Source organism: Gopherus flavomarginatus, chromosome 17 (assembly GCF_025201925.1).
Source record: "Gopherus flavomarginatus isolate rGopFla2 chromosome 17, rGopFla2.mat.asm, whole genome shotgun sequence".
NCBI lineage: Eukaryota > Metazoa > Chordata > Testudines > Testudinidae > Gopherus > Gopherus flavomarginatus.
This window is the reverse complement of record NC_066633.1, coordinates 19,626,649-19,761,912: the sequence shown is the minus strand read 5'-3', so window position 1 is coordinate 19,761,912 and position 135,264 is coordinate 19,626,649. Positions and strand designations below refer to the sequence as shown.

The following is a 135,264-nucleotide window of genomic DNA, read 5'->3' as shown; positions in this document are numbered from 1 at the left end:
GCATGAGGGACACTTTCATGTGTTATCACTATTACTAAACGTTGTAGTGTAATAAATGTACACAGTACTCTGCAAACCACAGAGTAAGATAAGCTCTCCACCCCAATACACTTACACTGTGAAACTGATAAGGAAAAGGTGACAGTGGGAACTAGCTCATTTAAACAAGAGTGCTGGTCTAGGAAGAGGTCTAAGAAGACTTCTGAGAACAGAGGGCTGTGACAAAGTGGGAATTTTCTGCAACATACATATGAATGATATGCATGACAATGACTCCCTTGACTAGGGATTGCTATCCAGTGGGTGCAGAAAGGGTTAAAATGCTCCCAAGGCGGAACAGGACACATGAGGTGCTGAAGTCATGAATGGGACCTTAAGGACTGGCGGAAACTCACCCAGATCCTTCATTGCTATGGAAAGACAATGGGAACCCCCATCCCCACCCCCAGGACTGAACAAACGACCTCTAACAACAGGGAACATGTAAACTCAGCACAGGTTCTGCCGGAGAAGGACAATGGATCAAAAGGGATCAAGGAGCCGTTTGAAGAGTTTGCCTTTGGAGAGACACAGGGACTCTCTCCTGGCACTGAGACACCGACTCAGAGGGAGATGGAGCTTGGCTGGAGAGAGCCCTGGTGCTGGCCAGTCTGAACTCTGTCTTCACCTTTGTTTCTCTGTGGACTTCCCTAAGGACTTCCCAGGGCTGGAGTTCAGTAACTAATAAACCCTGCTCCGTTTTGAAAGGCTGCCTGGTGTCACTGCAAATATTGCTGAAGTGCATTGATCCTGAGACAGGGCAAAAAGTGTCTGAACCAGGAGTTTAACTCAGTTGGACTCTTTGGGCTGTGCTCATGGTGTGAAACAGGGGGTCTGGAGGCCAGAGGCTCAGCCTCAGAAGAATTGAGGCTGCACAGTCCTTGCAGAAGAGTGGGACTCCTTGTCGCTCTGGCACGCTGAAGGGGCTCCTCCAAGGGACTGTTCAAAAGCTGGGGTGTAGCACAGATCCTGTGGATCTGTGACACAGGCATTTGGTGGACAAGCAGTGGGAGAAATCAACAAAGCAGAAGGTTAATTTCTGCCACGACCCCCACACTGAAGTCAGTGGGATTGCACTGGGTGTAAAGGTGATAAATTTGCCTCGTTGTCAAAAATTCCTGATGTTTGCCCAGTTCACTGGCTGGGACAATGTTTCCAGATATTGGAAAGAAACTTAATCCAGTTGCTTAATTGCTCATTTTTGTTCTCAGATATTCACAGTTCTGGCAAACAGGGAGGACTCTCCCCTGCCTCCCGTAATGGGATGTCTTGCATCATTGTTGGCTTTCCCCTCCCTTATGAAAGGATTAGAAAGTGCCTAGAACATACCCGACTCACCCTTAGCAGAGGTTTCAACTTGTATTTCTCACTCTCCTGAAGTTCTGAATTATCTGTACTTGGCAAACTATTTGCTGTCAGAACTCAAAGATCGATGTGTAGCTCACGATTTCCTGTTAACCGAAAGGGAGCCCAAATTGTTTAACATAGGTTGATAGCACAGGCCGATCATTGTCTTTGCTTTTACTGGCCCAACTGTCATTGTCTGTGCCAGCAGCAAATTACAACTTCCTTTGCATCAGATCAGCTGTGCTGCTCCCTATGAGGCCTCTGTTCTACCCACTCTTTCCACCTGCTCTGGTAGGACTGTGGAAGTAGCAGGAGCAGTGTCCAGATCCAGGTCGCCCATACAGAGATGCAAGTGGTGGTGACGGTGGTAGCTCGTACTCCTTCCTTGTATATCTCATGTGGTTCAAGATGCAAACTACCTCTACCTCTGAGGTTCTGGTTTGATCATATTTAGAATACATGTGCTGAAAGGTATTAATGGCTGCCATCAAGCATGACTGCTCTGTAGCTCAAAGACACAGTTCTGATTAGAGCTCTTTCATTCGGATGGATGGAACAATTCAATTTACCTTTCTGTTGTGATAGCTGACAGCATAAACCAGGCCTGTACCATGCTGCTGGTTTTCTGCCTCCTTTTCCTTGGCTCTCAGGACCAGTTCTCTGGCTTGCTGGTTTCCTTCTTACATCTAGGGGGGTCACAGTCCTTTTCTCTATTAGTCATTTCCATCCTTTTGTCCCACTCTCCCAGATTCCCACCTCTGACGCCTGTAACTCTATCTTGGCTAGTTTTGAGTTGTGTGCTCACTGAGGGCTCTGTCTTTGCCCTCACTGCCTTCAGCATGTCCACTCACTTTTACACTTCCTTGGTTCTGTTTCCTCACCTGAAATAAACAGAAAATAACTGTAACCTTTCTGGAACTTTTCCCAGCCTCTGTCCTTGAGGGTCACGCAAGGCTGTCTTAGCAGTGCTGGAAGCGTAAATCTCTGTTACAATACCAAAGTAGCATTGCTGCCCCTCTGCCTCAGCAAGAGTGAGATTTGCTGGAGATGAGGCTTGTCAGCTCCCTGCCGCTCCAGTTTGTCTTCCTCACCAGCAACACTCCTCAAGTTTTCTCCTGGCCCAGACGTTGTCTAGCAGGTAACAACCAGTGAACTCCAGCCCCTGGGTGCCTCAGATGTTTCTTTGCAATGCACGGCCCATATCACTGTTCATTCACAGATGATATTACGTTTGCTATTCCCTTAAAGGGTCAGTACATTACAGCTTCTTAACTTAACTGGGGTAAGTGCACCCTTCCCTTCAAGCACAGAAATGAGTTGGTTTATACTAGAAATAAAACAAATCTAGTCACAAAAGAACATAGGTTAAGTGATGCCAAGCAGCAGGGATAAAGGTAGAAATGGTTATGAACATCTAAAAATGAGACCATGCTTCTAAAAGCCAAACATATTCTAGCAAGATAGTCTTTTCAAAATGGTTTCTCACCTGATCTCCTTTTCCAGCTTTTACTGGCCACCCTGGCTAAGATCCATCAGAGATCCAATCCCTTGATTCCGTTGTCTCCTAAGGTGAAGGATAAGGATGAAATTTGTTCCTTAACCCCAAAGGAACTGTCTTTGTCTTACAAGCCAGGAAAGCCTCCTGGGGATTTCTGGGGTGCAGGAGCCATATTAATTCTCTGCCTCAAGTTTGGGAGCAAGATTACCCCTACTAGTTCAGCTTGCTGTAACTGAGGTAAACCCACCTTCCTTTGTCTAGGACAGACCCGTGTATCACCTTTATCTAGGGCCTGGTCCACACTACAGCGTTAAATCGATTTAAACAGCGTTAAATCGATTTAACGCTGTACCCGTCCACACTACAAGGCACTTAAAATCGATTTTAAGGGGTCTTAAAATCGATTTCTGTACTCCTGCTCAACGAGAGGAGTAACCCTAAAATCGATATTACTATATCGATTTAGGGTTAGTGTGGACGGAAATCGAAGTTATTGGTCCCATTCTTTTACTGAGCTACCCAGAGTGCACCACTCCAGAAATCGATGGTAGCCTGGGACCATGGACGCACACTACCGAAGTAATGTGCCCTAGTGTGGACGCATAAAATCGATTTTATAAAACCTATTTTAGAAAATTGATTTTATTAATTTCGATTTTACTCTGTAGTGTGGACGTGACCTATGTTAGTCTGTCTGGTCTTAAACATGTTCTGGTAACATCATACAGAGGAAATCTGTAACTTCACATATAACGCTAACACATGCATTTCACAATGGCATCAACCTGTGAGTTATGAGTTTTAAAATGACACCTCACAAGGCAGTGGTGTGTAAGGTATGAATACAGGAGAGGGGGGACCTAGGGTCACAGGTACCCAAGGCAAGGAGCTGCATGGCAGATGAGTAGCTAAGAGTTTTCCTGGGGACTGACTACAAATGCAGGTCCTGGGTGACTCTCTGGTTACAGCTGTGTCGGTGTGTGCAAAAGCCAGAGAATCGATGGTGAGTGGCGCTAGAGGAAGCCAAGAGAACTACTTTTGGGCGCAGGACATGTTGGAAAACAGACCCGGATTTCTGAACAAGAAAACTGCCGGCAGTTTGATTCTGCTGTGTTCCAGGAAACGGGGCTTTGTGTACATGCTTTGTAGGCAACCAGAACTGCACCAAAGAAATACCTGATTTGCATAAATCGTTTCTCCTCCTAACAAAGACACCCCAGCAAAGCCCTGAGTATTGGCAAACCGCTCAGGACAAAAAGGGGCAACAATATTTACATCTCCTGTGATGTGAGGCTCTGTGCCTGGAGCAGTATTTCACCTGTGGTGGCGTGTCCCGTGCCCTTTATCCCACTGTGGAGTGGAACCTTAAGTTGTCAGCTTCTTGGGGAAGGGATGTCTTTGTTTTGTGTCTGTGCAGCACCTAGCACACTGGCTTCCAGGTCCGTGACTGGGCCACTGATGTGCACGGCAGGACAAATAACAATTGAGTGCAAAGTCACTGAACATTTTTAGCCTGCGTGGAGCCCCCCGAGATTTTCCATAGTGGTCTTTTTATTTAAATGGAAAGAACTGAAAGATTTACACAGTCCTGGTTTAAATCTGAATGATGGGTTGTAAATTAGTGATATTTGTGAGTTCTAATCCTGGACAAGAAGTTCTAAACCTGCTGTTGTAACACTTGGCTGGCTGCACGTTGGCGCGGTGATGACATTAAGCGTTGCACTCGTCAGGTCCCACATCGGTTATGAAGTTTAGAGACAAGTTGGGAAAGCACATTGCAGTCAGAAGGGATTTTTTTCTGGTACACTCACATCAGTGCTTTAAAACGTGGTCCTGTACTGAACATGGACTATGCAGTGTCCCTTCTTACTCAGCAGCAGCTGTGCTCCGTGTGTGTATATCTGACTCTCATCTGCTGGGTTGGGTGACAAGTTTGTACTAGTGTTATAAATAGGATGTTTAATCCATACACTCAGGGCTAGTCTACACGGCAAGGCTACATTGGCGCAGCTGCGTCGCTGTAGCACATCTGGCGAAGACACTGCTTAAGTTGATGTAACTTACATCGCTCGTCTGTGTCTGTGTGTGGCTTTTTCAAATCCCTGAGCAATGTAATAACACAAATCAAATAACATTTCCCCCCGTGAGTTCTGTGCCTAATTCAGCTCACAAATTGGACTCAAAAGAGACCTGAATTAAGGTTGCATCTTAAATCTTGATGGTTACTGTTCTGTTCATTCCCTCTGGGGCACCTGACATTGGCCACTGTCGGAAGACAGGGCACTGAGCTATATGGACCTTTGGTCTGACCCAGCATGGCCGTTCTTACATGTCCTAACTTTTAAGTGCTTGACTTTGCAACCTTCCAACAAATCTATTCCTCTTCCGTACCACTGCCCTCCCTTAATTTGGAACAATAAAATCTTGTTTGTATAAGAGCATGGGAGTTACATGAGCAACTCATATTGAATAGAATTGAATTTTTGTAATTGTGGGTAGATTTGGCTTTTCTCAACTTTAGTTTATACTGGCCCAAATCTTGAGATCCTCATTCAGTATTAACTCAACCAAATAACAGGTCTGTACAGTGGAAGTTTGCCTGATATATTTTTTAACTTGGAAACTCCTGAAGCAAGTTCTCACAGAATAGAACTAGAATATGCCCAAAGAAGGAAATTGAATAAGGATCTCAAGATGTGGCCCATTGAAAATTTTCTCCTCTCTAGAAGAGCTCATGACAAGAAAGTTAAAATGATGGGCTGGGTAATTCTGATTGATCGTAATATACATGATATGAGCAACTTGCCCTGGAGGGACCTGAGCTGCTAGTCACAGAAAACAAAAATGAATGTGACCAACCTCCCATCTTTTTCCCTGCAGGTTTTCTAGAAATGGATGGATGGGTCATTGTAACTGGGATTCATACAAGAGAGGTTATGGGAGACAGCTGCCAGAATTTTGGTTGGGAAATGGTACTAGTCACATGCTGACATCACTTGGTAAAGAAATTTACTGGCTCACTTTTTCTTAAGAGCTCCTTCCTGCCAACCCCTTTGTAACATGGCTTAGAGTGATCATAACAATTCCTGTAGCTCTTAGATCGGGGTCGGCAACCTTTCAAAAGTGCTGTGCCGAGTCTTCATTTATTCACTCTAATTTAAGGTTTTGTGTGCCAGTAATACATTTTAACGTTTTTAGAAGGTCTCTTTCTATAAGTGTGTAATATATTAACTAAACTATTGTTGTATGTAAAGTAAATAAGGTTTTTAAAATGTTTAAGAAGCTTCATTTAAAATGAAGTTTAAAATGCAGAGCCCCCCGGACCAGTGGCCAGGAACTGGGCAGTGTGCTGCTTTCGGCATGCTTGCCATAGGTTGCCTACCCCTGTCTTAAGATAGTAATGTTCATTGGTAGATCTCAAAGTGCTTTACCAAGTATCACTACAGATAAACCAAGGCACAGAGACATGAAGTAACTTGCCCAAGATCATACAAACAAGCCTTGCTGGCCAGAAGAGTCAGCACAGAGCTGAATACCCAGCTCCATTGTAGGATTCCACAAGGCACCCAGCCTTTGCAGGTCTGCTCAGCAATGTCTTGTCACATTCCCTCTCCCTGCCCTTCACCTTGTTCCTGATGGTTCCCTCCAGCTCCCATTTGACCCTGACATCCAGAATTCTGTCCTAAGCACAGGTCAGGGAGTCTCATATGAACCAATGGAACCAGGACAGAAACTGCATTTGTGTCTTGCTGGCTTGCCACTGGATCGGTGCTGGTGGAGGCCATAGAGGGATGGATGCTATAGATTCTGATCTGCCTGGGAGAAGGGTGTTAGATGTGGGTTCTGTTTGCTATTGGAAAGATGAGAGTGGGAGATGGAAACTAGGTTAGCTAAGGCAGTCCCAGAGTCAGCACAGGGGTGACAGGCTGGTGAGTCAAGCCCAGGTGGGTGAGGGTCACCACAAAGAAACCCAGCATTGTGCAAAATGTTCATGGCATGTAGTGAATATTTCACATTACTCCTATGCTCACCAGGAAATAACAAGCTGCGTCTTGACCCCAGGGATGTCGAAAACAGGACCTACTTTGCCAAGTATGAGTCATTCAACATTTTGGGAGAATCAGAACAATACAAACCCATTTGAAGGGACATGGAGGCAGGCAATGCAGGTAGGTGCTGGATGTGCTCACATGCCCATCCAACAGACGTAGGACATCCTGCAGCAGAAACAAACCCAATCCCACCCTGGTCCAAGGCTGTAGCGTTGAGCTTATAAAACAAAGCAAAAAATGATCCTAAGTTAAATGAAAACATTGTCTCTCTCTAAAGGGACAAACTTCTATGTTGAAGTTAGAGCCTTAAAGCTTCAGCTTCTCATCAAGGAACTGGGAGGAAGAGGAAGAAAAGTGCCTCCACCTGTCATCTGAGACCCTCCAGACCTCTTCCTGTTCCTGTTTAAATACTCGCCCAGTGTTTTATATCAAGTGAAAACCTCCTCATTCCAATCAACAGGCCGCACAATCCTGAGGGGTGGGACAGGCCCTTGGCCTGATCCAAAACAAGTGCATGAGGGTCCTCAACCCAGTCTCCTCCCGCCCTTCGTCCTCTGCAAAGGATCTAGTGCAGGGATGGCCAACCTGTGGCTCTTCAGAAGTTTAATATGCAGCTCCTTGTATAGGTGCTAACTCCAGGGCTGGAGCTACAGGTGCCAACTTTCCACTGCTCAATCCCAGGCCCTGCCCCCTTCCGCCCCCTCCCCTGAGCCTGCTGCACCCTTGCTCCTCCCGCCTCCATCCCAGAGGCTCCTGTACACTGTGAAATAGCTGATTGCGGCAGGCAGGAGGCAAGAGGAGGGACGGGGAGGTGCTGACTGGTTGCCAGTGGGCAGGAGGTGGTGGGCGGGGGAGGGGGGCTGCTGATGTATTACTGTGGCTCTTTGGCAATGTACACTGGTAAATTCTGGCTCCTTTTCAGGCTGGCCACCCCTGCTCTAGCATAAGCCAATAGGTACTCGTGCTAATAAGGCCAGGGAACCTGTCTGTCTGCCCCACTCCTCAGCTAGTCTCCATGGTTCTCCTCCCTGTAATACCCAGACTTGGAGCCTGGCAGATACAGCAGACAAGCATTTGTGGATACTCAGTGTGTGGGAGCGATAGGATGTCAAGCAGTATGCATGGGGTTAGGGGAGGAGATGGCAGCACTGGCCTGCATCCTCTTGCATTTGTCTCTGTGGTGAAGCAATGCCGTTGCTTCGCTGTCGGAAGCATGTGTTAATAGGTGTTGGCTGATCACCCTCTTGCTGAGCTGGGGAGCTGGCTTATATTACATTTCCAGATCTCTCTGACATCCATTTGATAAAGGAAAAGCAGGTGCAGTTTAAAGAGCTGCTGCTTTAGCTGAATGTTTGCTTGTAGCTTGACAGTTGCTAGCGTTGTTCTAAATCAATTGGAAATGAATGTTCAGAGGGCAAAGGAAACCTGTTCTGATGAGATAGCAGATCCAGGGCTTGATTCGTCAGTCAGCTGCAGCCCCTCTCAGTTAGGCTGGGCTGAAGGAGACAAAAGGCATCCCCGGTGGACTATCCCCAGTGCAGGGGTGCCCTAGGCACACAACTGACGTTGCCACTCTCACATGCTGCTCCGGTAGCCCTGGGTCAGGCAGGCCATGAGCAGAGCAGAGGTGGAGCATGGCTGGGCCAAATGCAGGAGGGGTGTATTGAGTGCAGGAGGGAGTGGGTCAGGTGTGACCTAGTCTCACTCTGGTGTTCTGAGGTGGGACAAACTTAGCACAGAGTTCCGTAAAGGCCCTTTTGAAGTCCAGGTCTCCAAAACTATCCTGTTCCAGTCCCAGCAATCTGCCTCTATGGCCTCTGTTACTGTAGTATCTGAGCACCTCATAATCTTTAACTAACAGTGCACATGGGAAAACAAAATAACTGTACTCAGAGTGCTGTCAAATGCACAGAGTAAATGTGGACAGAAACTTTTCTTTTAATGCCTTGCAGCAAGAGTGGAGGATAAATATGTTAATCAGTTTCCTTGTTGTCTGTGAGTCTTTCATGCTGAAACTGGGACAGAGCAACTGTAAAATTACAACAATTTCCAGAGGAGATTCATGGGTGGTTATATGGGCTGATACTACCTACTTCTGGTTCATTTTTATTTAACTGACAGTGTTGTCAGTTCTCTCAATTTTATCTTGAGTCATGTGATACCTGTTGTTTCTCTTACAGCCTCAGCTTCTGGAGTCCTACCATCACATGAGACGTCAGCGTTCATTTTTATAAAAGAATACGTTTCTGGCCCTCACGTTTGCAGAGAAAAGCTAAAAAAATGTGAACCCTAAAGTCTCAAAATGCAAAAGGCAAATAAAAAGACCCCCAAATGTATTATTTTTGTAAAGAAGTTGCATGATTGGCTTAAAGTCTCATGGGTTTTGGGGTCTAGACTCATATTTTTTTTTCCACACATGAGGTTGGCAGTACAGAACTGAGCACGTTTCAAATGATCAGTGTCCTTTTAATATATTGTGACACTCAGACAACAAAAATATCCCCAGCAAAAAATATGAAATGACTTCACTTTTATGAAGCAATATAATGGTGGGCCAGCAAGTGCTACTGTACTTTGTGAAAAAGTATGGGTCAGCTTGGCCTTTCCTTGCAGCAGTTAATATGCTGGGTGCTCCTAAGATCTGGTTAGCACTGGGCTACGTACTGTAGTTTATATTTTTGCAAGGCCCCCAAACCCCTGGGGCTCAACTCTTGATGCCACAAGTCAAGTATTCCCATGATGATGAAACAACAAGTAACAAAAGGGTTCCTGTCTAGTAATTTAATACGGCGACTTTTGTCCCACTGAAGCCAATGTAGCTGGCGAGGAGGCAGAGGGAGGGTCCCATGCTCAAAAGTGACTTCTGCGAAATGTGGACAAAATTCTTTCATTTTTCTAAAGAATGTCACAGTGAAAATTTAAAATCTTCCGTGTGTGGGTCAGTTATATGCTTGGCTGTTTTTCAGTGGGGGTATTTGCTTTTCAGTTATCGATATTAGGTCACCCTAGTATTGGAGCATCTCACAATCTTTACTTTGCTTGTCTTCACACCCTTCTGTGAGGTAGGGAAGGAGGGATAGTTCAGTGGTTTGAGCATTGGCCTACTAAACCCAGAGGTGTGAGTTCAATCCTTGAGGGGGCCACTTAGGGATCTGGGGCAAAAATCAGTACTTTGGTTCTGCTAGTGAAGGCAGGGGCTGGACTCAATGACCCTTCAGGGTTCCTTCCAGTTCTAGGCAATAAGTTAAAATAAATTAATGGAGATATATCTATCTCTATTTCACAGGCAGGGAAGTGAGGCTCTGAGTGAGTGACTTGCTCAAGGTCACACAGGAAGTCTGTGGTGAAGCAGGCAATTTAACAGAGATTTCCTGAGTCTCAGGCTAGTGCCCTAACCACAGGACCATCCCTCCTTTCCATGGAGAGCATATGGAGAATGCTGGAGTTTGCCAACAGCATAGAAAATGTTACTCCTGGGGGAATTCTGTGCACAATATTTTTAAGTTTCCGCATGATTTATTTGTCAAAGTAACACTATAATCATATCAGTTACAATTATTTTGGTAATTTATTTCAAAATACCTAGCAACAAGTATGTCTATAACAATACAGACAACAAAAAAGATTCAGGAAGTGTTTTTTGACAAATAGATTCTTTACTAGGCATATTAATATTTCCCATGCCCCTCTGAAGCCGTGCAAAGACTTCGGGGAGTCAGGGGTAATGAAGGAGCTGAGGGAGAGGGAAGGAGCCTGGGAGTGAACCTGGAGGGTTGTTATGTGTGGCTGGGAGAAGTACGGAACAGTGGGGGTTTTTTAGGGTTAGGATTGTTAGGGAGTGGGGGAGCCTCCCCCATGCAGACCCAGGCTAACCCCTATCCTTTCTCATTCAGTCAGGCACATCTGCCCCATCTCCATGTGTCCTTGCACCTGTACTCAGCCACCCTCCTCTCCCCTGTCCCCATGTGTCCTTGCACCCTTCTCCCATTCAGCCCTCACCCCAGCCTATGAGCCCCACACTGTCTGTCATCCCCCTCCCCCCTATATCCCATGCCTCCTGACCTAGCCCCTGGGCAGGGCACTCTGAGGAACACAGCCTCTTCTCTTCCCTATCTCTAGCTGAGGTTGCTCCCGCCAGGGAGTGGCTGCTCTGTCATCGTACCACAGCAGCCTCTGGCGGGAGAAAGGAATATCCTCAACACTTCTCTGGCAGAATTTATTTTTGTAGAGAAAAAAAATCTGAATCGCACATGAATTCTGCACGTGCGCAGTGGTACAGAATTCCCCCAGGAGTAAAAAGGTGATTTGTGTCTCACTTCAAAAGGGAGATGATCTTTTTCCCCCTATGGCTTCACTTCTACGCAGAATGGGCAGAGGTCACATTGGGAGGAGTGCACTCATCACATTGATCTACTCCAACCATAGAGTTTAAGGCCAGAAGGGACCACCAGATCGAGTCTGCCCTCCTGTATATCACAGCCACTAAATGCTACCCAGCTGCCCCCACACCAAGCCCAACTACCAGAATTAGACCAAAGTATTACAGCCCTCAGGGTACTGTTGTGTACAACAGGGCAGAGAACAGGAGAGTCCAGGGTGCACCAGTAGCTGAGATCCCGGCAATGGTAGGGATCGATTTAAATGAGATATGCCCAGGTGAGCCTACCAAGTGACCTGTGGCTGCAGAGGAAGATAGAATAATCCCAAATTCTGTTAATCTGGGGGAAAAATATGTAACGGTATTCAGTTAATAAATACTGAGAGAGGGGTTCAGGCTCAAAATTCTGGTCTGGATCCAGATTAAAAATACCTGAAGAGTTTGTGGGGTTGGATCTGCAAATCTAGGTTATGTGAGTATATCAGAATCAAACTTTATATTCTGATTTGTTTCTAAAGTTGGGGGTCTCTTGAGCAACAGTATCTTGGACCTCAAATGTTGAGAACCGCTTAGTCAGACTAGAGTAAATCTACAACTGCTTCTTCCTGAGCTCTGGTGCAACTGATGAAAGATAGTGACGTGATACCATGAAGTTCCTTGAGTTAAAGCCAGTTTGATTCTTTGGCCTCAGAATATGAAAGGTGGATTTGTAACTTTGCGGGTTTAACATTCAGTCCATCAGGTTTAGGTGTTTTACATCATGCTTCGTAAAAATGGGTCACCACCTGGAGAAACTTTGCTCTGCAAGAGCAATCTATGACACTCTCTCCTGAAGGAAATCCAGGCATATTAAACAGAGGAGTTACCATGGGTTTGATACTGTGAATCTCACCTCAGAACTTGTGAAGAGCCACAGTGGAGAAACTAGCCCCACAATTGGGAGTGATGAGGTGGAGATTGTATCTGTACTTTATTGCTTCTTCACAGCTGCAAGTGATGAAACTCAAAAGAAGAGAAGGGGGAAGAGAAGACAAGGTGGAGCTGCCATTGCAGAGACCAGCACCAACTATGAGAAGAGCTGCCCAGAAAACCCTCCTCTCTTTACTCTGCATAACCGCAGTGGTTTGTGCAGACAGACACCTGTCCAGGTGAGTGAGATACAAACCTTGTCAGCATTTCTTAATATGGTTATAATGCTCCCTTTCTCCCGCTCTGTGTGTCTCTTGCCTCGACAGACTAAGCTTTTTAGGGCAGGAACTGATTCTTACTGTGTGTCTGTACAGCACAGTAGGGTCTTGACCTTGATTGAGGCCTCTAGGCATCAGTGTATTAGCAATGAACAATAATAACTAACAATGGTTCTAACCAAGTGGTACCATGTAAATGTAGCAACTGTTGGATTCACCCGCAGTAAACAGGTCTGTCGTTTCCTTCTCCAGGCTTATTTTAAAGCTTTCTACGTCCTTCTGTTGCTGTTGGTCTCTTGTATGATAAGTAATAGACCTGGGAGGGTGCGGGAGAGAAAGCGGAGCTGTGGAACTGTCACATGACAGGAGACCTGTAGAAAAACTGATGATCTCGTCTGAGGTTATTTTCAGTGTCTGCCCAGAGCTATTTCATCAACAGTTTTTTCTCTCTGGATGAGCCATATAAAAGCATATTGATGCCATGCATCAGTCCCTGTCAAGCCAGTCCGTGTGCTGTCCCAGACAGCAACGCTTTATATTAGTAGCCAGTTTCTCAAAGACTGCTGGGCACACTGGGATAAATATGGAGTTTTGAGTGCTGATCAGGCTACAAAGGACTCTTGTCCATGTGAAGATTTAGTTTACGGCAAGCTGGGGTGTGAATCTACCCCTTGCTCACCTGACACGCACTAACCGTGGACTCTGACACCCACTAACAGTTCGTTAGTGCACATAGAAAGGGGAGTAGGTTGAAGCACACTAATGAATCGTTAATGTCCATCAGCAGGGGCCACATGATAGTTAATGAGTGGCAGGCTATTGTGAGGTAGATTTGCTGCAAACTAAGTGTTCATGTAGGCAAGCCCTTAGATGGTTTTTCTCCATATATATATTTTAATGCACATTCTATGTTTTTGTGGACAGAGTCTTCCCTGCCTGAGGGTGGAAGATACCCACCTTTTTGTAGCCACTATTTTTCACTTGATCGTTTCTCATCCATTTCCACCTGTGACCACCACTGATAGCACAGTGCCTCTCCAGCTAACTGAGCTGCCCCAGGCACCCACTGGTACACAGGTGAAGGAGAGAGATCAGAGTTGTGGAGAGAGCACTGGGTGACTCCCTCCTCTTCCTGAGACACCAAGCTTGTTACTTCTGCCATCAAATCCATCTCCAGACACTCAGGGAATGGAAATTCTAAAATGCTCTAAAAGCCAGGCATAGCCAGGCATAGCCCTGCATAGCTGTGTCCTCCCTTGCCACTGCAGATTCTACCACCCCTTCATCAAGGGAACATGTGCTGTAAAGACTTCAGCTCTCCTGGCTGGATCTGTTTTTTAAAAGATGACTGTGTTTTTCTCTCAAGTGCTTTTTTTTGGGAACAATTAATATTAATGTGGTTAAGATGAGAGATGGGCCCACACTTGCAAATTCAGATTTGGCTCTGAACTTCCCCACATTTCAGAACTGTTCAGTGCTGTGATCCTGGTTTTAGTCCATCTCTTGCTGTGATTTCCCAACTGTGAGAAAGAAAACAAATGTTGTTCCACTTGGAGAGCAGCTTCCTTTTAATGCAATTAACGTTTATGCAACAGGGTAACAATTAGGAGTTTTTCTTGTAATGCACCTTATCTAGGTGTCTGCAGTCGATGGAAAACTACCTTTGTGTTTGATTCCGCTGCAGACTTTAAGGAACAGAAGCAAACACTGTGCTCTGTCTCCTGGAGACTTTGCCTTTGTTTCTTCTCTTATTATTTTCCCTTCTAAAATAAAAGCCATTTAGACTGAAAATGCATGGCTGGGCTTTTTCTGGATAACTTACCAATTAACATTTCAGCTGTTCGGTATGATGCCTTTGGTTCCGTCTAAGCATTTGGGGAGTGTTGTGTGGATAGTGTAGCCTTGCTGGTCTGTACATCACTGCCCACTGAATGTTCACTAGGGATTTCCCCTTATGAAACAAATTTCCTTATGTTGATAAGATAAGAGCTGTCACCACGTTTCACAATACTGGAAAATCCTGAAACGTATATTTACAAAAAGCCAAACAGTCAGGATGGCAGTAGAGTAAAACATTGGCTGCATAAAAAGGAGGTTGCACTTTGTCTTGAGTGGGGAAGCTATGAAAACAGCCTTATAAACACACTCTGCTCTCCCAGAAATAGATAAGATCCAAGCAACCAGTTGTTACTGTGATGCGTTGTCAGCCCCTGCGTGCAGTCTGGGAACCGTGGGAACGGCTTTGCCCCCTAACCATTCAGCTGGTCTGGTCTAACTCACGCTGCTCTGTTGGTGACACAGCCAGCCTCTTCAGGCCCTGTTGCCACTCAACATGATGACAGGTGGCACCACACACCCAAATGAGCTGCCCGAGTGCTTTACCTAAGCCACTCGAAGACAAGCAGGAGACATCAGCCAATTTCCCAGCTACCTGGCCATGCGGCCCTCCTGGAGTGTAACCCCAGAATTATACCATCTTACACTGCACAGGGATTTGTACAATGTAAGCTCATTAATATAGCTTGTTTTCCCCTCCATGTGGGAAAGATATGCACAATAAGCTTGTGTTAACCAAGCTGAAATTATCCCCAGACACTTTACTTAAAGGCACAGTAGTTTAGATTAAAACATTAAACAAGCTTATTGAACTACAAAGAGATCAAAGCAGGTTACCTTGGCAAATAAACAAAACCACAAACTAAGACTAACATACTAGATGGATAGGATCTGAATTAGCAACACCTCACCCTGACTGATGACACAAGCAGTCCACCAAGTTTCCATACACAGGCGAGAACTCCCTGGCCTGGGACCAGCACTACCCCCAGTTCAGTCTTTGTTCCTCAGGTGTTTCCAGGAGTTCTCTTGTGTGGGGTGAGGCCAAGAGATGATGTCACACCCTACCTTATATAGCTTTTCCATATAGTGCGAATCCTTTGTTCCAAGTCCAGTTCCCAGTCCAGTTTGAGACACTACAGGCACCAAAATGGAGTTCAGTGTCATGTGGTCTGGTCACATGTCCTAGGACGCCCTGCTGAGTCATGGAGGCCATTACTCACAGGCTGTCTGGAGCATTCACAGGAAGACTAAACTCTTCCATGGTTCATTGTCCTTGCTGATGGATCATCAGCACTGTCTAGCTTCTTCATGGTTGTACCTGAAAGGGTAGTTATGGGTCTTACCTAGAGTAAGCACATTTGAAATACAGATAGTCAATATTCATAACTCCAGATACAAAAATGATATATGCCTGTGAATAGAATCATCATATTCAGCAAATCCTACCTTTTCCATAGACACCTCAAGACACATTTTGTACAAGATGCATTAAAGCTATGTCATCATGATACCACTATGATGAATATGGGGTGTAGTGTCACAGGCACTACTTACCTTTGCATGTAATTGCGACACTTAATGTACAAGGCTTTGTTCTTTCCAGGCTTACCAGGGGCTGTAAATGGTATCCATTTGCATGTGGCAGGCAGCTTGTCTAACTAAAGAGGAAAAGACATGCAGGAAAGATTTCATTGTGACATGTTGGTATGACAGGAGCACTAAGACTAGCCACGATCAGGGCTCTATTGTACTGCAACAATGGAGCTAATATTTCCTTTCTCCCACCCTTCACTTGACTTGTCTATTTATGTTGTAATATCTTTGGGGTAGAGACTGTCTCCTAGTAGAGGTATGCACAACATCTAACATAATAGGGTTCCAATCTTAGATGAGACCCCAAGGGCTACTGCCATGGCTGTTCTGTTCTCCCTCTTCACCCAAAGGTTCCCACTGAAGCCAACAGGGGACTTGAAGTGATGAAGAAGGTCAGATTGGGCTCATTATTTGGGACCCTATTGTAATGTCCCAGCAGAGTCATTTACACAAATTAACTTGGGGTGGAAGGGTTAAGACTGGCTCTGTTCAATAATCATCATTGAGAGAGTGTATTTGCCATGTGGATGAGGCAATGGCTGCTATGCTAATAATTGAATGTCTCCTATCAGACCATTTAATTAGCTACAGTTGTGAAGCCTGCAACATAAAATTCAGTGGACAAGGCTGGAATGTGGAGAGTGGGAAGGAGGCACTGAGACACCAGAGGCAGAGATTAGTGCTCCATGGCTAGTGCATATGAAAACCTTGCAGAGATTGAACTGCTAAGCAGAGGAAAAGGTGGTGAGAAGACAGGCGGAGCTGCCATTGCAGAGACCAGCACCAGCCATGTGGAGAGCTGCCCTGAAAACACTCATTGCTTTACTCAGCATAACTACTGTGGTTTGTGCTGCTAAAGTCACCTGCCTAGGTGAGTGAGAGACAAAACATGTTGTTAACAGCATGGTATATTATGGTTCTTGCTAACCTGGAGCCTGCAGAACTGGGATCTCCTTGCATTCAGCTGCCTTCAACATGCCTTCACTACCAAAGGGCAAGTGATCATAGAATCTCAGAAACATGGGGCTGGAAGGGACCCTAAGAAGTTATCTAGACTACCTTCCCGTACTGAGGCAGCACTAAATATACCAAGACCATCCCTGACAGGTATTTGTCTAACCTGTTCTTAGAAACCTCCACCACATCCCTTGGAAGCTGTGGCAAGTCTGGCACCACAGCACCCCTTTGTGGCAGGGGTGGCATGTGGTGTTGGCACCTTGCCACTCAAGTTCCCATGCCTGTCTCTCTAGGGGCAGCCAATTGCAGCCTAATGACCTCCTTCCACACAATCACCCCCGGCCAGCGAGGTAGTGCAGCCTATCGGCCAGAGTCCATGTACCTTGCCCCAAGTACCCAGGTGGTGCTCCACATCAATCGCTACTTGCACAGGACCAGTTGGGCCTAATGGCCAGAGTCTATAAAATCCCCCTTGCCAGCAGGATAGTGTGGCCTACCAGCCAGAGTCCATACCACTTGCTCCTCTATGTGGGAGCAGTGCAGCTTAATGGCCAGAGTCCATGCAAACCCCCTCACAAGCAGGGTAGTGCAGCCTAGCAGCTGGAGTCCACACAATCCCTTCATGGTTCAGGGGTGAAGTGGTAGGGGGACTCAGGCCTGCCCTCTCCACCAGGTACCAACCCAGGGCCCTGGTTGTGGTAAACTCCTCTTGCCACCTGCTCGGCAGGGATCCATCCACAACACACCAAGCACCTATGTGGCTCTAATGCCATTTGCCTCTAAAGTTCCCCTGGGTCACTTCCTACCATAAATGCCAGGTTCTTTGCTGCAGGGGGTCCTCCATCAGAGTATCAGGGAGTGTCCCAGCTTGGCTGGCTTCTGGATCCTGGCACACAAGCACTCCCTCCTCAGGAGCTAGCAGCATGCCTCCTTCTCCTCCAGCAGTCAGCCCAAACTGAGCTACTCCGCAGGCTTTTATACCTGTTCTCCAGTTGGAGCATGCCCAGCAGAGCTTCCAGGGCGTGGCTTCCTCTGCTAGGAAAGAAGGGTTAACCCCTGCGGTACCAGTGCGGGGCCACTCTGCCCTGTCACAGAAGCCTATTCCAGTGCTGAACTATTCTTCTAGGTAGAAAGCTTTTCCTAATAGCGAACCTCAATCTTCCTTGCTGCAGATTAACCTGATTTCCTCCTATCCTGCTTTCAGTGGACATGGAGAACTATTGATCACTGTCCTCTTCATAATGTCCCTTAGCATATTTGAAGACTGTAGTTAGGTTCTCCCTCGGTCTTGTTTTCTGCACAATAAACATGCCCAGTTTTTTAACCTTTCCTTGTAGGGCAGGTTTTTTAAACTGTTGATCATTTATGTTGGTCTCTTCTGGACTTTTTCCAGTTTGTCCACATCTTTCTTAAAGTGCGGTGCCCCAAACTGGACACAACACTTTGGCCGTGGCCTTCCCAGTGCCAAGCAGAGTGGGGGCAGCTACCTCTAGTGTCTTACATATGACCCTCCTGTTAATAAATCCCAGAATGATATTAACCTTTTTCGCAGCTGCATTACATTGTTGGCTGTTATTCTATTGGTGATGCACTCTACCCCCCAGATCATAGAATCACAGAATCTTAGGGTTGGAAGGGACCTCAGGAGGTATCTGGTCCAACCCCTGCTCATAGCAGGACCAACCTCAACTAAATCATCCCAGCCAGGGCTTTGTCAAGCCTGACCTTAAAAACCTCTAAGGAAGAAGATTCCACCACCTCCCTAGGTAACCCATTCCAGTGCTTTACCACCCTCCTAGTGAAAAAGTTTTTCCTAATATCAAACCTAAACCTCCCCCACTGCAACTTGAGACCATTGCTCCTTGTTCTGACATCAGGTACCACTGAGAACAGTCTAGATCCATCCTCTTTGGAACCCCCTTTCAGGTAGTTGAAAGTAGCTATCAAATTCCCCCTCATTCTTCTCTTCTGCAGACTAAACAATCCCATTTCCCTCAGCCTCTCCTCATAAGATCCTTTTCAGTAACACTATCAACTAGCCAGCTAGCCCCCATTTTTTAGTTGTGCATTTGATTTTTCATTCCAAAGTGTAGTACTGTGCACTTGACTTTAGTGAATTCCTTTTTGTTGATTTCAGATCAATTCTCTCATATTTGTTCTCTCGTAAATAGCAGGAATTTCATTTTAAAACAAATATTAATTAGAGCTATTTGTAAAGCACCCATCCCTATAATATCTATGCATCCAAACCCATCATAGCTTCCAAGCTTTCCTTCACTATATATTTGAAAACAGAGGGGCCAAATTCTGCTCAGTTTCACCAGTGCAACCCTGTTGTTTGTTATCACAACAGAACTTCCGTTCTGATCCACTGTCGAGACCTGATCAGGTCATAATTTTTATTCAAAAAGAAAGTGGTACCGCTGGTCCCCCTGGTCTGAAAGGTGAGAAAACTCTGATGTTTCTTCTCACTGCAGAGCAGGGCACTTTATGGCACTGATCACGGTGAAAGAGGGAGTGGGAGCCACATTGTCCTCTGTGTCCCATTGCACAATCCTACTGAAGTATAGGAGGGCCTGGGTACTACTGGCAAGGCCAGGCCAGGCCATGTTATAATGTCTCTTTCACAAGCTCCCAGTTAGTCAAAGGACATAACTGCAGGGATCAAATCACATGTGGCTAATACAGCTTCACTCATTACGTACATTTCATTTTTTATTATTATTAGATAAATGAATAAATCTTTTATTTATTTTAATTATGAATTTGAATCACTGTAGTGCCTACAGTCCCCTTGTGCTAGGCATAGTACAAACAAACACAGATTTAACCATTTCGCTTAGGAACACTGGCTCCATACTGCATAATGTGTTTTCTTTGCCATATGCATGAATCTATGGAATTGTTGTTAGTACTTAATCAGTGGAGGAATGGGGCAATTTGAGTGAGTGTTTTTCTTGCAGCACTCCAGGATTAGCACGAAGGGGGAAATTCAGCCAGTGCAGAAGGCAAGACAAGGTAAATGCATTCCTTCAGCTCCCCTTTGGTGCGTTGAGTGAAAAGTAATTGGTGCATAGGTCGTGCTCTAGCTCCCTGCCCAGCTAAAGCCCAAGTGGGTGCTGAAGTGAGAACTTGGATCAGGGACATGATCTCTAAGCAAAACGAGGATTTTATTGTGTATTCTAGGAGAGAAAGGAACCCCTAAAACAATAGGCGAGACCCTCTCCTTTATCCTGGGAGGATCATTCCAGTTTCATTTCTGAAAAGCTAAAACTCAAGGGGCTCAGAAAATGTCCTTTTTGACTCATTTCCACACCAGACCGAGCTCACCCAAGTTCCCATAAGCAGGCTGTCTGAAGAGTGAAATAGCCCCGCTTGCCAAAACAGGCGGCCATCCAAATGTTGCAGCATCTGCAGTAACTCCAGGCCCATGGCCTTGGGTGTTAGAGAATATCTATAATGTAAGTGAAATCTATTGATCTGATGGATACCCCAGAGAATGTGACATTCTCGTACCCCTCCTTATACTTCCCAAATGCAGGAAGGGGGGTGTTTAAATCCCAGGAAGTAGGATTAGCATTATTAGTACCTTTTTACAGATATATTCCCCTTCATTTGACCAATATTCTCCCCTTTTCACTTTGAAGCATCCTGCTACTTCGGACTGGATGGCTCAGGCAACAGATGTTTGTGCTGCTGTCTGAACGTCGTTTGCACAGCTGCAAACCTTTTATGGCTAATACTTTGCTATCCCAGCTGTCATTGCTGGGATGGTTATGCAGTTTAAAAGGAAACACATTTTTTCTGGTTTAATTTCACTTCCATGATGTTTCTCTTCATATCCAGGGGCGGAGGAGAAGGATGATATACAGTGCAAGAAAGGTGAGCATTTCTTAGTACCACTAAATGTCATCTCATTCCGTCCAGGGAACCCAGACCCGAAAGCATAATAGAGGCGAACAAACAAGTTGCAAAGAATAAATCTGTGATTTACCCTTTTCCTGGTCTCAGACCATTGCCAAAGAGACTTTGTTTTTAAAATGAACGTGTTTGCTGTTTAGCAGTTGGTCAGTGAATCATTTGTGGATTACAGTTCTGCCAATGGGTTTGCTCAGTGTTTAATTTATAATGAAAGAGGTGTCAGGCCTCAAGCAATTTTTCTACTTTCATATCTGAGGTGACAAGCCCGGCGGTGCCAGGGCTATGAATGGCCAAGCCCAGAGGTGCTGGGGCTATGAATGGCCAGCCGCTGGCACAAATTAAACACTAGGCTTGCTTGCAAACTGCTTGCTGTAAGTATAGGTGCAATCATTTGATATTCTCTCAGTGTAATTGCTCACCCACATCATGTGATGATATTTCTCATCCCTAACTGGAATATCTGTCTCGGAGAGAGATTTCAAGGCTGCATAGGTTTAAGAAAATTTTCCGAACCATGAGTACTCAGGTCACTTTGAGCCAGACCCTCGGCTCTGGCTGAAATGTTCTTGCACAGAACACACGGGGCTGGACGGAGTATAGTGTCTTTTATTCTTTATACCTCAAATTTAATATGAAGGAGCTGCATGTGCACAATGGAGTCGAAATGGCTGTGTTTGCTAACTGTTCACAACATGTGAGGCCTAGCTAGAGCCACATGCTCTTGTAGGTTTTTAAACACAGAACCACCAGAGGGCTCTCACACACTGTGTCAAGTTGAGGGGAGGAGTGGGTAGCTCAAAGACATCTTTCCAGTTACCTGAACTTGCGACTGATTCCTCCCTCAGTGTAATGTACAGTAGCCAATAAGTGCCTGCTCTCAGGACAGTTATAGAACTAATTTCCCTGTTTTGATTCTTCATTCATCCAGGAACAAAGAACTGCAAGGCGCTATTAGCCAGAGGGCACCTCCTCTACCCCCATGACTGTAACACTGACCGTGCTGTGTGACATGGACACAGATGGTGGAGGCTGGATTGTTAGAGCATAATGAAGCTCTTCAGACACTTTTCTTCTTGCACAGTAAGTTTCTGTCCCAACAAAGAGAGATGCCCCTTAATCAATGGGTTGCAGTTTGGAAATAAATATGAAAACAGAAACTCAAACAAGGAGCTGTTTGCTCAGCCTGATTAGCTGAAAAAAATATAGGAACTTCCTGATCCTAGTATCACTATGTATCCATATTTCCTCATACAGTGTTAATACAGACATTTCACAACAATATTAACCACCAGAGTGCCATTAGCTCTCAGAGAAGACTATACACTTTCATAATACAGTGATATTGTGTACAAGCAATCAGTTGGTTCAATTGCTTATCACTTGAGGTTCAGGGCTCCTGTCTTGATAGATCAGTGAATCTTTTAAATGGATTCAGTTGAAGGTTACTCTTCAAAGTAAAGTTTATTCAAGCTGTGAGGAAGGCATCTGGTAGTGAAGGAAGCTCCATGTTTGTTCCCCTGAGCCCCCAGTAGGTGGCAGGAGCACATACATGGTGCACAGTGAAACCAGAATAACAATGGGACATAGGTTAAGACAGAGAAGGCGGAAAGCACCCACCAGCAAAAACAAAAGTCAGTGCCTGTGTTATTGCTTACATGTAAATTGAGGGATACCCCCAGTCCTTTGTTTAGGACAAACCTATTTAACATCTTTACCTAGGGAAGGCCACGTGGTCTTGAATATGTCCGAGTTACATCACATGGGCTAATTAATAACTTTCCATATAATGTTGCTGCCTAAATTTTACCATGTTATTGTTGATTAGGAAGTTATTAGTTTGTAAATGACACCTCACAAGGCACACTTTGTACAATGATTATCACTGTAGTGAGTAAGGGGTGAAAACAGGGGTGCTTAGGGTCACAGGTGTGGACAGTGTCTAGCATAATGGGGGCCTCCAAGGGCTTCTGTAATATAAACAATCAATACGAGTAATAAACGCTAAATGGGAGACGCTGCATATTTTGCTTTCAGATTATTTTCAAAAGAAACCAACAAACTTTGGGTCTAATGCTTAGATTTTTGACAACAACTCTTAATTTGCCAAGTGCACCTCATTCAAAATTGCAGGGTACAGTGAGAAATACAAGGTGATCCATGAAGCCTTTGTTGCTGGCAGCGTGGGTGGGTTCTGGGAAGCTCCTGTTGTACCCATTCTGGCAGAGGAAAACCATGGCAAGGCAAAGAGATGTAATTGGAGTGGGATGTATTTGGCTTCTGAAATAGAATATTCCACAACATGAAATGTCTATTAAATACTGTCCCTTTCATACACCAAGAGTCTCACGATGGGCTAGTGTAGTAATCACCCTTTGCCACTGCATCTATATGCAGAGACTGATTGAATAAGCAAAAGGTGATCTAATCCATGGAAGTGAGCTCACTCTTTCAAGAAATACTATTTATTCTGCTCCTGTGGTGGCATTGCAGGAGCACAGAGTCAGCTGTGCTGTAGTTTGAATATCCTGCCAAGTGAAGCAACTGAAAGCAGAGATAGGGACAGCTACTGCTGATTACTTGTGGCACCTTAGAGACTAACACATTTATTTGATCATAAGCTTTCATGGGCTAAAACCCACTTCATCAGATGCATGGAGTGGGAAAATACAGTAGGAAGATATATACAGAGAACATGAAAAGATGGGGGTTGCCACACCAACTCTAACAAGACCAATCAATTAAAGTGGGCTATTATTAGCAAGAGAAAAAAAAACTTTTGTAGTGATAATCAGGATGACCCATTTCAAACAGTTAACAAGAAGGTCTGAGTAACAGTAGGGGGAAAATGAGCATGGGGAAATAGCCCCTCTGCCATGTACACTGGCCAAACAGGACAGTCTCTATGCAAAAGAATAAATGGACACAAATCAGACATCAAGAATTATAACATTCAAAAACCAGTCGGAGAACACTTCACTCTCCCTGGTCACTCAATTACAGACCTAAAAGTGGCAATTTTTCAACACAAAAACTTCAGAAACAGACTCCAATGAGAAACTGCAGAACTGGAATTAATTTGCAAACTGGATACCATTAAATTAGGCCTGAATAAAGACTGGGAGTGGTTAGGTCATCACACAAACTAAAAACTATTTCCCCATCCTAATTTCCCCGCCCCCCACACTATTACTCACACCTTCTTGTCAACTGGCTGAAATGGGCCATCCTGATTACCAGTACAAACTTTTTTTCTCCTGCTGCTAATAGCCCACCTTAATGAATTTGTCTTGTTAGAGTTGGTATGGCAACCCCCATCTTTTCATGTTCTTTCTTTCTTTCTATCTATCTATCTATCTATCTATCTATCTATCTATCTATCTATCTATCTATCTATCTCTTCCTACTGTATTTTCCATTCCATGCATCTGATGAAGTGGGTTTTAGCCCACGAAAGCTTATGCCAAAATACATTTGTTAGGCTCTAAGGTGCCACACGTACTTCTCGTTCTTTTTGCTGATACAGACTAACACGGCTACCACTCTGAAACCTACTGCTGATTGTTTTCCTAAATTAGATCTTAATGCCCTTGAGAAACATCTGAATTGTTTGAAGCAGGAACATCAGGATTGGTACACATCACTGAGTGGGTGGACATGCCCACTTTTATGCAAACTGCACATTCTAACTCCCACACACGAGAGGCAGAAATATGCTCTGGACTGCAGAGTCTGCACTGGAGGAGTACTTAGGAACAGCATGATGCCTCAGTAGGCTCAGTGATAAGCTAATGGGATTCCATTGTGCTCCCATAACACCATCACAATGGTGCAAACTGGTGCACCCAAGGATTGACCCCCTGACTGCAGCGAGTTACTCAGGATTTATTTTGCTGTAGCCCCCTTCTGGTGCACCCCTGATTACTAAAGTTGGTGGAGGCTACCTCCTTGAGTAATCGATGATCCCCCTTTGGGACCAGTAAGCCCTGGGTCCCTGATGATTGGTGACTCACCTAGTGGCCAGATGTGCAGATGGCTAACACCACCAGGATTCTTGGATAAATAACTAATCAGACCCTCCTAAGGATGTCATTTGTTTGTTTCCTGGAACAGGAAAAGGGGCAGCTAAGAGAGGGAAGGGGAGGGGAGCAGGAGAAAGACTTAGGGATGGTGACTAAATGACTTCCCAACCTGTGTTACAACAGTACATTAAAACCTACAACTACAATGCCTTCAGGGGCAGTGAAACTGGAGCTCGAGAGCAGGTTAGCATCACTATCTGTGCTGTGGGCAGCTTCCCAACTGGAGGGCAGGTGTCCCAGGTGAATTGTTGAGCCCTGGTCTTCCTCAATAAGGAAGATGCAGCTGCAGATGACTCCTGTTCCTCCAAATCGTATGTCCTTCAGGAGTCAGTACATCATAAGATTGTGGGGTGACCTCATGAGTTTCTACTGCCCTCGGAGCCCAGCAAGTACCATCGTGAATCCCCACAGCATCTCTAGGTTTCAAAAGCACCAACACACTGGACCCTCTGTCATAAGATATCTTTTGTTTACACTTACATTGGTTATACACATAGAATCATAGCACTGTAGGACTGGAAGGGACCTTGAGAGGTCATTTAGTCCAGTCCCGTGCACTCAAGGCAAGGCTAAGCATTATCTAGACCATACCTTACAGGTGTTTGTCCAACCTGCTCTTTAAAATCTCCAATGATGGAGATTCTACAACTCCTGGGCAATTTATTCCAGTGCTTAACCACTCTGACAGTTAGGAAGTTTTTCCTAATGTCCAACCTAAACTGCCCATGCTGCAATTTAAGCCCATTGCTTCTTGTCCGAGCCTCAGAGGTTAAGGAACAAAAAATGTCTCCCTCCTCAACCTTATGTGTACTTGAAAACTGTTATGTCCCTGCTCAATCTTCTCTTCTCCAGACTAAACAAGCCCAATTCTTTCATTCTTCCCTCATAGGTCATGTTTTCTAGACCTTTAATAATTTTTGTTGCTCTTCCCTGGACTTTCTCCAATTTGGCCACATCTTTCCTGAAAAGTGTCTTCCAGAAGCGGACACAATACTCCAGCTGAGGCCTAATCAGCGTGGAGTAGAGCGGAAGAATTACTTCTTGTGTCTTGCTTACAACACTCCTGCTAATACAGCCCAGAATGATGTTCACTTTTTTTGCAACAGTTACACCGTTGACTCATATTTTGCTTGTGATCCACTATGATCCCAGATCCCTTTCTGCAGTACTCCTTCCTAGGCAGTCATTTCCCATTTTGTATGCGTGCAACTGATTGTTCCTTCCTAAGTGGAGTGCTTTGCATTTGTCATTATGGAATTTCATCCAATTGACATCAGATCATTTCTCCAGTTTGTCCAGATCATTTTGAATTTTAATCCTATCCTCCAAAGCACTGGCAACCCATCCCATCTTGGTATCATCCGCAAATTTTAAAAGTGTACTCTCTATGCCATTATCTAAATCATTGATGAAGATACTGAAAAGAACTAGACCCAGAACTGATTCCTGTGGGACCCCACTTGATATGTCATTCCAGCATGACTGTGAACCACTGATAACTACTCTCTGGGAATGGTTTTCCAACCAGTTATGCACCCACCTTCTAGTAGCTCCATCTAGACAGTATTTCCCCTGTTTGTTTATAAGAAAGTCATGCAAGACAGTATCAAAAGCCTTATTAAAGTCAAGATGTACCACACCTACAGCTTCCCCTCACTCAAGTCTTGTTACCCTGTCAAAGAAAGCTATTAGGTAGATTTGACACAATTTGTTCTTGACAAATCCTTGCTGACTGTTACATATCATCTTATTAGTGTCTAAGTATTTGCAAATTGATTGCTTAATTATTTGCTCCAGGTTATTATCTTTTTGGGTACTGAAGTTAAGCTGGCTGGTCTGTAATTCCCTGGTGGTGTCCTTATTTCCCTTTTTATAGATGGGCATCTAAGTCAGTATTGCCAGTAGGGATCCCTGCCGAGTTAGAGCATCTTGTTCTCAGCTTCCTGCCAAACAGTCTCTCTGCAGGTGACAGTCCATGATTAATTCGTGCTGCTCTATAGTTCAGAATAGCCAAATATGGATCTATACCCATGGCAGTGGCCTTTCTCAAAAGCTGTTTTAACAATTTTCACACCACTCTCTACAAGACCATTGAACTGAGGATACCTGGGACTCAAAGTTATGTGCTTAAACCCATACTCTCTACCCAATTATTTAAATTAATGTCCATCAAACTGTGGACAATTACCAGACATGAGATCTTCAGGCAGTCCGTGCCTGGAAAATATGGTTTTCATGCACATTACATGTTTTGATGTGGTATTTTTTCATCAAAGAACCTCTGGATAATGAATAACAATCTACCATCAAAACATTGTTTTTACCAGCATAGGTAAATAAATCCACACCAACTTCAGACCATGCTCTTAACTGTTCATTGTTTATCAACGTAGGCTCTTTTTTCTGTTTTGTTGGTATTTTTGACACGTTTAACACATTTTAACAATTTTGTCTCTCATTGTTCATTTGTGGCCAATACAGTCTCTCTCTAGCTCTGCATTTACATTTTGCCATACCCAAGTACCCTTCCTGTATACTAGTGAGCATGTCAGCTTGTAACATCTTAGGTACTGCTCTCCGATTTCCTCCAAACAACATGCCATCAATAACAGATCGTTCTGCTTTAAACTGTAAATAGGGACATGGTATGTAATGTCCTGGCCACCCTGCAGTAATAGCCTTAATACTCTATGTAAAGTCTCACCATTAGCTGTAGCCCGAGAAAATTCTTTCCACTTCCTGTCTGAGGCTGGACAATTTGTTTGTATTAGTCTCACATGTCTGACTTCACTGCTGTTTCTACTACAGTTTTATCAAATGTTCTGGATAATGTGTCCCGTCCTTCCTCTCTCACGTGCACTCTTTGCATCAGCCCAAGGGCTGGGCATGTTTTTAAATCCAATGTACTTGCTTTATTCCCTTGCACTATCTCAAAGTTTATCAGCTCTGTTTGATCTTTTATTGTCACTGCTAGTACACATTTAGGAATGAATTTTCCCCCATTATAAGCTTTCAGTTTAACCTGTTTGCTAACCGTATTGCCTATTTTTTTTCAAACTTTTAACACTAATATCTGAAAGAACATTTACCTGAGCATCAGTGCACAATTTGTAGGTTATAAGAGTCTCATTAGTATCTAAAGAACTTGCCCATTCATCTCTTCCTTCCTCTTCAGATACAGCTCCTAGACAGAACTCCTGAGATGTTGTCTGTGCTCTCTTCCTGGATTACTGCATAAGCATGCAGGCTTCGCTTCCTCTTCCGCAGTTGCTGAGCCTGGTTGCAGACTTTGGTACAATTATTGTATTTCTTACAAATATTGCAGTGCTTACCAAAAACCGGGCAATGTTGAGGTCATTTTTTGTCCACCTCTTGAGCAATCCTTGAAGCTTTCTCTTGCAAACCCTTGTGCTTTGCCTTTTTCATACTTCTCTATGTTTTTTGCTTTGTACTGACTGACTGCTTGCCATTTTTTTGTCTTTCTTGTCACTCTATCTAGAATGGCAGGGTCCTCTTTCCCTTCCATTATTTTTATGCTATTGAAGGATTTCTGTTGCCTAACACAGTCTTACTGCTTTATCCAAAGTGAGATAAAACGGTTACTCACCTTCTCGTAACTGTTGTTCCACGAGATGTGTTGCTCGTGTCCATTCCAGGTAGGTGTGTGCATGCCACATGCACAGTTGTCAGCAGGTCTTTCCCCTAGCAGCCTCCGTCGGGTCGGCAGTGGAGCCCCCTGGAGTCGCGCCTTCATGGCGGTGAATATAGGTCCCTGCTGACCCACCGCCTCTTCAGTTCCTCCTTGCTGGATACTCCAACAGAGGGGAAGGCGGGTGGGTTTGGAATGGATATGAGCAACACATCTTGAAGAACAAGAGTTACGAGAAGGTGAATTACCGTTTTTTCTTCCTCAAATGCTTGCTCATGTCAATTCCAATTAGGTGACTCCCAAGTCCTAACTAGGAGGTGGGGTCGGAGCTTGTGGTGTCACCGATTGAGTTACCGCTCTGCCAAACGCTGCATCGTCCCTGGCATGTTGAGTAATAGAATAATGAGAGGTGAAAGCATGAACGGAGGACCATGTCGCCCCCCTGCAGATTTCCTGGATCGGAACCTGGGCCTGGAATGCTGGTGAGGAGGCCTGTGCTCTTGTAGAATGTGTCATTAGAGCAGAGGCAGGAACTTTTGCCAGGTCATAGTATGCCCAGATACAGGACATGATCCACCATGAAATTGTCTATGATGACACCAGAAGGCCTTTCATTCTATCCACAACTGCCACAAACAACTGATTCGACTTACAGAATGGCTTTGTGCATTCAATGTAAAAAGCCAGAGCTCGCTGAATGTCCAATGAGTGAAGCCTTTGCTCATGAGCATCCATATGAGGCTTAGGGTAAAAGACTGGCAGAAAAATGTCCTGATTGGCACGGAATTGGGAGACAACCTTTGGAAGAAAGGCTGGATGAGGCCTAAGTCCCACCTTGTCCTTATAAAAAATGGTATAAGGAGATCAGAGGTTAAGGCTCAGACACTCTCCTTCCTGATGTTATGGCAACTAGGAAAGCCACCTTCCATGATAGGTAGAGCAATGAACAAGTTGCTAGGGGTTCTAAGGGTGGGGGGCATTAGCCTGGAAAGGACCAGTTTAAGGTCCCATGCTGGGATTGGTTGCTTAACCTGTGGGTATAGCATGTTCAGACCTTTCAGGAAGTGACTGACCATCGGGTTGGCAAAGACTGAACAGCTGGCTGCTCCGGGGTGGAAGGCCAAAATGGCAGTCAGATGGACCCGGAGAGATGATACTGAGAGGCCCTAATGTTTTAAGTGTAGTAGGTAGTCTAAGATGAGCGGTATAGTCACTTGCATTGGGGGAGCATGACCTTGAAAACACCACATTGCAAACCTTTCCCACTTGGCCAGGTAGGTCGCCCTGGTGGAGGATTTCCTGCTGCCCAACAGGACCTCCTTAACGAGCTCTGAGCACATCAGCTCTATCGGGTTTAGCCATGAAGCTTCCAAGCAGTATGGTGAAGAGACTCGAGGTTGTGGTGATGAAGATGGTGTGGTCTTGGGTGATCAGGTCCAGATGGTGTGGTCTTGGGTGCTCAGGGGCAATGAGATTGGAGCATCCACCACCAGCTCCAGGAGTGTGGTATACCAGTGCTGGTGAGGCCATGCCGGTGCTATCAGGATGGCTGTAGCCTTGTCCCTGTGGATCTTAAGCAGAATCTTGTGGATGTGTGGAAATGGCGGGAACGCATACAACTGATGGTGCATCCAGGGGAGGAGGAACATGTCTGCAAGGGAGTCTGGACTATGCTTCTGGAAGGAACAGAACTAGGGGCATTTTCTATTGCTCTTTATGGTGAACAGGTCAATTTGGGGAACTCCCCACCTTTGGAAAAAGCTGTGCTCCACGTCTGGGTGGATAGACCGCTAGTGATTGTGGAAGGATCTGCTGAGATAGTCCGCCAACTTGTTCTGGGGACCTGGGAGGTAGGATGCTTCCAGGTGAGTACAGTGGGCTATGCAGAAGTTCCTTAGTTTGAGGATCAGAGGGGTAGCCGTGTTAGTCTGGATCTGTAAAAAGTGACAGAGTCCTGTGGCAACTTATAGACTAATAGACATATTGGAGCATAAGCTTTTGTGGGTCAATACCCACTTCGTCAGATGCAAGTGGGTAAGACGCAGTTTGAGGGTTTCCCAACATAGGGGAGAGGAACAAGCTCAACCCTGCTTGTTTATAAAAAACATTGCAGTTGTGTTGTCCATCATCCCCTCTGCGCATTTCCCTTGCAAGTGGGCCTGGAAGGTTTGGCATGCCAGGCGGGCCATTCTCTGCTCCTTGATGTTGATGTGGAGTGAGAGCTCGTCTTGTGACCAGAGACCTTGGGTATGAAGGTCTCCCAGGAGAACACTCCATCCCAATGCTGATGCATCTGTCACCAGGGAGAGGGAGGTCTGGGACTTTGCGAAGGGGACTCCTGCATGTACTGTCTGTGGGATGAGCCATCAGACAAACAACTCGAGAACTGGCACCAGGAAAGTGACCACCTTGTCCAGATTGTTATGACCTGGCCGGTAGGCTGACGCCAGCCAGGCCTAGGGAAGCCTGAGCCTCTGCCTCGCATGCTGTACCACATTTGTACATGCTACCATGTGGCTGAGGAGCTTCAAGCAGTTCCCTGCTGTGGTGATGGAGTACTGCTTGAAGCTTTGTATGTCTGTCTGTCATTGTCCGAAACCAAGACTCCGGCAGGGATGTCCTGGCCTGACCTGAGTCCAATACTGCTTTGATAAACTCTATTCTCTGTGCAGGGGATAGAGTTGATTTGTGCTTGTTGAGAAGGATACTGAGATGTCGAAGGTGGATATTATGAAGCTGACCTGGGGCTCCACTTGCTCCCCGGATCATCCCCTGAGTAGCCAGTCATCAAGGTATGGGAATACTTGCACCTGTCTCCATTGTAGGAAGGTGGCTACGACTGCCAGGCATTTGGTAAAGATTTGAGGGGTCGCTGACAGACCAAAGGGGAGAAGAGTAAATTGGAAATGGTTGCGGTTGACCACAAACCTGAGAAAATGCCTGTGAGCTGGAATTATAGCTATGTGGAAGTACATGTCCTTGAGGTTGAGGGTGGAGTACCAGTCTCCCAGATCCAGAGATGGAATGATTGTGTTTAGAGACACCATGTGGAACCTCAACTTTTTTATGAGTCTGTTGAGGCCTTGCAGATTGAGGATGGGTCTGAGACCCCCTTTGGCTTTGGGGATTAGGAAGTAACGGGAATAGAACCCTTTGCTCCATAGCTCCTGAGGAACCTCCTCCACTGCTCCCACTGCGAGAAGCGTTTGGACCTCCTGCATGAGGAGATACTCATGAGAAGGATCCCCAAAGAGGCATGGGGAAGGGGGGTGGGAGGGAGGGGAGGAGCTGAATTGGAGAGAATATCCCACTTCTACTGTGCAAAGGACTTAGCGGTCCGAAGTTATCTGGGATCAAGCATGGTAAAAGTGGGACAGATGATTCAGAAAACAGGGAGAAGGATCTGGTAACGAAACCAGTGCATTGTCCCCAGGCGCACCTTCAAAAGGTCTGCTTAGATCCTGACTGCCTCGCCAAGTGCTGGCCTTGGCTGGTTGGAGGATGGAGAGGCTTGCGCCTACCATTCCTGCCCCGCTTCCTTGAGAAGTCCTGCCTGGGATGGGGAGGGTAGAAGCTCTGTGGAGGCTGAGGTTTAAATGTTTTCGCTGGGTTGCAGGGGTATGTAGATCCAGTGACTTTAATACAGCCTGCAAATCTTTTAGGGCGTGAAGCCTGGAGTCTGTTTGCTCTGCAAAAAGGCCCGTGCCTTCAAAAGGCAGGTCCTGAATTGTTTGTTGTACTTCAGGAGGAAGGCCGGATGCTTGGAGCCATGAACTCCTCCTTGTGGCTATTCCTGAGGGCAAGGTTCGCGCAACTGAGTCTGCAGCATCCAGTGAGGCCTGTAAAGAGGTCCGTTCCACAGCCTTTCCCTTGTCCACTCTGGCCCCAAATTCTGTTTTGGATTCAGATGGAACCAACTCCTTGAATTTCAACATGGAGGTTCATGAGTTGAAATGTATCTGCTCAGGATTGCCTGTTGGTTGGCAATCCTGAGCTGGAGCCCTCAGGTCGAGTAAACCTTCCAGACATCAGAGTCGGCCCTTGCTGCCCCTGCCTCTCTTTCATTCACTGTGACCTCAACAAGCGAACAGGACTGAGAGTGAATAGCTAAGTACTCGCACCCCTTAGAGGAGATGAAATACTTCCTCTCCAACCTCTTCTGTGTAGGGAGAATGGAGGGAGGGATTTGCTACAGGGTTTTTGTAGTGTACTGAATAGTCTTGTTGATGGGCAAAGCCACCCAAGACAGCCCCTCTGGGGTCTTATAACTCAACTACCTCTTCAGTGTGATGCCCCATGCTGTGAGCTACCCTATGCAGAAGGCCCTGGTGTGCTCTACTGTCAATAGTGGGTGGCCCAGAGGAGGAAGACACCACCACCGATTCATCTGGAGAGGATGGCAATGAGGTCAGAGGTGGCACCGGGCTCTCCTGGCCCCCTGGACTCATCCTGCTTGGTGCCATGCTCCTTGGTTCTGGTGGTAGGCCCAGGATCTGGACATGGCTCACACTGATGCTCTTTCGGAACCCTGAGGGGTGGGACGGTCCATGGCTGGTGGAGGCATCTGTGCTTCCGACACCACCAAGTGGGAACCCCTGGAGTGCATGCCCTAGGCTTGGTGGTAGGCCCATGGAGTCCAGAATGGCCATTGCTTGGGCCCTTGCCTCTGCGCTTGCCATGGCACAATCCTTACGTCCTGTCTATATCTGCAGCGGTCTGATCGGTGCTGGCTGCACCTTGAGTAATAGGACTCCGCCTTGGAGTCCGATGATCAGGCTCTTGAGTGCGAAGACCATGGTGGAGCTGCGGGGAAGATGCCGTAGAGCGGTGCTGCAGCGGGACCGGTGCTGGGCAGACGGTGCTGGAGACCGGTGCCGTGGAGATGGTACTTGTGCCTCATCATTGCAGGCTTGCCTCTGGACGGTGCCAGGTGTTGTGGCCCCCGAGGTCTATCCCGGCTGATGGGGAACTATGAAGCTGTCATGGGAATCAAGTCCCTTGCCGCCTCAAAAGTGTCTGGGATGGAAGAGAGCTCTAGTTAACTCCATCTGGCATGCTCAGTGAGAACAATCCAACAGCACCGGACTTGATGGTCCACTTGCAGGACCGAAGTCGACAGCGCTGGCTCCTGTGAAATTGGCACCAGGTGCTCGTGCGCAGGACACACCCCAGTGGCACTATCTAACCCTGCCACTCTTGGTGCAGGCGAGCACCTTCTGTCCACATTCTTGTACCGCTCATGCGGCACTGGGGAGCCCGAGCAGCGCTGGGCTGCCTCCAGGAGCTTCGGTGCCGGGAAGTGTCGGTGCTGAGGGTCTCTATGACCAGAGTCCTTCCTTGGCACCGTTTCTTGCACAGAGGCTGGAGTGCTCCGCACAGAGGTGCTCGGTGCTGGATCCAGTTGGACCGGAGCCAGCTGGGGATGGAGGGCTGCTTCCATCAGGATCTTCAGCCTGAGGTCCCTTCTTTCTTAGTCCTAAGGTGGAACTCTTTACAAATCTCGTATCAATCTGTTTGGTAAGTCCTCCCTCCCCCCCAGACACTTGAGACAAGAGTCATGGGGATCGCTCATAGGCATGGGCTTGTGGCAGGTTCTGCAGAGTTTGAACCCTTGGGATCGAGGCATGCCCCAGACCTCAGAGGAGACAAATTAGAAAGGGGAACCCTCTCCCCCACTCCTAGCTAACAAACTAACTAAACTAACTTATTAACTAAATAACTATTTACAGAGGACTAAGTACAAATACTAGGGGAAGCACTTGCTGAGCTAAGTGACCATAGCTCCAACGACCGTCACTGGTGGTAAGAAGGAATGAAGAGGTGGTAGGTTGGCAGGGGCATATATTCACCACCATGAAAACGCCACTCCAGGGGGCTCCATGGCTGATGTGACAAGGGCAGCTAGGGGGAAAACCTTCTGAAGACTGTGCACACGGCATGCACACACCTAATTGGAATCAAAATGAGCAGTCATTCAAAGAAGAACCATATCTTCCAATAGTCTATTTTGCAGCTTTGGGTCTCTGATTCCAATTACAAACCGCAATACCACATTGGGAAGAGAGGAAATGTCCTTTGCACAGAGGCAGAACAGCATCTGCCTTCTTGCTGTACGGACTGGAATCATGCAAACACACATGCACATAAAGAAATGAACCTCAGCAGTGATCTGCCATCATGAGCATACGCTGTGCAGCAATCACTGAAAAATCACATGTACATATAGAAAAATGCAGCAGTGGTATATGAGCAGATATGGCCTGGGCATGCATCATTATTATTTATCATTTCTATGACACAGGTACACAGAGCACTGCAAAAATCGGAATAATAATTCTTTTCTCCCACTCTTCACTTGTCTTTGGGAAGTGCTGTGGCCTATGCTATACAGGAGGTCAGATTAGATGATCACAATGGTCACTTCTGGTCTTGGAACCTATTCCTCTATTTGTGTCTCCTACTATGGGGTTGCACAGCATTCAGCACAGTGGGGTCCAATCTGATGCGAGGTCTCCAATGGCTACTGTCATACAAATAATAGAGCAGTTGGCTTGTAAATTCACCCAATCCTGCTCTCCGTGTTCACCCAAAGGTTCCCACTGAAGCCAACAGGAGGCTTTGAAGGGATGGAGAAAGTCAGCTTGGCTTCATTATTTGGCACAGTATTTTAATATTTCAGAAGACACATTCACATGACTCAACTTTGTGAGCAAAGGTTCGGACTGGCTCCATTCAATAATCATCATTGCACGATATCGTGTTTGCTCTGCGGGGGAAGCAACGACTGCTAGTCCAGTACTGACCATGTCCTATCAGACCATTTTATCAGCTATGACTGTGACCACTGCAGCATAAATATCTCAGTGGAAACTGCTGGAAAGTGGAGAGTGGGAAGGAGGCGCTGAGATGCCGGAGGCAGAGAGCTTTATTTGCTCTAGGCTCTTCGTTATTGCATATAAAAGGCTTACAGGGACTGAAATACTAAAGTAGAGGAGGAGGTGGGGAGAAGACAAGTGGAGCTGCCATTGCAGAGACCAGCACTAGCCATGGGGAGAGCTGCCCAGCAAACCCTCCTCTCTTTACTTTGTCTAGCAGCAGCGGTTTGTCAGGCTCAGGACACCTGCCCAGGTGAGTGAAAAACAAACCTGTTCCCAACTGCGTTTCATAGTGTGGTTCTTGCCAACCTGGATCCTGGGGAACTGGGAACTGTTCAGGAATGTTTCTTGTCCTACATGTCTATAAAGTGCTTTGCCTGCTTATGGTGCTTTTTAAATAATAAGAAGAACAGCTTCTTTGTACAAAATTCCTTTGTAGAAATTACTCTCTATTGCAGAAGTGCCTGTCACAGACTAGAGGTGTTCAAAAGATAAGACACAGTTTTTTTGCCAATAATGTAGTGAAATTGTTGTCTCTTCTCTTCACTGAGAATCTTCAAAAATTGACTTGACCTCCTCTCCCTCATGTTCATTTACTGTCTTCCAACCTCTCAACGCTGCTGCTGGAATCTCTCTGTCTAAAGCTCCCATTTCCTCTGCATATTGGGGCCAAAGCATTTCCAATCTGGCAACTGACCGACCCACACAGGCAGAAGACCGAAATTCTGGAAATTAAAATCTCAATCTTCAAAGCTCAGAGTGAGCCTATGATTTCAGATCCCTCTCCTTTTTAAAATTCATGTTGACCAAATTAAGATTATTTGTAAAATTGCAACTGTTGTGTATCTATCACCACACATCCACTACACAACTCTTTCCATGTCAACACATTCACATTGAGAATCCAGCAGCATTTGAAGGTTTATTTTACTTCATCATGAAATCCTGGAAATCCTTATGCAAGATTTAGTCACATTTGTGCAGATATCATTCAGGCAAAGGGTCTCTTGGAAGGAAATGTGTCGTTTGCTAAATAAGGATTGAATACAGGCTTTGCCATCTTATGCATAAATTTTTATACTATTTCAGAGCAATATTGCTTTCTCATTTCATCTCCTTACATTCGTGATCATTTTGAAAATCATTTGCTATGTACAGTTTATGCCCAAATGTTCCATATTTGGAGGAAGAGTTCCTGTGTCACCGGGAATATTAACCAGGTCCACCCACATTTTGTTTACCTCAAAAATTCCCACATCAATAGAGCTCAATGGAGTTGACAGGCGTGTCCCTATTTTTCTCCAGTGATGTCCCTATAAATAATTTTAAATCTCACAATGTGTATAATATAGAGAGGGAACTGTTAGGTTAAAAAACATATTTAAATTCTTTAAAATGTATTTCCTGAGCTTCTAAGAGCAATTGTTTTTAAAATTATTTTATTTTTGCACAATTTCTTCACTGAATGGCAGCTATTTGTTCTTCCTCTGCATTTCATTCCGCTTTTGTTTCTCTGTAGTTAATTTCATTAAAAGATTCTCATGAACTGGCACAATGCTGCAATGGTCGGGTTGCAAACACTGCAGCAGAAGGTGTACATAAAAATTAAATTTGAAGTGATTTTTTTAAAAATACAAATATTTAATAATTTCTTTTTAACTTTTGTTTTCACAATAACTTAAAGACTAATAGTAATAACCCCCAATTTTTAATATTAGGGCATTATCTCTGAAATGCTTAAAACTGAAGAAAATGTTGGATTTGTCACTAATAGAGAAAAGAAAACCAAGGAACTATATAGGCTTTCATTTGCTGGGTTTATCCCTCCGGATTTCTGCAGAATGTTTCAGATCCTTAGAACCTAACAATCATTGATTATGGGTTCATTTCTTTCCCCAGAAGTGAGCTTAGTGGGTTTCAACAGTAAACTGTCCATTCTCCAAGGCTGCCCTGGAATTCCAGGTGCCACAGGACCCAGAGGAGACCCAGGAAATCCAGGAACACAAGGTACGTTCTCAGGCACTGAATGGGAACCAGGGATGGCTGGGTGCTGAGGTAAATGGGAATTACTTTTGTAATATACTCAGACTTTGGAGATTCTCCTCAACCCTGATATGAGGAAACTCACATGGCATCTCCCATATCCCGTGGCAAGGGATTGGAGATTCAGAATAAGTAAACTCTGAAATATTGTCCATTCCGTTTGGGTTGTCAGATTGGCAACCAAGTCCTCTGGTTCTTTTCCTATCTCTGTCACTGGCTCGCTGTGTGACCTTAGTCAAATCACTTTCTTAGAGCCTCAGTTTTCTCCTCTGTATAATGGCTATAATGGTCCTTTACCTCCCAGAGGTTATCTGAGGCACATTTCATTGATCTGTGTAAATGCTTTGAGACGTTTGGATGAGAGGGGCTAGAGAGGAGGAAATCATAATTATTATCATGAGCCATGACATTTTTAATGGCAGCATGTATAAAATGGTTGTTTACCAGCTTTGGTTCTCACCTGGCAGCAAGATGTGCTTGTACCTTTGACTTCAATTGGCCTCTATGCAAGAGTCCATACTAGGGGATCCTGATGTCAGATCAGGGACTCAGCGAGCCAGATGCAGATACATTATGTGAATTTTGACACAGATGGCTTATTGTAATTCCAGGTTGGGATGGTAGGTGGGGATTACGTACTCAGTATTTACGCTACCTTGGAAACTATTCAGTCAGTTTTCTGTGTTTGCAGGACAACAGGGACCTCAGGGGATCCCTGGAAAGGTGGGACTAACTGGCCCAAAAGGTAAAGTAACAAACGGCAGAGAAAGGTGTTTTCCTACAGGTGACCTAAGAACAGGAAATAAGTTTTTAATCAAATATCTCTTAGAGCTAGTTATACATCACCAATTCCTCTCACATCGGTGTTCGAAAAACCACCATAGCTTGCCTTCACTCTCTATTTGACAATAAAGGGTTTATTATTGCAACAGAACTTCAGTTCTGATCCACTGTCAGGATCTTGGTATCTCTGATCAGTCTTTACTATCTTATTATTTGTTCAATCAGGAGAAAGAGGTCCTGCTGGCGCCCCTGGAGTGAAAGGTGAGAGACCTCAGATGATTCTTTTCACTGCAGAGCCCAGGGCCGGTGCAAGGATGTTTCACACCATAGGCGAAACTTCCACCTTGCAGACCACCCCCACACCCGTGCCCTGAGGTGCCCCCCACGGTGGCAGCTCCCTCCCTCCACCCTGGGGCGCTTCCCTCCTCTGCCCTGAGGCACCCCCACCGCCGCAGCTCACCCCTGCTCTGTGCATGAGCACGAACACCCTGAGCACACCATGGCTGCTTCACTTCTCCCGCCTTCCAGGCTTGCTGGGCCAATCAGCTTAGGCGGGAGAAGTGAAGCAGCCACGGCGTGCTCGGGGAGGAGGCGGGACAGGGGTGAGCTGGGGCGGGGAGTTTCCCTGTGTGTCATCCCCTCTCCCACTTACTTGCTGTGCTCCCCTGCCCAGCTCCCTCCGCCTAAATGCCGACGGCGACCGGGGCGGCGAAGATCCAGCTGTCGCAGTCACTGCCAAAGAAAATGGCGTCCCCCAAATCCCATTGCCCTAGGCAACTGCCTAGGTCACCTAAATGGTTGCACCGGCCCTGGCAGAGCCCTTTTTGCTGTTCATGATGATAGAGAAATTGGGAGCAATTATCTCTCCTCCTGCCCTGTTTCATTGTACAATTTTTCCTTCCAGCTTCTTGCCAAACAAAAAAGCTGAAATGAGATTGGGTCCAGTTAAACAAGAAATGTCCCCTTTTTGTTTTTGTTTAATAGACAAATGACAAAACAAAACCTTGTTCTGAAATGAGGAGTTGGAACATTTCAAAATTGTGAATAAAATATTAGCCTGAAAAATTTCACCCAGCTCTAATTATAATGTCTGATATGCCATGAGTCCTATTCAGGCACAGGAAATAGATCTCAACTGCAGTGGAGATGTAGCCAAAGCCTATTTCATGTCAGCCAATGCAAAATACAAGATAAGATAAATGCAGTACTACCAGCCCCAAATCTCTGAAAAATTTAAGTCAGGTTCATCAAAAATCAGGAGACTGGTTCTAGAATCATGAGATTATGTAAAAATAATAGATGTGGTGTTCTTTTTATTTGCCTTTTTGAGTATTTAGGGTGCACTTGGGTCACATTTTGAGGCTTTCACCATAGCTTTGAGGGTTAGAAACTTACCTTTTTATTGAGGCTGATGGCTGCAATTATGTCATATCCATTTGATCCCAGGAGCTTGGGCTTTGAGGAAAATAATAATTATCACGAGAGTCATGACAAAATCATGAGTGTTGGCAACATACATCACTTAAGTCCCACAAAACGCCAACTTTAACAGATTGTGCAACATGTAGGTTGTACATCGACTTTGAACTAGCCCCTCAACACAATTAAACACAAGCGATTGTTGTAGTGAGATGTTGAATTATGTAGCTGACCTACAGGCAAAACAAAGATTTTATTCTGAGTTCTTTTTTTAGGAGAAAAAGGACCCCGGGGAGCTATGGGAGCCCCTGGAACAGCTGGTGAGACCCTCTGCATTCTCCTTTATACTCTGCACATCATTTCAGTTTTATTTTTGCAGCACAAACAATTAAGTGGCTCAGAAAGCTTGAACAGTTATCACGTCCACCCCATGTCCACAATATCTATATTAATCCTCCAGTAAAATTTGTGCTCTACAAAGAGAGAAATAGCCCCATTTACAAAAACAGGTGGCCATCCATGTGTGGTAATGTTTGGAACAACGCTGGCCAGATGACCTTTGGCATGAGAGAGAATAGTAGAAATGTAAGTGAAATCTGTAGAGCTGGATGTGTATCCTAGAGAAGGCTTCTTTCTCCTATCCTTCCTTATATTTCATACATACTGGGAGTGGGGAGTATGAACCGCAAGAAATGGATCCCTTAGAGGAATGATCCTTTTTCTACCAGTACTTTATTTAACTGATATTCTCCCTTTGTCACTTGGAATTTAAAAAAAAAAAAATTGAGTCATATTCACAGGCAGTGTAAGCATATGGGGAGGGATAGCTCAGTGTTTTGAGCTTTGGCCTGCTAAAGTCAGGGTTGTGAGTTCAATCCTTGAGGGGGCCATTTAGGGACCTAGGGCAAAAATCTGTCTGGGGATTAGTCCTGCTTTGAGCAGGGGGTTGGACTAGATGACCTCCTGAGGTGCTTTCCAACCCTGATATTCTATGATTTTAAGTTAAAGGTGTCTACCCTGAAGAGCTCAGTCTAAAAACACTATAGGGTAGCTCTTGGAAAATGCACAGCCCAATGTTCTTGGGGGGAGGGATAGCTCAGTGGTTTGAGCATTAGCCTACTAAACCCAGCATTGCGAGTTCAATCCTTGAAAGGGCCACTTAGGAACCTGGGGTAAAAATCAGTGCTTGGTCCTGCTAGTGAAGGCATGGACTTGGACTCAATGACCTTTGAAGGTCCCTTCCAGCTCTAGAAGATAGGTATATCTCCTATTATTATTATTAACTCCCCTGACTTGGTGGGCATTTCTTCTAGTTATTGACCAGCAAATAATTTAGTCCATTAAGGACCAATTCTTAGCCCTGCAAGTAGGTGCCTCATGAGAGAGTTACAAAATAGTGTTGGCTACATAATGAGAGCCGTCTCGCTGGTTCAGGCTGGAAGGCTCAGATCAGATATGTGTGTGAATCCATTAGCATTTGGTTTTCTCAATTAAAAGCTTGTCTAGAGCATTTTTAATATAACTAGTACTTTGTTATCCCAGCTGCCGCAGTTGGCCAATTATATAGTTTAAAAGACAGTAAAACATTTTCTGGTTCCACTTCACTTTCTCTTGTGTTTCTTTTCATGACCAGTGGAGAAAGACCTGGAAGACAAACAGTGTAAGAAAGGTGAGTGTTTCTAATGACCACTAAATGCCACCTCATTCCATCCAGAGACCCAAACATGAAAACTCATTAGAGATAGACAAATTGCAAAAAAATACATCTGTGATTTACCACATTTGCTGTTCTCAAAGTATCCGCAAAGAGACTTGGATCTTTTAAAATGAAGGTGTTTGCTGTTAGCATTTGGCCAGCGAATCTTTCTCCTTCAGCTGATGGGTTCTCTTGCAAACTGTTTGGTGTGAGTATTCCTGTGAGTATCTAATATTCTTTCAGGGTGAGTGCTCACCCAATCACATAATGACTGGAAGCCCCTCTGACTCACAGAGAGATTTCAAAATGCTGCATAGGTACTTGCAGTACAAATCTTTGTGCACATTTCAGTTTCCATGAGTTTTCAAGATGCTTTGAGCCAATCCTCTGTTCAGGATGAGCTGGTCTCACACAGAACACGGGGGGTTGGGCAGGTGGTTGTGTCTTTTCCTCTTGCAAACAAACTTCATACAACCACACTGGCACATTGGAGTCTAAATAATTTGGTTTGCTAACTACAGAGAGCATGAAAAGCCTAGATGGGTACCAAAGCTGCTGCTGTGGTAAGTTTCCAAAGATAGAACACAGAGGGACCACAAACTATTGAAAGGGATACTACCCATTTCCCAAACACTACAGTGGGGAGGAGAGGAGATGGTGGCTCAAACATTGTTTTCCGGTTACCTAATTCTGCAGTTGATCTGGCCCTCAGTGCAACATAAAGCAGCCTATGAGTCCCTGCACAAGGACAGTTATACAACCAATTTACATATTTCAATTCCTCTTTCAACCAGGAGCAAAGAACTGCAAGGAGCTGTTAACTAGAGGGAAAGTTATGAGCGGCTGGTACACCATCTACTCCCGTGACTGTAACGCCATAACCGTGCTGTGTGACATGGACACAGATGGTGGAGGATGGATTGTAAGAACCGAGCATAATGAAGCCTATTGGACATTGTTTATTGAACAAACAGTTTTCTGTCCCAAAAATGGGAGGTGGCCCTTACCCAGTGGGTTGTAGCTAGTAGAAAAGCATGAGGATGGAAACTCAGAAGCGGTTAGATCACCATGGTTAGCCGAAATAAAGAACACAGACACTTCCTGAGCCCTTCTAATCTTCACGAATCCTTGAGTTGTGGGGATAACTTGGTTGTGAACACATTGGGTTTCATGGAGGGAACCCAGAGCTTTAGACTCTAAAAGGCCTGGTCTGAGGGGACATTTGTCACTAGTCCACACAGTTAACCAGGTTTCCCCTCTCCTGGCTCTTCGAGCCTCCTCAATAGCTGCCCAGACTCTGGAACCAGAATTCCTTCTGTCACAGGCCCATTGACTCAGCTGCTCTGTCCCTCAGGCAGCCCCTGAGTTTGAGAGGAGAGAGAGTTCTAGGGAGCTGAGGGGTTTGAACCCTGTGTGTACCTCACATTTAAACCTTCCAATTTATTATTCTGCTTATTTATATCCCAGTAGTGCCTAGAGAATGTGATGAAGATCAGGGTCCCATTGTGCTGGGTGCTGAACACACACCCTGAGAGACAGCCCCTGTCCCTTACAGCTCACAATCTCCATAGACAAGGCGAAGAAAGGGCTGCTCAGAAAGCAGAGATGATGTGACTTGCCCAAGTGGCAGAAGTGGGTATAGAACCCAGGTCTCCTGATTGCCAGACCAGTGCTGTAGTTTTCAGACCATGTGATCCTTTAATCTAGTGGTGTTGCTGCCAAGATTCAATATGATCCTGTGGGACAAGCCTCCATCTGCAATAGTCATCTGAGGCTGAAAGAGATCTGACCCTGTTAAATCTCATCCAGTGATTTACAGTCTCAGGGTTTCTGGTCTCCTGCTCTAGTAGGATGGAAATCAATGTGGGATTTCCCAGCTAAGAACCTCCTGTTTCCCTGCAGGTGTTCCAGAGACGGATGGATGGTTCTGTGGATTTTTACCATGACTGGAATTCATACAAAAGAGGTTTTGGCAGCCGGCTGTCAGAATTCTGGCTGGGGAACGACAATATCCATCTGTTATCATCCCTTGGTAAAGACATCACTGATGCATTCTTTTCCTTACAGCAACTTTCTCCACCAAGATTTGTTCCCACATTTTAACCATGGATACAGAGTATAAATTTGTACTATCGGTAGAGGTAACCCGTCTGCTCCAGACACCCCTTCCTGTTCCTTACATCCCAGTCCTGCCACACAAAACTATTGAAACCAATAATGCTGTGGTAGCTGGGCTGGCTCCAGTCGTGATTAATGGAGCAGCATTTGGTCCTTTGGTGGTTCACCCACAGTACAGCAATAAGGGATGTTACAGCGTGGATGAGGTCATAGATTATGAACTACCTTAGCAAAGCATAACACGGAGCAGATTTTTAATAGGGAGGTTAGGTTGGTGGGCAGAAATTGAATTGATAAAGGTTGATATGAAGATATTGGCTTGATGCAAGAATCAGTGGGTGAGATTCTATGATGTGTGTAATGCAGGCAATTTAAACTAGATGATCATAATGGTCCCAACATAATGAAGCCTGATTCGTGTTTAGAGTCTTCAGGGGCTTCTGCAATAAAAACAATCAATAATTGTAATAAAAACAAATGGAAGGTGCTGAACATTTTGCTTTCAAATTCTTTTCTAAAGGTCCCCAGGAGCTTCGCGTCGATCTCAGAGATTTTGACAACAACTATGAATTTGCTCTCTTCTCGTCATTCAGAGTTGCAGGAGAGACTTCGAAATACATGCTGTTCATTGGGCCCTTTGTTAATGGCACTGCAGGTAGATTCTCAGCTCATACTTTACCCTTTGTGGCAGATGGAAAAATGGAAACCAAAAGTGATGCAGAGTATTCTATGGCAGAAGCAAAAGGCAATGTAATCTGTGGAAATGATGTGTCAGGAAACATCAGTTATTCTCCTGCTGAACTATTAAAGGAAAAACACAAGGTTTAGTGACAACAAAACATATAGTATAATATGGATATCCTGCATAGTGCAAGTCTGAAAGCAAAATAATGAGCAGATGTAGGCACAGCTACTCCTGGTTGCTTTCCTAAATTAAATCTTAATGCCCCATAGAAATATCTGAATTAAAATACGTAGGCACATCAGGATTGGTACAAGTCATTGAATGGCTACATATGCCCCATGCCATGCAAACTATGCATCCAAACCCCTGTATACCAGAGACAGAAATAGTTTATGCCATGCAGAGTCTTCTACACATCACTGCAGGATTGCTTAGGCAGACCCACAAGGCAACTAGAGAGAAGGGCTTTTAACTAGGTTTAAAAGGGGCAGGGGACAAAAGCCAATAGCTAGAGATAAAAAAGGGCCACCTTAACAGAGGACCAGATTTTTGGGGGGGCGGGGACATGTAGAGTCAGAGGAGGAAGAAGAGAGTAACCAGTAGAGGCATATACGCAAAATCTCAGATACCAATACATAAATGCAAGGCGGATGGGGAATAACAGGAAGAGCTGGAAGGATTAGTACAATAGTAAATTTACTACCTAAGTGGCATCACTGAAACTTGGTGGGATGAGTTTCATTACTGGACTATTGGTATAGTGGGGTAAAGCTTGTTTAGGAGGGACAGGCAAGGTAAAATGGGAGGAGGTGTTGAATTATACAGCCAGAGTAAATACACTTGTTCTCTGCTCCAGGAGGAGGCGAGAGGCAGACCAACTGACAGTCTCTGGGAAAAGAAAAAAAGCATAATAAATAGACATGATCTCTTGATACAGGTGTACTATAGTAATGAGGGACTTTAACTACCCAGATGTTTGTTGGAAAAACAAAATTTGTGATAAGCCCTTGGAATGTAATGGGGACACCATTTTGCGGAGGAAGTAACCAGGGGGACCAGCCATTTTAGACTTAATTCTGACCAACAAGAAGGAATTGGGAGCGAATCTGAAGGCAGAAGACAATTTGGGTAAAAGTGATCATGAAATCACAGATTTCTTTATTCTAAGGAAAGGAAGGAGTGGAAACATGGACAAACTGTTGAAGAGAAGTACAAAAGAATAGCATACCCATGTAAGGACAAAATCAAAAGGCACAAAATAAGTTACACCTAAGAAGGAACAGAAAAATCCATAAGAAGGGATTCTTTACACATATTAACAGCAGTAAGAGAAAGATGAAAGCAAGTGTAGTTCCTTACTTAACAGGAATGGAGAGCTAATAACTGATGACATCAAGAAGACTTGGGTGTTTCATGACTAGTGTGTTTCAATCTTCACTCAAAAGGTTACTGGTGATGACATATTCACACTATTAACAACAAGCCCAAATAGTGGGGGAAAAGTTAAACAATATTTAGATAAGTTAGATATATTCAAGTCGGGAGGGCCTGGCAAAACTCATCCTAAGGGAATAAAATAGCTAGCTGAAACAATCTCAGAACCATTAAAAATTATCTGGAGAACTCCTGGAGGATGAGTGAGGTCTGAGAGCACCGGAGAAGGGCAAACAAGTACCTATCTTTAAAAAGGGGAACAAACGGGACCTGGGGAACTTTAGGCCAGTCAGCCTGACTTTGATACCTGGAAAAATACTCACTCAAATTATTAAACAATCAAGTTGTAAACACCTAGAGGACAGTAGGATTAATTAGCAATATCCACCATGGAGTTCTCATAAACAAATTATGTCAAACCAGCCTAATTTCCTTCTTTGACAGGGTTATTGGCTTAGTGGATAAAGGGAAAGCAGTAGACATGATATTTTTTGATTTTAGTAAGACTTTTGACCAAATCCCACATGGCATTGTAAATAAGCAAACTAGGGAAATGCAGTTTGGGCACAATTACTGTAAGGTGGGTACACAACTGGTTGAAAGAGTAGTTATCAATGGTAAGCTTGGAGCGTGTATCTAATGGGGTTCTGCAGGGGCCCGTCCTGAGTCTGGTAGTAGTCAATATTTTCGTTAATGAGTTGGATAACTGAGTGGAGCATATGCTTATAAATCTCCAGATGGTACCAAGCTGGGAGGGTTTGTAAGCACTTTGGAGGACAGGATTAAAATGCAAAATGACCTTGGCAAATTGGAGAACTGATCTGAATTCAGCAAGATGAAATCCAGCAAAGACAAATGCAAAGTGATTCACGTAAGAAAGACTAATCAAATGCACATCTCCAGAATGGGGAATAACTGGTTTGGTGGTAGTACTCCTGAAAAAGAATTGGGATTTAGAGTGGATCACAAATTGAATATGAGTCAACAATGTGATGTAGTTTCACAAAAAGCTAATATCATTCTGGGTGTGTTTTCAAGACTGTGGCATGTAAGAAACAGTAGATACTTGTCCTGGTCTACTCAGCTCCGGTGAGGCCTCACAGAGAGAACAGTGTCCAATTCCGGGCACCACACTTTAGGAATGATGTGGACAAACTGAAGACAGTTCAGAAGAGAGCAAGAAGAATGATAAAAGGTTTAGAAAACCTGACCTATGAGGAAAAGTTAAAAAAACTGGTGGGTGGGGGTAGGAGGAATCTGGTAACAATCTTCAAATATGTTAAGGGCTGTTATAAAGAGATATACCTATCTCATAGAACTGGAAGGGACCTTGAAAGGTCATTGAGTCCAGTCCGCTGTCTTCACTAGCAGGACCCAAGACAATTCTGATCAATGTTCACTGAAGGTAGGACAAGGTGTGACCAGCTTAATCTGTGATAAGGAGATCTAGGTTAGATATTAGAATTACATTTCTAAGTATAAGAGTTGTTAAGCTCTGGAATAGGCTTCTAACAGAGGTGGTGAAATCTGCATCACTGGAAGTTTTAAAGAACAGGTTGGGCAAACACCTGGCAGGGACGCTCTAGATTTACTTGGTGCTGCCTCAGCCTAGAGGGTTGCACTTGATGACTGCTCAAGATCCCTTCCAGATGGACATTTCTATGATTCTGTGATTCTATGATCCTGAATCCACAGCAGGCTCCGAGCTAAGCTATTAAGTTAGGAGCACATTGGGCTCATGTTACACCATCACAATGGTGGAAACTGATTTCAGGATGCCCAAGGACTGAGCACATTGTCGGCAATGAGTTACTCTGGATTTATAGTGGTGTAACTGAGATCAGACTATAATTTTTTGGCATCTTTTCATCTACAAGAGATGGTGGGAATTGCAGCCTATGATATAGATGGTTTGCAATGTCTCATGTGACTGAATAGTCCAATCGAAGATTTGCATGATCTTTGGTAGTTTTTGCAAATGTATCTATCTTGGTTGGAAGCTGCTTGCTTCCTACGGGCTCTTTTCTCTTCAAGCTGTAGGAACCAGCTTCTGTCATGGACTTTGAAACCCTGATGGAAACGGTGGTGCCACTTGTTATGATCACTTGCCAAGATTCGTCATAGGTCAGGATTAACTCCAATTCCTTCATATCTCATTTGCTTGTGTTTTTATAGCGAAGCTTGAGACTTCCCATTGTTCTTGTTCCCTTTGATAGCTCCCCTTATAGCATGTCCTTGGGTATGTGTCCATCTTCCAACCTACTCAGATGGCCCAGCCAGTGCAGTCCTCTTTGCTTGTCATACTTGGTAAATTTGCCCTTCGAAGAACCTCTGCATTGGTAACTTTATCTTCCCATTTGGCGTTGAGTATGCAGCATAAACAGCATAAGTGGAAACTCTTTAATCTTTTCTTCTATTGAGCATAAGTTGCCCATGTTTCCCCACCATACATGAGAGTGCTGATGAAGCAGGTTTGGTACATTAGCATTTTGGTCTTGATGATCAGCTGTGAGTTGTTCCATGCTCTTTTAGTTAGTCTGCTGAAGGTGGTGGCAGTCTTTGCAATGGAAACATTTTGTTCTTCATCCAGTGAGAGGTTTGTGGTCACTGTAGAACCCAAATAGCTGAACTTTTTGGATGACTTCTATCTGGTTGACATTTAAGGTGATTGAAAGATCTTGTGGATCTCCCATCCTTATACAACCATTTTTTTGATGCTGATGGTGAGAGCAAAAGACTGACAGGTACTTTAAAGGCTATCCATGAGTTCTTAATGGATCTTCATCGTGGGCTTTGAGGGAAGCAACATCAGTGAATAGAAGTTCCCTGATTAGCACCTTTTTGACTTTGGTCTTTGTCTTAAGTCATGACAGGCAGAAGAGTTTCCTATCCTATCTTGTGTGGAGATACAGTCAGAATATGGGCTGGTGAAAAATGTTCCTCTCTGGAAATAGAACTGGAATGTCTCTCCTGACCCCAGGGAGGTTTCTGCTGCTTGGTGAAGGGAGAAATTTAGTAATCCCACTCCAGAACCACCAGGTTGGGCTGTGGGAACTGAACTGTAAAAATGTAAAAAATAAACAGTAAGAGATTATCTCACCCACCTTGTGTCTGTAAAAACACGTAATAAATAAACCCAATTGTTTCTACAGGGGATTCCTTAACTAACCACAACCACATGATGTTTACAACCTACGACCAGGACAATGACGTGTCTGGGATTAACTGCGCTGTAGCCTATAAAGGGGCCTGGTGGTACCGGGAATGTCATATGTCCAACCTGAACGGATTATACCTGAAAGGAGCCCATGAAAGCTATGCTGATGGGGTGAACTGGGCTTCACACAAAGGGCACCAGTATTCCTACAAGATGACAGAGATGAAAATGAGGCCCGTGTAGCTAATCAAGGACGCAATTGTAACAATTATACTTAGCTCTGATATAGCAATTATAGGCCTGTCATAATGAACATTAATCTGCAGATGACAATAAAGATCTTTTCTTTATCCACCAGCCATGAGGGGGCAGACATCATCGTATACACTTACCCAGCGCAGTGCACAAGGACTAGAGCTGGTTAAAAAAACATAAGAAGAGTTTTGTGGGGAAAAGATTGAATTTTAAAGTGGTTTGCATTTCAAAGGATTCTAAATTAACCCAGTTTTGATTTTGTGTGTTTAATTTTTTAAATTCCTCTCCCTGATATATAGTATCTGAAAATGTTAGTTTATTTTCTCGTTTACCAAAATCCTGGTTTTCTATAAAGGAAAAAAAAGGTCACTGACATGAGAATATTTTCTAAAAGAATTGCTGAAAACATTTCTAAAGCTGTTTTTTTTTCCTGCCAAACATAACATTACAACCACATCAATGTTATTTTCATATTTTTTTTCAAAAGCTGTTTGTCCACAGAAAAACTCGTAGTTTGAAAAATGTCAGCCAGCTCTGTCTAGGTTACGTCTCCTCTCCTACATGGCTCTGTTGTCGCTTGATTCCATTCCCAGAAGCACCACAGACAGCTCCTACTGCTGCCATGCAATTCTTCCTGTGGTGTAGTGACTCATTACCCTCAGATGCTGCCTCTGCCTCTGGAGAACCTTCCCCTCTGTCAATAAAGTAAAGGCTGCTCAATGATTTCCCCGTCTGAGATTTGTTTGTACACACAAGCCAGTGAAATAGCATTAAAGCCCAAATGTGCCTGGCCTTGCGCTGTGAACACTGTGGGCAGAGTGCACCTTGGGCAGCCAGGGACATTATTGGCCTTGCTCCCCTGGGGAATACAAGAGAGAGGCGCTCCCTCTGCCAGCAGCACTGTGGCTGCAGAAGGGGCATGTCTAAATAGGGTGATGGTGCAAACAGAAGAGCACTGAGACGATCTCAGGCTAAACCTGCACTAGAAAGTCCCATCACTCAGCCCATGCCTGCTCGTGCCTTGTGAGGCAGAACAGGCCACAATCTCCCCTCTTTGTGCTGGTATGATTCCCAGTGGAAGATTTAACATCCAGCAAGTTCCACCCCTTCCTCCTTCTCCCTCTCCCTGTGCCTGGCTAGAGGAACAAAAAGATGGGCCTCGATGCACTCTGCCCATCAATTCTGAAGCCCTTAGAGGAGAGGAAAGTGATCAGGAACAGTTAACATGGATTCACCAAGGGCAAGTCATGCCTGACTAACCTAATTCCCTTCTATGAGGAGATATCTGGCTCCGCGGATGAGGGGAAAGCAGTAGATGTGTTATTCCTTGACTTTAGCAAAGCTTCTGATATGGTCTCCCACAGTATTCTTGCCAGCAAGTTAAAGTAGTATGGGCTGGATGCATGGACTATAAGGTAGATAGAAAGCTGGCTAGATTGTTGGACTCAACGGGTAGTGATCGATGCCTCCATGTTTAGTTGGTAGCCAGTTTCAGGTGGAGTGCCCCAAGGGTTGGTCCTGGGGCCGGTTTTGTTCAATATTTTCATTAATGATCTGGAGGACGGCGTGGACTGCACCCTCAGCAAGTTTGCAGATGACACTAAACTGAGAGGAGTGGTAGACACACTGGAGGGTAGGGATAGGACACAGAGGGACCTAGAGAAATTAGAGGACTGGGCTAAAAGAAACCTGATGAGGTTCAACATGGACAAGTGCAGAGTCCTGCACTTAGGACGGAAGAATCCCATGCTCTGCTACATACTAGGGATTGAGTGGCTAGGCAGCAGTTCTGCAGAGAAGGACCTAGGGGTTACAGTGGATGAGAAGATGGATATGAGTCAACAGCGTGCCCTTGTTGCCAAAAAGGCTAACAGCATTTTGGGCTGTATAAGTAGGGACACTGCCAGCAGATCAAGGGACATGATCATTCCCTTCTATTTGACATTGATGAGGCCTCATCTGGAGTACTGTGTCCAGTTTTGGGCCCCACACTACAAGAAGGATGTGGAAAAATTGGAAAGAGTCCAGTGGAGGGCAACAATAATGATTAGGGGGCTGAAGCACATGACTTATGAGGAGAAGCTGAGGGAACTGGGATTGTTTAGTCTGCAGAAGAGAAGAATGAGGCGGGATTTGATAGCTGCTTTTAACTACCTGAAAGGGGGTTCCAAAGAGGATGGATCTAGACTGGTCTCTGTGGTACTTGATGACAGAAGCAGGAGTAATGGTCTCAAGTTGCAGTGGGGGAGGTTTAAATTGGATATTAGGAAAAACTTTTTCAGTAGGAGGGTGGTGAAGCACTGTAATGGGTTACCTAGGGAGGTGGTGGAATCTCCTTCCTGAGAGGTTTTTAGGGTCAGTCTTGACAGAGCCCTGGCTGGGATGATTTAGTTGAGGGTTGGTCCTGCTTTGAACAGTGGGTTGGACTAGGTACCTCCTGAGGTCCCTTCCAACCCTGATATTCTATGATTCTAAGTCCCACGTTCTCACTTCCCTCACTCACACCCTCCCATCCCTGCCTCTGCACCTCCTGCTCTGCTCCCACCTGGTTCCATGCCCTGCACCAGCACTGCTGCTGCAAAAGCCATCACCACTGCTCTTGCCAAAGCCAGACCTGCTGCCGCGGGGGACAGAGCCGCAAACCACAGCTGCTGCTGCCAGCAGAGTTGGATTTGGAGCTTCTAGGATTCAGCAAGAGGGGAGGAAAGGGGTGGGGGTCCTCTAACCTAATTGAAGGCTCTGCCATGAGTGGTCCCATTCACCAGAGTGCACGGCAGAGCCATCCTTTCGGAGTCCCTCCTCCCTGGACAAACTCAAATGTGGGCTGTGGGGCTCAGCACGGCTCTTCCTAGGGGTTCCAGAAGGGCCCAAACAACAGCTGCGGCCGGCGTTGGGCATATGTTGTACGGCCAAGCAGCCGTGAGCCTGCACCAGCTATTCATCTGCCTCTGTCGTCTACCTTGTCCTGCTCGATTCCTGCAGCCACCTTCACAAGAACCCTCTCTCTCACCGTGGCAGGGGGCCCCTTTGCTGGCTCAGGGCTGATGCAATTGCATGGGTTGCGCGTGTCTAAACCCATCCCTGGCAGTAAGCCCCAATTCTTATAGGGTTCCCAGGCACAGATGACTCATGCTCCTCCCCATGGACATCAGGTTAATATAACTTTTGGTGGTGCCCAAAACAGGCCCAAGCAGAGCTGTCCCATCCATAGGACGGACCAGGCCAACCGCCCCGTACCTCGTGCTTTTAAGGGGCCCTGTGCTTCCAGGGGACATGGGGTTCAGGGCAACATTAGAGGTTAGCATGGGGCCTGGTGCCAGCAGCAGCGTGTGATCCAGCCCCCACCTGCCCCAGCTCCACTTCCTCCCCAACCCCATTCCACCCCTTCCCCCAACCACCTGCCCAACCTCTTTCTGGCTTCCATCCCCTCCCCCAAGCTACATCGGGAGCTGGTGGGGCAGAGTGGAGCAGGGGCAGGCTGGGGCTGGGTCGCTTGCTGCTGCCCATGCCAGGACCCCTGCTAATCCCTCACACTGCCCTCAACCCCACGTCCCCTTGAAGCATGAGGCCCCCAAAGTGTGGTAAGCCCAAACATTGGTGGAGCCAGGCCCACATTCTCAAACATTGGTGGAGCACGGGCACCACAGCCCCCTATAACTTGCTGCCTATGCTCCTCCCCCAGAGTGGAGGGGCACAATCTAAAGGGGAGGACATGTGATTGCCCCACGTATCATCTCTGCCAAGTGAACGCCCCCATTTTCCTATGCCCAGCATGGGGCCGCCATGCTTTCCCCGCCCCATATCATCTCTGGGGTGGGGGTGGGGGGTGGGGGACGAGAGGCTCTGCCCTCCCACTCTGCCTCCCCCTGGCACGTTCAGTCACTCTCCCTGGCAGCCAGGCCGGGTGGAGAGCGGGATGGAACCACTTCTCACGCCGGCTCAAGCCGACCGTTCCAGGTCGCTATTCCATGCAGTACAGCAGCTGCCTGAGAGAGCTTGGCTGGACAGGTGGCAGCAGCAGCGGGTTCCCCCCTGCCCGGGCCCTGCTGCCAGGGACAGGCGCCAACCATGCCAGGTGGGCAGGCGCAGCAGGAGGTCAGATCCCCTCTCCTCCATCACTCGGCAGGCCAGCCGGGGGAGGGGGGCACTTGGCCTCACATGAGCCCCCTACATATCGCTGCTGCTCCCAGGGGACCCATAGCCACCTGCCCTGCAAGGCCTTTGAAAACTCCACAGCGTTTATGCACGCCCAGCAATGGCTGCTGCGAGTAGACGTTTCCTTTCCCATTCTGCAGAGGGCTGCAGCCTCTGGGTATACGCCAGTGTCGACGGAGCTGCTGGTGGGATGTGTTGTGTCTAGAGCCTTCTCATGCAGTGGGACACTGAGTGGTATATATCTGCCTGCTGCGGCCTCTCCCCAGCCCCACTCTAGCTTTGATTATCTCTGCTAGCTTCTGCACAGAAAATCAACTTTCTTTATATTTTTTTTTAGGATTTCCCCCCACAATCAAGAATAAATTAAGCAGCACAAAAATACACTTCATTTAGGCCTATGCTGCCAGCTTAGTTATTCTCATTCTGGATGGGGTCTGAAAATGAAATCCATAAATAAAAAGACGAGTCTGATTTTAGAGAACGAAAAGAAAAAGTGATTTTTTGTTATTTCAAATGGCCTCCAAAGATCCTAAGAAGCAAAAACTATCATTTTGTAAATTGCCTGATCAATCCCTGAAGTCTAAAGTAGAAATGTGTGAGCTGCATCTCAATTCAGGGCAGATGAATCTGTCATTGTGGAAAGGTTTAAGTCAGAAAAACAATTTGTGCAATATCACACAAGTTACTGATGTAATAGTAGCTGATATGTCCAGAGAAACTTTGCTTGAAACTAGCACACCAGAAGGCCAGATGAGCTACAAACCAACAAAGTGAGTGATCCCATAAATGATCTTACAATCAAACAAAACCCAAAGACCCTGTAGAGAGGGTTTCTCAATCTTTTTCTTTCTGAGTCCCTCTCCCCCCGCCCACTTTGAAAACTCCATGGCCCACCTGTACCGCAACAATTGTTTTTCTCCTTATAAAATCTATGGCTGGCCTTAAGGGGTAGCAAGCAAGGCAATTGCCCGGGGGGCCCACACCAAGAGGGGGCACCACAAAACTAAGTTGCTCAGGCTTCAGTTTCAGCTCCAGCTGCTGGAGCTCAGGGCCCCGGGCTGCAGTCCTGCACAGTGAGGCTCCAGCCTTCTGCCCTGGGCCCTAGTGAGTCTAACGCCAGCCATGTTGGCGGAACCCTCATGTAACATGGCAGCCTGGCTCCCAGCCGCGCCTGAGAGGGCCGAGCCAGAACAGATGCCGGAGTGGGGGGAGCCACCGCTGCCTGTTCCTGCCCCCAGGAAGACAAGGGGCGGGACAGGAAATATAAAGACCTGGCCTCAGCGCTCAGTTGGCCACTGGCCGCTGGAGAGGATAGACGTTGGTGCCCTAACTTTTGCTGGGCCGAGCCTGTCTCGCGCTCGCTACCCTGAGGAGCACCGGCCGGGCCTGCCCCGCGCTCGCTACCCTGGGGAGGACCGGCCGGGCCTGCTCCGCGCTCGCTACCCTGAGGAGCACCGGCCGGGCCTGCCCCGTGCTCGCTACCCTGAGGAGGACCGGCCGGGCCTGCCCCGCGCTCGCTACCCTGAGGAGCACCGCCTGGGCCTGCCCCGCGCTCGCTACCCTGAGGAGCACCAGCCGGGCCTGCCCCGCGCTCGCTACCCTGAGGAGGACCGGCCGGGCCTGCCCCGCGCTCGCTACCCTGAGGAGCACCGGCCGGGCCTGCCCCGCGCTCGCTACCCTGAGGAGGACCGCCCGGGCCTGCCCCGCGATCGCTACCCTGAGGAGCACCGGCCGGGCCTGCCCCGCGCTCGCTACCCTGAGGGGGACCGCCCGGGCCTGCCCCGCGCTCGCTACCCTGAGGAGCACCGGCCGGGCCTGCCCCGCGCTCGCTACCCTGAGGAGGACCGCCCGGGCCTGCCCCGCGATCGCTACCCTGAGGAGCACCGGCCGGGCCTGCCCCGCGCTCGCTACCCTGAGGGGGACCGCCCGGGCCTGCCCCGCGCTCGCTACCCTGAGGAGCACTGGCCGGGCCTGCCCCGCGCTCGCTACCCTGAGGAGGACCGCCCGGGCCTGCCCCGCGCTCGCTACCCTGAGGAGGACCGCCCGGGCCTGCCCCGTGCTCGCTACCCTGAGGAGCACCGGCCGGGCCTGCCCTGCGCTCGCTACCCTGAGGAGCACCGCCCGGGCCTGCCCCGTGCTCGCTACCCTGAGGAGCCGCCTGAACTTCCCCACGCCTGGTATCGCGAGGACCAGCCCCGCTTACCCAGCGCTCAGTATCCTGAGGAGCCCATGGTGTGGGACGTTACGGAAGACACAGAGGACACACAGGTACCAACGGGGGGGGAGATTGGAAGTGGCCCGGGGGTAGCCGACTCTAGTCTGGCTCCAGGAGACCCCAAACCAACGTCAGTGTGTTGCGGTCAGGATCCCCACTGACACAGCAGCAGACTGCCTGCCGCTGTTAGGACCCCGGGCTGGGATGCAGTGGAGTGGGAGGGCCTGCGTCCCCCCTGCCACCCTTCCAGGGGTGGCAGACTCCCCCTCTCGCTGGCCTGAGGAGGCCTTCCTTGTAGACTGCTTGTTTGCTCAGTCCCTGCCTAAGGGCCTGAGCCCTGAACTGCTTGTTGCCCTGCCCTGCCCAAGGGCCTGGGCGTATCTATTGTTTGTTCGCTCAGTCCTTGCCCAAGGGCCTGAGCTCCTGACTGTTTCCTGCCTCACCAGGCTAAGTCAACAGCTCACCCAACTTGTGTAACGAGGCGGCCTGGCTCCCAGTCGCACCTGAGAGGGCCGAGCCCCCACACTGGACCCTTACATGTGGTGCCTTCTCTGAGGAGTTCCGCCCAAGATGTGGGCGTGGGCTCTCGACGCCGGTGAAAAGGGGGCTGGGGGAGAGACACTTCCCTCCTGAGAGATGGATCTGTCACAGCTCTTTGCTCTGGTGACGGAGAACCAGGAGCAACAGCAGGTGGCCCAGTCGCGGCAGCAACAGGAGCAGCAGGCCACCCAGCTCCGACAGCAACAGCAGCTCATTGAGCAGCTAGGAACCCAACAACACCAGCTGGTTCAAGACCTGGTCACTCAGCACCAGGATTTCCAGTGGCAATGTATCCAGCAGCTCGCGGTGGCGCTGGCCCAACCTGGGGAACCCCAGCCAGAAGGCACGGCTGGGGCCCCGGGGCCCAACCCCCTGATCCAGCTGACGAAGATAGGACCCGGTGATGACCCCGAAGTCTATCTTATCATGTTCGAGAGGGTGGCCGTCATCGCGGGGTGGGCTCAGGACCAATGAGCGTCCATCCTGGCCCCGTACTTGACAGGGACAGCTCAAACAGTCTATCGAGGCCTGTCTGCGGAGGCAGCCCAGGATTACAGCCAGGTAAAGGCCGCAATTCTGGACGCCCTGGAGGTGAGTCCAGAGACTTTCTGACAGCGGTTTAGAAGCCTGGCCTACCCCCCACCCCCAGGGTCCGACCTTGGATGGTGGCCCAGGAACTCCGGGAAACCTGCAAGTGGTGGCTGCAGCCCGAACACCGAACGTCGGAGGAGCTGGTGGAGCAGGTGGTGCTAGAGCAGTTCACCTATGTCCTTCCGCCGAGAGGAAGGGCCTGGATCCTCTGCCATAGGTCTGGGACCCTGGCTGCTGCCGTCACATTGATGGAGGACTTCCTCGCCACCGAATCGCTGGTGGGTCCGGCTGGTCGAGTGACCCTACCGGGGGTGGAGCGCCCTAACCCTGAGAGGAAGGCAGCGCTCGCCCGGACTGACTTGCGAGTCCCCTTCTGGGGAATGGAGGCCCGGATCCGGGCCATGGTGGCACCCGGGCGACCTGCTCGGGCCCCGGCTCCAGCTGTGCGAGGGGATCACCGGAGCCCTCCCGGGGACAACCCCGGGACCCGGCCACTGACGAGATGGGCGGACCTGGGGCCCTGTTTCTCCTGCAGGGAGTATGGCCATCTGCAGTGGGACTGCCCGGGACTGGAATGCACCTTTGGCCAGGTCTGCTTGTAGGAAGCTCGTGCCCACCATTCACAAGCAGCCAAAATCACCGTGCCCGTGGCTATTGACGGGTACCCGACGGTGGCCCTCCTCGATTCGGGCTGCGGGCAGATGCTGGTCCGCCAACACCTAGGTCCCCAGGCTGGTGGCTGGGGAAAATCCAGCTGCAGTGTATCCACGGGGATATACGACCCTACCCCAGCCCCTGGGCCCAACTGACCATTGATGGAGTCACTCGACCGATGGTAGTGGGACTCACTCTGCGACTGGCATACTTGATGATCCTGAGATGGGACTGGCCTGAGTTCCTGGCAGTCTTCTGCCGCCACACCAGGGGCAGCCCACGGGTTACACCAGCCTTGGAAGGGGAAGCCCTCGGGACCGAAGAAGACGAGGGGGAAGCCCCCGAGACTGAGGAAGATGAGAGAGAAGTCTCCAACCCCACCAACCCGGCGGGAGAACTGGAGGACACATCCCCGGTGGAGTTGGAGGATCCGTGACCCCCACGGACTTTTGCCGAGATCAAAAGGCCGACCTCACACTGAAGCGGGCATACGAACAACTGACCGCTGTTGATGGGACTGTCCTCGATCCACATTGGGCGGCATAGTGGCCACACTTTGAGCTGCGGCAGGACCGCCTGTATCGAGTTGAGAGGGACCCCCACACGGGGGGGGTCACAGACCCAACTCCTCGTGCCCCGGTGTCATCGGCGGGCTTTTATGAAGCTGGCTCATGACGTCCTGGCAGCCGGACACCTGGGTCACGAGAAGACTCTATCCTGGATACTGAGGCGTTTCTTCTGTCTGGGGATACACCAGGAGGTAAAGAACTATTGCAACTCCTGCCCAGACTGCCAGTAGGCCGCCCCGGCATGAACTCCCAAGGCGCCCCTGGTCCCCATGCCATTAATTGAGACCCCCTTCGAGCACGTGGCCATGGACCTGGTGGAGCCCCTCTCCAAGAGCACTGCGGGGTTTCAGCACATCCTGGTGATGCTGGCCTACGCTACCCTGTTCCCCGAGGCAATCCCCCTCTGGAACATCACAGCCCGTACCATCGCAGGGGAGCTGGTGAAAGTATTTGCCCTCATTGGCCTGCCTCGGGAGATCCTCATGGACCAGGGGACCAACTTTATCTCGCGGCTGCTACAGCAGGTGTGTGGACTCCTGGGGATCAAGCAACTGCAGATGTCAGTCTATCATCCCCAGACCGATGGGTTGGTCGAAAGGTTCAACCGGACCCTGAAGGACATGCTGCAGAGGTTCCCCAAAGAGGACCTCCACCGATGGGACCACCTACTTCTACCCTTGCTTGTGGCGGTACTGAAGGTCCCCCAGTTGTCGGCCAAGTTCTCGCCGTTTGAACTGCTGTACGACTGCTGGCCCCGGGGCCTACTGGACCTGATGAGGGAAACGGGGAGCAAACCCATCACCCGCCCAGGGCCTCTTAAAATATGTACTCCAGCTCCAGGAGCCTCTTAAAACAGGCTGGGGCACTGGAATGAGAGAACTTGAAAGCCGCTCAAGAAATGCAGGCCCAGACCTACAACCGGGATGCACAGACCCACGACTTTCAACCCGGAGATTGGGTCTTACTTCTCCTTCCCTCCAGCTAATCGAAGATCCAGGCTCGGTGGCAAGGGCCGAATGAGGTGGTTCGAAAAGTGAGCCCGGTTACATATGAGATCAATCAGCCTGACTGGCGAAAGAAGAGACAACGGTACCACGTTAACCTTCTCAAACCCTAGTGGGAACGAGAGGGTCTTTTGATCAACCCCTACCCACCGGAACCCGAGCTCGGACCCCAGGTAACCCCTACTGAGGACCTGGGGGGACCCCAGCTTGGGGAGACGCTGACAGAGGAACAACTCAGACAGACCCAGTGCCTCCTTCAAGCGTTCTCCTGCACTTTTATGGCTCAACTGGGATACACCTCCCTGGTCTATCATAGTATTCAGACTGAGCCTGGGGTGGTGATTCGGGGCGCAACCAGGCCCTTGCCATATCACAGGAGAGGGTCGTTGATGAGGAGGTACGGGCTATGCTAGTTTTGGGGGTGATTGAACCCTCTCAAAGCGAGTGGTGGAGCCCGGTAGTCCTGGTACCAAAGCCCGACGGCTCATAACGATTTTGCATCGACTTCAGATGCGTTAATGCCATCTCCAAGTTCGATGCGTATCCCATGCCCCGAATAGATGAACTGTTGGCCCGATTAGGAGAGGCCCGGTATATCACCACCCTTGATATATAAGGGGTACTGGCAGATCCCCCTTGAACCAGCCTCCAGGGAGAAGACCACGTTCGCCACTCCTACGGGCACTGCAGCCCTATGCCTTCACCGTTCGCCATAGGGCCGGGAATGACCACGCAAACGTGGACTTCTTTTCCCGCGTGGGAGGTATGGAAGGGTCTGATCCTGCTGCACAGGAGCCAGCCTTGAGGGTGAGGAGGGCATGTAACAAGGCCACCTGGATCCAGCTGCGCCTGAGAGGGCCGAGCCCCCACACCGGACTCTTACACCCCAAAACCAGCTCACAGCCCCTCAGGGGCCCAACCAGACCCCTGATTGAGAACCACTGCTGTAGATGACCTTGAAAGGAGCAAAACCTAAGATCTTATAGATGAGTAAGTCAGTAATGAAGCAGGCCGGAGGAATCTTCCTATTAAAATAGGTTTGAAGGTCCCAACTGACAAAACACACTTTCAAGATTCAGTTTTATCAAGTGAGATGCCAAATGGATAGTTTTATGGTTTTCTACAAACCTTCATTTTTCATGGCAGGAAGGGAACCTGCCTTAGCTCCACTGCACACTGCTGCCCGGGAGCCTCCTGAGGTAAGCGGGGTTAGTTGGCTCCGCGCGCTTCCCCCTCCACGCACTACTCCCAGAAGCAGCCAGAATGTCCCTGCAGCCCCTGGGGAGGGAAGGGGGTTCCGTACACAGCCCGTGACTGCAGGCACCGCCCCCACAGTTCCCATTGGCCACAGTTCCCAGCCAATGGAAGCTGCGGAATTGGTGCTCAGGCAACGCAGGGAGACCCCTGCCCCAACCCTCCCCCCAGGGCCGCAGGGACATGCTATGTCACCTTCGTGTATAAGAGCAAGTGGACTCTTAAAAATCTCTGGGGCCCTGCACTTCCCTGATATGCAGTGAGCTCCCACGAGAGCAGGGCTCCACGCTGCCTCAAAGCAGGGCAGTGCCTGTACAGAACGGAGCTCATAGAATCAAAGCAACAAATACCATATCTCTGATTATTTTTTTCTCAAGCCAATTATTTAAATTTGTTTCCATCAAACTGTGGAACATTATCAGACATGAGAACTGACCCTGGGTCCCCATCCGACTGTGACCTCAGATCAGATGTGGCGACCTGCTGAATTTAAGCATATTAGTCAGTAGTGGAAAATAAACTGATCAGGATTCCCTCAGTGTAGTGAGGCGGTGTGGCTCCCCACTGCCCCAGAGGAGGAAGAGCCCATCTGGAGGCTGGAGTAGGCGGAGATAGGGAGCTCTGAGCCTGCCCCTCAGAGCGTCAGGTGGCTACCCGGAACTATAAAGACCAGCCCTCAAAGCTCAGTAGGAGCCCAAGTGCCGGAAAGAGCAGATGTCCCTAGTGGAGCCCGTGACTGGGAAACCACCATGACCCAAGGTGGCCACCCAGATTGGCCGGGCCTGCCCTGCGCCCACTATCCGGAGGAGTTGCCGGACCTGCCCTGTGCCCGCTATCCGGAGGACTTGCTGGGTCTGCTGACCAACCCCTGCCCTGATGAACCCATGCTCCTGGATCCTCCAGAGACCAACACCAGGACCCAAGTAGAGCCCGAGGGGGAGTGTGGAAGTAGCCCAGGGACAGCCGACCCCAGTCTGGCTGCAGCACTGCCTGAACCTATGTCAGTGTGTTGCGGCCAGGATCTGCACTGAGACAGCAGCAGGTCATCTGCCGCTGTCAGGGCCCCAGGCTGGGATGCAGTGGAGTGGGAGGGCCTACGTCCCCCCTGCCACCCAACTCCTGGGTGGCATCTCCCCCTCTCCTTGGCCTGAGGAGGCTGGAGCCTATGGTTACTGCTCAGCCCTGCCTGAGAGCCTGAGCCCCCTGACTCAGCATTTGCTGCTCCACCCTGACGTGAGGCCGGGGCTTAATACTGTGGTTACTGCTCAGCCCTGCCTGAGGGCCTGAGCCCCTGACTCAGCGTTTGCTGCCCTGCCCTGCCCTAGGGCTGGAGCTTAATACTATTGTTACTGCTCGGCCCTGCCTGAGGGCCTGAGCCCCCTGACCCAGCATTTGTTGCTCCGCCCTGACCTAGGGCCAGGCTAACCACATTTCGTCCGGCTACAGCAAAGGCTACAGAGGGAGACCCCCTGGCTGGACTAATTCCCCGGAACCAATGATGTGTAGTGAACCGGTGTGGCTCCCCACCACCCTGGAGAGGATCGAGCCCTGGCGAACTCTTGTACACGTGGTACCAGAAGTGGGGATCTGATCCCTTGACCCCCGTGAGAAGGGGCCGGAGGTTGGAGAGCCACCCCCAGAGAACCATGGAGATGGAGCGACTGTTTAAGCTGCTGACGGACAATCAGGAGCTGCAGCAGGCCGCCCAGCTGCAGCAGCAGCAGGCAGCGGCCCAGCTTCAACATCAGTAACAGCAGGACGCTGCCCAACTCCAGCAGCAGCAGCAGCAGCAGCAGCAGCAGCAGGCAGCGGCCCAGCTTCAACATCAATAACAGCAGGACGCTGCCCAACTCCAGCAGCAGCAGCAGCTCATTCAGCAGCTCGGAGCCCAGCTGCAACAGCTGGTGACAGCATTACCGCACACCGTAGACCCGCAGCCAGGGGACGGGGCTGGGTCACCATGCCCTGCCGCCCCGGTGCGACTAACCAAGATGGGTCCCGACGATGGCCCCGAGGCTTTCTTGGTAACGTTCGAACGAGTGGCACTGGTCGCTGGGTGGCCCCAGGACCAATGGGCCAACCTTTTGGCCCCATACCTAACAGGGACTGCCCAGACGGCATACTGGGGCTGGCGACGGAAGAGGCAAGGGATTACAGCCAGGTAAAGGCCACAATCCTGGATGCCTTAGATGTCAGCCCAAAGACTTTTTGGCAGCAGTTCCAGAGCCAAACATACCCCATGGGTACCAGACCCTGGTGGCCCAAGCCCTGAAGGAGGCTTGTAGGCGGTGGCTACGGCCACAGACGAGGACGGCAGAGGATGTTATGGAGCAAGTCATCTGGGAACAGTTTGTGCACATCCTCCCGGCCCGAGGATGGGCCTGGGTGCTCCGCCATCAGCCGGCGACATTAGCTGCGGCCGTCATGCTGATGGAGGACTTTCTCGCGGCCAAAACGCCCGTGGGGCCCGCCTTCCGAACTCAACCCCCCGGGCCCGAACGCCCTGACCCTGAAAGAAAAGGGGATGTCCCGACCGGGCCATGGAGCCTTGTCCGCGGGCAGGAGGACCACCCAGGACCTCAGCTCAGACATCCAGAACCTTCCTCTCGGCCTGGACCAGCGCCCCCCATGCCGAGTGTCATAAGGGTCCACTGGAGTCTCCCTAGGAGTCCGAGGGGAGCCCCTCCAAGGATGGTCGCCCTGAACTCTGACCCTGTTTCCATTGTGGGAAATCAGAACACTTGCAGTGGGACTGCACAGAAATGGACTGCAGCTTCGGGCAGGTCTGTGCAGGGGACACCAGGGCTCAGCTACCACAGGCTTCCAAGATCATGGTCCCAGTAGTGGTTGGGGACCATGCCACCCAGGCTTTGATCGACTCTGGCTGCAGCCAGACACTGATTCGCCAGGGTTTGGGACCCCGGGCGGACCCCCACCTGGGAACAATTCACCTGCAATGCATCCATGGGGATGTCTGGCCTTACCCTAGTGCTTTGGTCCTATTAACAGTGGGTGGTGTCACCCGACGAATTGTTGTCAGCTTAGCCCCTCGACTTGCATACCCGGTGATCCTGGGGTGGGACTGGCCACCTTTGAGGACGTCTTCCAGTCGACCCCGGCGCTGGAGGGGGAGTGCCAGGAGGCCCTACTGGAAGAGGAGTGCAGGACCCCAGGAACCAAAGCAGGGACCGAAGAAACCAACAATCCCCTGCTGGGGCCCGCGGTCAAACCCCTCTTCCATACTGATTTTTGCCGTGACCAGAGAGCTGACCCTACCCTTAGCCGGGCCTATGAACAGCTAGCGGCAGTCGATGGGACCATCATCGACCCCCAGTGCGCAACCCAGTGGCCCCACTTCGAACTATGCTGGGACCGCCTTTACCGGATCGACCGTGACCCCTGCACAAAGGAACCCCAAACACAGCTGCTGGTACTGCGGTGTCACTGGCGAGCTATGATGAAGCTGGCGCATGACATCCTGGCTGCCGGGTATCTGGGCCATGAGAAGACCCTCGCCCGGATTTTGATGCAGTTCTTCTGGCCCGGGGTTTGCCAGGAGGTGAGGAACTATTGTAGCTCCTGCCCGGAGTGCCAGTTAGCTGCTCCCCCGCAAGTGCCCAGGGTGACCCTTGTCCCCATGCCTATAATAGAGATGCCTTTTGAATGAGTGGCCATGGACCTGGTGGGTCCACTCGCAAAAAGTGCTTCAGGGTTCTAGTATGTCCTGGTCATCTTTGACTAAGCCACTCATTTCTCTGAGGCCATTCCATTGCAGAGCACCACTGCCCGGACCATTGCTGGGGAACTGGTGAAGGTCTTTGCTCGAGTGGGCCTGCCCCAAGAAATCTTAACAGATCAAGGCACCAATTTCACCTCCAGGTTGTTACAGCAGATCTGCAAGCTCCTGGGGGTTAAACAATTACGCTTCTCCGTCTATCACCTACAGACGGACAGGCTGGTAGAACGATTCAACCGGACCCTCAAGAAGATGCTGCGGAAGTTCCCCCTGGAGGAGCTATGCCAGGGGACCAGTTGCTCCTTCCCCTGCTGCTAGCCATCCGTGAGGTACCCCAGTCATCAACCAAGTTTTCCCCATTTGAGCTGTTGTATGGGTGCCATCCGCGGGGCCTGTTAGACTTAATGTGGGAAACTTGGGAGCAATCCCCCTTTCCAACCCAGGGGCTCCTGAAGTATGTCCTCCAGCTTCAGGCGTACTTTGCTCAGGCAGGGGCCCTGGATCATGGAAACGTAAGGGCTGCACAGGACAGGCAGGAACAAACTTATAACCAGGAGGCGGTTGGCATCGGATGGCAAGAGTCCACGTACCTAGGATAAACTATTGGGGGAGGACGAGTGAAGCCCCTCGTCGGGAAAGTGCAAGCCCTGGCAGCCTGCCCGACGCCCACCATGAAATGCCACGTCCGACAGTTTCTGGGGCTCATCGGGTACAATCGAAGGTTCATCCCCCAGTTTGCTTCCATCGCAGCGCCCTTAACAGGACTGTTGACGAAGAACAGTCCTCGGCAGGTGCAGTGGTCTGCAGACTGTGAAAATGCCTTCCAGACACTCCAGACGTGTCTCTGCCAAGAGCCGGTCCTATACAGCCCGGACGTCCGCTGGGGGTTCATCCTCCAGATGGATGCCTCAGAGGTGGGGCTGGGGGCCGTCCTGTCCCAAGAAGTTGATGGAGAGGACCACCCGGTTCTATATCTTAGCCAAAAATTATTTCCCCAGGAGAAGAACTATGCCGTGGTTGAGAAAGAGGCACTGGCTGTGAAGTGGGCCTGTGACGCCCTACGCTACTACCTCCTTGGGGCTCCATTCACGTTAGTCATGGACCATGCCCCCCTCTGATGGTTGATGAAAATGAAAAATAAAAACGACCGATTACTGCAATGGTATCTGGCCTTACAGCCCTACACGTTCACCATCCAGCATAAGGCTGGCAAGGAGCATGCGAATGCAGACTTCCTGTCCCGCCTCGGAGAGATGGAAAAGCCTGGTGTCATAAACAGATAGCTAAGGGTTAATGTCTCTTTCACCTGAAGCACCTGACCAGAGGACCAATCAGGAAACCGGATTTTTTCAACTTTGGGTGGAGGGAATTTTGTGTCTGAGGTCTTTGTTTTCTGTCTGCCTGCTTTCTCTGAGCTTTGGAGAAGTAGTTTCTGTTTTCTAATCTTCTGTTTCTAAGTGTATGGACAAAGAGATCAGATAGTAAGTTATATGGTTTCTTTTCTTTGGTATTTGCATGAATATAAGTGCTGGAGTGCTTTGATTTGTATTCTTTTTGAATAAGGCTGTTTATTCATATTTCTTTTAAGCAATTAACCCTGTATTTTGTTACCTTAATACAGAGAGACCATTTGTATGTATTTTTCTTTCTTTTTTATATAAAGCTTTCTTTTAAGACCTGTTGGAGTTTTTCTTTACTTCAGGGAAATTGAGTCTGTACTCACCAGGGAATTGGTGGGAGGAAGAAATCAGGGGGAGATCTGTGTGTGTTGGATTTGCTAGCCTGATTTTGCATTCCCTCTGGGTGAAGAGGAAAGTGCTTTTGTTTCCAGGACTGGGAACGGAGAGGGGGAGTCACTCTGTTTGAATTCACAGAGCTTGTGTCTGTGTATCTCTCCAGGAGCACCTGGAGGAGGGGGGGAAGAGAAAAAGGATTATTTCCCTTTGTTGTGAGACTCAAGGGATTTGGGTCTTGGGGTCCCCAGGGAAGGTTTTTCAGGGGGACCAGAGTGCCCCAAAACACTCTAATTTTTTGGGTGGTAGCAGCAAGTACCAGGTCCAAGCTGGTAGCTAAGCTTGGAGGTTTTCATGCTAACCCCCATATTTTGGACGCTAAGGTCCGAATCTGGGACTAAGGTTATGATACCTGGCCAGGGGTGAAAGTAACTTACAGGACTTACTGGTACTACTTGAGTCCTGAGGGGGCGTGGGCTCAACCGGAAGGGGCGTGAGCTCAACCAGAAGAGGTGGTGCCTCTCAAGATTTAAAGTCTCTGGGGCACTGACTGTGGCTGGAAGCCCCAGGACCTTTAAATCAACCCGAGGCTCCCAGATGCAGAGGTACCTGGATGCCCCGCAGGGCTCAAGGGCAAATTAAAGAGATTGGGGCTCCTGCCACCGCGGAGCTCTGGACCCTTTAAATCCCCACTGCAGCTCCAGCTGCCGGAGCTGTGGGCAGGATTCAAAGGGCTCTGGGCTTACGCAGCCAGAGGAGCTCTGAGCCCTTTAAATCAAGCCCCATCCCTGCCGCTGGAGCCGCGGGAGGGATTTAAAGGGCTCTGGGTTGACCGAAGCCAGGGCAGCCCAGAGCCCTTTAAATCCGGCCCCAGCCCGGCCTCCGGAACCACGAGTGGGATTTAAGGGGCTCTGGACTGCCCGCTGTGGCGGGAAGCCCAGAGCCCTTTTAAATCCCTGCTGCGGAAGCCAATGTGGTCCAGCACGGAGTACTGGCTCTTGCCGGAATGCCATACCAGACCGTATCGGCTTACTTTCACCTCTGAGCCTGGCCCCGACAAGCGGGAGCCAGACTTGAGGGGGAGGTGTGTGTAGCAAGATGGTGTGACTCCCCAGCTCTCCGGAGGAGGAAGAGCCCATCCGGAGGCTGGAGTAGGCAGAGCTAGGGAGCTCTGAGCCCACCCCTCAGAGGGTCAGGCAATGACCTGGAACTATAAGGCCAGCCCTCAGAGCTCAGTAGGAGCCCAGCCACCAGAGAGAGCAGATGTCCCTAGTGGACCCCAGTCTGGCTGCAGCACTACCAGAGCCGATGTTGGTGTGTTGTGGCCAGGATCCCTACTGACTAAGCAGCGGATCTTCAGCCACTGCTAGGGCCCTGGACTGGGACGCAGTGGAGTGGGAGGGCCTGCGTCCCCCTGCCACCCAACTCCTGGGTGGCAGACTCCCCCTCTCCCTGGCCTGAGGATGCTGGAGCCTATTGTTACTGCTCAGTCCTGCCTGAGGGCCTGAGCCCCCTGACTCAGTGTTTGTTGCCCTGCCCTGACCTAGGGCTGGGGCTTAATACTGTTGTTACTGGTTAGCCCTGCCTAAGAGCCTGAGCCCCCTGACCCAGCGTTTGTTGCCCCACCCTGACCTAGGGCTGTACTAACCGCGTTTCAGCCGGCTACAGCAAGGGCTACCAAGGGGAGACCCCCTGGCCAGACTAATTCCCTGGAACTAATGGGGTGTAGTGAGCCGGTGTGGCTCCCCACTGCCCCGGAGAGAGTTGAGTCCTGGAGAACTCTTGTACACTCAATAATAGTGAGTGAACAGGAAATAGCGCAGCACCGAATCCCCATCCTGCGGTGGGGCACAGGAAATGTGGTGTACAGAGGACCCATTCCCTAGTGCCGCTCTCGGGTGCTTAAGTCCTTCTGATCAAGGCACAGCCTGTGGCTGGTGTGAGACCTGTGGTGGCCCCTGGCATTCCAGGACCGGGTCTTCTTGGAGTCGAGTTGCTTGGGAATGGAGCCCAAAGCAGGTGGTAAACTCCATCCAAGGCTAAATACTGGCACAAGACCGATAATCAACAAGTACTATAAGGGAAATTTGAAAATAATTTTGAAGAGAGAGTTCAAGAGGGCATGAAACTGTTAAGAGGTAAACGGATGGGGTCCATGCAGTCTGCCCGGAGGATTCAACCCGGCAGGTTCAGGCAGCAGGCCTGGGACAACAGATCCCCCTTCCCTCCAGCGAGTGTCAGAAGGGAAGAGCTGCTGCTTGGACAGCCCTGTCCCAGTCGGGCACATTTCCACCAAGGCGGTGCGCTGTGACCAGCTGTGGGTTGGCTGGGAAGGCCTAGTGGGCAGGTGGCTAGCTGCTTCATGGCAGGGAGTGTTAGACTCCCCAGGCAGCAGCTTTTGCTGCATCCCGGGGCCGAGGAAGATGACCGCTGCCGCACCTTGCCCCATGCTCCACTGTCCCCACCTCACGGGGGATGTGATATGGTGGCCGTGGGGGGGATGGGTCTCCCCACTCTCAGCGCAACTCTCAACTGGTGCATGAGGATCATTGCTTCAATGCTGGTGACAATGGCTTCAGTGAGGATGACGCTGGATAGATTTGGTTGTCCTCCAAAATGTATGAAGGGACTAAGTCTTCTTCATGATCAGATGACTGCCACCATTCTCTGTAATGGCCTGGAGACTGACCCTTTTGTCATCAAAACTGGATTCAAACAAGGATGCGTTATTGTCCCAACTCCGTTCTCCATCTATCTAGCAGCCATTTTGGTACTCGTTAAAGACTGCCTCCCCAGTGGAGTTGACATTCAATACAGATTGAATGGGTGGCTTTTTAATCTTTGACATCTTCAGGGCATCCATTACTGATCTTCAATATGCTGATGACTGTGCCATCCTCACACTGACTAAGAATGATCTTCCGTCCACAGTGGATTTTTTTGCACAAGCTTACCCAAGACTAGGACTCTCAGTCAATATTGAGAAGACTAAAGTGCTCCATCAGCCTGCTTCAGGCCTTGCACATGACTTACCACACATCACCATTTAGGGTCAGACTTTGGAGACAGTTGAGCACTTCTGCTACCTTGGTAGCCAACTTTCTCAAAACGCAAAAATTGACAGTGAGATCCAGCACAGGATAAACTGTGCAAGTGCTTCCTTTGGGAAAATACTCCAATGCGTTTTCATGGACCGTGACCTGCAGCAGGACACCAAGATCCAGGTCTATAAGACAATTGTTATTCCTACACTCTTTTAGGGATGCAAAACCTGGGTGACCTATCGACAGCAACTCAAGAGTCTGGAGAGGTACCACCAATGACGCCTCCGGAGGATCCTTCACATCAAGTGAGAAGATCACTGCGTTAATACCAGCATCCTCACTGAAGCCAGTGAGAATAACAATCCACCATCAAAACATTGTTTTTACCAGCATAGGTAACTAAACCCATGGCAATTTCATACCACGCTCTTAACTGTTCATTGTGTAAAAACATAGGATCTTTTTTCTATTTCGTTGGTATTTTTGACATGTTTAACACATTTTAACAGTTTTGTCTCTCATTGTTCATTTGTGGCCAATACAGTCTCTCTCTCGAGCTCCTTATTTACCTTTTGCCATACCCAAGTACCCTTCCTGTATACTAGGGAGCATGTCAGCTTGTAACATCTTAGGTACTACTCTCCGATTTCCTCTAAACAACATGCCATCAATAAAAGATCGTTCTGCTTTAAACTGTAAATAGGGACATGGTATATTATGTCCTGGCCCCCTGCAGTAATAGCCTTTATACCCTCTGTAAAGTCTCATCATTAGCTGTAGCCCGAGAAAATTCTTTCCACTTCCTGTCTGAGGCTGGACAATTCTTTTTTTATCCGTCTGATGTGCACTGTCTTACTCCACCCCGTTTCTATCACAGTTTTATCAAATGTTCTGGATAATGTGTCCCTTACTTTCTCTCCCACGTGCACTCTTTGTATCAGCCCAAGGGCTGGGCATGTTTTTAAATCCAATGTACGTGCTTTATTCCCTTGCACTATCTCAGAGTCCAACAATTCTGTTTGATCTTTTACTGTCACTGCTAGTACACATGTAGGTATGAGTTTTCCCCCATTATAAGCTTTCAGTTTGACCTGTTTGCTCACCATGTTCCCTGAGTTTTTTCCAACCTTTTAACTGTAATACCTGGAACAACATTGGCCTGAGCATCAGTGCACAATTTGTAGGTTATAAGAGTCCCATTAGTGTCTAAGGAAATTGCCCATTCATCTTTTCCTTCCTTTTCGGATACAGCTCCCTAGATAGAACTCCTGAGACATTGCCTGTGCTCTCTTCCTGGTTTACTTGCATAAGCATATAAGTTTCGCTTCCTCTTCCGCAGTTGCTGAACGTGGTTGCAGACTTTGGCACAATGACTGTATTTCTTACAAATACAGTAACTCCTCACTTAAAGTCGTCCCAGTTAACATTGTTTCATTGTTACATTGCTGATCAATTAGGGAACATGCTCCTTTAAAGTTGTGCAATGCTCCACTATTACGTTGTTTGGCTGCCTGCTTTCTCCACAGCTGTCAGCATCCCTATGCCACCCCCTGCCCCCCAGAGCCTACCGGCAGACCCCGCAGATCAGCGCCTGCCCCCTCCTCCACCTGCCTCTTGCCGGTGGCAATTAGCTGGCTTACAGTGTTTAGGAGGCAGGAGGGAGGGGGGAGGAGTGAGGACTCAGTGCGCAGGCCCCCCACTTCCCCTGCCTCCTGAACACTGCAAACCAGCTAATTGCCCTGGGCAGGAGGTTGGGGGGGAGGGAGAGGGAGCCTGCACGCTAAGTCCTCACTCCTACCCCTCCCTCCATCCTCCTAAACGCCACAAGCCAGCTCATTGCCCCGGGCAGGAGGGAGGGTGGAGAAGGGATGCAGCATGCGAAGTAAAGGGGAAGGGGGAGGGGGAGGGGGAGAAGAGGCCGGTCAGGGGTGGGGGCTTGGGGGAAGGGGTGTTCAGAATTCAAGGCAACGAAAGGATGAATAATTAAGGGCATCTCAAATCCAATAAAAAACAATTTCCATGATGCAAGGACAAAAAATTATGTCTTAATCCATTTATGAATAGGTGGTAGTAGCACTGGAAGTGTCATTAAGATACCTTAAATTTATGAGATCAGTCTCAACAACGGTTCAGAAAGTTCAGCAATAGAGCAGCTGGACAATCCACCCTCTTCCACTCTCTGATGCCACCACCTCAACCAAGCTTCATACTCAGCAATGATGATTGTAGCACAGTATTAAATTGCTTGTTTAAAATTGTAGATAATGCCTTTTGTCTGGCAAATACAAAAAAATCCCTGGACCCTAACACCCCCCCCCCATTTACATTCATTCTTATGGGGAAATTGGATTCACTTAACATCGTTTCGCTTAAAGTTGAATTTTTCAGGACAGAACTACAACGTTAAGTGAGCAGTTAAAGAGAGGAAATGTCCTTTGCACAGAGGCAGAACAGCAGCTGCCTTCTTGCGGTACAGACTGGAATCATACAAACACACATGCGCATAAAGAAATGAACCTCGGCAGTGATCTGCCATCAATAGCATCCGCCGTGCAGCAGTCACTGAAAAATCACATGTAAATACAAAAAAATGCAGCAATGGTATATAAGCAGATATGGCCTGGGCATGCATCATTATTATCTATCATTTCTATGACACAGGCACACAGAGCACTGAAAAAAAATCAGGATAATAATTCTTCTCTTCCACCCTTCACTTGTCTTGGCTATTTAGATTGTAAGGTGTTTGGGAAAGAGATGGCTGGAAGGTGAAGCTGGACACATTCAGACTGGAAATAAAGTTGTAAATATTTAACGGTGAGAGTGATTAACCACTGGAGCCATTTCCCAAGGGTTGTGGTGGATTCTCCATCACTGACCATTTTAAAATCTAGATTGGATGTTTTTCTAAAAGCTCTGCCCTAGGAATTATTTTTGGAAGTGCTGTGACCTGTGTTATACAGGAGGTGAGACAAGATGATCACAATGGTCACTTCTGGTCTTGGAACCTATCCCTCTATTACTTTCTCCTACTGTGGGTTTGCACAGCATTCAGCACAGAGGGATCCAATCTGACACAAGGTCTCCTGTGGCTACTGTCATACAAATAATAATAACAGAGCAGTTGGCTGGTAAATTCACCCAATCCTGCTCTCTGTGTTCACCCAAAGGTTCCCACTGAAGCCAACAGAGGGCTTTGAAGGGATGGAGAAAGTCAGCTTGGCCTCATTATTTGGCACCGTATTTTAATATTTCAGAAGACACATTCACATGACTCAACTTTGTGACCAAAGGTTCAGACTGGCTCCGTTCAATAATTATCATTGCAGGATACTGTGTTCGCTCTGCGGGGGAAGCAACAGCTGCCTGTCCAGTACTGACCATATCCTATCAGACCATTTTATCAGCTATGGTTGTGACCGCTGCAGCATAAATATCTCCATGGAAACTGCTGGAATGTGGAGAGTGGGAAGGAGGTGCTGAGATGCCGGAGGCAGAGAGCTTTATTTGCTGTAGGCTCTTCGTTATTGCATATAAAAGGCTTACAGGGACTGAAATACTAAAGTAGAGGAGGAGGTGAGGAGAAGACAAGTGGAGCTGCTGTTGCAGAGACCAGCACTAGCCATGGGGAGAGCTGCCCAGAAAGCCCTCCTCTCTTTACTCTGTCTAGCAGCAGCGGTTTGTCAGGCTCAGGACACCTGCCCAGGTGAGTGAAAAACAATCTTGTTCCCAACAGCGTTTCATAGTGTGGTTCTTGCCAACCTGGATCCTGGGGAACTGGCAACTGTTCAGGAATGTTTCTTGTCCTACATGTCTATAAAGTGCTTTGCCTGCGTATGGTGCTTTTTAAATAATAAAAAGAACAGTTTCTCTGTACAAAATTCCTTTGTAGAAATTACTCTCTATTGCAGAAGTGCCCGTCACAGACTAGAGGTGTTCAAAAAATAGGACACAGTTTTTGCAAATAATGTTGTGAAACTGTTGTCTCTTGTCTTTATTGAGAATCTTCAAAAATTGACTTGACCTCCTCTCCCTCATGTTCATTTACTGTCTTTTAAAATTCACGTTGACCAAATTAAGATGATTATTTGTAAAATTGCAACTGTTGGGTATCTATCACCACAAATCCACTACACAACTCTTTCCATGTCAACACATTCACATTGAGAATCCAGCAGCATTTGAAGGTTTATTTTACTTCATCATGAAATCCTGGAAATCCTTATGCAAGATTTAGTCACATTTGTGCAGACATCATTCAGGCAAATGGTCTCTTGGAAGGACATGTGTCGTTTGCTAAATAAGGATTGAATACAGGCTTTGCCATCTGATGCATAAATTATTATACTATTTCAGAGTAATATTGCTTTCTCGTTTCATCTCCTTACATCTATGATCATTTTGAAAATCATTTGCTATGTACAGTTTATGCCCAAATGTTCCATATTTGGAGGAAGAGTTCCTATGTCACCGGGAATATTAACCATGTCCACCCCCATTTTGTTTACCTCAAAAATTTCCACATCAATAGAGCTCAATGGAGTTAACAGGCATGTCCCTATTTTTCTCCAGTGATGTCCCTATAAATAATTTTAAATCTCACAATGTGTATAATATAGAGAGGGGACTGTTAGGTTAGAAAACATATTGAATTCTTTAAAATGTATTTCCTGAGCTTCTAAGAGCAATTGTTTTTAAAATTATTTTACTTTTGCACAATTTCTTCACTGAATGGCAGCTATTTGTTCTTCCTCTGCATTTCATTCTGCTTTTGTTTCTCTGTAGTTAATTTCGTTAAAAGATTCTCATGAACTGACACAAGCTGCAAGGGTCAGGTCAAACATTGCAGAGGGATGTGTACATCAAAATGAACTTTTCAGTGATTTCTTTTAAATACAAATATTTAATAATATCTTTTAAACTTTTGTTTTCACAATAACTTAAAACAAAGACTAATAGTAATAATCCCCAACTTTTCATGTTAGGGCATTGTCTTTGAAATGCTTAAAACTGAAGAAAATGTTGGATTTGTCACTAATAGAGAAAAGAAAACCAAGGAACTATGTAGGCTTTCATTTGCTGGGTTTATCCCTCCGGATTTCTGCAGAATGTTTCAGATCCTGAGAACCTAACAATCATTGATTATGGGTTCATTTCTTTCCCCAGACATGAGCTTAGAGGGTTTCAACAGTACCGATAAACTCTCCATTCACCAAGGCTGCCCTGGAATTCCAGGTGCCACAGGGCCCAGAGGAGACTCAGGAAATACAGGAATGCGAGGTACATTCTCAGGCACTGAATGGGAACCAGGGATGGCTGGGTGCTGAGGTAAATGGGAATTATTTTCGTAATATGCTCAGACTTTGGAGATTCTCCTCAACCCTGATGTGAGGAAACTCACATGGCATCTCCCGTATCCTGTGGCAAGGGATTGGAGATTCAGAATACGCAAGCTCTGAAATATTGTCCATTCCCTTTGGGTTGTCAGATTGGCAACCAAGTCCTCTGGTTCTTTACCCATCTCTGTCACTGGCTCGCTGTGTGACCTTAGTCAAATCACTCTCTTTGAGCCTCAGTTTTCTCCTCAGTATAATGGCTATAATGGTCCTTTACCTCCCAGAGGTTATCTGAGGCACATTTCATTGATCTGTTCTCACCTGGCAGCAAGATGTGCTTGTCCCTTTGACTTAAATGGGCCTCCATGCAAGAGTCCATACTAGCAGATCCTGATGTGAGATCAGGGAGTCAGCGAGCCAGATGCAGATACATTATGTGAATTTTGACACAGATGGCTTATTGTAATTCCAAGTTGGGGTGGTGGGTGTGCATTATGAACTAAATATTTGTGCTACCCTGGAAACTATTCAGTCAGTTTTCTGTGTTTGCAGGACAACAGGGACCTCGGGGGATCCCTGGAAAGGTGGGACTAACTGGCTCAAAAGGTAAAGTAACAAAGGGCAGAGAACTGTGTTTTCCTATAGGTGACCTAAGAACAGGAAATTTGTTTTTTATCAAATATCAATTAGAGCCAGTTATAAAGCACCAATTGCTCTAATATCTGGGCTCGAAAAACCACCATAGCTTCCCTTCACTCTATATTTGACAGTAAAGGGTTTATTATTGCAACAGAACTTCAGTTCTGATCCACTGTCAAGATATCGGTATCTCTGATCAGTCTTTACTATCTTATTTTTTGTTCAATCAGGAGAAAGAGGTCCTGCTGGTGCCCCTGGAGTGAAAGGTGAGAGACCTCAGATGATTCTTCTCACTGCAGAGCACCTTATGGTGCTATTCATGGTGACAGAGAAATTGGGAGCAACAATCCCTCCTCCTGGCCTGTGTCATTGTACAATTTTTCCTTCCAGCTTCTTGCCAAACAAAAAAGCTGAAATGAAATTGGGTCCAGTTAAACAAGAAATGTCCCCTTTTTGTTTTTGTTTAATAGACAAATGACAAAACAAAACGTTGCTCTGAAATGAGCAGTTGGAACATTTCAAAATTGTGAATAAAATTTTAGCCTGAAAAATTTCACCCAGCTCTAATTATAATGTCTGATATGCCATGAGTCCTATTCAGGCACAGGAAATAGATCTCAGCTGCAGTGAAGATGTAGCCACTGGCTATTTCATGTCAGCCAATGCAAAAGACAAGATAAGATAAATGCAGTACAACCAGCCCCAAATCTCTGAAAAATTTAAGTCAGGTTCATCAAAAATCAGGAGACTGGTTTTAGAATCATGAGATTATGTAAAAATAATAGATGTGGTGGTCTTTTTATTTGCCTTTTTGAGTATTTAGGGTGCACTGGGGTCACATTTTGAGGCTTTCGCCGTAGCTTTGAGGGTTAGAAACTTACCTTTTTATTGAGGCTGATGGCTGCAATTATGTCATATCCACTTGACCCCAGGAGCATGGGCTTTAAGGAAAAGAATAATTATCATGAGAGTCATGACAAAATCATGAGCTGGCAATGTACATCACTTAAGTCCCACAAAACGCCAACTTTAACAGATTGTGCAGAGTGTATGTAAGTGGTGCATAGACCTTGAACTAGCCCCTCAACACAATTAAACCCAAGCGATTGTTGTAGTGAGATGTTGAATTATGTAGCTGACCTACAGGCAAAACAAAGATTTTATTCTGAGTTCTTTTTTTAGGAGATAAAGGAGCCCTGGGAGCTACGGGAGCCCCTGGAACAGCTGGTGAGACCCTCTGCATTCTCCTTTATACTCTGCACATCATTTCAGTTTTATTTTTGCAGCACTAACAATTAAGTGGCTTAGAAAGCTTGAATAGTTGACATGTCCACCCCATGTCCACAATATCTATATCAATCCTCTTGTAAGATTTGGGCTCTACAAAGACAGAAATAGCCCCACCTATAAAAACAGGTGCCCATCCATGTGCTGTAATGTCTGGAACAACGCTGGCCAGATGTCTTTTTTGGTATGAGAGAGAATAGTAGAAATGTAAGTGAAATCTGTAGATCTGGAAGTGTATCCTAGAGAAGGCTTCTTTCTCCTATCCCTCCTTATATTTCATACATACTGGGAGTGGGGAGTATGAACTACAAGAAATGGATCCTATTTATATGTCCCATTAGAGGAATGACCTGTTTTCTACCAGTACTTTATTTAACTGATATTCTCCCATTGTCACTTGGAATTTTTTTTTAAAAAAATATTGAGTCATATTCAGAGCTAGTGTAAGCGTATGCAACTCCCCTGACTTGGTGGGCATTGCTTCTAGTTATTGACCAGCAATTAATTTAGTCTATTATGGACCAATTCTTAGCCCTGCAAGTAGGAGCCTCACGAGAGGGTTACAAAATAGCTTTGGCTACATAATGAGAGCCGTCTCGCTGGTTCAGGCTGGAAGGCTCAGATCAGAGATGTGTGTAAATCCATTAGCATTTGGTTTTCACAATTAAAAGCCTGTCTAGAGCATTTTCAAGATAACTAGTACTTTGCTATCCCAGCTGCCACAGTTGGCCAATTACATAATTTAAAAGACAGTAAAACATTTTTTGGGTCCATTTCACTTTCTATTGTGTTTCTTTTCATGACCAGTGAAGGAAGACCTGGAAGTCATACAGTGTAAGAAAGGTGAGTGTTTCTTATGACCACTAAATATCATCTCATTCCATCCAGAGACCCAAACATAAAAACCCACTAGAGATAGACAAATTGCAAAAAAATACATCTGTGATTTACCACATTTGCTGTTCTCAAAGTATCCGCAAAGCTGTTAGCAATTGGCCAGTGAATCTTTCTCCTTCACCTGATGGGTTCACTTGCAAACAGGATGAGCTGGTCTCACACAGAACACATGGGTTGGGCAGGTGGTTGTGTCTTTTCCTCTTGCAAACAAACTTCATACAACCACACTGGCACATTGGAGTCTAAATAATTTGGTTTGCTAACTACAGAGAGCCTGAAAAGCCTAGATGGGTACATACGCTGCTGTCGTGGTAGGTTTCCAAAGACAGAACACAGAGGGACCACAAACTATTGAAAGGTATACTACCCAATTCCCAAACACTACAGTGGGGAGGAGAGGAGATGTGGCTCAAAGATTGTTTTCCAGTTACCTAATTCTGCAATTGATATAGCCCTCAGTGCAACATAAAGCAGCCTATGAATCCCAGTACAAGAACAGTTATACAACCAATTTACATATTTCAATTCCTTTTTCAACCAGGAGCAAAGAACTGCAAGGAGCTGTTAGCTAGGGGGAAAATCATGAGCGGCTGGTACACCATCTACCCCCATGACTGTAACGCCATGACCGTGCTGTGTGACATGGACACAGATGGTGGAGGATGGATTGTAAGAACCGAGCATAATGAAGCTCAGTGGACATTATTTATTGAACAAAAAACCATATTCTGTCCCAAAAATGGGAGGTGGCCCTTACCCAGTGGGTTGTAGCTAGTAGAAAAGCATGAGGACAGAAGCGCTGAAGCTGTTAGCTCGCCATGGTTAGCTGAAATAATAAACAGACTCTTCCTGAGCCCTTCTAATCCTCCATAATTTTTCGTTCTGAGGATAACTTGGTTGTGAAGGTCTGGAGGGAACCCAGAGCTTTAGACTCTAAAACACCTGGTTTGAGGGGATGTTTGTCACTAGTCTGACACAGTTAACCAGGTTTCCCGTCTCCTGGCTATTCTCTGTCTGGCTCTCAGAGCCTCCTCAATAGCTGCCCAGACTCTGGAACCAGAATTCATTCTTCCTTCCACTTCTGTCACAGGCCCGTTGCCTCAGCTGCTCTATCGCTCAGGCAGCCCCTGAGTTTGAGAGGAGAGAGCGTTCTAGGGAGCTGAGGGGTTTGAACCCTGTATGTACCTCACATGTAACCCTTCCAATTTATTATTCTGCTTATTTATATCCCAGTAGTGCCTAGAGAATGTGATGAAGATCAGGGTCCCATTGTGCTGGGTGCTGAACACACACCCTGAGAGACAGCCCCTGTCCCTTACAGCTCACAGTCTCCATAGACAAGGCAGAGAAAGGGCCACACAGAAAGCAGAGGTGATGTGACTTGCCCAAACGGCAGAAGTGGGTATAGAACCCAGGTCTCCTGATTGCCAGACCAGTGCTATAGATTTCAGACCATGTGATCCTTTAATCTAGTGCAGTTGCTGCCAAGATTCAATATGATCCTGTGGGACAAGCCTCCATCTGCAATAGTCATCTGAGACTGAAATAGATCTGACCCCATTAAATGTCATCCAGTGATTTACAGTCTCAGGGTTTCTGGTCTCCTGCTCTAGTAGGATGGAAATCAATGTGGGATTTCCCAGCTAAGAGCCTCCTGTTTCCCTGCAGGTGTTCCAGAGACGGGTGGATGGTTCTGTGGATTTTTACCGTGACTGGAATTCATACAAAAGAGGTTTTGGCAGCCAGCTGTCAGAATTCTGGCTGGGGAACGACAATATCCACCTGTTATCATCCCTTGGTAAAGACATCACTGATGCATTCTTTTCCTTACAACAACCTTCTCCATGAAGCTTTGTTCTCACATTTTAACCATGGATATAGGGTATAAATTTGTACTATTGATAGAGCTAACCAGTCTGCTCCAGACACCCCTTCCTGTTCCTTACATCCCAGTCCTGCCACACAAAGCTATTGAAACCAATAATGCTGTGGTAGCTGGGCTGGCTCCAGTCATGATTAATGGAGCAGCATTTGGTCCTTTGGTGGTTCACCCACAGTACAGCAATAAGGGATGTTACAGCGTGGATGAGGTCATAGATTATGAACTACCTTAGCAAAGCATAACGCGGAGCAGATTTTTAATAGGGAGGTTAGGTTGGTGGGCAGAAATTGAATTGATAAAGGTTGATATGAAGATATTGGCTTGATGCGAGAATCAGTGGGTGAGATTCTATGATGTGTGTAATGCAGGCAATTTAAACTAGATGATCATAATGGTCCCAACATAATGGAGCCTGATTCGTGTTTAGAGTATTCAGGGGCTTCTGCAATAAAAGCAATCAATAATAATAATAATAATAAAAACAAATGGAAGGTGCTGAACATTTTGCTTTCAAATTCTTTTCTAAAGGTCCCCAGGAGCTTCACGTCAATCTCAGAGATTTTGACAACAACTATACATTTGCTCTCTTCTCGTCATTCAGAGTTGCAGAAGAATCTTCGAAATACATGCTGTTCATTGGGCCCTTTGTTAATGGCACTGCAGGTAGATTCTCAGTTCATACTTTACCCTTTGTGGCAGATGGAAAAATGGAAACCAAAAGTGATGCAGAGTATTCTATGGCAGAAGCAAAAGGCAATGTAATCTGTGGAAGTGATGTATCAGGAAACATCAGTTATTCTCCTGCTGAACTATTAAAGGAAAAACACAAGGTTTGGTGACAACAAAACATATAGTATAATATGGATATCCTGCCTAGTGGAGATCTGAAAGCAGAGTAAAGAGGAGAAGTAGGCACAGCTACTCCTGGTTGCTTTCCTAAATTAGATCTTAATGCCCCATAGAAATATGTGAATTAAACTACATAGACACATCAGGATTGGTACAAGTCATTGAGTGGTTACATATGCCCCATGTCATGCAAACTATGTATCCAGACCCCTGTATACCAGAGACAGAAATTGTTTGTGCCATGCAGAGTCTCCTACACATCACTGCAGGATTGCTTAGGCAGACCCACAAACCAACTAGGGAGAAGGGCTTTTAACTAGGTTTAAAAGGGGCAAGGGACAAAAGCCAACAGCTAGGCATAAAAAAGGGCCATCTTAACAGAGGGCCAGATTTTTTGGGAGAGGGGACATGTAGGGTCAGAGGAGGAAGAAGAGAGTAACTAGTAGAGGCATATACTCAAAATCTCAGATACCGATACATAAATGCAAGGTGGATGGGGAATAACAGGAAGAGCTGGAAGGATTAGTACAATAGTAAATTTACCACTTAAGTGGCATCACCGAATCTTGGTGGGATGAGTTTCATTACTGGACTATTGGTATAGTGGGGTACAGCTTGTTTAGGAGGGACAGGCAAGGTAAAATGGGAGGAGGTGTTGAATTATACAGCCAGAGTAAATACACTTGTTCTCTGCTCCAGGAGGAGGCGAGAGGCAGACCAACTGACAGTCTCTGGGGAAAGAAAAAAAGCATAATAAATAGACGTGATCTCTTGATACAGGTGTACTATAGTAATGAGGGACTTTAATTGCCCAGATGTTTGTTGGAAAAACAAAACTTGTGATAAGCCCTTGGAATGTAATGGGGACACCATTTTGCGGAGGAAGTAACCAGGGGGACCAGCCATTTTAGACTTAATTCTGACCAACAAGAAGGAATTGGGAGCGAATCTGAAGGCAGAAGACAATTTGGGTAAAAGTGATCATGAAATCACAGATTTCTTTATTCTAAGGAAAGGAAGGAGTGGAAACATGGGCAAACTGTTAAAGAGAAGTATAAAAGAGTAGCATACCCATGTAGAGACAAAATAAAAAAGATTAAGGCACAAAATAAGTTACACCTAAGAAGGAACAGAAAAGTCCATAAGAAGGGATTCTTTACACATATTAGCACTAAGAGAAAGATGAAAGCAAGTGTAGTTCCTTACTTAACAGGAATGAAGAGCTAATAACTGATGACATCAAGAAGACTTGGGTGTTTCATGACTAGTGTGTTTCAATCTTCACTCAAAAGGTTACTGGTGATGACATACTCAACACACTATTAACAACAAGCCCAAATAGTGGGGGAAAAGTTAAACAGTATTTAGATAAGTTAGATATATTCAAGTCGGGAGGGCCTGGCAAAACTCATCCTAAGGGAATCAAATAGCTAGCTGAAACAATCTCAGAACCATTAAAAATTATCTGGAGGACTCCTGGAGGATGGGTGAGGTCAAGAGCACTGGAGAAGGGCAAACATAGTATCTATCTTTAAAAAGGGGAACAAACGGGACCTGGGGAACTTTAGGCCAGTCAGCCTGACTTTGATACCTGGAAAAATACTCACTCAAATTATTTAACAATCAAGTTGTAAACACCTAGAGGACCGTAGGATTAATTAGCAATATCCACCATGGAGTTCTCATAAACAAATTATGTCAAACCAGCCTAATTTCCTTCTTTGTCAGGGTTATTGGCTTAGTGGATAAGGGGAAAGCAGTAGACATGATATATTTTGATTTTAGTAAGACTTTTGACCAAATCCCACATGGCATTGTAAATAAGCAAACTAGGGAAATGCAGTTTGGGCACAATTACTGTAAGGTGGGTACACAACTGGTTGAAAGAGTAGTTATCAATGGTAAGCTTGGAGCGTGTATCTAATGGGGTTCTGCAGGGGCCTGTCCTGAGTCTGGTAGTAGTCAATATTTTCATTAATGAGTTGGATAACTGAGTGGAGCATATGCTTATAAATCTCCAGATGCTACCAAGCTAGGAGGGTTTGTAAGCACTTTGGAGGACAGGATTAAAATGCAAAATGACCTTGGCAAATTGGAGAACTGATCTGAATTCAGCAAGATGAAATCCAGCAAAGACAAATGCGAAGTGATTCACGTAAGAAAGACTAATCAAATGCACAACTTCAGAATGGGGAATAACTGGTTTGGTGGTAGTACTGCTGAAAAAGAACTGGAGTTTAGAATGGATCGCAAATTGAATATGAGTCAACAATGTGATGTAGTTTCACAAAAAGCTAATATCATTCTGGGTGTGTTTTCAAGACTGTGGCATGTAAGAAACAGTAGATACTTGTCCTGGCCTACTCAGCACGGGTGAGGCCTCACAGAGAGAATAGTGTCCAATTCTGGACACCACACTTTAGGACTGATGTGGACAAACTGAAGACAGTTCAGAAGAGAGCAAGAAAAATGATAAAAGGTTTAGAAAACCTGACCTATGAGGAAAAGCTAAAAAAACTGGTGGGTGGTGGTAGGGTGAATCTGATCACTTGCCAAGATTCCTCATAGGTCAGGATTAACTCCAATTCCTTCATATATCGTCTGCTTGTGTCTTTATAGCGAAGCTTGAGACTTCCTGTTGTTGTTGTTCCCTTTGATAGCTCCCCTTATAGCGTTTCCTTGGGTATGCGTCCATCTTCCAACCTACTCAGATGGCCCATCCAGTGCAGTCCTCTTTGCTTGTCATACTTAGCAAATTTGCCCTTCGAAGAACCTCTGGATTGGTAACTTTATCTTCCCATTTGATGTTGAGTATGCAGCATAAACAGCATAAGTGGAAACTCTTTAACCTTTTCTTCTATTGAGCATAAGTTGCCCATGTTTCCCCACCATACATGAGAGTGCTGATGAAGCAGGTTTGGTACATTAGCATTTTGGTCTTGATGATCAGCTGTGAGTTGTTCCATGCTCTTTTAGTTAGTCTGCTGAAGGTGGTGGCAGTCTTTGCAATGGAAACATTTTGTTCTTCATCCAGTGAGAGGTTTGTGGTCACTGTAGAACCCAAATAGTTGAACTTTTTGGATGACTTCTATCTGGTTGGCATTTAAGGTGACTGAAAGATCTTGTGGATCTCCCATCCTTATACAACCATTTTCTTGATGCTGATGGTGAGAGCAAATGCCTGACAGGTACTTTAAAGGCTGTTCATGAGTTCTTAATGTAACTTCATAGTGGGCTCTGAGGGAAGCAACATCAGTGAATAGAAGTTCCCTGATTAGCACCTTTTTGACTTTGGTCTTTGTCTTAAGTCATGACAGGCTGAAGAGTTTCCTATCCAATCTTGTGTGGAGATATAGTCAGAATATGGCCTGGTGAAAAATGTTCCTCTCTGGAAATAGAACTGCAATGTCTCTCCTGACCCCAGGGAGGTTTCTGCTGCGTGGTGAAGGGAGAAATTTAGTAACCCCACTCCAGAACCACCAGGCTGGGCTGTGGGAACTGAACTGTAAAAATGTAAAAAATAAACAGTAAGAGATTATCTCACCCACCTTGTGTCTGTAAAAACACGTAATAAATAAACCCAATTGTTTCTACAGGGGATTCCTTAACTGACCACAACGGCATGATGTTTACAACCTATGACCAGGACAATGACGTGTCTGAGATTAACTGTGCTGAAACCTATAAAGGGGCCTGGTGGTACCGGAGATGTCATATGTCCAACCTGAATGGATTATACCTGAAAGGAGCCCATGAAAGCTATGCTGATGGGATGAACTGGGCTTCAAACAAAGGGTACCAGTATTCCTACAAGATGGCAGAGATGAAAATGAGGCCCGTGTAGCTAATCAAGGACGCAATTGTAATAATTAAACTTAGTTCTTATGTAGCAATTATAGGCCTGTCATAATGAACATTAATCTGCAGATGACAAGATCTTTTCTTTATCCACCAGCCATGAGGGGGCAGACATCATCGTACACACTTACCCAGCACAGTGCACAAGGACTAGAGCTGGTAAAAAACATAAGAATAGCTTTGTGGGGAAAAGATTGAATTTTAAAGTGGTTTGCATTTCAAAGGATTCTAAATTAACCCAGTTTTGATTTTGTGTGTTTAATTTTTTTAATTCCTCTCCCTGATATATAGTATCTGAAAATGTTAGTTTATTTTCTCGTTTACCAAAATCCTGGTTTTCTATAAAGGAAAAAAAAGGGTCACTGACATGAGAATATTTTCTAAAAGAATTGCTGAAAACATTTCAAAAGCGGTTTTTTTTTCCTGACAAACAAAACATTACAACCACATCAATGATATTTTCATATTTTTTTTCAAAAGCTGTTTGTCCACAGAAATACTCGTAGTTTGAAAAATGTCAGCCAGCTCTGTCTAGGTTACGTCTCCTCTCCTACGTGACCCTGTTGTCGCTTGATTCCATTCCCAGAAGCACCACAGACAGCTCCTACTGCTGTCATGCAATTCTTCCTGTGGTGTTAGTGACTCATTACCCTCAGATGCTGCCTCTGCCTCTGGAGAACATTCCCCTCTGTCAATAAAGCAAAAGCTGCTCAATGATTTCCTTTCTCAGATTTGTTTGTACACACAAGCCAGTTCAATAGCATTAAAGCCCAAATGTGCCTGGCCCTGCGTTGTGAACACTGTGGGCAGAGTGCACCCTGGGCAACCAGGGACATTATTGGCCTGGCTCCCCTGGGGAGTACAAGAGAGAGGCGCTCCCTCTGCCAGCAGCGCTGTGGCTGCAGAAGGGGCATGTCTAAATAGGGTGATGGTGCAAACAGAAGAGCACTGAGACAATCTCAGGCTAAACCTGCACTAGAAAGTCCCATCGCTCAGCCCATGCCTGCTCGTGCCTTGTGAGGCAGAACAGGCCACAATGTCCCCTCTTTGTGCTGGTATGATTCCCAGTGGAAGATTTAACAACCAGCAAGTTCCTCCTCCTCCTCCTCCCTCTCCCTGTGCCGGGCTAGAGGAACAAAGAGATGGGCTTCAGTGCACTCTGCCCATCAATTCTGAAGCCCTTAGAGGAGAGGAAAGTGATCAGGAACAGTCAACATGGATTCACCAAGGGCAAGTCATGCCTGACTAACCTAATTCCCTTCTATGAGGAGATATCTGGCTCCACAGATGAGGGGAAAGCAGTAGATGTGTTATTCCTTGACTTTAGCAAAGCTTCTGATATGGTCTCCCACAGTATTCTTGCCAGCAAGTTAAAGTAGTATGGGCTGGATGCATGGACTATAAGGTGGATAGAAAGCTGGCTAGATTGTTGGGCTTAACGGGTAATGATCGATGGCTCCATGTTTAGTTGGTAGCCAGTTTCAGGTGGAGTGCCCCAAGGGTTGGTCCTGTGGCCGGTTTTGTTCAATATTTTCATTAACAATCTGGAGGACGGCGTGGACTGCACCCTCAGCAAGTTTGCAGATGACACTAAACTGGGAGGAGTGGTAGATACACTGGAGGGTAGGGATAGGATACAGAGGGACCTAGAGAAATTAGAGGACTGGGCTAAAAGAAACCTGATGAGGTTCAACATGGACAAGTGCAGAGTCCTGCACTTAGGACGGAAGAATCCCATGCTCTGCTACAGACTAGGGACCGAGTGGCTAGGCAGCAGTTCTGCAGAAAAGGACCTAGGGGTTACAGTGGATGAGAAGTTGGATATGAATCAACAGCGTGCCCTTGTTGCCAAGAAGGCTAACAGTATTTTGGGCTGTATAAGTAGGGGCACTGTCAGCAGATCAAGGGACATGATCATTCCCTTCTATTTGACATTGATGAGGCCTCATCTGGAGTACTGTGTCCAGTTTTGGGCTCCACACTACAAGAAGGATGTGGAAAAATTGGAAAGAGTCCAGCGGAGGGCAACAATAATGATTAGGGGGCTGAAGCACATGACTTATGAGGAGAAGCTGAGGGAACTGGGATTGTTTAGTCTGCAGAAGAGAAGAATGAGGGGGGATTTGATAGCTGCTTTCAACTACCTGAAAGGGGGTTCCAAAGAGGATGGATCTAGACTGGTCTCAGTGGTACCTGATGACAGAAGAAGGAATAATGGTCTCAAGTTGCAGTTGGAGAGGTTTAGATTGGATATTAGGAAAAACTTTTTCAGTAGGAGGGTGGTGAAGCACTGGAATAGGTTATCTAGGGAGGTGGTGGAATGTCCTTCCTGAGAGGTTCTTAGGGTCAGTCTTGACAGAGCCCTGGCTTGGATGATTTAGTTGGGGATTGGTCCTGCTTTGAACAGTGGGTTGGACTAGATACCTCCTGAGGTCCCTTCCAACCCTGATATTCTATGATTCTAAGTCCCACATTCTCACTTCCCTCACTCACCCCCTCCCATCCCTGCCTCTGCACCTCCTGCTCTGCTCCCACCCAGTTCCATGCCCTGCACCAGCACTGCTGCTGCAAAAGCCATCACCACTGCTCTTGCCAAAGCCAGACCTGCTGCCGTGGGGGACAGAGCCGCAAACCACCGCTGCTGCTGCCAGCAGAGTTGGATTTGGAGCTTCTAGGAGGCAGCAGGAGGGGAGGGAAGGGGTAGGGGGCCCTCTAACCTAATTGAAGGCTCTGCCATGGGCGGTCCCATTCACCAGAGTGCACGGCAGAGCCATCCTTTTTGGAGTCCCCCCTTCCTGAGCAAACTCAAATGTGGGCTGTAGGGTTCAGTCTGGCTCTTCCTAGAGGTTCCAGCAGGCCCCAAACAACAGCTGCGGCCTGTATTGGGCATATGTTGTATAGCCAAGCAGCCGTGAGCCTGCGCCAGCTATTTTTCTGCCCCTGTTGTCTACCTTCTCCTGCTCGATTCCTGCACCCACCTTCACAAGAACCCCTCTCAGTGACCATGGCAGGGGGCCCCTTCGCAGGCTCAGGGCTGAGGCAATTGCATGGGTTGCACATGTCTAACCTCATCCCTGGCAGTCAGCCCCAATTCTTATAGGGCTCCCAGGCACAGATGACTCATGCTCCTGCCCTTGGGCATCAGGTTTATATAATTTTTGGTGGTGTCCAGAACAGGTCCAAGCAGAGCCGTCCCATCCATAGGATGGACCAGGCCAACTGCCTTGTGCTTTGAGAGGCCCTGTGCTTCAGAGGGACACGGGGTTCAGGTTGACATGAGAGGTTAACGGGGAGCCTGGTGCCGGCAGCAGCGAGTGATCTGGCCCCAACCTGCCCCAGCTCCACTCCCTCCCCACCCCCACATTCCACCCCTTCCTCCAAACCCCTGCCCCACCTCTTTCCGGCTTTCATCCCTTCCCCCAAGCGACACTGGGTGGGGTAGATTGGAGCAGAGATTGGCTGGGGCTGAGTCGCTTGCTGCTGCGAGCACCAGGCCCCCTGCTAATCGCCCACACTGCTCTGGATCCCACATTCCCCTGAAGCTTGGGGCCCCCAAAGTGCGGTAAGCCCAAACATTGGTGGAGCCAGGCCCACATTCTCAAATATTGGTGGTGCACGGGCACCACAGCCCCCTATAACTTGCCGCCTTTGCTCCTCCCTCAGAGTGGAGGGGCACAACCTAAAGGGGAGGACATGTGACCGTCCCACTTATCATCTCTGTCAAGCTAACGCCCCCATTTTCCTATGCCCAGCATGGGATCGCCATGCTTTCCCCTCCCCATATCCTCTCTGGGATGGGGGTGGAGGACGGGACGCTCTGTCATCCCACTCTGCCTCCCCCTGGCATGTTCAGTCACTCTCCCTGGCAGCCAGGCTGGGTGGAGAGCGGGATGGAACCACTTCTCACGCCGGCTGAAGCCGTCCGCTCCAGGTCGCTATTCCGTGCAGTACAGCAGCTGCCTAAGAGAGCTTGGCTGGACAGGTGGCAGCAGTAGCGGGTTCCCCCCTGCCCGGGCCCTGCTGCCAGGGACAGGCGCCAACCATGCCAGGTGGGCAGGAGCAGCAGGAAGTCAGATCCCCTCTCCTCCATCACTCGGCAGGCCAGCCGGGGGAGGGGGGCACTTGGCCTCACATGAGCCCCCTACGTATCGCTGCTGCTCCCAGGGGACCCATAGCCACCTGCCCTGCAAGGCCTTTGAAAACTCCACAGCGTCTATGCACACCCAGCAATGGCTGCTGCTTGTATACGTTTCCTTTCCCATTCTGCAGAGGGCTGCAGCCTCTGGGTATACGGCAGTGTCGACGGAGCTGCTGGTGGGATGTGTTGTGTCTAGAGCCTTCTCATGCAGTGGGACACTGAGTGGTATGTATCTGCCTGCTGCGGCCTCTCCCCAGCCCCACTCTAGCTTTGATCATCTCTGCTAGCTTCTGCACAGAAAATCAACTTTCTTTATATTTTTTTTTAAGATTTCCCCCCACAATCAAGGATAAATTAAGCAGCACAAAAATACACTTCATTTAGGCCTACACTGCCAGCTTAGTTATTCTCACTCTGGATGGGGTCTGAAAATGAAAGCCATAAATAAAAAGATGGGTCTGATTTTAGAGAATGAAAAGAAAAAGTGATTTTTTGTTATTTCAAACGGCCTCCAAAGATCCTAAGAAGCAGAAACTATCATTTTGTAAACTGCCTGACCGATCCCTGGAGTCTAAAGTAGAAATGTGTGAGCTGCATCTCAATTCAGGGCAGATGACTCTGTCATTGTGGAAAGGTTAAAGTCAGGAAAACAATTTGTGCAATATCACACAAGTTACTGATGTAATAGTAGCTGATATGTTCAGAGAAACTTTGCTTGAAACTAGCACACCAGAAGGCCAGACGAGCTACAAACCAACATTATCTTTCTGGGTACTGAAGTTAATCTGACTGGTCTGTAATTGCCAGGTTGGCCTTACTTCCCTTTCTATAGATGGGTATCTAAGTCAGTATTGCCTCTCAGGCTTACTACTGAGTTACAGAGTCTTGTTCTCAGCTGCCTGCCAAACAATCTCTCTGCAGGGGACAGTCAGTGAGTCACTGGTGCTGCTCTATAGTTCAGTATAGTCAAATATGCATCGGTACACGTGGCAGTGGCCTTTTTCAAAAGCTATTTAACAATTTTCACACCATTCTCTACAAGACCTTTGGATTGAGGATACCTGGGACTCAAAATTCCATACTTAACCCCATCCTCTTGAGCCAATTATTTAAATTTGTTTCCTTCAAACTGTGGAACATTATCAGACATGAGACCTGCCCCTGGGTTCCCATCCGACTGTGACCTCAGATCAGACGTAGCAACCTGCTGAATTTAAGCATATTAGTCAGTGGAGGGAAAGAAACTAATCAGAATTCCCTCAGTAATAGCGAGTGAACAGGGAAGACCCCAGCGCCAAATCCCCATCCTGCAGTGGGGTGTGGGAAATGTGATTTGCAGATGACCTACTCCCCGGTGCTGCTCTCGGATGCTTATGTCCTTCTGATCAAGGCACTGCCTGTGGATGGTGTGAGGCCAGTGGTGGCCCCTGGCATTTTGGGACTGGGTCATCTTAGAGTTGGGTTGCCTGGGAATGCACCCCAAAGCAGGCGGTAAACTCCGTCTTAGGCTAAATACTGGCACAAGACCGATAGTCAACAAGTACCATAAGGGAAAGTTGAAAAGAGCTTTGAAGAGAGAGTTCAAGAGGGCATGAAACCATTAAGAAGTGAATGGGTGGGGTCCATGCAGTCTGCCTGGAGGATTCAACACAGCAGGTTCGGGCAGCTGGCCTGGGATGACAGCTCCCTCTCTGCTTCCCCTCCAGGAGGTGTCAGAAGGGGAATGATACTTGGACGGCTCTGCCACTGTCGGGCACATTTCCCCTGAGGCGGTGTGCTGCAACCAGCTCTGGGTCTGCTGGGAAGGCCTGGCGGGCAGGTGGCTTGCTGCTTCATGGAAACAGCTCTTGCTGCATCCCGGGGCCAAGGGAGATGACCATGGGGGACGTGGTATGGTGGTCGTGAGGAGGACAGGTCCCCCTGCTCCCAGTACGACTGTCAAGTGGTGCATGAGGATCATTGCTTCAATGCTGGTGACAATGGCTTCAGTGAGGATGATGCTGGATAGATTTGGTTGTCCTCCAAAATGTATGAAGGGACTAAGTCTTCTTCATGATCAGATGACTGCCACCATTCTCTGTAATGGCCTGGAGACTGACCCTTTCGTCATCAAAACTGGATTCAAACAAGGATGCGTTATTGTCCCAACTCCATTCTCCATCTATTTAGCAGCCATTTTGGTACTCATTAAAGACTGCCTCCCCAGTGGAGTTGACATTCAATACAGAATGGATGGGTGGCATTTTAAACTTTGATGTCTTCAGGGCATCCATTACTGATCTTCAATATGCTGATGACTGTGCCATCCTCACACTGACTGAGAATGACCTTCCGTCCACAGTGGATTTTTTTGCACAAGCTTACCAAAGACTAGGACTCTCAGTCAATATTGAGAAGACTAAAGTGCTCCATCAGCCTGCTTCAGGCCTTGCACATGACTTACCACACACCACCATTTAGGGGCAGACTTTGAAGACAGTTGAGCACTTCTGCTTCCTTGGTAGCCAACTTTCTCAAAACGCAAAAATTGACAGTGAGATCCAGCACAGGATAAACCTTGCAAGTGCTTCCTTTGGGAAAATACTCCAATGCATTTTCATGGACCGTGACCGGCAGCAGTATACCAAGATCCAGTCTTTAAGACAATTGTTATTCCTACACTCTTTTAGGGATGCAAAACCTGGGTGACCTATCAACAGCAACTCAAGAAGTACCACCAATAATGCCTCCAGAAGATCATAGCATATCAGGGTTGGAAGGGCCCTCAGGAGATCATTTTGTCCAACCCCCTGCTTAAAGCAGGGCTAATCCCCAGGCAGATTTTTGCCCCAGATCCCTAAACACCCCCCTCAGGGACTGAACTCACAACCCTTGGTTTAGCAGGCCAATGCCAAACCACTGTGCTATCCCTCCCCCATCCTTCATGTTATGTGGAAAGATCACTGCATTAACACCAGCTACCTCACTGAAGCCAATGGGAATAACAATCCACTATCAAAATGTTGTTTTTACCAGCATAGGTAAATAAATCCATGCCAACTTCATCCTACACTCTTAACTGTTCATTGGGTAAAAACATGGGATCTTTTTTCTGTTTCGTTGCTATTTTTGACACTTTAACACATTTGAACAGTTTTCTCCTTGATTGTTCATTTATGGCCAGTACAGTCATGAAAAAGTGGGGTTTTTTACCCACAAAAGCTTATGCCCAAATAAATCTTAGTCTTTAAGGTGCCACTGGACTCCTTGTGGTTTAGAGAAACAACATACCATCAATAATAGATAGTTCTGCTTTAAACTGTAAATAGGGTAACCAGACAGCAAGTGTGAAAAATCAGGATGGGGGTGGGGGCTAATAGGAGCCTATATAAGAAAAAACACCAACTATCGGGACTGTCCCTATAAAATTGGGACATCTGGTCACCCTAACTGTAAATAGGGACATGGTATATAATGTCCTGGTCACCCTGCAGTAATAGCCTTAATACTCTCTGTAAAGTCTCACCATTAGCTGTAGCCCGAGAAAATTCTTTCCACTTCCTGTCTGAGGCTGGACAATTCTTTTTTTATTCGTCTGATGTGCACTGTCTGACTCCACCCGTTTCTATTACAGTTTTATCAAATGTTCAGGATAATGTGTCCCGTACTTCCTCTCCCACTTGCACTCTTTGTATCAGCCCAAGGGCTGGGCTTGTTTTTAAATCCAATGTACGTGCTTTATTCCCTTGCACTATCTCAAAGTCCAACAATTCTGTTTGATCTTTTACTGTCACTGCTAGTACACATGTACCTGTTGTAGGAATGAGTTCCCCCATTATAAGCTTTCAGTTTGACCTGTTCGCTCACCATGTTCCCTGAGTTTTTTCCAACTTTTAAAAGTAATACCTGAAACAACATTGGCCTGAGCATCAGTGCACAATTTGTAGGTTACAAGAGTCCCATTAGTGTCTTCAGGAACAAAACTACAATGTTAAGAGAGGAGTTACTGTATTGCAGCACTTACCACAAGCTGGGCATTGTCATTTTTGTCCACATCATGAGCAATCCTTAAAGCTTTTACAAACTCTTGTGCTTTGCATTTTTCATGCATCTCTATGTTGTTTGTTTTGTACTGACTGACTGCTGGCCAGTTTTTTGTCTCTCTTGTCACTCTATCCAGTGAGGCGGTTTTCTGCTTTCCTTCCATAATTTCTATTCTGTTGAATGATTTCTGCTGCCGGACACAGACTTACTGCTTTATCCAAAGTGAGACCCATATCTTACAAAAGTCTCTTTTGCAGCTTTGAGTCTCTGATTCCAATTACAAACCACAATACCACATTTGGAAGTGTCATCATGCTTCCCTAGTGTAAAGAGAGGAAATGTCCTTTGCACAGAGGCAGAACAGCAGCTGCCTTCTTGCTGTACGGACTGGAATCATACAAACACACATGCACATAAAGAAATGAACCTCGGCAATGATCTGCCATCAATAGCATCTGCCGTGCAGCAGTCACTGAAAAATCACATGTAAATACAAAAAAATGCAGCAGTGGTATATAAGCAGATATGGCCTGGGCATGCATCATTGCTATTTATCATTTCTATGACATAGGCACACAGAGCACTGAAAAAAATCGGGATAATAATTATTTTCTTCCACACTTCACTTGTCTTGGCTATTTGGATTGTAAGGTGTTTGGGAAAGAGATGGCTGGAAGTTGAAGCTGGACACGTTCAGACTGGAAATGAAGTTGTAAATATTTAATGGTGAGCGTGATTAACCACTGGAGCCATTTCCCAAGGGTAGTAGTGGATTCTCCATCACTGACCATTTTAAAATCTAGATTGGATGTTTTTCTAAAAGCTCTGCCCTAGGAATTATTTTTGGAAGTGCTGTGGCCTGTGTTATACAGTAGGCTAAGATCAGACTAGATGATCACAATGGTCACTTCTGGTCTTGGAACCTATCCCTCTACTACTGTCTGTAACTATGGGTTTGCACAGCATTCAGCACAGAGGGATCCAATCTGACACAAGGTCTCCTGTGGCTACTGTCATACAAATAATAATAACAGAGCAGTTGGCTAGTAAATTCACCCAATCCTGCTCTCCGTGTTCACCCAAAAGTTCCCACTGAAGCCAACAGAGGGCTTTGAAGGGTTGGAGAAAGTCAGCTTGGCCTCATTATTTGGCACCGTATTTTAATATTTCAGAAGACACATTCACATGACTCAACTTTGTGAACAAAGGTTCAGACCGGTTCTGTTCAATAATTATCATTGCACTATACTGTGTTCGCTCTGCTGGGGAAGCAACGGCTGCTAGTCCAGTACTGACCATGTTCTATCAGGCCATTTGATCAGCTATGGTTGTGACCACTGCAGCATAAATATCTCAATGGAAACTGCTGGAATGTGGAGAGTGGGAAGGAGGCTCTGAGATGCCGGAGGCAGAGAGCTTTATTTGCTGCAGGCTCTTCGTTATTGCATATAAAAGGCTTACAGGGACTGAAATACTAAAGTAGAGGAGGAGGTGGGGAGAAGACAAGTGGAGCTGCCATTGCAGAGACCAGCACTAGCCATGGGGAGAGCTGCCCAGAAAACTGTCCTCTCTTTACTCTGTCTAGCAGCAGCGGTTTGTCAGGCTCAGGACACCTGCCCAGGTGAGTGAAAAACAATCCTGTTCCCAAGTGCGTTTCATAGTGTGGTTCTTGCCAACCTGGATCCTGGGGAACTGGGAACTGTTCAGAAATGTTTCTTGTCCTACATGTCTATAAAGTGCTTTGTCTGCTTATGGTGCTTTTTAAATAATAAAAAGAACAGCTTCTCTGTACAAAATTCCTTTGTAGAAATTACTCTCTATTGCAGAAGTGCCCGTCACAGACTAGAGGTGTTCAAAAAATAGGACACAGTTTTTGCAAATAATGTTGTGAAAATGTTGTGTCTTGTCTTCACTGAGATTCTTCAGAATTTGGCTTGACCTCCTCTTCTTTATGTTCATTTACTGTCTTCTAACCTCTCAACGCTGCTGCTGGAATCTCTCTGTCTATAGCTCCCATCTCCTCTACATACTGGGGCCAAAGCATTTCTAATCTGGCAACTGACCGATCCACACAGGCAGATGACCTAAATTCTGGAAAATTAAATCTCAATCTTCAAAGCTCAGAGTGAGCCTATGATTTCAGATCCCTCTGCTTTTTAAAATTCACGTTGACCAGATTAAGATGATTATTTGTAAAATCACAACTGTTGTGTATCTATCACCACAAATCCACTATACAACACTTTCTGTGTCAACACATTGATTTCTGCGCTTTGGGTTGAGAATCCAGCAGCATTAGAAGTTTTATCTTAGTATTATTTCAGAGCAGTATTTCTTTACACATTTCCTTTACTTACATTCATGATCATTTTTAAATCATTTGCTATGTACAATTTCTACCCAAAAAGTTCCAAATTGGGAGCCAGAATTCCTATATCAGAGGAAATATAAACCATGTCTCCATTTTGTTTACCTCAAAAATTTCCACATCAATAGAGCTCAATGGAGTTGACAGATGTGTCCCTATTTTTCTTCACTGATGTGCTTATTAATAATTTTAAATCTCACAATGTGTGTAATATAGGGAGGGCGCTGTTAGGTTAAAAAACATATTTAGTTCTTTAAAATGTATTTCCTGAGCTTCTAACAGCAACTGTTTTTTAAATTAATTTACTTTTGGACAATTTTCTCACTGAATGGCAGGTATTTGTTTTTCCTCTGCATTTCATTTCACTTGCACAATGAGAACCGACTAGTCAGTGTCACTTTTGTTTCTCTATAGTTAATTTTGTTATGCTGCAATGGTCGGGTTGCAAACACGGCAGAGGGATGTCTACATCAAAATTAACCTTGAAGTGATTTATTTTAAATACAAAAATTTAATTAACTTATTTTTAACTTTTGTTTTCAATATATCTGAAAACAAAGACTAATAGAAATAACCCCCAACTTTTCATATTAGAGCATTGTGTCTGCAATGCATAAAACCGAAGAAAATGTTGGCTATCATTGCTAATAGAGAAAAGAAAATGCAGGAACTGTCTAGGCTATTTGCTGGGTTTATCCATCTGGATTTCTGCAACGTTTCCAGTCCTGAGAACCTGACAATCATTGTTTATGGATCATTTCTTTCCCCAGTGGTGAGGGTAGTGGGTCTCAACAGTACCGAGAAACTCATCATTCTCCAAGGCTGCCCTGGAATTCCAGGTGCTGTAGGACCCAGAGGAGACCAAGGAACTGCAGGACATACAGGTACTGAATAAGAATCAGCCTTGGATGGTAATTACTTTTGTAATATGCTCAGACTTTGGAGATTCCCCTTGATCCCGATATGAGGAAACTCTGCCCAACTCAGATGGCCAATCCCCCATGTCCAGTGGTGAGGGATTGGAGCTTCAAGCTCTGAAATACGGTCCATTGCCTTTCGGGTATCAGACTGGCAACCAAATCCTCTGGTGTTTTCCCCATCTCTCTCACTGGCTCACTGTGTGACCTTAGAGATCAGGGACTCAGGGAACCAGATGCAGATACATTATTTGAATTTTGACACAAATGGGATATTGTAATTCCAGGTTGGGGTGGTGGATGGGGATTATGTATTCAGTACTTACAATACCTTGAAAAATATACAGTCACTTTTCTGTGTTTTCAGGACAACGGGGACTTCAGGGGATCCCTGGAAAGGCGGGGAAAACTGGCCCAAAAGGTAAAGTGACAAAGGGCAAAGAACTGTGTTTTCCTACAGGTGACCTAAGAACAGGAAAGAAGTTTTTAATCAAATACAAAATAGAGCTAGTTATAAAATACCAGTTCCTATAGTATCTGGGCTCCAAAACCACCATAGCTTCCCTTCACTCTATATTTGAAAATAAAGGGTTTATTATTGCAACAGAACTTCAGATCTGATCCACTGTCAAGATCTCGGTATCTCTGATCAGTCTTAACTGTCTTATTTTTTGTTCATTCAGGACAAACAGGTGCTGCGGGCCCCCAGGGATTGAAAGGTGAGAGACTTCAAATGATTCTTCTCACTGCAGAGCAGAGCACTTTATGACGCTATTCACGGTGATAGAGAAATTGGGAGCAACAATCCCCCCTGCCACCCTGTTTCATTGTACAATTTTTCCTTCCAGCTTCTTGCCAACAGAAGCTGAAATGAAATTGGTTCCAGTTAAACAAGAAGTGTTTTTGTTTAATAGCCAAATGACAAAACAAAGTGTTTGAACATTTCATAAATGTTGAAACAAAACTTTAGGAATATGTGGAAAAATCTTTTACTTGGCTGAATGTATTTAACAGATGTGACCCAAATTCATGAACTGTTTGAGAGCCGAAACTGCATTTTTCGGTGAATAAAATATTAACTGGAAAAATTTCACCCAGCTCTAATTATAATGTCTGATATATCATAATGTTCTATGTAGCCACAGGGAATAGGTCTCAACTGCAGTATAGACACAGTGTAAGGGTGAAATTCAGCGAATGCAGAAGACAAGACAAGATAAATGCAGTACTGCCAGCCCCAAATCTCTGAAAATCTTTAGTCAGGTTCATCAAAAATCAGGAGATTGGCTTTAGAATCATGAGATTATGTAAAAATAATAGATGTGATGTTCTTTTATTGCCTTCTGCTTTTTGAACCTTTAGGGTGCACTGGGGTCACATTTTGAAGCTTTCTCCAAAGCCTCGAGGGGTAGAAATTTACTTTTTCTTTAAGACTGAAGGCTGAAATCATGTCACATCCATTTGACCCCAGGAGCTTGGGCTTTAAGGAAAACAATAGTTATCATGGGACTCATGATTGTTGGCAACATTGTAAATGCATCACTTAAGTCCCACAAAACACCAACTTTAACAGATTGTGCAGAGTGTAGGTGGTGGATAGGCCTCGAACTAGCCCCCTACATAATTAAACTCAAACGATCGCTGTAGTGAGATCTTGAATTATGTAGGTGATCTCTAGGCAAAACAAAGATTTTATTCTGAGTTCTTATTTTAGGAAGTAAAGGAGACTTGGGAGACCCTGGACCCCCTGGAATACCTGGTGAGATCCTCTGCACTCTCCTTTATACTGAGCACATCCTTTCAGTTTTATTTCTGCAGCACTAAAAATTAAGTGACTTAAGAAGCTTGCTTCATGAATAGTTACCATGTCCACAATATCAAGCCCACTGATTCCCCTGTAAGATTTGGGCTTTACAAAGAAAGAAATGGCCCCATCTACAAAAACAGGTGCCATCCATGTGTTGTGACGTCTGGAACAATGCTAGCCAGATGACCTTTGGTATTAGAGAGAACAGCTGAAATGTAAGTGAAATCTGTAGATCTGGATGTGTATCTGGGAGTGCGGAGAACGAATCACAAAACAATGGATCTTGTTTAAATGTCCAGTTAAAGGAATGACCCTTTTTCTACCAGTACTTTGTTTAACTGATATTCTCCCATTGTCACTTGGAATTTTTTTTTTAAAAAATATTGAGTCAAATTCACAGCTAATGTAAGCATATGCAACTCCCCTGACTTTGTGGACATTGCTTCTATGTACTGACCAGCAATTAATTTAGTCTATTAAGGACCAATTCTTAGCCATGCAAGTAGGAGCCTCATGAGAGGGTTACAAAATAGTGTTGGCTACATAATGAGAGCCATCTCAATGGCTCAAGCTGGAAGACTCAGATAAGAGATGTGTGTGAATCCATTAGCACTTGGATTTTCACAAATAAAACCTGTCTAGAGCATTTTCAAGATAACTAGTACTTTGCTATCCCAGCTGTCACTGTTGGCCAATTACATAATTTAAAAGACAGTAGAACATTTTCTAGTTCCATTTCACTTTCTATTTTTTTTCTTTTCATGACTAGGAGAGGAAGTGCTGGAGAACATGCAGTGTAAGAAAGGTGAGAGTTTCTTATGACCACTAAGTGTCATCTCATTCCATCCAGAGACCCAAACATGAAAACCCATTAGAGACAGACAACTTCCAAAAAAATCTGTGATGTACCCAATTTGCTGTTCTCAAACTATCGGCACAGAGATGTTGATCTTTTAAAATGAAGGGGTTTAGGTGGCCAGTGAATCTTTTGTGGAAATACATTTCAGCCGATGGGTTCGCTTGCAAACTGTTTGATGTGAGTATTCCTGTAAGTATCTGATATTCTTTCGGGGTGAGTGCTCACCCAGTCACATAATGACTGGAAGCCCCTCTGACTCACAGAGGGATTTCAAAATGCTGCATAGGAACTTGCAGTACAAATCTTTGTGCACATTTCAGTTTCCATGAGTTTTCAAGATGCTTTGACCCAGTCCTCTGTTCAGGATGAGCTGGTCTCACACAGAAAACAGGGTGTTGGGCAGGTGTTGTGTCTTTTCCTCCTTCAAATAAACTTAATACAACCACACTGGCACATTGGAGTCTAAATAATTTGGTTTGCTAACTACAGAGAGCATGAAAAGCCTAGATGGGTACCTACGCTGCTGCTGTGGCAGGTTTCCAAAGATAGAACACAGAGGGACAACAAACTATTGAAAGGGCTAGTTCCCAATTCCCAAACACTGCAGTGGGGAGGAGAGGAGATGACTCAAAGATTCTTTTCCAGTTACCTGATTCTGCAAATTGATCTGGCCCTTGGTGCAACATAAAGCAGTCCACGAATCCCTGCTCCAAGGAGAGTTAATACAATCAATTTACATATTTCAATTCCTCTTTTGACCAGGAGCAAAGAACTGCAAGGAGCTGTTAGCCAGAGGCAACGTCCTGAGCGACTGGTACACCATCTACCCCCGTGGCTGTAACACCATGACCGTGCTGTGTGACATGCATACAGATGGTGGAGGATGGATTGTAAGAACAGAGCATAATGAAACTCACTGGATATTTTTTCTTAAACAACAGTTTTTTGTCCCAAGAATGGATGGTGGTCCTTAACCAGTGGGTTGTAGCTAGTAGAAAGGCATGAAGATGGAAACTCTGAAGCTGTTAGCTCACCATGGTTAGCTGAACAAAAACACAGACACTTCCTGAGCCCACAGGCACCGAGTCCAGGGGTGCTCTGGAGCTGGAGCACCCATGGGGAATAATTGGTGGGTGCTCAGCACCCACTGGCAACTCCCTGTCCAGCTTACCTCTGCTCTGCATCCGCCTCCTCCCCTGAGCATGCAGCATGCCTGCTTTTCCCCCCTAGCTCCCAGCACTTGCACCACAAAATAGCTGTTTCGCGTGGCTGGGAGTGGGGGAAGGGTGAACGTGGCACGCTCGGGGAAGAGACGGGGCTGGGGTGGGGATTTGAGGAAAGGGTCCAATAGGGGCATGGAGGGGGCGGAGAATTTGGGGAAGGGGTTGGAATGGGCTCGGGGCAGGGGCAGGGAAAGAGTGGGGTCGGGGAGGGGCCAGGGGGGTACAAGCACCCACCGGTGCTGGGGAAAGTTGGCACCTATGAGGCCTTCTACTCCTCGGTTGTGGAGACACCTTGGTTGTGAACACAGTGGGTTTCATGGAGGGAACCCGGAGATTTAGAATCTAAAAGACCCCGTCTGAAGGGATTTTTGTCACTGATCTGACACAGTTAATCAGGTTTCCCTTGTCCTGGCTATTCTCTGTCCGGCTCTCAGAGCCTCCTCAATAGCTCCCAGACTCTGGAACCAGAATTCCTTCTTCCTTCCACTTCTGTCACAGGCCCATTGCCTCAGCTGCTCTATCGCTCAGGCAGCCCCTGAGTTTGAGAGGAGAGAGCGTTCTAGGGAGCTGAGGGGTTTGAACCCTGTATGTACCTCACATTTAACCCTTCCAATTTATTATTCCGCTTATTTATATCCCAGTAGTGCCTAGATAATCTGATGAAGATCAGGGTCCCATTGTGCTGGGTGCTGAACACATACCCTGAGAAACAGCCCCTGTCCCTTACAGCTCACAGTCTCCATGGACAAGGCAGAGAAAGGGCTGCACAGAAAGCAGAGGTGACGTGACTTGCCCAAGTGGCAGAACTGGGTATAGAACCCAGGCCTCCTGATTGCCAGACCAGTGTTACAGATTTTGAACCATGTGATCCTTTAATCTAGTGCTGTTGGTGCCAAGATTTAATATGATCCTGTGAGCCAAGCCTCCATCTGTGACCGTCACCTGAGGCTGAAATAGATCTGACCATGTTAAATCTCATCAGGTGATTTACAGTCTCAGAGTTTCTGGCCTCCTGCTCTAAGAAGGGTGGAAACCACTGTGGGATTTCCCAGCTAAGAACCTCCTGTTTCCCTGCAGGTGTTCCAGAGACGGGTGGATGGTTCTGTGGATTTTTACCGTGACTGGAATTCGTACAAGAGAGGCTTTGGCAGCCAGTTGTCAGAATTCTGGCTAGGGAATGACAATATCCACCTGCTAACATCCCTTGGTAAAGACATCACTGATGCATTCTTTTCCTTACAGCAACCTTCTCCACCAAGCTTTGTTCCCACACTTTAACCATGGTTACAGGGTATAGAGTTGTATCATGAGTAGAGGTAACACTTCAGCTCCAGACACCCCTTCCTGTTCCTTACAGCCCTGCCACACAAAGCTATTAAAACCAATAACGCTGTGGTAGCTGGGCTGGCTCCAGTCATGATTCATGGAGCAGCATTTGGTCCTCTGGTGGTTTGCCCACAGTACAGCAATAAGGGATGCTACAACCTGGATGAGGTCATAGATTCTCAACTACCTTAGCAAAGCATAACGTGGAGCAGGTTTTTAATAGGGAGGTTAGGTTGGCTAGTGGAAATTGAATTGATAAAGGTCGATATGAAGATATTGGCTTGATGCAAGAATCAGTGGGTGAAACTCTGTGATGTGTGTAATGCAGGCAATTCAGACTAGCTTATCATAATGGTCCCAACATAATGGAGCCTGATTCGTGATTTGTACCTCTAGAGGCTCCTGCTATAAAAACAAACATTAATAGTAATAAACACTAATGGAAGGTGCTGAACATTTTGCTTTCAAATTGTTTTCTAAAGGAGCCAACGAGCTTCGCATCGATCTCAGAGATTTTGACTTCAACTATCAATTTGCTATCTACAGATCATTCAAAATTGCAGGGGAGTCTGAGAGATACAAGCTGATCCTTGGAAAGTTTGTTAATGGCACTGCAGGTAGGTTCTGATCTCGTCCTTTACCCTTGTGGCAGATGGAAAAATGTGATGCAGAATATTCTATGGCAGAAGCAAAGGCGAGGTGATCTGTGGAAGTGATCTCTTTCAGGAAACATCAGTTATTCTGCAACTAAAGTTTTATAGGAGGAATACAAGGTCTAGTGACAATAAAACATATAGTATAATATGGATATTCTACCTCGTGCTGGTTGCTTTTCTACATTAGCTTTAATGCCTGGTAGAAATATCTGAATTAAACTAAGTAGGCACATCAGGATTGGTACAAGTCACTGGGTAGGTAGATATGCCCCATTTCATGCAAACTATGCATCCGGACTTCCGGATACCAGAGACAGGAATATTCTGTGGCATGCAGAGCCCGCTACACATCACTGCAGGATTGCTTAGGCACACTGACAAGGCAAGTAGGGAGAAAGGCTTTTAACTAGATTTAAAAGTCCAGGTGACAAAAGCCAACAGCTAAGCATAAAAAAGGGCCACCTTAACAGAGGGCTAGATCTGTGGGGGGCATGTAGGGTCAGAGAAGGAAGAAACGGGAAATCAGTCAAGGAATCTGCTCAATATCTGAGATCCCTGTATGTAAATTGCAGGCGGATGGGGAATAAATAGGAAGAGCTGGAAGGATTAGTATAATAGTAGAATTACTACTTAAGAGGCGTCACAGAAACTGAGTGGGATAAGTCTCATTACTGGAATGTTGGTATAGTGGCATATAGCTTGTTTAGGAGGGACAGGCAGGATAAAAAGGGAGGAGGTGTTGAATTATACAGCTAGAGTATATACACTTGTTCTCTGCTCCAGGAGGAGGCGAGAAGCAGACCAGTTGATAGTCTCTGGGTAAAGAGAAAAAGGGTAAAAAATTGAAGTGACCTCTTGGTACAAGTGTATTATGGTAATGGGGAACTTTAACTACCGAGATGTTTGTTAGAAAAATAATGCAGAAAAACACAATATTTCTGATAGGTCCTTGGAATGTAATGGGGACACCATTTTGTGGAGGAATTAACCAGGGGGATCAGCCCGTTTAGATTTAATTCCCTTCCTGACAAGGTTATTGGCTTAGCGGATGAGGGGGAAGCAGTAGATGTGACATATTTTGATTTTAGTAACACTTTTGACAAAATCCCACATGACATTTGGAATAAGCAAGCTAGGGAAATGTAGTCTGGATGAAATTACCATAAAATGGAAGCATAACTGGTTGAAAGACAGTGCTCAGAGAGTAGTTATCAATGGTATGCTGTCAAACTGGGAGCGTGTATCTAATGGGGTTCTGCAGGGGTCAGTCCTGGGTCCGGTAGTAGTCAATATTTTCATTAATGAGTTGGATAATTGAGTGGAGCATATGCTTATAAAATCTGCAGATGGCACAAAGCTGGGAGAGGTTGTAAGCATTTTGGAGGACAGGATTAGAATGCAAAATGACCTTGGCAAATTGGAGTATTGGTGTGAATTCAACAAGATGAAATTCAGTAAAGACAAGTGCAAAGTGATTCACTTAGGAAGGACAAATCAAATGCACAACTTCAGAGTGGAGAATCACTGGCTTGGTGGCAGTACTGCTGAAAAAGAACTGGGATTTAGAGTGGATCGCAAATTGAATATGAGTCAACAATGTGATGCAGTTGCACAAAAAGCTAATACCATTCTGGGTGTGTTTACAAGACTGTGGCATATAGGAAACAGTAGGTAATTGTCCTGCTCTACTCAGCACTGGTGAGGCCTCAGCCAGAGAACAGTGTCCATTTCCGGGCACCACGCTTTAGGAAAGATGTGGACAAATTGAAGAGAGTTCAGAGGAGAGCAAGAAAAATGATAAAAGGTTTAGAAAACCTGACCTATGAGGAAAAGTTAAAAAACTAGTGATGTGTAGTCTTGAGAAAAGAAGACTGAGGGGGGAATCTGGTAATGGTCTTCAAATATGTTAAGGGCTGTTATAAAGAGGACTGTGATCAATTGTTCTCTATGTCCTCTGAAGGTAGGACAAGAAGGTATGGACTTAATCTGTGGTAGAGAGATCTAAATGAGAATTAGAATTAAGTTTCTAAGTATAAGAGTAGTTAAGCTCTGGAATAGGCTTCTAACAGAGGTTGTGAAATCTGCCTCACTGGAAGTTTTTAAGGATAGGTTGGGGAAACACCTGGCAGGGACGGTCTAGATTTACTTGGCGCTTCCTCAGCCTGGGGTGTTGGACTCGATGACTTCTCAAGGTCCCTTCCAGACCGACATTTCTATGATTCTGTGATTCTATGATCCTGAACCCTCAGCAGGCTCCCGGCTAAGCTCTTAGTTTAGGAGCACAGTGGGCTCACATTATACCACCACAATGTTGCAAACTGACTTCAGGACACCGAAGGACTGAGCACATTGACTGCAATAAGTTATTCTGGATCTATAGTTGTGTAACTGAGATCAAAATATGGCCTGATGAAAAATGTTCCTCATTGGAAGTAGAACTGCAGTCTCTCTCCTGCACCTGAGGGAGAGTTCTGCTGAGTGGTGAAGGGAGAACTGAACTATAAAATGTAAAAAATAAACAATAAGAGATTATCTCACCCACCTGGTCTCTGTAAAAACATGTAATAAATAAACCCAATTGTTTCTACAGGGGATTCCTTAACTGACCACAACGGTATGATGTTTACAACCCAAGACAGAGACAACGACTTCTCTATAACTAACTGTGCTATAACCTTTAAAGGGGCCTGGTGGTACAAACATTGTCATAGGTCCAACCTGAACGGATTATTCCTGAGTGGAGCCCATGAAAGCTATGCTGATGGGGTGAACTGGGTTTCAGGCAAAGGGTACAAGTACTCCTACTGGTTGTCTGAGATGAAAATTAGGGCCGTGTAGCCAATCAGAGAGGCAGTTATAATAATTATACTTAGCTCTTACATAGCATTATAGGCCTGGCATAATGAACATTTATCTGGAGCTGACAGTAAAGCTCTTTTCCTTATGCACCAGCCACTAGCCGGCAGACATCATCATACACACTTACCTAGCGCAGTGCACTAGGACTACAGCTAGTAAAAAAGATTAAAATAGTTTCGTTGGGGGAAAATGTAATTTCTAAGTTGTTTTCATTGCAATGAGTTCTAAATTAACCCATTTTTGCTTTTGTGTTTTTAAATTTTTGCAGATTTTTTTTCATTCCTCTCCCTGATATCAGACAATGTTATTTTATTTTATCATTTTAAAAAAAACCCTGGCTTTCTGTAAAGAAAAAAATGTAGTCATTAGCCTGAGAACATTTTCAAAAAGAATTGCGGAAAACATTTAAAAAATATGATTTTTTTCCTGCCAAACAAAATATTACAACCACATCAATGATATTTCATGAAAATTTTTATATTTTTTTTCAAAAGCTGTTTGTCCACAGAAAAACTCGTAGTTTGAAAAATGTCAGCCAGCTCTGTCTAGGTTATGTCTCCTCTCCTACATGGCTCTGTTGTCGCTTGATTCCATTCCCAGAAGCACCACAGACAGCTCCTACTGCTGCCATGCAATTCTTCCTGTGGTGTTAGTGACTCATTACCCTCAGATGCTGCCTCTGCCTCTGGAGAACCTTCTCCTCTGTCAATAAAGCAAAGGCTGCTCAATGATTTCTCTGTCTCAGATTTGTTTGTGCACACAAGCTAGTTCAATAGCATTAAAGCCCAAATGTGCCTGGCCCTGCGTTGTGAACACTGTGGGCAGAGTGCACCCTGGGCAGCCAGGGACATTATTGGTTTGGGTCCCCTGGGGAGTACAAGAGAAGGGCGCTCCCTCTGCCAGCAGTGCTGTGGCTGCAGAAGGGGCATGTCTAAATAGGGTGATGGTGCAAACAGAAGAGCACTGAGACAATCTCAGGCTAAATCTGCACTAGAAAGTCCCATCACTCAGCCCATGCCTGCTCGTGCCTTGTGAGGCAGAACAGGCCACAATCTCCCCTCTTTGTGCTAGTATGAGTCCCAGTGGAAGATTTAGCTGTCAGGTAGGTGAGCAAATGCTGGCTAGACTCCACGTCCAACCTCTCCCCGCCCCGCCCCCCCCCCGTCTCCATCTCTCCTTGTGGCAGAGGAACAAAAAGATGAGCATTGATTCAGGCAGGGCCGGCCTTAGGAGAGGGCCACCTTGGTGACTGCCCAGGGGCACCATGGTGAAGGGGGGTGCTATGCAGAAGTGTGCACTGCCAGTGCAGAGTCAGAAACTGCTCCTGGCTAGCAGGTCAGCACTGTGGGGGGGGTATCCGTGGTGGAGCGGTGACAAACAAATACTGCTCCCCTCCCTCGTCCCTGCAAACCCCCAGAGGGCTATGTGGGGAGGAGCAAGGAGCAACACCAAGCACTCCGTGCATCCAGGTCACTTTCCCAACCTGGTCTGTGCTGTGAGGTGAGCATCAGCAGCTGCTGCTCTCTTCCCACCTGGCTGTGTAAGGGGAGGGCAAAGTGACCCAGAAGCGGGGAGTCTTGACTTTGCTCCTTGACCCCCTCCAACCTCCAAGGAGTGTATGGAGGAGCAGCGTTCAAAGGGGGGAAGCAGGCAGCATTGCCAGCCACTCCATACATCCAGGTCAGTTTCCTCATGTGGGTGCAGGTGTTAGGGGCACAAGGGTTAAAGGTGCAAAGGGGGATTGGGAGCCCACAGGGGCCAGAGGCACCAAAATACACATTCCTCCAGGGTGGTATTTTCCCTAAGGCCAGGCCTGGGTGTAGGTTTTTATTGTGGGCCCCCCATGCCACCACAAGTCCCACATTCTCACTTCCCTCACCCCCACCCCACTCATCCCTGCCTCTGCACCTCCTGCTCTGCTCCCCCCGTCCATCCCAACACCCCCACCCAGGTCCAGGCCCTGCTGTCTGCTCCCTCTGGCCCGAGCCCTGCACCAGCGCTGCTGCTACAAGAGCCATCACCACTGCTCCTGCCAAAGCCAGATCTGGTGCCGTGGGGTCAGAGCCGCAAACCACAGCTGCTGCTGCCAGCAGAGTTGGAGTCAGAGCTTCTAGGAGGCAGCAGGAGGGGAGGGACGGGGGGTGGTGGTGGCTACCAACCAAAATGGAGGTTCTGCCATTAGCGGTCCCACTTGTCTGACTTCCCTGCAGAGCAGGGGCGCAGCCACACGTGGGCCTGGGTGGCTACTACCGGGAAGTGGAGTTGGGATGAGGCGGGCTCGTCCCACTCTGCCCGTCTCACTGGCGCTCCTGCTGGGGAGTGGGGTCGGGACAGGGGGGCTTGTCCCACTCTGCCTGCCCCACCGGCTCTCCTGCCGGGGAGTGGGGTCGGGGTGTGGGGCTTGCTCTGCTCTGCTCGCCTGGTGCTCCTGCTCACGAGCGGGTGGCTGGCGGCACTAGAGGAGATCTTCAGAAAAGGTAGGCCCGCCACCTGGGGGGGTCGGGCCCAGCGTGGGGCAGTAGGACCTGGAAGGGAGCCAGGAGCGCTGGAGAGCAGCGTCTCCTCCCAGAGCTGGGTGCACACCCAGGCCGCAGGGAGCCCCTGGCCATGCCGGCTGCAGGGTTGGGGGGATGTGGGTCCCCCCATCCCTCCCAGCCCCCCTGGAATTACCTGCCCACCCAAATATCCCACATTGGCTATGCCATTGCGGCAGAGCCACCCTTTTGGAGTCTCCCTCCCTGCTCACGGCTCTTCCTAAGGGTTCCAGCAGGCCCCAAACAACAGCTGCGGTCTGCGCTGGGCATATGTTGTATGGCCAAGCAGCCCTGAGCCTGCACCAGCTATTCATCTGCCTCTGTCGCCTACCTTCTCCCGCTCGATTCCTGCACCCACCTCACAAGTACCCCTCTCAGTGACCATGGCAGGGGGCCCCTTCGCTGGCTCAGGGCTGAGGCAATTGCATGGGTTGCACGTGTCTAACCCCATCCCTGGCAGTCAGCCCCAATTCTTACAGGGCTCCCCGGCACAGATGACTCATGCTCCTCCCCCGTAGCGGAGGGGGCACGATCTAAGGGGGAGGACATGTGAATCCCTGTTCCCCCCCATGTCTCCTTTGCCCAGTGACCCCACCACCACCCTGCAGCCCAGTCTGGGTCCATCGCATGCTCTTACCTGCAGGAGGGGGGAGGCTCTGTCCTCCTCCCATTGCGCTCCCCTCTGGCATGGGTGGCCACTCTCCCTGACAGCTGGGCCTGGGTGGGGAGCGGGATGGAGCCACTTCTCAAGCTCGCTGAAGCTGGCTGCTCCAGGTTGTACAGCGCAGCAGCTGCCTGAGAGAACCTGGCTGGGGAGGTGGTAGCAGGGGCGAGCCACCCCCAGCCAGGCCCAGCTGCCCCCTGGGCAGGCCAATTGGGGGTGGGGAGCACTTGACCCTGCATGCCCCCTGTCACCTCAGCCACCTGCCCTGCAATCCCATTGCAAAATGCCACAGCATCTGAGCATGGCCAGCAAAGGCTGCTGCTAGTAGAAGTTTCCTTCCCCATCCTGCAGGGGCCGCAGCCGCTGGGGATGCTCGAGTCCTGGAGGGGCTGCTGATGGGACATGTTGCTTCCATAGCCTCCTCTTGCTGCGGGACGCAGAGATGCGTGTTTTTTTAAAAATGTTTTCTGATTCAAAATAAAAGCCTACGGTGATGTGACCATTGGGCCCGAAGCTGCATGGTTACGACTATGCTCTAACTCTTAATCCTGCCCTCAGGGCCAGTTTAAAGTAATCCATGTCCCAAGGTGTATCCTAAAATGGCCTCTGCCAACTTGGAATGCAAGTGGCAAGGCCAGCCTCCCCTTCCAGGGGATTCATCAGCAATGCCATGAGGTATCCTTTTCTTCTCCAGAAGCAAGGGCCTCTTTCCTCTCAAAAGAGATAGTGCTGACAGCAGGAGAGTCCCCCAGCACTTACCCCAGAAGCAGGCATTTGTAATGTAGTCATGGTGGGGGATCAGTTGGGCCAAACCTGAGGGGTGGCTGCAATCCCACATGCCAGGTCACTTGGCCACTCACATTTGGCCCAGCCACTCCCCATTATGATGGAGGGGTGACTGGGCCAAACCTGAGCAGTGCTGTGACCCTGCACACCAGCTCACAATGCCATTCAGTCACATTTTGCTTGGTCCTCACTATATCATGGTCAAAACAAAACAAAACAACAATCCCTCCCTCCTCCTCCCCGAATTTGGGCTGTAGGCATGTGCACAGCTTGCCCATGCATTAGTCCAGCCCTGATTACCCCACAGTGACTTCATTAACATCAGTGGGCTCACTCCATGTTTGTACTCGTTTGACCAAGTGGGGAGTCGGGGACACCAAGTTTTACAAAAGCATAAGAGGATCTATCTCGCTCCCACTGAGGTCAATGGCAAAACGGCCCATCCCGTAACTCATGCAAGAAGGACCAACGGCAAAGGCGGGGATAAAGAGATGTGGCACTGTTAAAAATTGACTTGCTTGCAAAAGAAGTGTGGCCCATATGCAGCTGTTCCATAGCCATGCAATGCCCCGCTATGGGAGAAAGTAATTTAAAGTTACCCCTGGGGAGCTCTGAACTAACCCTATGTCCCCCTGGACTCACAACAAAGGGGAATTATTAATTATCTTAATTGTTTATTATTGGATTATGATAGCATCTAGGACCCCCTAGTCACAGGCCAACATCCCATTGGCACTGTATAAGTACAGAACACAAAGACAGTCCCTGTCCCAAAGATCTCATCTCAGACACAGAAGAGTGATGGTGTCAGGCTGCGGTGGACTGGCCTTTAGCGAAAAAAAGAGTGCTACAATGTATAATACAGATTGTCTGTCCAATAGCAGGGGCATCTGACACTGGGCGTGCATATTGTAACAGCCACTGGGGAAAGCTGTGTCCAGCGTCATAATGCCAGCTAAGTCCATCACTGGGATTTGCAGAGAAGTGAACGGTGCCTAGAAACCCACAGCACATTTTCAAGGACATTGCACCAACATCAGGTAAGATGGGGTTGGCTAGTTGCAGCCATCCAAATTTCACCCCTCTATAGCTGTACTGTCCTCTCCCTGTGTGGTGCTCTGTCCTCATATGGTGATGGCTGGGCCACAGACAGAGGTTGATGAGGCTACTAGAGACTTGTAGGCTACACACCTGAGTATTTCAGCTAAAGAGGCAGTGACTTATATGGTTAGCTACAGAGGCCGCAGGTTCAATTCCTCCTGGTAATGACTCACCCATGAGTAAAATACACAGCTTGGCAGTTGGAGAAGATGACAAACTAACATTCACTGGTGGTACAACCCATCTGACATCCAATGGCATGCTCAGAGAAGCAGATCCTGCCCAAGGTAAATCCTGCAGCACAAGGTCTATCACACAAAACCTATGTGAGACCAGAAATCACAATACAAAATTAATCGTGCTTCCTCAGTGTAAAGAGGAAATATCCATTGCACCCAGGGAGAATAGTGGTATTCTTACTCTACAGATTAGAGTCATGCAAACTCACAAGCACATAGAGAAATAAATCATGGCAGTGATCTGCTCTCAGGCTCATCTAGGGTGACCAGACAGCAAGTGTGAAAAATCAGGACGGAGGTGGGGGGTAATAGGAGCCTATAAAAGAAAAAGACTCAAAAATTGGGACGGTCCATATAAAATCGGGACATCTGGTCACCCTAGGCGCATGCAATAGGCACTGAAAAATCACATATACGTAGCAGAAAATGCAGCAACACTGTCTCTTCAGATTTGGGGCCATATAGTACTGCAAATGTCAGGATAATAACATGTCTTTTCTTCCACCCTTCATTCGTCTTATCTATTTAGATTGTAGCATCTTTGGGGCAGGGATGACTGGAAGTTCATGGAGGATAGGTCCATCAATGGCTATTAGTCAGGATGAGGAGGGATGGTATCCCTAGCCTCTGTTTGCCAGAAGCTGGGACTGAGCAACAGGGGATGGATCATTTGATGATTCCCTGTTCATTTCCTTTGGGGCACATGGCATTGGCCACTGTCGGAAGCCAGGATACTGGGCTGACCCAGTATGGCCATTCTTATGTTCCTATGTTAAGCCTAGACACATTCAGACTGGCAATAATGGCTAGAGTAATTAACTATTGGACTCATTTCCCAAGGGCCATGATGCATTCTCCATTACTGACAATTTTAAAATCAAGATTGGATGTTTTTTCTAAAAGATCTGCTTTAAGAATAATATATCTAGACACCTGTGTTGTACAGGAGGTCAGACTAGATAATGACAATGGTCACTTCTGACCTTGGAATCTGTCTACTATGGGCTTGTACAACACTCGTCACTGTGGGGCTCCAAGCTCGTATGAGGCCTCCTGTGGCTACTGTCATACAAAAAATAACAATAACACACTTGGATATTAAGTTCACCCAATTCCCCTCCTCTGGTTCACCCAAAGTTTCCCACTGAAGGTGACAGGAGACTTGAACGGATGGAGAAAGTCAGAACAGGCTCATTATTTGGCACCCTATTTTAATCTTTCAGAGGGTACATTCTCATGAACTTCGTGAGACAGGCTTCAGACTGGCTCCGTTCAATAGTCAACATTGGACAATACTGCACTTGCCGTGTGTTAATCCAATACTGAACATGTCCTACAAGGCCATTTAAATCAGCCACAGTTGTGAACTTTGTCTATGTTGCAATCTCAGTTGAAATTACTGGAATGTGGAGTTTGGGAAGGCGGTGCTGAAAAGGCAGAGGCGGGATTAGTTTTGTATGGGTTATTGCATATATTGCAGAACCCTAAATGTTAAGCAAAAGAGAGGGTGGCAAGAAGACAGGGTGGAGCTGCTATTGCAGAGACCAGCACTAGCCATGGGAAGGGCTGCCCAGAAAACCCTCCTCTCTTTACTCTGTCTAGCAGCAGCGGTTTGTCAGGCTCAGGACACCTGCCCAGGTGAGTGAAAAACAATCCTGCTCACAACACATTTCATACTATGGTTCTTGCCAACCTGGACCCTGGAGAACAGGGAACTGTTACATTCAGCTGCCTTCAACATGTAAGATCTTCAGGGATCTTTGTTGTCCTACAGGTCTGTAAAGTTCTTTTCCGGCTCATGGTGCAATATAAATAATAAAAAGAACAGCTTCTTTGACCAAAATTATTTTGTAAAAATTAATCTGTATTGCAGAAATGGCCACCGCAGATGAGAAGTGGTCAAAAATAGGACACAGTTTTTCCAAATAATTTTGTGAAAATCTTTTTTTTTCATTGAAAGTTTCTGAAATCTGACGTTTTTGACCTGCTCTTCCTCACACTCATTTCCTAATTTCTAACCCCTCCACCCCCACGTTGCTGCTGGACTCTCTCCATCTAAAGTTCTTATCACCATTGTATGTTGATGCCAAAGCATTTTTAATCCAGTAAGTGACCAACCCACAGGCTCTGAAATATCCACTTCTTAAGACATTCTGGGAAATCTAAACCTGACCTTTAAACCTCTGATAATAGATTAGCCTTTTTAAAACTCATGGTTACTAAGGTAAGGTTATCATTTTAAAAAATACTAGGACTGTGTATCTAATAGCAGACATCCACAATAGAGATCTTTGTATAATAATACTTACTTTCACTGCTGTACTTTGGATTGAAAATCCAGCTGCATTTGAGGGTTAATTTTAGTTCACTGTAAAATCCTATGATACTTATGCAGGATTTAATCAATTTTGTACAGACCTAATTCAGGCAAACTCCCTTTGAAGGAAATGGGTGTTTTGCTGAAAAAGGAATGAATACAGGATTCACCCTTTTATGGATAAATTCATGTATTATTTCAGAGCAGCACTGCTTTTAAGTTTCATTTCCTTACATTCATGATCAGTTAAAAAATCATTTGCTACCTATGATTTATGCCCAAATGTTCTAAATTAGGAGGCAGGGTTCCTATGTCACAGGAAATATTAATTTTTTCCTCATTCTGTTGGCCTCTAAAATTTCCACATTAATGGAGCTCAATGGAGTTGACGACTGTGTTATGATTTTTCTCCACTAATGTCCCTGTTAATTTAAAATCTAATAATGTGTATAACACAGGGAAACACTGTTAAGATAAAAAAAATCAATTTTTAAAAATTCATTACCTGTGTTCGTAGCAGCAACTGTTTTTTAAATTAATTTGCTTTTGGACAATGTCTTTCACTGAATGACAGCTTTTTGGTTTTCCTCTGCATTTCATTCTGCTTGCACAATGAGAACTGACTAGTCAATGTATCTTTTCATAGAATCATAGAACTGGAAGGGACCTTGAGAGGTCATCCAGTCCAGTCCCCTGCACTCATGGCAGGACATAGTATTTTAGGCTATGGAGGGAGGGATAGCTAAGTGGCTTAAGCATTAGCCTGCTTAAACCCAGGGTTGTGAGCTCAATCCTTGAGGGGGCCACTTAGGGATCTGGGGCAAAAATCAGTACTTGGTCCTGCTAGCAAAGGCAGGGGGCTGGACTCAATGACCTTTCAAGGTCCCTTCCACTCCTAGGAGAGAGGTATATCTCAAAAAATAACTAGACCACCCTGAGAGGTATTTGTCCAAGTTGCTCTTAAAAATCTCCAATGATGGAGATTCCACAGCCTCCCTAGGCAATTTGTTCCAGTGCTTAACCATTCAGACAGCTTGTTTTTCTTTAGTTAATTTCATTAAGAGGTTCTCATGAACTGGCATAATTCCACAATGGTTGGGTTCGCAAACACGGCAGGGCAGTATGTACATCAAAATTAACTCACATTTTTTTAAAAAAATCACTTAAATGTAATGTCTTTTTCTTTTAACCTTTCACTAAAACTTAAAACAGAAACAAAGAGTAATGATCACCCTAAACCCTTTAATTTTAGGGCATTGGCTCTCAAATTCATAAAACTAAAGAAAATGTTGCATTTATCACTAATAGAGAAAAGAAAATTAAGGAACTATCTAGTCTCTCATTTGCTTGGTTTTCTGCAGAATGTTTCAGATGATGAGAAACTAACACATATTATTTATGGATTCATTTCTTTCCCCAGAGGTGAGGATAGTGGGACTCAGCGGTTCTGATAAACTCACCGTTCTCCAAGGCTGTCCTGGGTTCCCCGGTGCCCCAGGAGTCAAAGGAGACCCAGGAGCTGCAGGAATGAGAGGTACATTCCCAGGCACTGAAAGAGAATCAGGCATGGATGGTGCTGATGTAAATGGGAGTTACTTATGTAATATGCTCAGACTTTGGAGATTCCCCCACAAACTCTGATATGAGGAAACTCTGCCCAACTCATAGGGCGAATCTTCCGTATCCTTTGGTGATGGATTGGAACTTCAGAATAACCAAGACTTGAAATATTGTCCATTCTCTTTGGCTCATCAGATTGGCAATCAAGTCCTCTAGTTCATTCCCCATCTCTGTCACTGTCTCACTGTGTGATCCTGGGCAAGTCACTTCCTCTCCCTGAGCCTCAATTTCCCCCTCTGTATAATGGCTATAATGGTCCTTTACCTTTCTGGGGTTATCTGAGGCACATTTCACTGATCTGTGTAAAGCGCTCTGGGAACTTTGGATGAGAGGGGCTAGAGAAGAAGAAATGATGATGATTAGTTTGAGCCATGGAATTATTAATGGTAGCATGACCGGGGTCCTAGTGGGAGCCAGCTGTGGTCACTCAATTAGGGTGAACTGCAAAGAATGGTGTCAAGTAAGAGAGGGGTCGCTGTGTTAGTCTGGATCTGTAAAAAGCAACAGAGTCCTGTGGCGTTAGTCTATCAGATGCCACAAGACTCTTTCTTGCTTTTTGCAAAGAGTGGCACAGCCAAGCCCCAAAAAGCTGGTGGATATTCCAATACCTGGATTCACCAAACCAGCATAAAACAGCTTCTTTATTACCTCACTGGTTACTCACAAGTCCAAACAACACAGTTCCCTTAAAGTGATCCAGCCTCAGGCCTCCATCCAGGTACCCACGTCAAATATGGTGACAATTTCTGTAAAGCTTATTTCATCATAGAAAAGAGAAGGTTTGCTCAATCCCAAAGATCGGACACATCACCTCCCAGGTTAATGAATGTTTCAGATCTTACACGCTACAGTCAATTCTTATTAACTAAACTAAAATGTATTAAAAAACAAATGAGAGAGAGTATGGTTAAAAGATCAATGTACCTACAAACAAGAGTTCAATTCGTTGAGGTTCAGATTCACAGCAGAGATGGTGAGCTTTGTAGCTGCAAAGAGTTCCTTTAGAATTCAGTTCATAGGTCATAGTCCAATGTCCAAGTCTCATATTCAGAGCTATCCCATATTTACAATTCATTGAACTGATAGGATGTTGTTTTGACCTCTGAATTATCAGAATACAGCATGAACAAGGACTGTTGATTACACTGGAGACCCTACTCATACATATGTAAATAGACAAAAACACAAACATTTGCTCCCCATGTCTTTATTTATTTTGGAGGATGTTCAACCCTTTCTAGCCATGCCTCACAGGTAGCATGTAGACAGGGCCGGTGCAAGGATGTTTCGCGCCCTAGACGAAACTTCCACCTTGAACCCTCCCCCCCCGTGCCCCCGCCCTGAGGCACCACCCCCCGTGGCAGCTCCCCCCCTCTGTCCTGAGGCACCACACCCCGCGGCAGCTCCCCCCCCTCCACCCAGAGGCACCCCCCCGTGGCTGCTCCCCCCCCGAGAGACCCCCTCTTGTGGCAGCTTCCCACCCTCTGCCCTGAGGCACCTCCCCTCCCCAGCTCACCCCTGCTCCACACACGAGCACCCTCAGCATGCCGTCCCTGCTTCACTTCTCCTGCCTCCCAGGCTTGCGGCGCCAATCAGCTTAGGCGCCGCAAGCCTGGGAGGCAGGAGAAGTGAAGCGGCCATGGCGTTCTCAGGAAGGAGGCGGGGAAGGGGTGACCTGGGGCAGGGGGTTCCCCTGCTTGCTGCCCCCCCTCTTACTTGCTGCAGGTGGCCCTCCCCGTGCTCCCCTGCCCAGCTCCCTCCGCCTAAATGCTGGCGGTGACCAGGGCAGCTGAAGATCCAGCTGCCTCAGTCGCTGCTGAAGAAAACAGCGCCCCCCCAAATGCCAGTGCCCTAGGCGACCGCCTAGGTCTCCTAAATGGTTGCACCGGCCCTGCATGTAGAAAATGGTTGTTTACCAGCTTTGGCAGGGCCGTCCCTAGCTGTTCTGGGGTCCTATATAGCCCCCTCCAGGGTGGGGGACAGGCATCCACGGGGGTTGTGGGGCTGGACCCAGGCCTCCGTGGGGGGAGGGCTGGCTTGGGGCATGGGGGGAACCACCCCACAGCACTCACGGGCAGCACAGCTGGGGCCGGAGTCCCTGCACTTCCCACCGCTGGTGAGTGCAGGCCTGGCCCTGCTGCAGTCCTCAGGGGCGGGAAGAGGTGGGGCGCGAGAGAAGCAAGGTGGGGGCTTTGGGGAAGGGGTGGAGTGGGAGTGGGGCTGGGGAACAGCAGGGGTTGGAAGAGGCAGGGCAGGGGCTGGAGCAGTGTGCAGTGGCTCAGGGCACCAGGAAATTTGGTGCCCCAAGTTTTCTGGTGCCCTGTGCAGCTGTATACTTTGCGTATGGGTAAGGATGGTCCTGAGCTTTGGTTTTCACCTAGCAGCAAGATGTGCATGTCCCATTGACTTCAATGAGCCTCCATGCAAGAGTCCATGCTAGGGGATCCTGATGTGAGATCAGGGACTGAGCGAGCCAGATGTAGATACATTATGTGAATTTCGACACAGATGGGTTATTGTAATTCCAGGTTGGGGTGGTGGGTGGGGATTACGTACTCAGTATTTATGCTACCTTGGAAACTATTCAGTCAGTTTTCTGTGTTTGCAGGGGAACAGGGACCTCCGGGGACCCCTGGAAAGGCGGGACAAACTGGCCCAAAAGGTAAAGTAACAAAGGGCAGAGAACTGTGTTTTCCTACGGGTGATGTAAGAACAGGAAATTTGTTTTTAATCAAATATCAATTAGAGCTAGTTATAAAACTCCAATTGCTCTAGTATCTGGGCTCGAAAAACCACCATAGCTTGCCTTCACTCTATATTTGACAATAAAGGGTTTATTATTGCAACAGAACTTCAGATCTGATCCACTGTCAAGATCTCGGTATCTCTGATCAGTCTTTACTATCTTATTATTTGTTCAATCAGGAGAAAGAGGTCCTGCTGGTGCCCCTGGAGTGAAAGGTGAGAGACTTCAGATGATTCTTCGCACTGCAGAGCACCTTATGGTGCTGTTTGTGGTGACAGAAGAACCGGGAGCCACATTTCCCCCCATCCCACTGTACAATTTTCCCTTCTGGCTGCTCACAGAAAGAAAAAGCTGAAGAAAAAAATTGGTTCAGGTTGAACAAGAAGTGTCATTTGACTCAAACCAACAGGTTTTGGGTGTTTTTTTTAAATCTCCTTTTGGTTTTTGTTTAATAGCCAAATGACTTAACAAAATGTTTCAGAATGAAAAGTTGGAACATTTTAATAATGTCAAAGCAAAACATTTTGAATAAGTGGGAAATTTTCCCCTGATTTATTGTCATTTGCTTACTTTGGCTGTACGTGTTTGCCAAATGTGAGCTGAATTTGTGATTTTTTCGAACAAGAAACTGCATATTTTTGGTGAATAATATATTAGCTGAAAACATTTCAACAGCTCTAATTATACTGTCTGACATATCACAAGGTCCTTGGCAGTCACAGGAAATTACTCCAGGAATCAAACCGCACTAGGCCAGCGGTTCTTAAACTTCATTGCACGGCAACCACCATCTGACAACAAAAACTACTACACGATCCCAGGAGGGGTGACCGAAACCTGAGCCAGCCAGAGCCCTGCTGCCCTTGGCAGGGGGACCAAAGCCTGAACCCCACCGCCCAGGATGGGAGGCCTGTATCCTGAGCTCCTCCACCAAGGGCTGAAGCCCTTGGGCTTCAGCTTCAGCCCCAGGCAGTGGGGCTCAGGCTTTGGCTCCAGTCCCCAGCCCCAGTGACCCCATTAAAACAGGGTTGAGACCCACTTTGGGGTCCCAACCCATAGTTTGAGAACCACTGTACTAGGCTAACACATCTTCGCTCATTACATAGGAGCTGGGAAGCATGCACCCAGCTGCAGTGTTGACGTATCCTAAGGGTTAAATTCAGCCCGTGAAGAGGACAAGAGAAGATAAATGTATCACTTAAGTCCCACTAGTGGGCTACTTTAACAGATTGTCTGGAGTGTAAGTAATACATAGACCTTGAACTAGCCCCCTGCACAATTAACCCCCAAGTGGGTGTTGAAATGAGAGATCAAACTATGGAGATGATCTCTACGGAAAACAAAAAATTCATTCTGAGTTCTTCCTTTAGGAGATAAAGGAGCATCGGGAACCCTTGGAACAGTTGGTGAGATCCTCTGTACTTTCCTTTATATTGAGCACATCACTTCAGTTTCATTTCTGCTGAGCTGGAACTTGAGTGGTTTAAGAATCTTCCCTCTTGAATAGTTACCATGCCCACGGTATCGAGCTCACCAATATTTCTGTAAGCATTGGAATGTCTGAAGAGAGAAATAGCTCTGTCTACAAAACAGATAGTCAGTACAGTGTTGCAACTAGGGTGACCTGACAGCAAATGTGAAAAATTGGGAGAGGGGTGGAGGTAACAGGAGCCTATATAAGAAAAAGACCCCAAAATTGGGACTGTCCGTATAAAATCAGGACATCTGGTCACTCTAGTTGCAACATCTGCAATAACTCCAAGCAGATGACCTTTGGTATTAGAGATAATATTTGGCATGTAAGTGAAAGCTGTAGATCCAGATGTATATCCTGGAGAAGGCTTCTTTCTCTTACCCTCCTTGTACTCCTCACATGCTGGGGGTGGGGCTATGAAATACAAGAAATGGATCCTGTTTAAATGCTCGTTTAAAGGAGTGTCCCCTTTTCTATTTAACTAATTTCACTTGGGATTTTTATAATATATTGACTCAAATTCACAGCTAGCGTAAGCAGGTGTAACACCCCTGACTTTGTAGGCATTGCTTCTACTTACTGACCAGCAATTAATTTAGTTCATTAAGAGCCAGTTCTTACCCCTGCAAGTAGGAACCTCATGAGAGGGTTACAAAACAGTGTTGGCTAGTTATGAATGCCATCTTCTTTATTCTAGACAGGAAGCGCAGATCAGAGATGGGTGTGATTCCATTAACACTTGGTCTTGCACAAGTACAAACCTGTCTAGTGCCTTTTCTCGTACATTGCTATCCCAGCTATCACTGTTAGTACAGTTTAAAAGACAATACAAAGTTTTCTGGTTCAGGTTTCACTTCCACTGTTTCTTTTCCTGTCCAGGAGAGGAAGAGCTGGACGATATACAGTGTCAGAAAGGTGAGCATTTCTTATAACCACTGAACTATCATCTCCTTCTTTCCAGGGAATGCGGCCATGATGGCTAAACACTCAGGAATGATAAACAAATATATTAAAATGACTAATGTGACCACTCTGCTCTTTTCCTGTTTTACCCGCCAGATGGTTGGGTATTTTTAAATGAATGATTTATGCAAGTAGCCAGTGAATCTTTTGTGGAAACACATTTCAGCCAATGGGTTCACTTGCAATCTGTTTGATGTGAGTATTCCTATGAGTATTTGATATTCCCTTGCAGTGATTGCTCACCCAAGTCACATGATGACTGGAAGCCCTTCTGACTCACCAGGGATTTCAAAATGGCTGCACAGGCACTTCTACCAGTACAAATCTTTGTGCACATTTCAGTTTTCAAGACACTTTGAGACAACCCTCTGTGCAGGTTGAGCTGTTCTCACACACAACACATGGGGTTGGGCAGTTGTTGTCTCTTTTCCTCTTTCAAACATACTTAATATGAACCACGCTTGTACAGTGAAGTCTAAATAATTGTGTTTGCTAACTACAGAGAGCATGGAAAGCCTAGCTAGGTACATACGCTGCTACTCTGGCAGGTTTCTAAAGATAGAACACAGAGAGCACCATTAGAGGGCTCACAAAGTATTTAAAAGGATACTACCCATTTCCCAAACACTACAGTTGGAAGGAGAGGAGATGGTGGTTCAAAGACTGTTTTCCATTTACCTGATTCTGCAATTGATTTGGCCCTCAGGGCAACATAAAGCAGCCCATGAATCCAAGGAGAGTTATACAACCAATTTATACATTTCAATTCCTCTTTCAACCAGGAGCAAAGAACTGCAAGGAGCTGCTAGCCAGAGGGAACATCATGAGCGGCTGGTACACCATCTACCCCCTTGACTGTAACGCCAGGACCGTGCTGTGTGACATGGACACAGATGGTGGAGGATGGATTGTAAGAACCGAGCACAACGAAGCTCATTGAACATTTTTTCTTGAATAACAAACAGTTTTCTGTTCCAAAAATGGGAGGTGGCCCTTACCCAGTGGGTTACAGCTAGGAGAAAAGCATGATGACGGAAACTCTAAAGCTGTCATTTCACCATGGTTAGCTGAACAAAACCACTGAGCCCTTCTAATCCTCCTAATTCTTGTCAAAGTCTCCAGACACCTTGATTGTTCCATGGAGAGAACCCGGAACTTTAGAGTCAAGAAGTCCCCATCTGAGGGGACATTTGTCACTGGTCCAACACAGTTAACCAGGTTTCCCTTCTCCTGGCTATTCTCTGCCTGCTCTCAGAGCCTCCTCAATAGCTGCCCAGACTCTGGAACCAGAATTCCTTCTTCCTTCCACGGGCCTGGTGCCTCAGCTGCTCTATCGCTCAGACAGCCCCTGAGTATGAGTGAAGAGAACGTTCTAGGGAGCTGAGGGGTTTGAACCCTGTGTGTACCTCACATTTAACCCTTCCAATTTATCATTGTGGTTATTTATATCCCAGTCGTCCTAGAGAATGTGATGAAGCTCAGGGTCCCATTGTGCTGGGTGCTGAACACACACCCTGAGAGACAGCCCCCGTCCCTTACAGCTCACAGTCTCCATAGACAAGGCAGAGAAGGGCCTGTCATGGTACAATTCCCCACTCTGAACCGTAGCGTCCAAAGGATGGGGTACCAGCATGAATTCCTCTAAGCTCAATCACCAGCTTAGAACCTGTAGCGCTGCCACCAACCAGGAATTCCAGTGCCTGGTACACTCTGGTCCCCCCAAAACCTTGCCCGGGGACCCCCAAGACCCAGACCTTCTGGACCTTAACACAAGGAAAGTAAACCCTTTCCCCCCGTTGCCTCTCCCAGGCTTCCCCTCCCTGGGTTACCCTGGAAGATCACTGTGTGATTCAAACTCCTTGAATCACAAAACAGAGAAGAAAATTCACCTTCCTCGCTCCTTCTCTTTCCCCCTCCCAGACTCTTCCTGAGAGAGAAAGTAAACCTAACACAGAGAGAATTTAGCCTCTCTCTCCCCCTTCCCTCCTTTCTCCCCACCAATTCCCTGGTGGCTCCAGACCCAGTCCCCTGGGGTCTCACCAGAATAAAAAAAAAACAATCAGGTTCTTAAACAAGAAAAGCCTTTAATTAAAGAAAGAAAAAACAGTAAAAATTATCTTTGTAAATTTAAGATGGAACATGTTACAGGGTCTTTCAGCTATAGACACTGGGAATACCCTCCCAGCCTAAGTATACAAGTACAAATTAAAATCCTTCCAGCCAAATACACATCTGCAAATAAAGAAAACAACCATAAGCCTAACTCGCCTTATCTACCTAGTACTCACTAGTCTGAACTTATAAGAGCCTGTATTGGAGAGATCGGAGAGAAACCTGGTTGCACGTCTGATCCCTCTGAGCCCCCAGAGTGAACAACAACCCAATTCTAACAGCACACACCAAAACTTCCCTCCCTCAAGATTTGAAAGTATCCTGTCCCCCGATTGGTCCTCTGGTCAGGTGACAGCCAGGCTCACTGTTCTTGTTAACCCTTTCCAGGCAAAAGAGATATGAAGCAGTTTTGTTCTATCAACTCTTACTTATCTGTTTATGACAGGGCTGCACAGAAAGCAGAGGTGATGTGACTTGCCCAAGTGGCAGAACTGAGTATAGAACCCAGGCCTCCTGATTGCCAGCCCAGGGCTGTAATTTTCAGACCATTTGTTCCTTTAATCTAGTGCTGGTGGTACCAAGATTTAATATGATCCTGTGAGACAAGCCTCCATCCGTGACCATCACCTGAGGCTGAAATAGATCTGACCACATTAAATCTCATCTAATGATTTACAGTCTCAGAGTTTCTGGTCTTCTGCTCTAGTAGGATGGAAATCAATGTGGGATTTCCCAGCTAAGAACCTCCTGTTTCCCTGTAGGTGTTCCAGAGACGGGTGGATGGTTCCGTGGATTTTTTCCGTGACTGGAATTCGTACAAGAGAGGTTTTGGCAGCCAGCTATCAGAATTCTGGCTGGGGAATGACAATATCCATCTGCTAACATCCCTTGGTAAAGACATCACTGATGCATTGTTTTCCTTACAGCAACCTTCTCCACCAAGATTTGTTCCCACATTTTAACCATGGATACAGGGTATAAATTTGTACTATCGGTAGAAGTAACCCGTCTGCTCCAGACACCCCTTCCTGTTCCTTACATCCCAGTCCTGCCACACAAAGCTATTGAAACCAATAACGCTGTGGTAGCTGGGCTGGCTCCAGTCATGATTCATGGAGCAGCATTTTGTCCTCGGGTGGTTTGCCCACAGTACAGCAATGAGGAATGCTATAGACTGGATGGAAATTGCTGAACATTTTTCTTTAAAATTGTTTTCTAAAGGAACCAATGAGCTTCGTGTTGATCTCAGAGATTTTGACAACAAGTATCAATTTGCTACCTTCGGCTCATTCAAAATTGCAGGGGAGACTGAGAAATACAAGTTGATCCTTGGAGCCTTTGTTAATGGCACTGCAGGTAGGTTCTGAGCTTGTTCTTTACCCTTTGTGGCAGATGGAAAAAATGGAAAGCAAATGAGATGCAGAATATTCTATGGCAGAAGCAAAAGGTGATGTAATCTGTGGAAGTGATCTCTTTTGGAAAACTTCAATTATTCTGCTATTGAACTATCTGAGCAGGAACCCACGTTCTAGTGACACCAGCTCTGTAGTGTAATATGTATATCCTACTTAGGGAAGACTGAAAGCAGAACTCTTAAGCAAAGTAAACTGTCATGGGATAAGAGGGAAGGTCCTTTCCTATATAAATAACTGATTAAGATAGGAAACAAAGAGTAGGAATAAATTCTCAGTTTTCAAAATGGAGAGAGGTAAATAGTGGTATCCACCAGATGTCTGTACCTGGACCAGTACTGTTCAGCATATTCATAGATGATCTAGAAAAAGGGGTGAACAAGGTGGGAAAATTTGCAGATGATACAAAACTACTCAAGATAGCTAAATCTGAAGCAGAGTGCAAAGAGTTACAAAGGCAGATCACAAAACTGGGTGACTGGGCAACAAAATGGCAGATGAAATTCAGTGTTGATAAATGCAAAGTAATGCACATTGGAAAACATAATCCCAGCTATACATATACAATGATGGGGTCTAAATTATTTGTTACCTCTCCAAAAAGAGATCTTGGAGTCATTGTGAATAGTTCTTTGAAAACCTCTACTCAATATGCAGTGGCAGTCAAAAAAGCTAACAGAATGTTGGGAATCACTAAGTAGGGGATAGATAATAAGACAGAAAATATTATATTGCCTCTATATAAATCCATGGTATGTCCACATGCTGAATACTGCATGCAGATACAGTCACCCCATCTCAAAAATATAGATATTGGAATTGGAAAAGGTACAGAAAAGGGCAACAAAAATGATTAGGGGCATGGAACAGCTTTCATATGAGGAGAGATTTAAAAGACTGGGACTTCTCTGCTTGGAAAAGAGACGGCTAAAGGGAGATATGATAGAGGCCTATAAAATTGTGACTGGTGTGGAGAAAATAAATAGGGAAATGTTATTTATTCCTTCTCATAACACAAGAACTAGAGGTCACCCAATGAAATTAATAGGCAGCAGATTTAAAACAAACAGAAGAAAGTATCTCTTCACACAACATGTAGTCCACTTATGGAACATGTTGCCAGGAGATATTCTGAAGACCAAGATTATAACAGGGTTCAAAAGAGAACTAGATGGCTTCATGGAGGTTAGATCCATCCATGGCTATTAGCCAAAAGGGGCAGGGATGGTGTCCCTACCTTCTGTTTGCCAGAACACATAGGATGGATCACTTGATGATTACCTGTTCTGTTCATTTCCTCTGGAGCATCTAGCATTGGCCTCTGTCGGAAGATGGAATACGGGGCTAGATGGACTTTTGGTCTGATCCAGTATGGCCACTCTTATGTTCTTATTCCTTAACTGGCATCACAGAGACTTGGTTGAATAAGAATTGTTACAGCAATATTGAAATAGAGGGGTTTAGCTTGTTCAGGAGAGACAGGCAGGAGGAGGTGTTGCATTATACACCAAGAATATATACACTTGTTCTGAGTTCCAGAACAAGTGTATATGGGCAGGCCCTTTGACAGCCTCTGGATAAAGATAAAAGTGGTAAAAAATAGTGGTGACCTCATAATAGGGTGTCTACCATAGTCCACTAAATCAGGAAGAGTAGGAAAATGAGGAAAAAGAACAGGAGTACTTGTGGCACCTTAGAGACTAACAAATTTATCTGACCATAAGCTTTCGCTCAAATACATTTGTTAGTCTTTAAAGTGCCACAAGTACTCCTGTTCTTTTTGTGGATACAGACTAACACAGCTGCTACTCTGAAACCTGTCATTAGGAAAATGAGGTATTTCTAGAACAAATAGCAAAAATAGGCAAAACCCAGACCTGGTGGTAATGGGGGACTATAACTACCCACACTTCTGTTGGAAAAGTAATACAGCAAAACACAAAATTTCCAGTAAATTCTTGGAATATATTGGGGACAACTTTTTAGTTTCAGAAGGCAGAGGAAGTAACCAGGGGGACCAGCCATTTTAGACTTAATTCTGACCAACTGGGAGGAATTGGTAGCGAATCTGAAGTTGGAAGGCAATTTGGGTGAAAGTGATCATGAAATGATAGGCTTTATTATTCTAAAGAGAGGAAGGAGTGAAAGCATGAGAAGAAAGGCAATGAATTTAAAAAAGCAGACTTTAACATACTCAGAGAACTGGTAGGTTAGTTCCTACAGGAAGACAATCTAGGAGGAAAAGCTGTTCAGGAGAGCTGGCAGTTTCCTAAAGAGACAATATTAAAGGCACAACTGCAAACTATCCCAAAGTGAAGGAAAGATCAGAAGAATAGGAAGAGGCAATTAGGCTTCCATCAGGAGCTCCTTAATGACCTGAAAATCAAAAAGGGATCCTACAAACAGTGGAAACATGGACAAAATGCCAAGGAGGAGCACAAAAGAATAGCATCATCTGTTGGGACAAAATCAGAAAGGCTAAGTCACAAAATGACTCAGCACACCACTTCTGAAAGGTTGCCAACCCCTGATCTAGCAGGGTCTCGCAAGGGTCAGTCCTGTGTCTGATATTATTCAATGTTTTCATTAATGACTGGGATAATGGAGTTGGAGAGTATTCTTTTAAAATTTGCTGATGACACCAAGCTGGGAGAGGTTGCAAGCGCTTTGGAGGACAAAATTAGAATTCAAAATGACTTTGGCAAATTGGTCTGAATTCAACAAGTTGAAATTCAATAAAGACAATTGCCATGGGCTTCATTTAGGAAGGAAAAAGCCGTTGTTCTCAAACCTTCATTTTGATGACCCCTTTCACACAGCGAGCCTCTGAATGCAGCCCTCCTCATAAATTAAAAATACATTTTTAATATTTAATACTGTTATAAATGCTGGAGTCAAAGTGGGGTTTGAGGATGGAGGCTGACAGCTCTCAACCCCCCACGTTATGACGTCACGATCCACTAAGGGATCACGACCCCCAGTTTGAGAACTCTTGGGCTAGGTGGTAGTACTGCTGAAAAGGATCTGGGAGTTAGAGGGGATCGCAAATAATATGAGTCAACAATGTGATACTGTTGTGAGTTATTGTGGGATCTGTTTACCCGTATTGCATGTAAGAGAATGGGGATTATTGCTTGACTCAACTCAGCACTGGTGATGCCTCAGCTAGAGTTCTGTGTCCACTTTTGCATACTGCACTTTAGGAAATATGTGCACAAACTGGAGAGAGTCCAGAGGAGAACAACAATAATGATAAAAGGTTTAGAAAACCTGATTTATGAGGAACGGTTAAAAAAGCTGAGCATGTTTAGTCTTGAGAAAAGAAGACTGAGAGGGGACCTGATAGCAGTCTCCAGGGCTCATACAAAGAGGACGATGATCAGTTGTTCTCCATGTCCATTAGTGGTGGGATAAGAAGTTGTGGGTTTAATCTGCAACAAGGGAGACTTAGGTTAGATAATAGGAAAAGCTTTCTAACTATGAGGATAGTTAAGCTCTGGAATAGGTTTCCAAGGGAGTACGTGTAATCCCCACCAATGATGGTTTTTAAAAACAGATTGACAGACACCTGTCAGGGTTGGTCTAGGTTTACTTGGTACTCCCTCAGCATAGGAGGCTGGGCTTGATGACTTTGTGAGGTCACTTCCAACCCTACATCTCTGTGACTCTGTGATTCTTTGGTCCTGAATCCTCAACCCATTCCCTGGTAAGCTGTTAGTGTTAGGAGCGCATTGAGCGCATTGACTGCAATGAGTTACTCTGCATTTATAGTGATGTCACTGAGATCAGAATATGGTTTGGTGGAAAATCTTTCTTCTAGGAAGTAGAACTGCAGTCTCTCTCCTGGACTTCAGGGAGATTTTTTTTGCCTGGTGAAAGGAGAAATTTAGCAACCCCACTGCAGAGCTGCCAGGCTGGGCTGTGGGACCTGAACTGTGAAAGCATGTAGTAAATACTGTACACACAATTGTTTCCACAGGGGATTCATTGACCATCCACAACCACATGCCGTTTACAACCCAAGACTGTGACAATGACCAGTATTCAGGTAACTGTGCAACATCCTTTAAAGGAGCCTGGTGGTACAAGGCATGTCATTGGTCCAACCTGAATGGATTATACTTGAGAGGAGCCCATGAAAGCTATGCTGATGGGGTGAACTGGAAGACCGGCAAAGGGCACAAGTACTCCTACAAGGTGTCAGAAATGAAATTTAGGCCCATGTAGCCAATCAGGGAGGCAGTTATAGTAATTACACTTCGCTCTTATGCAGCAATTATAGGCCTGTCATATCCATCATTTATCTGGAGACGTGCTGAGATGAATTCTTTTTATACCACAATGTTTTCTTTGTCTTTCATGTTTCGTTTTTCTGCTCATCCAATGAGAAGTGCAGCCATTTATGTAAAAGAAAGTAGAAATATAGGCTCATTAGTCAGTCATGGAATGGGTAAATCTCTGCAAAGCTACTAAATAAATGGTTAAATACACACAGACCCAGGCTAGAGCCCATCGCCTTCAGCACAATAACTGCAAGCCCCTAGTACTTGAGCTAAGTAAGTATCTTTAGCTGTGTGTAATGGACCATCTTCTTTGTATACCAGTCACTAAGGGAAGATGTCAAATTACACACTCAGCCACTGCAGTGTACTAGAGCTGGTAACAATAAGGCAAAAATAGTTTTGTGGAAAAAAATGAAATTTCTTAGTTGTTTTCATTTCAAAGGGTTGAAAATGGACCTATTTTGTTTTTGTTTTTACCAAAGTCCTAGTATTCTATGTACAAAAAACATTTGTCATCATCATGAGAACATTTTTGATATAAAAAGAAATGCTGAAAAATTTCAGTAGAAAATATTGTAAATTTTTTCAGTCAAACAAAACATTACCATGATGTCAACGATATTTTATTAAAATGTTCTTTAAAAAAAAAACACCACACTTTGTCCATGGATAAACTCTTAGGGTCTGGTTACACTGTGACAAAAACCCAGAGCACCATGTCTCAGTGCCTGGATTAGCTAACTCAGGCTCACAGGGCTTAAGCTGCAGGGTTATAAAATTGCAGTGTTGACATTCAGGATGGGGCTGGATCTTGGGCTCTCAGACTCCCTCCTTTATGTGGTGTCATAGCCTGGGATCCAGCCTGAGTCCAAACATCTCTACTTCAGGGGTTGGCAACCTTTCAGAAGTGACAGGTTTCAGAGTAGCAGCCATGTTAGTTTGTATCCATAAAGAGTTGGTTGGGCAATTCTCACCTTTTCACTTTCTCTGTATGTGTATATATATATATCCTTACTATATGTTCCATTCTATGCACCCGATGAAGTGGGCTGTAGCCTGCGAAAGCTTATGCTCAAATACATTTGTTAGTCTCTAAGGTGCCACAAGTACTCCTGTTCTTTCAGACGTGCTGTGCCGAGTGTTCATTTATTCACTCTAATTTAAAGTTTTGCATGCCAGGAATATATTTTAACGTTTTTAGAAGGTCTCTTTCTATAAGTCTACAATATATAACTAAACTATTGTTGTATATAAAGTAAATAAGATTTTTAAAATGTTTAAGAAGCTTCATTTAAAATTAAATTAAAATGCAGAGCCTCCTAGACCGGTGGCCAGGACCCGGGTAGTGTGACTGCGACTGAAAATGGCACACCTGCCATAGGTTTCCTACCCCTCCTCTACTGCATTTTATAGCTTCACAGCTCGAGCCCCCCGACCCAGGCTAGCTGCGATCATGCCACAAGTCTTTTATTGCAGTGTAAACATGCCCTTAGCTCCAAACATTTCAACCAGCTCTAACTAGGTCTTATCTCTTCTCCTCTTTGGCTCTGTCTTCTGCTGCTTCCATTACCAGAGGCCCCACCCCAGCTCCTACCACTGTCATGCAATTTTTCCTCCACTGTTAGTGAATCATTTCCTTTGGAAGCTACATCGGCCAGTGGCGAACCTTCCCCTCTGTTAGTAAAGCAAACACTGGCTCAATAATGTGCTTTTCACAGCCTTTTTTTTTTTTTTAAACATACAAGACAGCTCAATTGCATCAGAGCTAAAAAAAATGCCTGCCTGTGCCTTAGGTGAATTAGAGAGGTGGAAAGGCAAAGTGTACCCATGCTAGAAGGAGACACAATTTGTCTGGGTACTGGGGAGTACCAGAGACAGTAGCTAGATCTGCCAGGAGCACTGTTCCTCGGAGGGGGCATATCAGAGAACAGCAATGGTGCAAATAGAAGAGTTCTGCAAGGATCTCAGGCTACTTCTGTACTAGAAAATCCCACTACCAAGCCCAGGCCTTGGGAGGCATAACAGGCCATAGTCTCTCCCACTGACGCTGGTATTACTCCTAGAGCTGGATTAAAGCAACCTGGGGCCCTAGACAACCCCAACATGGCCCCCACCAACTTGGATTGCTGGTGGCAGGGCCCTCCTCCCCTTCCAGGGAGTCAGAGACAGTGGCATGGGGCATCCTTTTCTTCCTCAGAAGGGACCTTTTTCCTCTTCAAAGAGATAACACTGGCAGCGGGAACTTCCCCCTCCCCTGGTACTTAGTCCAGAAGCAGGGGTTTAATCTACAGTCGTCATGGAGGGGGTGGTTGGCCCAAACCTGAGCAGTGCTCTGACTATGTCACACCACCACTCACTCTAATTTGGCTTGGCCGGCTGCCTGTCATGGTAAAAAACAAAACAACATGTTGGGCTCCTTGCCACGTTTGGGCCTTTTAGGCACATGCCTAGTTTGCCAATGCATTAATCTGGCCTTGATGACCCCACTGTGACACACAGCCCCTGTTCTTTTGTAGCTAGGGAGCTGTGCCCCAAGGGAAGAGACACCCCTTTGGGGTCCCTGCCAGCTCCATGGTAGAGCCCTGCACTGTTGACTTCCCCCAGCAGCAGGAGGGAAAGGGAAGGGGAAGCAACTTCACCAGTCACTCTGGCAACCCTCCTCCCTCGACCGAAGGGAGGAGGGGAGCAACAGCAGTCCCAGCATCCCATTCGAGGGCAGAAGACAGTCATGCAGCCATCACTGAACAGGGCAGAGCCCCTGGTGCCCAGGAAAGCAGGATGGAGGCTGCGAATAGCCCAGTTTCCCTCACATGAAGAGCCCAGGCAGGGAGAGGCGAGGAAAGGAGATGTCTCCGCAGCCAGCCAGTGCAGAACTTCCAGGCCCAACAACTGGCCTGACTGTGACCTCAACCTGCAGAAAAGCCCCAGGAGGGGACAAGCTTCTCCTCCTGCCGGCAACTGGAGACAGCTCCTCTCTCCTGACACCGCCTGCAGCCTGATGGCCCCACAGCAGCCCACACTAGATCTGGGATTTCGGATCTAGAGACTCAACCTGCCTGCAGCTGAACCAATGGGCTCCAAGCTTTGAAGACTGGCAGCACCATTTCAGAAGGGAGTTGATGGTTAGTCCTTCCCCAGCAATCCAGAGGAATCATTAGCTACCTATGATTTATGCCCAAGACCTGTTGGCCTGAGCCAATCTCTTGAGCAGTCAGCCAGAGAAGGAACCTGAGTGAGTGCCCTGTGTTACAGTTAGCTAGGCAGTTGGGGTTCAATCTTGCACCATTAGCGCATACTGTAGCTGCAAAATGACTTTCATCTACCTGGGTCATTGGGACCTGCATTGTCAATTCCCAGTATAATAAAGTGTGTTTGTAACAGCATCTCCCTACAGGCACAGCTGGCTCCAGGCACCAGCTTAGCAAGCAGGTGCTTGGGGCAGCAAAACCCCTGGAGCCGGCCCTGCTTACAGGCCTGTAACGGGTCCCCACATGCACCACCTGGGTCCTGGGACGTGGGGAACAGTCAGAACTGAGGGGAGGAGATACTTTTGGTCAGGAACATTGGGGACTCTGTGGTCATGTGACATAGTGTATTTGCCAGCATCGCCTTTAGTCATTAAAAAGCATTAATACCTCAAATCATCTAATATTTTTATTGCTGGTATATTTCTCTTTACTCAAACCCTTACAGAAAGTGTTTAGCTTTTTGTTGGCTTATGTGAGTTTGAATTATTGGTGAGTTTAAGTGTAGTAGCCACGGCCTTTGGTCTACACTGCAGAGTTATGGAGACATAAGGCAGCTTTTGTCGCCCTAGCTCTGTGTCTACACTACAATGTTGCTCCCACTGATGTAAGTCGCCTGCCATACCAATTTAATAACACCACCTCCATGAGAGGCATAGTGCTTAGGCCGGTGTAGTTAAGTTGACGCAGTGTCAGTGTAGACACTCCATTGACTGTTCTGGCTGTCAGCCCTGGGGTGGCAGGGTTCTGGCTCTCAATGCCCCACAATGCACCTGGCGAGGACACAAACCACCACTCCATGGACATCCTTGGGGTATTTGCTATTAGCTACAGGGAGAGTAAAACTGGCCCTTTTAAAAATCCTTCCCATTGCTCCCTGATTCAGCACAGTATCGACTGTGGTCTCCTCCAGCAGTTTACAGGTGCAGCAGGGGTGCTAGAAAGAGAATAATTTCTGACATATGCCTCCTACATGGTGGTGTAGCTGGGAGAGGCAACCCTGCTGTCCTATCTTCTAGGGTGTTCTGCTTCACTGCCAGAAGTCACACACCTCCTAGCTCAGCTCCAGTGTAACGCCCTTCATAAATTCTGAGCCTCATGCCACAGTGTCTGTAGCAAAGATTCTGTGCTGTAATAGTGAGAATCTCTTGCTCCTCTGTCAGAAAATCCTCCTCACAGCAACCAATCCACAGCAGAGCTGCCTTAATGGCCGTGTGAGCACCCGCCTTGGAAATACTAAACACTGGAGCAAATACAGACTTGAGGAGGCACCACACTTTTGCTTCCCACAAACAGACATCGACGGGTGTGCGTGTGTTTGGGAAAAGGGCCTAAACGGGAGCGTGGGGATGATTAAAACAGATCTAGAACATTCATTCCGATGAATATTACCAGATTCTTCTTTGTTCAGGGACCAGAGAACAGGAGGCTGAGGGACAACACAAGATCTTTGTCTCCACGACAAAGAACAAATCCCAGTCACACCCAAAGTTTACTGTTGGGGAATAGCTTTATTTCCAGCAGGAACTTCCAGCTGCGGAATGATTTCTGTGAGACAAGGACATGTTCCCTCATCCTGCTAAACAGGCCTGAATTTTATTTCAGAGCGGTTAAGGGAATATCGGTCCCCTTTCCCTGTGCTCCAGAACACACCATGACGAGGGTTTTCATGTTCTCCCGGCAAATATCTCCCGTTCAGGTTGGACTGCAGGCAGTCATTGAACCACCAGGCCCCCTCATAGGACTCAGCACAGTTAACTGAATTCAGACCATTGTTGCGGTCTTTGGTTGAAAACATCATGTTCCTATGGTAGGTTAAGGCATCACCTGTAACAGAGAGATGTAGCTTTCTCCCAAGTTGTAATACAATAATAACTAGCTCTCATATTGTGTTTTTCATCTCAGCAAACCTCAAAGAGAGTTACATTATCCTGATTTTATGGATGGGGAAACTGAAGCACGGGGAGGGGAAGTGACTTGTGCAAGGGTCCGAGGAGACCAGAGGCAGAGCCAAGAATACAACTCTGTTGTCCCAAATCCCGAGTGCTCAATCCACTAGTCCACACTACCTCCCTCCCTGTAGTTCCGTCTACTAAATGCCAGGCTTGGCCTTCCAGTGTGGGGATTCCTCACTCCCCTTGTGGGCACCCCCAACCCCTCACAGTGCAGGGGGGAGGCTGCTGTTCCACTCTGGAGGCCTCTCAGGAATGGGGAGGAAGAGGAAACTTTTTACAACAGTGATCCGAGAATGACCCATTCAGCCTTGCTTACACTGGAGGTTTATGCTCAGATATCTGGACACCCAAAAACTACCCCTAACCTCTACCGCTATGGTCAGAACCAGGATGGCACAAATCACAAAACTTTGTTCCCCAAGTTCAGGCAGTTTGGATCAGGGATTTTGGTTCATCTCTTTATAGAGATGAGTCCAGCTACGAAGTCCAGTTCCAAACTACCCCCAAAGTTCTAGTTGTTCAGATCCAAGGGATATTTTTTGGCCATATTTCAAGCCAAAACTGGGCTAAAACTTTCAAACCCCTCTAAACAGAGGTCTTGTTCCTGAGCTCTCTACTCAGACCTCATTCACCCAAAATCCCATTGATCTCAGTGTGGCCTGACACTTTTGGCTGGGTAAGGGCCTTGGGATTTGGACTTGGGGCTGGTGACAGGAGGTGCTAGATGGAAAATATAGAAACCTGAAGCCAGTTTGGGTCTGTGGCTCTTGGCAGAACCAAAACCCATCACTATAGGTTCAGGTTTGACCCTGGGCCCCGACAAAGCTAGCACAGCAATGACCACAGGATGTACCTCCTGCTCTGTGGGTTTGATCTAAGAGCACCTCTGTGATTGGTGCCAGTGTCATGGGTCCTCAGTGGTGAATGAAATTGGGTGCCATGTTCCAAGGAGATGATGCTCCCTCCCTGCCTTCATGGGAGAACTGCTGGGAAGGAGAGAGAGGGGAGGTGCTCATTACCCCACAGAGTAATCAGAGGGATAGAGCTGAACAGCTGCTCCATCCTGCTGGGAGAAGAAGAGATTCTGCTCTTCCTCTTCCTTTTGGAAAATCCTCATCAAGGCATTTCACTGCCCCCAAATGAACCCAGCTGTCGGAGATTTCAGAGCATGTTCTCAATGTGTATGAGGGACGCCCAGGAATCCTGTTTGTTAACCCACTGGCACATAAGGTGGCATCTTCCCAATAGGGGCCTGGGACAGAGCTTTCAGGTGTTGTCTCTGAACCTGAGCATGTGCTTTTCTAAGTGGCTAAATTCAGATTGTGCAGACAGGGTGGAATTTACTTTGCTGCTGCCTCAGACTTCAGCACATCTCAGTTGAAATTGCTATTCCTTCTTAGTTTTGATCCCAGTAAAACCCAGCCAGCACCTACCTGCCGTGCCATTGAGAAAGTCTCCCAGAATCAGCTTATAGTTCTCAGATTCTCCTAAAATTTGGAATGATTCGTACTTGGCAAAATATGTCTTGGTTTCAAAATCCATGAGGTCAATGCGCAGCTCATTATTTCCTGTTAAAAACAGGAAGAATATCAGCAAATCCGTGTGTTCCACAAACATTTTTCAGCATCTGAGTTTATTACATCATTCATCCACCAGCCTATCCCCATGTGCTCAGCCTGGGATGCCTTTAAGAACCTAGTTTCATGCCCCTATCTCTCCTGTCCGTTAGCAAACAGCGCTCACAGCTAACATCTGCGCTCCAGCTCAGTGATCAGAATCTATAGCATCCATCTCTCTATGGCCTCGACCTGTACCAATCCACTGACAAAGCAGCAAGGGACAATTTCAGCTCCTGTCTTAGTGCTGATGGTTCAACAGATAGTCCTTGTTGCAGAATGGTACATCTCCAGACCCGTTCACTTAATGCTCTTTAAGGTGAACCAGCCTTGACCGGATCTCAAAGAGCTCCAGTATAATCTGTCTCCGAAACTTTTCCTTGCAGGTTTCTGTGGGCCAGGAGCAGCCAGTGGTGAGTCTGGGAGCAGTTTCACTACAGCTGGTGTGTACCAGCATAGTCCAGTGGACACGACGCAAAACTTGGACTTAGATATGGTCCTCATCATGGCTCTTCTACTGACCTCATCTCTGCTTCCCTCAAATCCCCATTCACCAAGTGGGGTTAATGATACTTACCCTCCTTTGAAAAGCACTTTGAGATCTACAGATGAAAAACACTACATAAAGCTACCATATTATCATCACTCTGTGCCATGTTACCAAAGAAACGGAGGGCATCTGTGATTTCTTACCTTGAGATGTCAGCAGGTGAATGTTGTCATTCCCCAGCCAGAATTCCATCTGCTGGTTGCCAAAACCTCTCTTGTATGAGTCCCAGTCACGGAAAAAATCCACTGAACCATCTGCCCTTCTCTGAAAAACCTGCCAAGAAATTAGAGAACCTTAGGTGAAAAGATGGTTGCAATATTTTTAGTTGTATGTGAATAGCTGCTTAGGTCTTCCGTTCTTTAAGGACAAGTTGTCAGCATAATACGCACTATGGTTAATCAGAATATGTGTGAATATCTATGCCTGTGGCTCTCAAATTTTTTTACTGGTGACCACTTTCACATAGCAAGCCTCTGAGTGTGACCCCCCCCATACATTAAAAACACTGTTTATATATTTAACACCATTATAAATGCTGTTAACAGCTCACGAGCCCCCATGTAATAACCTTGCGACCCCCTGAGGTGTCCCGACCCACAGTTTGAGAACCCCTGATCTATGCAAAGAGTTTCAGCCCTTAATAATGGAAAAATCCCATGGAAGAAAATTGGAGTTTGCCCTAATAGAAGCTCTGTAAGGCCTTTAAGATTTGGTCCAATATAATTAAAGTCATTAGCAAGATCCTTCTTAATATAATTTAAAAAAAAACCAACCCTCTGAAACACTGCGCTGCTTGTGTTCCTTTCTTACTCTAAAACTATAGCCATTCGCTAGCAACTCAGGAGCCACAGACCCACTCAGATTCGCAGACAGGCTGCTAGAATTTGTGCTGCAGGATGGTCTCATTCATAGATTTCAGAGTCACAATAAAAAAAGTATAGAAAATGTTTCAGTTTGTTATGCGCATGGTGCTGTACATCTTGGATGTGTGAGAACAGCTAGGCATCAGAAAATAACAGGTTAATCCATTGCACTGAACACTTTTCAGACTGACCCGTCACTTGCCTTCAATCACACTAAATAAATGTTTAATGTAAAACAGAGTAATTGCTAATATACGTCTCTCTGATCCCATTAGGATTGTTCACCCTGAAAGGGGGTGGGCACATGGTAATGGTTGAATTGTGATAGATGAGACTGACAGCCCATATAAAAGATAGCAGGATAGTTAGTTCTGCCATTCGGCTGAAAGGAGGAAAAGTTGTTTGCAGTGTTGTGTCTGCCTTGGTTCCAGGATATTAGAGATACAAGCTGGGTGAAGCAATCCCTTCACTGGACCAACGTCTGTGGTCGAAGAAACAGTTTTTGAGCTACACAGAGCTCTTCTTCAGGAGGAAAAATGTAATTTGAAATAATCTGAACAAAGGTACCAAGCTAAATGCAAGCCCACATCTCAGGCCAGCAAGCAGCAATTCCACTAACTGTCTGTTCCAGACTACTGGACCCCTTTCAGGAGTCTGATACATCTTAAGTCTCACCTCTCTTAAAAACTACTTGTTTACAAAATCAGACATAAAAATACAAACGTTTCACAGCCCACTGTTATTGAAAAAATGCTGAGGCCCGAGCTGAAGCATGTAACTTAACTTTGCGGGGGTCCCAGTGGTGTAGGGCACCAGGCAATTGCATATTGCTTGTCACCCCTAATGCAGATCGTGCACTCGTGACCCCCGCCTAAACCATAGGCGGTGGGTGACCTGGCTGTTGGGAGAGGCTAGCCCCTCCCCCCTCCCCTTGTGTCTGAGGCCCCATCCCTCCCTCTCCCCTTCTGCCTCCTCCCCTGCAGCAACCCAGAGCACCCTTGCTGTGGCCGCCCGGCCCCCAACACTGGTGCACTGGGTGGAACGATCCAAGTGCTGGCCAGGGCCATGCCAGGCTGTTTGGAGAGGCACAACCTCGCCCTGCCTATCATACTCACCACCCATGCCCTAAACCTTTCCTGTGACCCTCTGAGGGTCGCAACCCTCAGGTTGAGAAACACTGATCTAGATGAGTATCAGAGGGGTAGCCGTGTTAGTCTGGATCTGTAAAAGCAGCAAAGAATCCTGTGGCACCTTATAGACTAACAGACGTTTTGGAGCATGAGCTTTCGTGGGTGAATACCCACTTCGTCAGATGCGTCTGTTAGTCTATAAGGTGCCACAGGATTCTTTGCTGATCTAGA

General features: G+C 46.6%; 5 protein-coding genes across 7 annotated transcripts in view; 4 read left to right on the top strand and 1 right to left on the bottom strand.

The window, feature by feature from the left end:
* The first annotated feature begins 35,585 nt into the window (after positions 1-35,585).
* Positions 35,586-48,992, top strand: LOC127036002 (ficolin-2-like). Its single transcript, XM_050926417.1, has 10 exons — positions 35,586-35,667; positions 37,314-37,421; positions 38,149-38,202; positions 38,466-38,501; positions 39,935-39,979; positions 41,293-41,328; positions 42,150-42,277; positions 43,258-43,387; positions 43,994-44,128; positions 48,745-48,992. Exons 1-10 carry the CDS (start codon positions 35,586-35,588, stop codon positions 48,990-48,992), a joined length of 1,002 nt encoding a protein of 333 aa, XP_050782374.1.
* Positions 48,993-72,123: 23,131 nt separating this feature from the next.
* On the top strand, positions 72,124-83,233 carry LOC127036004 (ficolin-2-like). Its single transcript, XM_050926420.1, has 10 exons — positions 72,124-72,205; positions 73,666-73,779; positions 74,388-74,441; positions 74,705-74,740; positions 75,657-75,701; positions 76,569-76,604; positions 77,200-77,327; positions 78,327-78,456; positions 79,069-79,203; positions 82,986-83,233. Exons 1-10 carry the CDS (start codon positions 72,124-72,126, stop codon positions 83,231-83,233), a joined length of 1,008 nt encoding a protein of 335 aa, XP_050782377.1.
* A 9,714-nt stretch (positions 83,234-92,947) lies between these two features.
* Positions 92,948-103,404, top strand: LOC127036005 (ficolin-2-like). The gene is made up of 10 exons (XM_050926422.1): positions 92,948-93,029; positions 94,547-94,660; positions 95,061-95,114; positions 95,377-95,412; positions 96,408-96,452; positions 97,270-97,305; positions 98,122-98,249; positions 99,660-99,789; positions 100,391-100,525; positions 103,155-103,404. The coding sequence occupies exons 1-10, from the start codon at positions 92,948-92,950 to the stop codon at positions 103,400-103,402; spliced, it is 1,008 nt and encodes a 335-aa protein (XP_050782379.1). The 3' UTR covers positions 103,403-103,404.
* Positions 103,405-110,303: 6,899 nt separating this feature from the next.
* LOC127036008 (ficolin-2-like) lies at positions 110,304-125,618 on the top strand. Of its 3 annotated transcripts, XM_050926426.1 has the most exons (10): positions 110,304-110,385; positions 112,485-112,598; positions 115,293-115,346; positions 115,610-115,645; positions 116,801-116,836; positions 117,784-117,819; positions 118,650-118,777; positions 120,741-120,870; positions 121,201-121,335; positions 125,371-125,618. In XM_050926426.1, the coding sequence occupies exons 1-10, from the start codon at positions 110,304-110,306 to the stop codon at positions 125,616-125,618; spliced, it is 999 nt and encodes a 332-aa protein (XP_050782383.1). The 3 variants fall into 3 exon arrangements, with proteins under 3 accessions (XP_050782383.1, XP_050782384.1, XP_050782382.1); XM_050926427.1 differs by lacking the exons at positions 115,610-115,645; positions 116,801-116,836; positions 117,784-117,819; XM_050926425.1 differs by lacking the exons at positions 115,610-115,645; positions 116,801-116,836; positions 117,784-117,819 and having other exon boundaries at positions 115,293-115,351; positions 118,589-118,777.
* A 4,880-nt stretch (positions 125,619-130,498) lies between these two features.
* LOC127035997 (ficolin-1-like) overlaps positions 130,499-135,264 on the bottom strand; it is a 16,043-nt gene continuing 11,277 nt past the window's right edge. The window contains exons 9-11 of the mRNA XM_050926411.1: positions 133,184-133,313; positions 132,308-132,442; positions 130,499-130,746 (exon numbers count right to left, since the gene is read on the bottom strand). Of these exons, the coding sequence (XP_050782368.1) occupies positions 130,499-130,746; positions 132,308-132,442; positions 133,184-133,313 (513 nt within the window). The remainder of the gene's footprint in view (positions 130,747-132,307; positions 132,443-133,183; positions 133,314-135,264) is intronic.

What these genes read in the sequence shown, in the direction of transcription:
- LOC127036002 (XM_050926417.1), top strand. Translation starts at nt 35,586, where the DNA reads ATGGGGAGAGCTGCCCAGCAAACCCTCCTCTCTTTACTTTGTCTAGCA. An exon ending in GGCTCAGGACACCTGCCCAG is followed by an intron (nt 35,668 to 37,313) that starts GTGAGTGAAAAA and finishes TTCTTTCCCCAG; the next exon opens with AAGTGAGCTTAGTGGGTTTC. An exon ending in GGGACTAACTGGCCCAAAAG is followed by an intron (nt 38,203 to 38,465) that starts GTAAAGTAACAA and finishes TTGTTCAATCAG; the next exon opens with GAGAAAGAGGTCCTGCTGGC.
- LOC127036004 (XM_050926420.1), top strand. Translation starts at nt 72,124, where the DNA reads ATGGGGAGAGCTGCCCAGAAAGCCCTCCTCTCTTTACTCTGTCTAGCA. An exon ending in CAGATGGTGGAGGATGGATT is followed by an intron (nt 77,328 to 78,326) that starts GTAAGAACCGAG and finishes GTTTCCCTGCAG; the next exon opens with GTGTTCCAGAGACGGGTGGA. An exon ending in CTTTGTTAATGGCACTGCAG is followed by an intron (nt 79,204 to 82,985) that starts GTAGATTCTCAG and finishes TTGTTTCTACAG; the next exon opens with GGGATTCCTTAACTGACCAC.
- LOC127036005 (XM_050926422.1), top strand. Translation starts at nt 92,948, where the DNA reads ATGGGGAGAGCTGCCCAGAAAACTGTCCTCTCTTTACTCTGTCTAGCA. An exon ending in CAGATGGTGGAGGATGGATT is followed by an intron (nt 98,250 to 99,659) that starts GTAAGAACAGAG and finishes GTTTCCCTGCAG; the next exon opens with GTGTTCCAGAGACGGGTGGA. An exon ending in GTTTGTTAATGGCACTGCAG is followed by an intron (nt 100,526 to 103,154) that starts GTAGGTTCTGAT and finishes TTGTTTCTACAG; the next exon opens with GGGATTCCTTAACTGACCAC.
- LOC127036008 (XM_050926426.1), top strand. Translation starts at nt 110,304, where the DNA reads ATGGGAAGGGCTGCCCAGAAAACCCTCCTCTCTTTACTCTGTCTAGCA. An exon ending in GGGAACCCTTGGAACAGTTG is followed by an intron (nt 116,837 to 117,783) that starts GTGAGATCCTCT and finishes TTTCCTGTCCAG; the next exon opens with GAGAGGAAGAGCTGGACGAT. An exon ending in CGATATACAGTGTCAGAAAG is followed by an intron (nt 117,820 to 118,649) that starts GTGAGCATTTCT and finishes TCTTTCAACCAG; the next exon opens with GAGCAAAGAACTGCAAGGAG.